The sequence below is a fragment of the Barbus barbus genome, assembly GCF_936440315.1.
Source record: "Barbus barbus genome assembly, chromosome: 6".
NCBI lineage: Eukaryota > Metazoa > Chordata > Actinopteri > Cypriniformes > Cyprinidae > Barbus > Barbus barbus.
In genome coordinates this window covers 19,950,399-20,094,577 of record NC_136734.1, presented here as the reverse complement: position 1 = coordinate 20,094,577, position 144,179 = coordinate 19,950,399, and the positions used below count along the sequence as shown (strand labels likewise).

The window sequence follows — 144,179 nt, the reverse complement described above, 5'->3', positions numbered from 1 at the left end:
GTCATTATTCACTGAAAATGCTGCCTTGAAAATCTTGTTTATAGTCACTATTAGCTTTCACTATTTAAAGGAGCAGCTTGGACATTCTTTTAAATAACTCCTTTCAAAACAAAAGAAAGTCATACAGATTTCAAAAGACATGGGTAACTGCTGACCGTTTTTATTTAAACTGCTATTTATAAAAACAAGGCAGATAAACTGAAGTTTTTCCACTTCTGTTTATTTAATGCATAAGTTAAAGTAGCATGAACAATATGATGAGAAATTCTTCGGCTGAGGAACTCTTGAGGTTTAATTTCATGCTCTGCTACATTCCTCTCGTTCTGACTTGAAAGATGTGGAAACACTGTTATCCTTTTTTAAGTAAGTCGGGGGAAATGTACAAGAGAAGAATAAGGGAAAGAAGAACAAGACAGATGGCAGTGGTGTGCTGAGTCAGGAAATGAGTGTGCAGACCTGATTTCTTCACTCATGCTTTACAAGAACACACACACACAAATGAAGATGTGTTGGCAATCAAAGACAGCAGTGACAGACACTGGAAATGTAGGGTGGATGACAGGTGTCTGTTAAAATGGCGCCCCTCATTCTTATTCAAAGCTGTCATTTAGAGGTCATCCGGTATGTGTTTTTCAGGGCCGATACCAAAACAGATTATTACAGATCAAGTTGACCGATAACCAATATTCTGAACCGATATCTCTGGTGTAAAAATGAAAATTAATGTCAAAATTAAGAATAACAAGGGTCCGGTAATTTTTTAATGCTTTTATATTATTTTATCTTCAAAGCAGTTTTGAAAATGACCGATAGCTATAACCATAAATTATCGGCACCGATAATCATTCAGATAATTGGTCAACCCCTACTGTCATTTTTTCAGTTTGTATTTGAGGTATAGTTTTGACCTTTTCGACATTTTAATGGACAGTGATATTACAGAAAAGAAAGGAAAATTATGGAGGAAAGGTTCCAGAAAATGACACAAGCGGGACTTGAACCCATATGAGCAGCCTGGCCTAATGTGATTCCTCAAATTTGCAGTGTTTTAATGTCTGACATTTCCTTCTGACTCATGCATACATTTAGGCCTATGTCAGAGCCTGAAGAGAGTCATCAGTGGTGAATAAAACCAACACCTCTCACCTGTCCAGTTTCTAGAAAACACACCCTCACACTCACACGTAATGATTTAATGACGTGAAAACAGGTTTTTCTACTAATGTAAGTGACAATCTGCATATCTGACCACTGAGTATACATTTTGAGGATGTGCAAGCTAAATTACCATGCTGATGCAAAATGAGAATAGATAATATTTTAAGCCTGCTAGAATCTAAAGACTAGAGTCATTGTTTGACATTAAATCACTAGAGCAACCCATCCCTTGATTACTCCCAATGTTGAAAGTACATTACTGTACTCTTACAGTAGTATATTCTCCGAAGCAGAATCACTCTTATCTTGTTTATGCACTGATGTCACTTGAAACCTAAAATGTTTCAAAAATGACATCTTTAGTAGTAGCGGTAGTATAAAAATAGTTATATTAACAAGAAAAAAAACAAAGTCCAAACATAAAGTTAAAGTCCAAGTAAAAAGTCATCATTCCTAATATTACTATCTGTTGTTAATAATAATAGTAGTAGTAATAATAAAATAATAATAATGTTAATAATAATGCATAACTACAAACTAACAACATATTTGAAGATTTACAAATGATGTTTAAGAGCAAGGATGAAAATTCAAAGTTCAAAGTTATTGTATGGCTTTATACTTATTGAAATAGATCACACAAACCTTATGTCATACTTAGACATACCTTCTTTTTTTGAGCTTGACAGTTAGCCTCTACTTTTTTGTCTCAAATTTTTGAGTGCCCTATTCCTAAAGTAGATACAAATAAATACTTCTATTATCCTTAAGCAGATGGAGATGCTTCATAAATACCGACAGCTGCTCTTAATAGGGCATAATTTCGAACATAACTACCAAACTCTTATTTTCTTCTGTTTTAATGGCATTCCAAGCAATTAGAATGAGATTAAACTTTAGTAATTAGTTGCTATTAATAAACAGCTGTAAGGTGTGGCTAAAGCTCTTAAGAAGCTGTTCCTTGTCGCATCCAATACGAACGATCAGAATGACTGGCATGCTGTTTTCAATTTTCACGTTCAGCATGACAGCGCAACAACCAGAGCATGTGTCTGAGATGATAAGATACTACGTACTAAAAGGAAGGACAGATGATATCGCTATTCCCTAACTGAATTCTGTGGGCAAAAGATAATTAACACCATTGTGCCACTTGCTGTATTGTTGAATACATTGTTCAATACTGCTGACAAAGATCGTACAAGAGCACTTTACCTTGCAATGCTGCTCTCTCTTGCATGTATCACACAGAACATGAATGTGATAAACAATAGTTCATTAGTTTTTCACATAATCCCTGATTAAAATAAACAGCATGTCCAAAATTATGGTTTGGTATTTCAGAAAGACACAATGTCAGTCATCATGGAAACAACTTCCACTCACACTTTTAAACGGCAGAAATATTTAAACTTTTGTATTACTGTGCGTTCAATCAATGTGAATGTGTTCATGCACAGCTATTCAAAAGTTTGGGGTCGGTAAGATATTTTTAAGAAAAATTTAATCTATTGAGCAAGGATGCATTACACTGATGAAAAGAGACAATAAAGACATTTATAATGTTACAGAAGAGTTCTATTCCAAAAAAACTTTTCTTTTGAATTTTCTATTTATCAACGAACCTCACCAAATTAATCCCACCAAGAATTCCACCAAAATTTTAAGCAGCACAATGTATTTTCCACATTAATAATAATAAGAAATGTTACTTGAACAGCAAATCAGCATATCAGAATGATTTCTGAAGGGTCATGTGACAGAAGACTGGAGTAATGACTGCTGGAAATTCACATTTGTTATCACAGAAATAAAATTACATATTAATTGCATAAAATACATATTATAAAAAGATTGTGTATTAAAATTACATAATAAAATATATTAAAATAGGAAACTTAATTTAAGTGGTAATAAAAGAGACATCTTTCAAAAAAATGAGACCACAAACTTTTGAGCAATAGTGTATGTTTCGAAAAGAGAAAAAGAGAGAGCCAAAACAGGAAGAAAATGCTTTTCTCAGGTGCTCAAGAAAGTAATGGATCTGTCAGTCAACAGTGAACAGCCTGCGTGATTTATAACTCACAAACACACACACACACACACTATTGCAATAAAGCATAATCTCTGCTCAGAGACATTTCAAATTATAGGTTAATCTCTTGGTCTGTCCTCTTTTAAAGCCAAGGCCAGTGTCCAGCACATAGTCAGAATTGTTCAAAAACAATAAAAAGCTCAGTTCAGGGACAAGTGAACTTAAATGTTTGTGACAAGTTATAGGGATGGAATTAAAATGTTTTTATATTTTTCTTTTATAGAATACATCATTTTTCCTGCTTTCAAACCTCAGAACTAGCTTCATGGGCAGTGATCTGACACACAGAGGGGTTATACTAAAGTTTGAATCCTGGCTTTTTGGTTTATCTGAGTCTTCAGTGGAAAATAAAAATTGTTTCTGCTTATAAATCACAGCTCTCTCTGCTCAAAATAAGAGATAAGGCAATTAATTTGTCTTTTTTGAGAACACAGAAACCACAAGCTCATTAAAGTCCCCCTATCATGGGTTATGAAAGGTTAAAGGTGCCATAGAATGCATTGATACAGTATTTTAAATTGTTCTCTGATATCTACACAGAAGGTATGTGGCTTAGGTAAGGGCAAAAAATCTCCAGAAACGATTTTACATGTCCATTTACAACCCTAGGATTTCTCCCTAGAATGAAATGGTCTGTTATTGGCTTATTTGGCAGGGTCATGAATAATAATGAGCTCTGCTCTGATTGGCTGTTTCACAGTACGGCTCATCAGCAAGAAGGAAGCACAGGGAGGAAAATATATATTTAAATACTTTCTCTCGCAGTTATATCGTCGGGTAATTATACTGTATATAAAACGCGGGCATCAGGGAGCCGTTATTAATATGCGAGGCATTGAAACTGCTTTTGAACGATCCATCGATCGCGTTATAGTTTCTCTTTCAAGAGACGTGATCACACAAACTATGTTTACATTATGGAGCAACAGTACTTACCACACATTTCACAAGATCAGATGCTTGTCAGTGGTGCTCAGGATCTGTAAGTCATTCGCCATCATCCTCATCTCTCCTTACTGAGAGTGAAATCGTATGTACTGTAACAGGCTACCGCTAGCAAGGAGCTAACCATGTCCCTTTAGTGGCTCGCGTTATTTGCTTTCTGTGCCTTCTGAATACAGACACCAACCCATCCCTGCACTTCACACCCCCTGCACGGCCTGGAACATAAAATTTATTTTGTTATTTTCGCTGTTGTCCGCGCTTGTTTATGTACAATACCTGCAGAGCTTCTGATGGTTCGGCCGGCTTAGAACAAGGGCGGGTTTATGCAAATGTTGGGGGCGTAGTGATCCCGACTGTTGCGTCACAGTCGGTGTTATGTTCTGACTCGCCTGTTTTTCAGTGGTCTTTTTTAATCACGAGATTTACATATGAAGGAGGAAACTATGGTGTTTGAGGCTCACTGTATGTCATTTCCATGTACAGAACTGTTATTATTTAAATATGCCAGGGTAAAGACAGTTTTTCATTCTATGGCACCTTTAATATTTTGGTTTTGGGAGTCCCCAACAACAGGTTGACATGCATGCAAGGTCAAAAAACACTTACATTGTCTTATAATATGCATTATAATTATAATTATTTTTATATTATTTATTTTGCTCAACGATTCCCAAGCCATTCGTTCAATGATTAATTTTTCCAAATCCTTCCTTTGCGTGACGCTAATCTGTGGTGATTGGTCCGATTTGGTCTCATTTTCATTTCATCAGGCCTGTAATGCCTGATAAAGCAGCGTTACCTTGGAAACCGCTATTTTAACGCTCCAAAAGCGGCATCTGGAACTGCAAGGCAAAATTATTTCTCGAAGGCCATTGCACAGAATTATTCCAACAGGCCTTAAACAGGCGGTTATTCAGCCACTTCTTAAAAAGCCTCATTTAGACCCTCTAGAACTGAAGAATTATCGGCTTGGTATGCATATATGGTATGCTTTTGATGCATACCATATCCAGCTTTTATTTATTTTTATTTTTTTGTCATTTGCCCATTCATTTTGATTATATGGAAACAAAATCTATTGTTTTCCACAGAAGAAGGAATTTCAAATAGGTTTGGAAAGACAAAATGTTATTAACATAGATGTACTATCTCTTTAAATTTTATTAAAAGCCCTGGCTCATATCTTGTGTCATGTTTAATCAATAAGCCCACAAATACATTGTTTAGACATCCAATCAATCATTTAAATGCAAACACTCACAAGGTATAGACAGCATCATGCAAGACATTATGGGTGGGATTTATTCTGATGTTACTGTGACAGTTGTGTGAAAGGCTCTGAAATAACAGTGAAGTCACTCCAAAAGCAAAAAATAACCCAAAAAGACTGCCTATCTCCTGAGAAAGATAAGCTGCAGTTCAATGTGTGTGCCAGAAGGTGGAGCCAAATCTATTCACACGGAGCATCCTTTCTGCTGTATTCCTGAAATTCCCCATGATGAAACTAGAACTGCTAGAACAAAGTAAAGTTACACATGCTCCCAGGATGTGACACAGCATCATGAATATTTAACAGCTGAGTGAATGATCCTACTTAACTCTCCTATTCTGACAGACTTGAATTGTGCATGACAGAGAGATCTGGATTTTGAAGACTTTCTAAGCAAGTTTCCTGAGGAGGTGCTAAAGCAACATTATATAACTTATACAACATTTATACTGCTCAGCTCAAAACCTTAAACCTGGTCATATTAAAATATAAGAAATATTTACTTGATATTTTTAATTTGAGGCACTACATCTAAGCAAATGACAAATACAGCCCTGTAAAGACCATGTAAAAAAGTTTTTCTTGTAATTGTGATATATATTACATTATTTAAACCTTTAAATTGTTTTTAACTTGTGATAAATCACCACATTGTGAAATCACATAATATGACTCAAAATTACCAATACCAATATTTATCCTGAAACAGATAGAAGCTGTCGTGGGAGTTGGTATTGGAGGGACGGTCATTTTAGAAAGTATTTTATTAGACAAAAATAAATAAATTCTGCAGTGCTGAATGAATTATCAATATTTTTGGCTCATTTTCCCAGAAAAGAAAGAGTGAAGTCGTTGTGTGTATTATCTGTTAAAAGTGATTTTTATACAACAGCAAAAGGATTCACAGACTTTTTTGTAAAATATTTACCTGTACTACCCCCTGATATTTCAAAATAACATTTCTAATATCTCTAATACAAATCATTTTCATATTTATGGTTCTTTGATATCAGTTCACAGGACTCAGTTTGGGACATCCTGCATTAGCATACAGATGACGTGCACTAAAACCTATAAAACTTTCATATATGAATTTCATGGGGCCTTGAACTAAGAGGGATTAAAACACTATTTAATTAAATAACGTGTACAGTCTAACACTCCTTACAGCAGCAGTTGAACATTTATAACAATCCAGCTTCACCTCTAATTACAGGTTATCAGAGTAAAGCAGACTCTTAGTATAATCTGAGACCAGTGTGTGGAATGTTACTTCAGCGGTTTGTTAGACTACAGTCTGAAAGCAGGTATTACGGAGGAAACGATGAGCACCAAATGAGACTTAGACTGTGCGGTGTAGTAGAGTCTTGTTTGTCAATGCTGTATTTTATGTTTTGTCTTCACAAACATGCTAGAGGTGCAGTGAGTGTCTTTAAATCTGTAGCGTGTAATATAGTGGGTGAAATCTGGGGCACGTTCAGGCCCAACGTTTTGCTCCGGTTTCCGGGTTGTACGACATGTTTCCTGGAAACGGTGTGCAATGGGGTTTGAGATACGTTTTCTCTTGTTTGGACGGTGTGTCAAAAATGTCAGCCCAATCAGCAGCAACGTGTTTATAAACCATGCGGTATTAAAGAGACAGATCGCACTATAGGTCCAAGTGAAGTCGTTTAAGGTCCAAGTGTCCGCTGCAGCTCAGTATGCGCAACAATTGAAGATATTAGAAGACAAGTTTGTCGTAAGAGTTTTACAGTAACATAGCATATCAACATGACGATGATGAATTTGTAAGTAAATGTAATTAACATCTAAATAAATTCACAAGAGCAAGTATATTGTTTGCACATGTTTATTTACATTAAAGGCAAAATAACTGAAATAATAAGAGCACAAGTATAAATCTGGAACTTCTTTAAGTCTGTCTAAATATCATGTAGTAATTGCAATGCCTTCTGGTCCATATCTTTTCCTTAGGAAGGTGTGCTAGACACTGATTAATGTAACATGAAAATACTATACATATTTATATATTTTGCTATTGTATTGTGGAGTGACACTTTCATAAACTTTTCTATCCTCCTCTGATTATATAATGGTAAATATTACAATATCATAGCACAACAACAGTGATCAGCAATAATGATAAGCCTAATACTCACAATAAAAATAATAAGGTCATATAGATCATAGCACAGTCTCGGAGGTAAGAAGTGGATTATCCTTCACCTGAAATTTCTTTTCATCCTGAAATGCGAGGCAAATGTTGGATCACAATAATTAGGAACCACAGTTTCCACAAATCCCTTCCCTCGATTGGGACGTTCTCTTTTATTCTGGACGGCAAGGGCAGTGCCTGTAACATCCAGCGTATTTTGCAGTATTAAAAATGTATTTTATCAGGCTCTGAAAATTCTTCAAAAAGAATACAAAGAATGGCCTTCTCAGCTGCCATAATTGTAACACTTACGTCATCAGAACAGGGTGATCAACGCATCACCGTTTCCGTTTAATAAACGTTTTGCACCGTTTTTTCGGGGCTGAACGCAGCCCTGGTCTGGTAACCACAAGACTGCAGGGTTAAACCTGCATGGGACAATCATTTATCTATGTCCACCAGTATGTCCTCGAGCACTTCATCCCAAAGCAGGACTGTCCCTGTGGTTTAACATGGTGCTGTTTGGTGACAAGGTTATGGAAATAAATTCCACTGACCCACTCATGGAGCAATAAAAATGACTGCCTAGGATGCTTTTATGACACACAAGGAAATCTAATATTGAGAAACTCTGAATGCAACATTTGGAAATCTAACCTTTAAATCATGATTAGGCCTTAAAGGCATGCATTTAGCTGTATCTTATTTGTCCTATCAGCTTCAATAGTCTTGGACTTTATACTGACATCTATTGGTGTGGATGCATGCAAAACTTCTGATGTTTGATTGCAAAGCTGTTGGGTTATGTTGGGTTAAATGTTTGACAGCTGGGTGAAAGCAATATGTTTGTTTCATATAGTGCTATTCTATATTCTGATATAGTGTCAATTATATGACATAGCTGGTCATGTGATCTGAACATGGTGGCATCCATGGGGGAAATAAAACAAAATAAAAAGGGCTTTTTCTAGAAAGTTACGAGTCCTTATCTAATGTGAATGAACGTCAAATTTATATTATATTATTATATTTAAAGTGAAAGTTCAGTCCAAAATGAAAATTCTGTCATCAGTTTCTTACCCATAAGACTCATTTATCTTCAAACACAAATAAAGAGATTTCAATGCAGCCTGAGAGGTTTCTGTCCCTCCATTGAAAGTCCACGCAACCAAAATTTTTCTTTTTTTTAGATTAGATTAGATTCAACTTTATTGTCATTTATGCAGAGTACAAGTACAGAGCTAATGAAATGCAGTCAGCATCTAACCAGAAGTGCAAGAATATAGTGTTTTATATACATATAAGTGCAGAGTAAATGAAGATAAGATTTACAGAATGTACAGTGGAATTGCTATATACAGTATTGAGCAGAGTATATACAGAATATAAATAGGAATGCAATGTAGGGATTGTATGTACATTATGAACAGAGCAATGTAGGATTATATACATTATGAACAGCAGAAACGTGAGAACAGTGGTAATAAATAAATACAGCTGGATGAGTGTGCAAAATATTGATAGAACAATGTATTCTATGCAAAATAGCAGTAGTGCAATATTTTATAGAAATAGTTTACTGTGCTTTGTATAGTAACAACTTTATACAGTTTATAGTGTAATAACTTGTGCAGTCTGTGCAAAAATATGAGTAGTGCAAATGCATGTGTGTAAAGTACTGTGACCAGTGCAGTAATAAGCAGGTGCAGGTTAGATTAGTGGTGTGGCGTTCAGAAGTGTCACAGCCTCGGGGAAGAAGCTCTTCCTGAGCCTACTAGTGCGAGAGCGTAGGCACCTGTAACGCCTGCCGGATGGAAGGAGGGTGAAAAGTCCATGGTTAGGGTGAGAGGCATCCTTGATGATGTTTCTTGCCCTGCCCAGACAGCGCTTATGATAAATGTTCTCAATGGAAGTTAACTGGGTGCCGGTGATCCGTTGAGCAGTTTTCACCACCCGCTGGAGTGCTTTGCGGTCAGATGCGGAGCAATTGCTGTACCATACTGAGATGCAGTTCGTGAGTATGCTTTCAATGGTACAGCGGTAGAATTCCACAAGGATCCTGGGATTCAGGTGAACTTTCTTAAGGCTCCTTAAGAAGTAAAGGCGCTGCTGTGCCTTTTTGACCAGAGTGGAGGTGTTATGGGACCAGGTGAGGTCATCAGAGATGTGGATGCCAAGGAACTTGAAACTCGACACACGCTCCACTTCAGCTCCGTTGATGTAGATGGGTGTGTGTGCATGACTCCTAGTCCGCCTGAAGTCCACAATGATCTCCTTTGTCTTCTGGGTGTTTAGCTGTAGATTGTTGGTGGCACACCACACAGCCAGGTGCTGTACCTCATCCCTGTAGGCTGATTCATCGTCATCCTTGATCAGACCTACCACCGTGGTGTCATCTGCAAATTTAATTATGGTGTTGGAGCCATAAACAGGAACACAGTCATGGGTGAAGAGGGAGTACAGGAGAGGGCTCAGTATGCAGCCCTGTGGCACGCCGGTGTTCAGGGTGATGATGGAGGAGGAGAGGTTATCTAACTTAACGGACTGAGGTCTGTTAGTCAGAAAATCTAGAATCCAATTGCAGATGGGTGTGCTGATTCCAAGCTGGCTGAGCTTGGAGATCAGCTTGGAGGGGATTACTGTATTAAATGCAGAACTGAAGTCTATGAACAGCATTCTCACATGTGTGTTTTGACTGTCCAGGTGGGTGAGGGCAGAGTGAAGTGCTGTTGAGATGGCGTCCTCTGTTGACCTATTGTGGCGATAGGCAAATTGGAATGGGTCTAGTGTAGCAGGGAGACAGGATTTTAAGTGGGATGCAACCAGTTTCTCAAAACACTTGGCAATGATGGGGGTGAGTGCAACAGGACGGAAGTCGTTAGGGACCGAGGCAGTGGAATGTTTCGGTACTGGTACGATGGTTCGGTAAAGAAGATGGTTTTCTTCTTTCTTCTGACTTTGGAGGCTTTCACACTAGCACTTTTGGTATGCACCTGGGTTCATTTGACATCAGAGTTTGGTTTGTTTGGAAAATGTAAACACTGTTTTCTGAACTCAGATGTGCACCTGCAAACCATACAGTACCTGAGTCCACCTAAAAAGGGTGGTATGGTTTGCTTCTGATGTAAAAGCAATCATACTGAATCACAGAAGTGAACCACTAAAATGTCATATGAATTGGTCAAACTGTGTATTTATGTGTTTACTTACTTTCCTGAAAAGTGTGACTGCCACACTGCAAGCAGAGAAAATTTATATCTCATTTCTGCTCACAGAAATCGACTCCTGCACTCCTTCATTTGTACCTTCGCGTTATAGTCGTGACAAATAGATGCATGTGTCATTCTGTGTTGGTGCTTTGGAAATGAATCAATTTTAAAAATCAGAGGTACGAAAATGAAGCAAGCAAGCAAGGGAGGGGGAGCATTAAAACTTGGGTTCAGACCTCTTGTCATGTGACTGATGTTAGATTCCTTGGATTTTGCCGAGAACATGAATACCAATTTGACCCTTTGCAAAAACCCACCTTCCTTAGTTACTGTTGCTATGTCTGACAAGCCATGCCGCTTTCACACTACACATCATGTTCTCACGCAGTAAAAAATACACCACAGAGCAAAAGGAAACTGACAACATGCCGACAGACAAAACAGAGCAGGTTACTCCTAGTAAGAAACAAGGTTTCAGTTTTTGAATGTTTAATTTTTTTAAGAAATTCAAACAATAAATACCGTTTTGTGGCTCTTGTGGCTCTTTGTGGCTAATGTGTCGTGACAGATCAATGTATTGCCTCAGTTCAAGTGGCACGTGAACCAATCGTCTTTTCATATTTAAAGCATGAAATAAACATAAATGAACATCAGAACATATCAGAACAAAGACGACAACACACACAATTTTTCAAGTTTAAGTCCACTGAAGTTAATCTACTCTCCTGTCTGATTTGTTTGTCGGGCAGGATGGCGCATTCAGTGTTATGATTGGTCAGATCGTCTGTCAATCAAGCTGCGTGTGAACGGTCAGTTATGCCATAATCAGCTGAACTTCCGCCATTTTGATTTATGTTTAAATCCTATTCTTCCTAGACCTTTGGTCCAGTTTTTACCAAATTTGACCCAAATCATCTTCAGACCATGCTGGTAAAAAGTTATGGATTTTGTGTCAATAGGCAAAATGGTTTTCATTTACCCCATTAACAAATTTGATAGCATCATGCCAAAATGCATCTGAGGCTGTATCTCTGCAAAGCTTTGACATGCTGACCAAGCTTTATGTGTGCCATTGTCACCGCACACTGACCACACACCACATCAGTTTGATACCAGTGTCACCTATTGGTCAAAATATAAAAACCATTAAATCATATTACTAATGATTGAATTTATGAGTTTTCAGACAGTTTCAGTTAAATCACCTTAAAATATATTTTCTTCATTGTTGTGTTTGGTCTTATCCTGCGTGCCATGCTTGCTCCTCATTCTGCCTCTGTTGTGCTTGGCCCCATAATTGCTGCTTGCAGCAGGATTTGTTTGTTATTGTACATTTTTGATTTGAGCTAAAACATGCAAATACTTAACTACTGACACAGTATTTGAGAAATACTCTCTGTGACAGAACTCGAAATTCAGTTTCATGCACATCAGCAGTAATGTGACGTGCCAGCTAATATGGCTGGAAACAGAGGTCAAGTAAGAGTAGTCAGCCTAATGGTACACAGCTTCTAAGGATCACGCTTTTTGTATTATTATTTTATTTTATTCTATTATTAATTAATTTTTTAATATATATGTGTGTATTAAAAATACCATCCCCGCAATAAGAATGACGCCGAGTCAAATTAAGATAAAGATGTGTTCTCACGTCTGGAGTGTTTATTGAACCAATCAGATAAGAGTAAATTGAGAGTCAAGGAGAGCCTCATTTGATTGGCTGCGAGAAGAAGGTCCCGCCTTCCACTCACGCTTGCGAATCTGAAATCAGTGAGAGAATCGTGGCAAAACTGCAAGTGCAAAGACGCAGACGTAAATAGCGGGTTATTTGGGGAACATTTTGCCCTACGCACACAAGACAGTTGCAACGATTTTTTTTCTCCACACACATATTGGTTTTACGCGGTCAATCCGTATTACAGCTCTTGATGCGGTTGTTTTCGCTTGCAAAACGCTGTGCACAGGCTTGCAATACTTTTGGCTGTATTTGGGCGAAACAACAGTGCCAAAAGTGTAAGCGCGGAAAAATGGAAGTCAGAAGAATACAGATGATTATTTATTTTGCCTTAGCATGAAGTTGCAGTTTCACAATACATGAATTACACTTACAAAAATCAGTAAAAGGCTGCAAATCTTTTTTTCTTACACTTGAAACGCGATTTACACTTTTAAAAAAAAAAATCTTGAGCGTGCAAAATTCATTTACACTTGCTATCTTATGTACACTTTCACAAATTTTACCCTGCGCATGCGAATTTTTTTGACGTTTATTCAATAATTTCTTCTCTTCCGTGTCAGTCTTTGATGCACATTCAGGAGATCTTGACATATGCGTATGGCGCTGCTAACGCAGGAGCTGGCATTCTGAGGTAGTTAAAGCCGATAAAGTTGTTATTTTTGTTTTCATTGCACAAAAAGTACAATACAAAAAGTATTCTCGTAGCTTCATAAAATTAAGGTCGAACCACTGACTATTTTAACAATGTCCTAACTACCTTTCTGTCCCTTGAACATACAGCTGCATTGATGTCTATGCAGGGTCAGAAAGCTCTCGGATTTCATCAAAAATATCTTAATTTATGTTGAAGATGAATGAAGGTCCCACAGATTTGGAACGACATGAGTGTAAGTAATTAAAGGTGGGGTATGTAATTTTTCAAAAACACTTTAGAAAACTGAGTCGGGGCCAAGAAACAAAGTTGAAGCCAAAACAAACTTGTAGCCAATCAGCAGTAAGGGGCGTGTTTATTCATGATATGGAGGAGAGAGCGTTCAGTGAACAGCCGAGCCGAGTGACAGAAAGATAGAGATGGCGAATAAAAAACAAAAGAGGAAAAAGTCTGCGGAGCGAAAGGCAAGAAGTAGGACCCGTGTAAATATCGGATCAGCTTTCCAGCGCAAGAGAGAACTCAAGGAGCGGAAGGCCTGCGATCGGATGCAGAGGTTGCTTAGTTTCTTCCCAATAGGTGAGTAACACCGTGTCTTCACCGGACGTGCCGTGACGCAACAGTAAAGTCTGCCTACACTGGTCACATGTATTTAAGACAGGAATGTAGTTGTTTAAAACTCAAATCTGCGGTTTATTTATAAAAACAGTGCCTATTTGAAAATGTGCTTTGCCGATTTCGGAGACGTGAGCTCCACGTGATCACTGGGCGCTCAGTGCTCATGTATCCCGAAGAGAAGAGCATAACCTCGGCTAGTCCTTCTGACATTTGCCGCTGGCTCTGATGTCTCTGTAGTGGTTAAAGTAGTGGTTAAACATAAGATATTATTCGTTTTGGGTAAATCTAACAGGTAATCTTTGGTCTTTATTCTATTGTTCTATTACTATGTTAAAATGAAAATGAAAACATGCAAAGTGTGATATAATATTTTTGGGGTATAGGGGCGTGTTTGTTTTGGTGATTTCAAAAATCAACATTGGCTTCCAGAAATCACTTACCTTGCCTTTAATAATACAATTTTCATTTTTGGGTGAACTATCTCTTTAAATAACTGAGACATATCCCCTAAACCTAAACTAAAATTGAGCAGTTGTGCCATTCGTTTTTAAGGTTACGCAAACAAATAGCATGTGCCTGAACATCATCACCTAACAAAGCCTGGATGTGCTCTAGCTTGTGCTACACAAACAAACAGTGCAATATGGGCAGTCATGGAGCCCAGTGGAGCGGCACATCCATCCACACAACTGCTAATTGATGTCCAGTGTGCCTGAGAGGTAATGCGAATCACATTTGCCTCTATGCAAACAGCTCTGTGCTAGACTCAGCCCTGTGCAAATGCGATTTCACACAGCGGCGAACAGGCCAGCATTTAATTATACAGTTTATACACTATAGTTTATATACGATTTATTTAGCTTCAAGAAGACTATGCGTCTCTCATTGGTCATTATTTTTTAATCTTTATATTTTTAATTGACGTAAATCCATGGTGTGTGAGGCAATCTTTAAATCATGTGATAAAATTCAGTTTTAAGAGAGTTCAAGGAGGAGGACTGTTTTTTATAGGGAGGTGTGAAAGTGCAGCTAAACACCCCTACGATACAATTTATCTTAATAATACTACATCACTGCAACACTATTACTACCACTATCAGCCATTACCAAGAAATTTACAGATTAAGATTATGTTGCCACAGCTGCTATTTCCTCAGAGACCAGCCCACAAGTGACCATATTCAATTTGACGAAACAAGGCTGTGACCATATTCAAGAATGAAACAAGGCTGTAAGGGTTATAGGTTAAAACCTTGCCTGGAAAGCATCTTGTCATTGCAACCACAAGAAACCCACATTTGAGATAACAGTCCTTTTAAATGCTACAAATAGGTATCACAATATTATAAAGTACAACATGAAAAATGAACATTCATTTTGAGATTTGCTATAGATTATATTTAAAAGTGTTATTAAATTGTTTTTTAAAGTATTTGTATTTATTAAAATATTTTTAAAGATAAATTAGATGACGCCAATATTAATCTAAATATAAAATATGGGAAATGGGCATGAACATTTAAATGAATAAATATGAAATAATTTTTTTATACCACTATAAAGAACGTTTTGTGCAACTGGAAGTTTCAATTAATGTTTAAGATTATGATAGAACCATTATTTTTAAAAGTGAATAACAGTATATTTTTCATATTTCTATTTGCTACAGCTGCCTCATTAAAAAATAAAACACACACATAAACAATAATAGGACTGCAAGTAAAACAATATTTCCAAAGGCTTCCTTCACTGCAACATTTCCTATGATTTCTTCTACTCATATAAACAAGTTATCGCAGGTTATCACAAGAGTGAGTTCAAATTGCATCTGTGGTAATAAATTGCCCTGTTTCACAAGCATCTATTTTGAAATTAGAATCAGAATGTCCTTATTTTCTGCAGAAAACCCCACCATTAATTACTGATGTTCACAACTTCTACAAAACAAGAAGTAGATCCTGAGCATCACTACAGCAGACAAACACACAATGGCCTGGAGTAGGAACTTACACACTCCATTCTGGATCAACACGACCTGCAACAGCACATACACACCACAGTTGTTCTGATGACAATGGTAGAAATCCAAAACACATTTTATCCAGTGGGTCTACATAATGCTCACTGAACCCAACAGCAGACACTGCTGCCCTTTATAGCACACGGCTCATGCACATTCATTAGCCCTTTTAAGAGACATACAAACATATTCACATGAGAAGCAGAGGTGTGTTTCATAGGCTTCATTTGCAAGTGCATTTAGACCATCTCTTCTTGATAACTTCCATTGAACTGCAAATTATTTGCTGAATTACCATGTTAAAACATTTAATAAAGAGACGCCTTTATCTTGTAAATATTCACCTGTTCCTTTCTAAACATGTTGTCATACCACATACACTAAACAACAGACTAGTGATGTGTAGGGTTACATTGCAATTATTGTAAAATAACGCCATGAAGGCCTTTCATGCTGTAATTTGTTAGCCACTGTTTGATAAAAATAAAAGCAAAGGACAAAAAATTGTTTTATAGTGGATGCACTTCATGTGCTTTCAACAGACCGACAGAAGAGCCTAGCGCAGTCTAATAAATATATAAATTACCCAGAGAACAGACTGCACATAGTGCCGCTGTTTCAACCATACAGCAGATTTACCTTGTAATTTCTAATTAAATAATTATATAATTAGTTGACAATTAAGTATTAAACCAATTACGTCAAAAGAAAAAAAATAATTAAATCCTTTCATATTTATTAATTGTCTGCCATAATTAAATAAATAAATAATGAATTTAAAAAAGAGAAGATGAACAACCATTGTTTTGTTTTTTTCTTTATTGACTTGATTAATGAGTTCAAGAAAGTTTCATTGATAGGACAATTAAAATGCACGCTCTTTTTTTAATTATTTAAATATATATATAATATTATATTAAACATCTCAGAGCTGATTAAATGAATAAAAATGAATTGTACTGAGGAAACAACAAATGTTTAATGTTCAAGAAAGTCTATTCCCTTTCATCTCAGTGGCAGTTGCTTGGCTGACACAGGACCACCTGGAGGCACACAAAGGGACATTTGCCATTTTTGCTCATGAAGCCAGAGTAAATCACCTGAGCTTTAAATGCCATGTGACTAACAAACCACAGAAAAATTACGTCATTGCAATGCTGATTGGCTGATGGCACCACAAGAATGTGCAAAATACCAAACATTTGCGTAATTCAAAATATGTGTAAAACAATCTGTAAACTCATAAACAATCTGAGTGAAAAATCTATATGGAAAATTCCCTTATATTCATTGGGCCGTATTTTTACAGACCTTTCTTGAAGTGTATCCTGACTTGTGACCAAAGCTGGATTGGTAATCTGACATACCGTTTCCCAGTGGGCTGGCGCACTTTGGGGCAGATACAGGTTTGTTTGTTTTTTTGGCCAAGAACTGGCCCATCATGCAGAGAAAGCAGCCCATTGTTTTGTGTTGTATTACTTCAGACCTGTAAATATTTTGAAATATTACAAGTCTATAACCAGGAAATTAACAGAGGCCAGAGACGGGACACAAGAATAAACACGTAATTAGAACTATTTGAATAAAATCTTAAATATTGAATTTGGGGAGGAGGTTTATATGAATGTTTCTCAGACTTCTTCAGAAAAGTTTCAATAGCATTTTCTTTTCATATATGGGTGGTGGCATGGGTTTGGCTGCTTAGACCAAAAATGCCAAGGCTGATTGTGACATCAGGTCTATTTCACTCTTTTAAGAGCATCCACTAACAGAACTTCTATAAATATACTACCATACACATACTGCAACTGCATATTACTATATATTATAAAATAACTGCAATTGATAAGTAAATTGACAAAATACACATCTTTTGAATCCCTGCAAATAGAGAAAGATGCCTGCCAAATAATGTAGCAAAGGCATCTAACAGCAGTGGCTATTTAGATCATGTTAACACTTGACTCCTTGGTTGAAATAAGCAAAAAACAAACAATATTTGGTTCATTTCCACTTTTTTTATATTAATATCCAAGCCTGCAAAACACAACACCACAAAAACAAAGGACTCAACTTGAAGAATTGCTCATGAAGAAAAACCTTGGTTTACTGCCAGCGTCTTGTTAGTCTTATCTATTACCCAAATCTCAACACAAAGATATGAGATAACAACCCTACACAGTCAATAGATCTAGAAAAACCCCTGAGTCATCCTGGCATGTGTGTCCATCTCATTTGTGCAGGGCATGACGATATTAGACCAGCATTTCTGCTCCAGGCAGAGAAACACTACAACATTAAGCCAAGCAGCCTGTGAGAAAACATTTTCTGATGTTATGTGGTTTACACATTTCAGATCATTTCCTATGTGCCCCTGGGGGGAGGATGTTGATGAAATCTTTGATGGTATGGAGTATTCATATTAGTGATCAAAGGCCTCCAGTCACAGAAAAGCACAACCTATTCTGTGTGTCAGGAAATATGACTCAAACATCTCGCTACACATAATCTGACTAAGAAGTGTTAATCGCAGTGCTTTGAAACTCAGTTAAACAGGACTAATAAAGCTACCTCAAATTACATACACTACTCATTATATATAGTAAGGTCCAGAAAGTGGAAAAGTGCAGTTTACCTTGACGTAGACATTAGACTAATGAAAAGACACAAAAGACTCATGAGGGAACATGGAGTAGTGAAGATTCATTAGCTTTTAAGTGACCAGCTATGGCCATTAATAAAGCAGCACGTGTGTCAAAACTAAGATGATGAAAAATTCAAAAGAACCAAATTAAGCCAACCAATAAAGATTGTGAAGCCTACAAGACTGAACTGAGAAAACATTTTCACCGTACTATTGTTTGCAAAACTAAGGTGGAAAATGTCAATTTAAGTGGCTTTAGAAGAGTTAAGATAATTCCACATGTCACAGCCGAGCAAGATTGTTATTGATAGGCATGGCATGAATCACAATTATGCAAGATACATGTGAAATTTTATTTTATATACAACAAGAATAAATAACTTACATTTTAGACACAATAATGTCCCAGTTAGTTTGTATAATTTCGCTCAGCCAACAAAAATAGTTCCACACAAAGTTGTGTCCAAGCAGCACACAACAGTATTTGTTTCCAGAATGATTCAGTGTTTGAATCGGTTGAGTGAATGATTCAATGACTCATTTATTTAAAGGTCACCTGATCGTCCTGAAAGGGTTAGTTAACACAAAAATGATTACCCCATGATTTATTCATCCTCAAGGCATCCTAGGTGTATATGACTTTCTTCTTTCAGAAAAATCCAATTGGAGTTATATTATAGCATGTGCATATGTCCTGCATCATCCGCCCGGAACGGCTTCTGTGTACGACAGATAGTGCAAGAGTAGAAAAAACTGTTTATAAGGTTTTAAATATGAATATTTTTCTTACAAAAACGCATTGATTCACTACAGGAGGCCTTTATTTACCCCATGGATTTATTGGACTTCTTTTGGACTGTTGAACAAAAACACCCACCCACTGCCATTATAAAGCTTGGAAGAGCCAGGACATTTTTTTTAATATAACTTCAATTGGAAGAAGAAAGAAAGTCATATACACCTATAGGATGCCTTGAGGGTGAGTAAATCATGGGGTAATTTTCATCTTTCGGTGAACTAACCCTTTAATCTGTATTTGAACAAATCGTTTGAATGAATGAATCAATGAATCACATCTAAAGACATTTGCTTGTCGCCACCTACTGGCTGTAACAAAATTCTGTAAGCATGCAGAAAGAGTCACTGAAAATCCCTACCAAACTGACTTGCTGTCTTAAAGGGGACATCAGACGCAAAATTCACTTTTACATGGTGTTTCAACATAAATGTGTGTTAGCATACACAACCACCCTATAATGATAAAAATCCACCCAGTACTTTTTTTTAAATCCCCAAAAATCATGTGCACTGTCTCAGATCAAGCTCTTCTCAGAATCTGGCAGAGTGACGTCACACAGGCACAGGCCCCTCCCACAACTATTGATGAACACTGCCGTTTTAGCATAGACCCGCCCTGAGTGATCTATCAACAGTCCACAATTGTTTCGACGCTGGAGCAGGTGTAAACAACAATGTCTCCTAAGCGATTGTGGTGTTTTGTTGTTGGATGTTAGAATGAACATAGCGGTCATCATTTACTCCCAACATCTAAGCCACTGAAGACGCAGTGGATTATATTTCTTTTTTAAGGGAATGTGTGTGTGTGTGTGTGTGTGTGTGTGTGTGTGTGTGTCCCCCCCGTCTAAATACGTCTGTGTTTGCACCAATCATTCGTGGTCCAGCTTCACCTACAGAAGAAGTATAAGTTTTTTTTTTTTATGAATCTTTGCAAATAGCCTTTCCTAATAATGTGCTAGTTAGTAAGTTCCAGAATGAATGTGGCTAAAGTTTACAGTCTCAGAGAACTGCTTGTCACCCCATGGAAGAGAGGGGCGGGGTGAGCAGAGCTCATTAGCATTTAAAGGAGCATGCACCGAAATGGGTCGCTGTGAACAGAGCTGTTTTTGACGAGGTAAAAAAGGGTCTTGTTTTACACTACCATTGAGAAATTTTAACCAAAGTATGTCATAGACTTTTCATGAAGACCCTAAAGAATCATACCAACTTGTGTGAAATGACCCACTTACATAAAGTAAAGTATAATGACTAATTATTTAATTTATTTTTAATTTTTTTTATATATACAGTAACTACGTATACTAAACCAAGTGGACAGTCTAAATAATTAAAGATTATGCAGCCCTGACACTTCAATAAGACAAGTCAGCATATTGGCACAAATTATTGTCTCAGAGCCAGAAAGTACACCGACTGCCAGAAGCTTCTTCCACTCTCAGCTGGTGACAGAAACTTCCATGGTGAGGTAATAAAAACGTGATGACGTGGCACAAGAGGACTGCCATGAGCAGTAGTGGTTGTACGCACTCTTCACTTATGACCTTACCTAATCTGCTCTACAGTGACATTGCATTGATCTATATCTAACAGTCGCTCTATGAGAAATAAGCCCTATTTGTTACATTTTCAAACAGAATAAACAGAAGAACAGAACCTCAGTATGGCAGCAAGGTATTATATAATTGCTATGGAGGAAAGATATGGTAGAGGGTGTAATTATGGATCAGGCTAAATGGGTCACTGATTCTTTCATTGCCTTTTCTGCATACAATGTCACTGAACTTCTCAAACCCACATATTGTATCATATTACGTGCAGAGATTTTGATCTTTCCATGAATATCTGAGACTTCGTATAAGTAGCCTAATGTAAATTGCCTACATTGAAAACATGACTATTTTTTATTTGTTTTGTTTTGATTTTTTGTTTTTTAAAGATGACTTATACAAATGGTAATATATATATCCCTCTGAGTTTGAAGAAGGTAGTTATTCTGCAGTGTTGCTGACCAGACCATGTAGATAAGTTTGTTTCTTCATTGCAAAAAAAAAGCCTCTATCCATAATAGTGCTTTCTTCAGGGAAAAGGTCCTTTGAATTAGGAGAGAAATATGCACAGATCAAGTTTCAAATATAGTTCACAGTTGTAAACAAATGCCAGAAGAGGCTATTTAAAATTAAAACGCCTTAATGACAGATTTGTTTATTACAAACATGTAGATTTTCACTTCATAAGAGATTAACAGACTGATAGACTGGAGTCGTGTGGATTATTGTGATGTTTTTATTATCTGTTTGTACTCTCATTTTGACAGCACCCATTCACTGCTATTGGTAAGTAATGTAATAATAAATTTCTCCAATTTCTGTTCTGATGAAGAATCAAACTCATCTACATCTCGGATGGCCTGAGGGTGAGTACATTTTCAGCACTTTTTTTGTGAACTATCACTTAAATAAATATAAGCCCCTCAAATAATTAAGCATAAGTATTTATTCTCTTTCTGCAGCATTACATCAAAAAATCTCAACAAACTTTTAAACTCCGACATTCTAAATTATTCAACCACCGATCTTGCTGTCTATTCATTTTTAACATGACCAATTGGGATTCACAAAATAATGAAATGAAGGGCCAATTAATAAACTGATAGCCTAAAAAACAGGTTCTCTTTCGCAACAAGGTCAATGCTTAAAACTTAAAATAGTACTGTTGATAAGAGAATTGCTGTGAAATTAAGTATTGCTTTCTCTTGCATTTCCATTGTTTGAAAAAATAGATCAAATAAAAAAAAACTAATTGACATTCTTATACCTGAAAAAACTTTATAATGTCCTGTTTATGCCATTGATTACATTCAACAGCTGATTTCATTTATTTACTGTTAATTAATATTTGCACAAAGTGAATAATGCCTCCAATGTGAAACAGCCGACAACCTGCAGCAGTTTTCAGCCAAGACTTTAAAGCTTCAACTCTTTGCACTAGTTGCACCTAAGATTGCAGATAAGAAGTATTCAGAAGTTTGCTTTGTTGCACATAACAGCCTCATTAAGGCAGATATGTCATTTCAAACGGCTGGGATATTTGTATATCAGGTGTGACAACCACAAAAGCTGCTACATGTTAACAACATCACTATTTAAAGGCTTTTAAGGCAATGACTATCATTCTCATGACACAGATCCAGGGGTGCAGTGGCAGGAGTGCAATCTCTGTAAAACTTTTATCCAGTATTTAGAAACAATTGGGAAAATCATGGGGAATGTATTATGGGAATCCTTATGTGATGAACTTCACTTGTGGTCACTCTGCTAGGATACTTGTGTAAACTTGAGGAAAAAATGACTACATACATTCATCACAAGTGACACTGACACTAGTTAGTTAAAAGTATTTGCAAAAATGGCTGTGAAAAGTAAAGTTAGTAAAGGTCTGTAATAGATGCCATAGCAGATGGCATTGGTTTGATATGCTGTTATCTAATGCAGTGACATTGAAGTGTGGCTTAAGTGGCTAAATACAAGGGGCCACTGAATGTGACAATTGTGAGATCTTGTTAATTAAGTTACTTCTTAGTCTCTCTAAAGCACAAATCAGTACGCTACACAAGAAGGGAATCGGCAGCACCACACATTGACAGATCAGTCAACAATGTTAACTGCTGTCTAAATACCCCACATGGGAGATGACCAGACGATATTCAATTTGCAGGTCAGTTAATGAGAAGACAGTGAAGCGTGAAGAAAAAAAAATTTCTCAGGATGCAAAAAGCTCACTCATGTCACTTTCCTGTTTATCTTGTGTTTTAAAAGCACACTTACCAGGTCACTAGCGTTTTTAGCCAGCTCATCCTCACTGGATGCTGCCGAATCCACCACCAGCTTCTGGAAGCAAGTCGAGCCCAAGGACGAGCTCTTCTGCTGGGACATCACCAGATGAGACACCAGCAGCTTCGGGCTTCCGTGCGCAGAGACGGAAATCTCCGGTTTACTGGCTGAAGTTCCATCAGCAGCGGCCAGCGGTGAGATCCCGAGCCCTTTACCAGCGCTGGAGTCCGGCTGCTCGCACAGGGTCCTGTCGCCTACGAAAGACGGCGGAGTTGAGCAGCACAGATTGGGCTGCGAGGACGAGAAGACCCGGTCCAGGACCTGTTTCTTCTTTCTTTTAAACATACACAACCCGCTTTCTTTTTTATCATCCCCGCTGCGTCGTTCGGACCCCAGTTTGGGGCTCAAAAACGGTTTGGTCTTCTCTTGGAAATTCCTCCACATCCTTCTCTGGTAGGACGTTGATTGCGGGTCTTTGGCGCTGCCATCCTTGTGTTTCTCCTCCATGGTTCCTGTCCAGCAGCAGCAGCGGCGGCAGCAGGCTGTTAGCGCGCGGAGCACCAGTGACACTGAAGCGCGCGGGCGAGCGCACAGGAGCGCGTGCTCTCGATCGCAAATGACACATGGGCACTTACAACACATTCACTTTAGCCTATCTGGTGATGCTGCTACTAGTGACATTATTCAGAGGGTCTTCCACGGCACCTTAACCTTAAAGTCTAAACTAAAACCTATTACCGGACCATTTGTTCTCATTTAATAAAATAGACCTAGCTTATAGAAGAAAACATGAGGTAAAAATCAGAAGAATAGCTAACAAACAACAAGGGTTACATGTGAAATAAACGTGACTGTGCATCTGATTCACTCTTTAATGACTTAATGACCTGACAGTAACCTAAGAAACAGCCAGAACACGAATACATAATTGCAGAATACGCCTCCCTCTGGTGAAAGTCCGTAATTATAAGGAATTTGGTGAATGTATTTACAGTATAGGCTAGGTCGTTTGTCATTACATTACATAATGTTAATACAAGCCATTTGAGCTATTAAATGTTGTTTGTTACTTTAAAAAGCGCTGATAATACAGATTGCATTCCGGAAAGACGCATGACTGCCTCAACAGAAGTATATCAATAATAGCATAAAGACAAATTTTATATATTAATTTGATAAAACTTCAAAGAATAACTTTAAAAAAGCATTTGCAGCTGTGTACTTTGATATATGAGCTGAGGTGGGTCTGAGCAGGCATAATTTAGTTTGGCTTTTATGCACCATTGCAAATTTACACTGAATTTTAATCAGGCACAGATTAGCCTTATACCTGGACTGTGTAAAGGCAACTTTAGAGTTTATCATTTGACAGGTTTTAACTGTATATCATTTTTGTATTCTTTTTCCATTACAAATACTAGCATTTACAGTGTAAATAGCCCAGCTATCGGTTTAAAAGTGAATGCAAATCCAAGAGAATACCACCCACAATAAAACCCACTCAAATTTCCTTTTAAAGAATTAGAATTTGAATTATTTAATTTTATGAAGGCTGTAACAGCTGCTATAAAGGCCTGACTGTTTGACGAAGAGCTGTAAAGTTTAAAATGTTTATGTGTATCAAATTGATTTTACACACAGCAAATAACAGCACACATTAGGACATTAATAATTCCCCTGAAGAGACCATCATTACTTAGCTCTGAAGCGTGGGAATACCGAGTACATTTGCTATTGCATAATAGATGTGTTACAAATCACAAAAGGGAAATCATTTCTGGTATTCTGGTCAGAGAAGCCCATGAGAATTAATGAGGAGTCTGAGATGTCTGGCTTCTATCTTAATACTTTATTATGCTTTTTTTCAAATTATAGCATGATGAACTGTTTTTAGTCCATCATCCTAAAGCTGTCACAGAAGGTTAATTAGTAGTAATTACATTACATTTAGACAAGCTGATGTACATTTTTTAAATACCGTATTTGCAAATTGTCTGCATTATCTAGTTGTCAAGTAATGACACTCCTATCAGCACATGCCATGCAATAGCTAAGAGATCTGACTAAACAAACATAGACTACAGGGAAACAGTTCACAAGTAAGTAAAGATTTCAGCTTTACTTTGCATTATATATATATATATATATATATATATATATATATATATATATATATATATAGCCAACATGCATTCACATTTTAACTCTTTCTTTTGTCATTGCTGCTGTTATGATGGATGGCTATATTAAAACTGTAAATGCTCAATCAAAAGGATTCACCTCTGCTAAATGAATACTTCATTCATGAGTTCATCAGGGTGAAACGGTACTCAGCGGCAGATAATCGATACTTGATGTAGTTTACTGGAGCCCTTGAGTTATGCTCACTACATTTAATGCAATGTAAGAGAAAGCAGGGTTGCATTCTTGCAGCTTTAAAAGGTATTTGATTAAGCTTCATTTCGACAGTATGGCTGTGTACTGTATTTCTTTTATAAAGTAAAGCATTCCCAGACTCTGTTTACTAATTATACTATACATTTTACAATATTAAATTACATCAAATAAGTACACTGTAATGAGATGTAACAGGCCTTGCAGTTTGCCTTTGATGAAGAGATTTTAAAATTAAGTTTCAGATGACCAGCTTCTGAAAATAAAGATTTTTACTGCCGGACTTTACTTTAACACTCTGTGGGCTTGACTGTTAATGTTTAAAAGCCTAAAATATGGGGCTCTAGCAAATGAGTTCTAGTTGTGTAATTAGGTTTTGAATTAAATGCTTATAGGACATATGGAGAGCCGCATGACCAATCAGGAACGCACTCTGAGCATTCTACTGGAACAAGCCACGAAGATCAGGGACAATGTGGTGACTGGTCTACGTCAGGGTTCAGTCCTGATGGAGTCGTCTGCTAGAAAACTACTGGAGAGCCACATTCAGATCATAACTCACATTGTCAAACAGCTCAGCAGAGACATCCAGGTGCAAAATTAACAATTATAATTACATATTATTATATTATATTATAAGTTTTTGTTTGTTTGTTTGTTTGTTGTTGTTGTTTGTTGCTGGGGCAAATTAGATTGCAAACAAATATTTGTTGTATTTTCCATTTACCACTATAAAAGTTTACCCAACTATGATGACTTCTGCTTCTGAGAACCCTGGAAATGTGAAAGGGGTTTGTTATGCTTACTTCTATGTTTCTCAGAAAGGTCTGAACTAATTACATTGATCAATAACACCCATGATCAAAGCATCTCAAAGTTTTCCATTTACTGTTAATGTGAAAGCTAAAAATGTAACAATGTTTGATGAGTGAGGTACAATTTGAGGGAACATGCCAGCCAGCAGCGCCATTTACCTGATGGGATACATTATGCAGAACATGTGCATAAAAAATGAATGAATCAAATAAATCTAAACTCAGCAGTCACCACAGCCAGAATGAGGCTTTTTTTTTTTGTCCCTGAAAAGTAATGACGTAACCAGAAAACACTTGATGTGCAAACGGAAAAAATAGGAATATGCTAGGCCTAATTGCTTGTGCTAAACCACTTTTGTCTTTCCCTCTAAAATTACAAAATATGTACTCTAGGTACATTATCCAATTTAGGAGCTATTTAAAAAATAAAAAATAAAAAAACAAGATCCTTCTAATAATTATGGAAATATTCTGAAGTCTGTCAAACTGTGATTGCAGTAAGTGACTGCTGATATGAGCAATCACACTGTTATATGACCGTGAGGACAGAGCAATCTTCTATCTCCCCAGGTGCTGGAAGCCCAGATTATTGAGAGAGACGACCTTGCTGCAGGGACGACTTTTGCAGTCAAGAGCTTGGATCACAAGAACATGACGGGTATTGGGGATTGGAGTGGCAAGGTCACAATTTACACCAAGATTTTATTTAGAGGTCCAAATATCTTAATTTTTAATTAAATTTAATTTTAATCAAATTTTTCATTTAATTTAATTATTTAATTTCTCATTTTGCTTACATATTTTTCCATTTTATTTTGCCTGAGGTCCTTCAGTCATAATTTCTAAATACATGACCATGAACTCAGAGACTAGGCTGTTATTTCACAATACTATGAAGTGATTCATAAATGATTATGATTGTGTTGTTAATGATGTTTTATAACAATGAGGCTGAAAATAAAATGATTACTCATGTGTAAGTGTTACAAGTGTGTGCACGTACAGAAGAAGTTCCAAAACAAATCTTTAATAATAATAGTACACAAAGGCAGCAGTAAACACTCCAAAACACAAATGTAACAAGACACTGAACTGAGGAAATGCAGGAACTTAGGAGCACAACGAATTTGGTAAATAATAGAAACAGCTCAACAGAACAAGTAGTCACAGTAACCAAGACAAGAAAGGAAGAGCGGGGGGAAAACACGGGAACTAATAAATACAAACTAAAAGTTCATGAAACTGAAACTAACTGAAAATAAATGTGACATTAAGAATGTATATTTCCAAACAACTAGCTTAGTTGTTAACTTGTTAACTTATTAGAGATATGTCTTCTTGGCTTTTGTTTATTCAAAAAAGCCTAATATTTATATAGAAATGAATGTGGAAATAGATAGAGGGCAGAGGGTTAGCAATGTCTTTTCAGGCATAGACACAGCAGGCTGGGAATGGTGAGATGAACTGAGATGTTGGAGATGTTGGCTGGCTGCATGACTTTTGACTCCTCTCTTATCAAGTCCTCTCCATCTTGCCATATCCACCCCTTCACACATTAATAGTAAATATATTCATTAGCTCATATTTGTGAAATGAAAAACATCTAAACTAGTCTTGCCTGTTGTGCTCAAACAAGATGTGTGACCAATCAAAAGTTCTCTGCCATCTTCTACAGTTGCAGTGGCAGATGAGGTCACTCACTTTTAGATGACAAAATGTCAAATTGCAATATACACAATTATTTTATTTTATTTATTTTATTTGTGACCCTGGACCACAAAACCAGTCTTAAGTCACTGGGGTATATTTGTAGCAATAGCCAAAAATACATTGTATGGGTCAAAATGATCCATTTTTCTTTTATACCAAAAATCATTAGGATATTAAGTAGAGATCATGTTCCATGAAGATATTTTGCAAATTTCCTACCATAAATATATTAAAACATATTTTTTGATTAGTAGTATGCATTGCTAAGAACTTCATTTGGATAACTTTAAAGGCGATTTTCGCAATATTTAGATTTTTTTGCACCCTCAGATTCCAGATATTCAAAAATTAGGCCAAATATTGTCCTATCCTAACAAACAATACATCAACGGAAAGCTTATTTATTCAGCTTACAGATGATTTATAAATCTCAATTTCGAAAAATTGACACTTATGACTGGTTTTGTGGTCCAGGGTCACATTTATTTCAAAAGGACAAACTGCAATCTTTACAGTTCCATAAATGCTCCAAAAAAATGTTTATTTTATTTGTATGGAAAATTTAGGAAAAATGTCTTTGTATCTTGTATGAAAAAAACCTACTTTATGTTTTTACTTGAATTAACTGATACTAACTGTTACTTTAAATAGTTTCTATGACCTTATAATTATAATGTATAAATATTTTATTTCTTATAATTAACTTTTAAAAATAAAAAATGTTGATGTTTTTGCTGCACAACGCAACTAAAAAGAGTTTTCCAGTTGAAAAGCAAAAATGTAGCAAAAAGTGTTTTAATGGCAGTTGTATGACTGCAATACAAAAACACGAAAAGGTTTTTTTTTTTTTTTTACTATTTTTGTTTTCAAAATAAAGATCAAATAAAGAGTAGACAGACAGACTAAACCGACTGTTTATTGAAAATCAATTAAATATATCCAAAGGGTTACTTTGAAAGGTCAGTGGCCAGTGGTTAAGCAATTTATGATATACATTTGTAAAATATGTTCAAAAGAGTTTACATTTTTAAGAAGATTTAGATGAAAATGTTGCCAAAATTATGGAATATTTTGCTATGTCATTAAAACCCAAACTGGAACAGATGAAATACTTAAAGTTGTTTAAATTTCTTTTTAGTGAAGTGAAGTGACATACTGCCAAGTTTGGTGACTCGTACTCGGAATTCGTGCTCTGCATTTAACCCATCCAACGTGCACACACTGTCACGGTTCATGAATTCACTGGGTGCTTCATGTCTCATGTAATTGTTGTTCTCTGTGTGTGTGTGTATGTGTGAGTGGGCGTGTCCGCTCAGTGCTCATCAGCGCGCCAGCTGATCTCATTCCCCGCACCAGCTGCTGCCAATCCACTCACCTATAAAACCTCACCGCACTCTCCTCTCATTGTCAGATCGTTGGTTGATGTCCTCAGTGTGTCTTCTGCTTCCTGGTTCCTGGTCTTTGTTCCGTCTTCGTGGTTCGTCTCACCTGGATGTACACCTCTTCTGGATTCACCAACACCACTCACCACCTGCACGCTGTCTGTCGAGTCCCTGCGCCACCTGCCCACCCGAGAGACTTTGATTCAGTGTGTTTGTCATCTGACCCAATAAATCCGTGTTTGCTTGCATCCTTGCTTCCTCCTGATTACTCCGTGACACACACACACAGCATTGAACACACACACACATCGTGAACACACACCCGGAGCAGTGGGCAGCCATTTATGCTGCAGCGCCCGGGGAGCAGTTGGGGGTTCGGTGCCTTGCTCAAGGGCACCTCAGTCGTGGTATTGAGGCTGGAGAGAGCGCTGGACATTCACTCCCCCCACCTACAATTCCTGCCGGCCCGAGACTCGAACCCACAACCTTTGGATTACGAGTCCGACTCTCTAACCATTAGGCCACGACTTCCTTTTGCCTTAGATGTGATGCTAGCATTGCTCAACTTTCATCAGACGTTAGTTCTGGATGGCAGGAAATCCTGAAACTCCAGCAGGAAGTGAGCAAGTTACTCTCTGGGCTGGAGCAATGTAAAAATATATCCATGCAAAGGAAATTAATTTAACATCAACACTTTGCAAAAACAAGGTGCATGTCAAAGAACGTCTCAGGTTACAATGTAACCATGTTTCCCTGAGTAGGGAACGAGACACTGCATCCTCTAGGGGTCGCTATGGGGAATGGCGTCAGCGTGACCCGTGTCTGAAGCATACATACAAAAACACCATATGTTGGCCAGCGACAGCCTATGACGTCACTACCTACCGCCGCGACCACTTCGGACTGCGTCCTCTAGGGGTCGCTATGGGGAACGGAATACCCACGCCACCATGCTGAGGGGAGTGCAAGCCAAGCACAAAAGGCGAGCACTAAGTACCAACTCTACCGGGCTAAGGGAGTTGCCCCTGGGACGGTTAGACAGCTGTCAGTGACATTATCCCCTACGGCCATAGACCCGAGCTGCATGCCCTAAAAAACGTACCTGTTAAGGGACGGGACTCCCGGACCCAGGGTAGAGCTCGAAGGCTTAGAATCATAAGAAAAGATTCCTTTAAGGGGATACAGCCAAGTGCCTAGGATAGTAGCTAGGTCCTGGCCTGTCACCCAGGGGCTACCGCTTGCACTGCACGAGCTCGCTGAGGGAACTGTCTCAACAGACTCTCAGTAACACCCCACTGTTCAAGCCCAGAAACATTGGGAGAAATAGGTAGAGTGGGGCCCAAGGCGAAACCGGGGCCTGACCAACTCAAAGAAAGGGAACGAAGCCGCAGCGTGTAACCCCTACCATACAGGTTTTTAGAAAGAATGCAAAACACTTGATGTGCGATCTTACCACAACATGGATTTCAGAAAGTGCACAGAGACTAGTGTGCGCACTTACCATAACATGGATTTGTAAACACCGTTCTAGGGAGTCACAGAGGCTGTTACTAGACAAGCCCAGAGACCCTAAGTGACCGTTTTTTTGGCACTCGAAAGAGCAGTGCTCTTTTCATTTTATAATAGAGCACACATAGATGGGTTAGCTGCTTCTCATAAAACAACTGTCATATGAGGGGTCCGTAACTACCATCACAGTCACAGCCAGGTTGCTAGAAGTAGCTAGCATAGCTGAAGGTGACATAGTACCCCGCTCTCAGCTGAGAGGGGACTAATATTCTTGATCTCTTGGTGCTACAGTCATCCCGCAAAGCGAGCAACTTAACAGGGAGGCTATTTAGCCTAAAAACCTGAAGTTGCTGACTCAGAGCTCTGGGGAGCGGAGAACTCAACTCTTAGGATGAGAGGGAAACTCCAACGCTCAGGGAGGGGCAGCGTACTCGAAAGAGACACTCGGAGTGAGGGGAGCACTGCCGAACTCACCATGAGATCAGCCTAAGGGGGAGGGCGGAGAAAGGGCCTGACCCCTTTGGAATGGCTACACGGTGGATCCCACAGAGCAGAGAATCCAACTTTCAGGATCAGACAGAAACTCAGATGCTCGGAAGGGAGCAGCATGCTCATAGGTGACCCTCTATGGTGAGGGGAGCAATGCTAGCTCGACCAACAAGGAGATGAACCTAACAGGGAGGCAGAGAGAGGCCTAACCACCTGAGGCCGCTGTGAATGACAGAGCTCTGGAGAGCGGAGAACTTAACTCTCAGCATGAGAGGGAACTCAGACTCTCAGAAGGGAGCGGCATGCTCATAGGTGACCCTCTATGGTGAGGGGAGCAATGCTAGCTCAACCAACAAGGAGAGCAACCAAACAGGGAGGCATAGAGAGGTCTAACAACTTGAGGCTGCTTAATGACAGAGCTCTGGGGAGCGGAGAACTCAACTCTCAGAATGAGAGGGAACTCAGACGCTCAGAAGGGAGCGGCATGCTCATAGGTGACCCTCTATGGTGAGGGGAGCAATGCTAACTCGACCAACAAGGAAAGCAACCTAACAGGGAGGCATAGAGAGGCCTAACAACCTGAGGTTGCTTAATGACAGAGCTCTGGGGAGCGGAGAACTCAACTCTCAGAATGAGAGGGAACTCAGACGCTCCGGCACCTGGTCTGAAGGCAATGCTCAAGCCATCCCACACGGTGCTGCTTACACCCTCTATCAGCAGGTGGTCCCACACTAGCTAACCTGAAAAACCCCGGTAAGCCCTCCAAAGAAGCTGCCACAAGAGTGGGCTATTTACTTACACCCTAGCAGGGGAGAAGCATACTCTAGGCAAGGCCTCAGGGAGATTGTTACTTATAAACCCCAGGGGGGGGGAGCAGTCCCTGAGCTAGCACATAGATATCCTCAGATAGCCATGCACCTAGGAAGGCTACCAGAGAGGGACCAACTGAGACTATCCAGACCACATAGAGTGGGCTGTTTGCGTTAAAAGAGTAAAGCCGCTCAGTACCTCAATAAGAGGAGCTTCACTCAAAGAATGCGTGATGATAGAGTGGGTAATCTAACAACAGTAACAGGCGTCCCAGCCATAGAAACTGATAGTAAAAAGACCCGCAGGTCTTGGAGTTGCAGTGCTGGAGACCTGATGACCAAGGAGGCTCCCACAGAAACCTACGACTGGGTCACACGATCCAGGGGTATGAGGCTGGGAACAGGGTTCTCATCCTAGCCTGGATCTAATATCGACGAGTGAGGTCATCATTGCACAGAGTCGAAGACAAGAGGTTAGAAAAAACACAAAACGACAGGTCCCAGAGATACTGCAATGAATGGCTACACAATACCAGTGAACCGTTAGAACTGGATCATACTCACCCATCCATGGTTCCTGCACATGAGATCAGTCCCGGAGGCGAAGTCCGAAGAGTCGGGTCCGGACCATCAGTAAGGTAGTTTCCATGAAACATAGAACCTAACCAAAACATCATAAGTCCAGCATAGAGACTGCAATGTCAAGCGCAGGTTTCTAGGTTCACACCTAACCTCGGTCAGGTGGAGTTAACAGTGGTTGCAGGGGAATTAGAGAGGGGAAGATAAGGGCAGATGACAGGCCCCGAGAGAAGGGAGTAGATGTTCAAGTCTTACTCTGGTCCGGACGAGAGCATTGAGAACGCCTCGTCTGGATCACCTCCCTCAGGGCTTGCCTACCTCTCTTTGACCCGCCCCTCCCTCTAGCCTTACCCGCAGGCGGTGGAGGGGCATGAGTCACGACACCAGCCTTCTGTGCCCATCTCTGATCCCCCCACGGAGATGGGGCAGGACCCCTGCGTTGTTCGGGTTCAGACCTGAACCTTCTTGGAATGAAGGTTTTGAAGGCCAAATCAGTGGTACGGCGTAGCTCAGCTACTTCATCAGGTGACAAGCCCTGACCCTTATCCAGGTCTTTCAGCAGATCAGCCTGGTATGCCTGAAGCACCGCCATCGTGTGCAACGAAGCTACAGCCTGACCTGCTGCTGCGTATGCCCTGCCATTTAAGCGAGATGTTTCCTGAAGGGACTTAGATGGCAAGGAGGGAGCCTTGAGTGAAGATGTCTTGCCCATAGAGAGATAGCTAGCTAGTGCCTCTTCTACAGGGGGCATCTGCTCATAACTGATTTCACACATCCCCTCAATGTTAGCATAACTAGTATGCTGGAACCTATGAATGCGAGAGGAAAATGGCTTTTTCCATTCCCTCTCAACCTCCGCATGGAGATCAGGAAGAAATGGAAGGCTCACTCCAGCTGGGGGGCTATGGCCAGAAAGATAACGCTCATCGAGACGACCCCGCAGGGCCACCATCTTGGCCCGCTTCCACGGCAAGTCAAGCCTCGCCATGGCGCGTTCCATAACCTCCAACAACTCGTCATACGCAGGGCAGGAGGATTGAGAGGGCTCAGTCTCAACTTCTTCGCCCTCAGACATCTCCTGCTCTTCCTGGGCATAACCCAACAGAGCACTAGCCACTGGATCAGATGATGTCAGAGGAGATCGCATCATCATCATCCAGCAACTCACTCTCGTTCGCGGCCGATGAGCGCAAGAAAGAAAGCCCCCTCTCTAACTCATCAGCCAGATCCACCTGCGAGCCCCACGAGCTCATTCTCCCCCGTGCCTTGGCAACAGTGGGTCTTGAACCGCGGGAAGCAGACAGCTGGCCCTCCTTCCTCGAAAAGAGAGACAGACGAGAGCGAAGCTTTCTCATAGAAAAAAAGCTCACAGTGCTCGCAGATTGCCCTCTCGAGGACATCGCGTGCGTGCTCCTCGCCCAAGCAAAATATCGTGTGTGTCATCATGTGTCAAATAACGAGGACACGGATGCACACATCTCTTAAACGCCTTGCTAGTGCTCGCCATGGTAACAGTGGAAAATCATTCTTACCAGTAGAATGCATGCTTCAAACAAAACAGTCACTGAAGACGAAGAAGAGGATGACGCATTTTCCCTGCGCCCCTTTATACTGTGGCCGCGCCGGTAGTGACGTCATAGGCTGTTGCCAGCCAACATGTGGGCTGTATCCGAAATCGCCCCCTATACCCTCATTCACTATTCCCTACATTAGTCCACTCATATAGTTCACTTGAAGGAGTGAATGAAAACGAGTGAGTGAATTCGGACACTAAGTGCATTAGTGTCTGACTGTGACTGCCGCTTTTGCATTGTTTGCTTCCTGTTAAATAATCATTTGATACGCAGCTCCAATAGTAAGATTGAAGGATTTATCTAGAACTCAGTCACGGAAATTATGTATAAGCCCTAATAGTCAATTTACAATTAATTTGTACCTGTGTTGTATTACGCCGTGGACGAGCGCTTCTAAAATGAATGGATGGATGAGTCAGCTGCGGGCGCCATCTTCTGGTGAGATGTGGGAATTCATTCGGCGCGCGACTCTCACAGTGCATTCTGGGGATTCTCTAGCCGTTGAGTGTACATCGCTTGTACACTCGTTTTTGCGGTGCATTGTGGGATTGAATGAGTGCACTCGAGAACATCCACTATGGTTTCGAACACCACTTAAAATGGCTGTCCCCTCAAATAGTGCACTATTTGAGGGTATAGGGGGCGATTTCGGATACAGCCGCGGTGTTTTTGTATGTATGCTTCAGACACGGGTCACGCTGACGGCATTCCCCATAGCGACCCCTAGAGGACACAGTCCGAAGTTCCCTAGAAAGGGAACACAGTATCACCATATTAAAAAAAATAAAAATAATAATATATATTTATATATATATATATAGTAAGACTATGGTTCTTTGTGGCATTGACGTATTGACATGCCTGCACTGGTTTTCCTTTACTTGTGACCAAGCCAGCATGTGCAGTATGAAATTGCAGGAGTTTTTTTCCACTGGCAAAACTGCAGCATTGTCATCCAAATACTGAAGTCTGAGCATGGTGACAGTGTGGGGAGTAATAGTAAATCACAGTGATTGCAGTGCATTAGCTCTGGGGAGTGGGCACCACACAACAGTAATTGAAAATGAAAGGGTGAGGACAGCCGGAGCTTGTGTGTGTGTGTGTCAAATGCACATGGGAACACCGGTTTTCCATGAACGCTGATGTCAAAACATGCCAATACACATTCTTTGTTAAATTTATATTTGTAGGAAAAATTTATTTGTTTCTTTTATGTAATAGCTGGTTTAGGAATTTTCGGGATAATCTTTTAACCAGCTCAGTTTAATACAGTTTGGAGCTCGAAGGACATAGAAATCTATGTGAAGTGAGTGTGATGACAGCTGTATTTTATATTGTCTTGTCATCAGCCAGCTGTCTCAGGATGTAGGAAAACTAGAGGTGTCACTGTCAGAGAAGTTCATTTCTCAGAGGAACGCCACTGGAGATTTACAGAAGGAGATACAACGACTGTGAAAGTGAATCTAAAGTGAGAGCAATTAAAGCCACTTCTCAGTAGTCACTGATATGATTGGTTTACATGTACACTCTCAGAAAAAAAGTGGGGCAGTGCCATTTCAAAAGGTACATGTTTGTACCATAATTACCCTTAAACATGGCCTATTAGTATCTTAAAGTATCTTACATATTAATACCTAAAGTGTGTATATTAGTACCATTTGAAAGGGTCCACCTTAGTGACAGCTTTTATATTTTAATTTTTAGAGAGTATAATATTCATTCAAGAGTGAAACTAGAGGACTATCTTTATGGCTCATTGAATGATTCACTTAACCAATGTCAGTAATGGCAATAAACAATGTCCATTAACAACGTAATACAAAAATTGATTCTAATTTATTGACATTAAAAACACAACATTTTTGGTATTACAAATATTCTTATTTTTTGGAAATTTGAACTGAACAGCAGATAAATTATGCATATTAGATTTCACAAAACATTTTTCTTAAAATATATACTGACTATAAAACATCTGCTGGAGCATTTTGAAATAAATACTGATTACTTTTGTGACTTGTAAATTGACAAGGAAACCATTTGTAATGTTTTTGTATTATTGTATTCATACCGCACAAAAATGTTTTTAATATGGAAAGTTTCATTAAGAAGCAATTAATTATTGTATTGCATACTGTAAAAAATTCCTTCTAATGTAATGTTATTAGGTTTTTTATACTCTGGCAGTTGCTCTTGTACATTTTTTAAATGTTATTGTATTTAGCAATAAAAGAAAAACATTGACATGCTCAAAACAAAAGCGAAATCTTGCGGAGGAATCTTGCATGTCTCATATAACCAAATTGGAATATACTAAAGCGTGAGTTTAATTTTTCACTTATTTTTTTTTACTTGGCAGACATGTTTTCAAGTGATTTGGGCTTTGGAACTGCTAATATTTAATTGTTAAAAGAAACAATAATCGGACCTGTTGCAGACATCTTTTAGGCCCCTAGTTTCTTCTAATAAAATTTCTATGTGAAGGGCACTAGTGAAGGGACTTGACAGCCCTGACATCACTTATTGCGATACTTTCCCACCGGCCAACTCTACCGAATCTGCTGTCAAGAGGATTAGTTCTGTTGAGACTGATGTAAATAGGAAACTTGAGAAGCGCCCGGTGTTTGGGCACCAAATGGTTCCCAGGGGAACCAATCACTCACCAGATATGCCTCCAAATAGTGAAAATGCCATGTGGTCTATGTGGTACCACATGGGCTTCATGGCATGTGCAAGGTGATGCTCTCCATCTCGGTGACAATATTAGCTCTTGACTGCACTGTGGAGCACAGATGGCAGCTTCAGCACGCTGAAATGGAGCCTTGCCCGTGATCCCAGTGGAAAACGTATTTTCATGGTGTGACAGAATCAAAGCAATTGGCTGGCTATGCTTGGCCTGTTATGTAATAGTGGTGAGTCAAGATAGCTTACAGTGACTCAGGAAGAGAAGCATATGGGCCAAAAAAAATTAACACATTGAGAAAGAAGCCAGGAACTATAGCATGAGCCCAAATATGAGAGTGATGTCTATTAGACACAATTTAACCTTTATTAAAGGAGGTCAGGGCTAGTTCACACACTTCTTACTTCAATGAATATTCGTCAGTGTAGTTATTTTTGAAAGTCAGTTTGTGTAAAGTTTTGGCTACAATAAAAAAGCCATTGAACATTTATGCCAAACACTAAAATAGTTATGAAATAGCAAATACTGAAGATGTAACATAAAAATATCATACTATTGATTGGTATTGTTTTGTAAAATTGAAATGACAAAAAGACACCTTGACCTGATCTGGCATTTCCATAAAAGTAAACATAAGATGCTGGAAATTATTTATATCATAGATTTGCCTTAATCACAATATCTTAATGGCATTAGTTAATACAATAGAAGATTAATGCAATTGCAGTATGTAATGTGGCATGTATGTATGTATATTTATGCAGGATCTCTAGTGGTCTGAGGGAGGTGGAGGAGCAGACGACGAGACTGAGGAAGTGGGCAGAGAAGCAGATAAAAACCACAGTTCAATCACACACAGAGAGCAGCCAGCAGCTGCACACATTGCTGCAGGACAAAGTGGTAAATGTGTGAATGTGTCTTTCTGAGTAAATATAACAAGTGAGCAATGTCACCGTGGTATAACGTTTGTGGTCTCAAAGTCAAACTACAAATGAAAGGTCTTTGTAGAGAGCACACCTACTAGTAAATTATGTATATACTTATATAAATTAATAATATAATTTATATATACAGTATATAGTTCAGTCATTAAACACTAGATGGGACCGACTGATATGTCTTTGCATCAAATCATTTACATGACAAGCTAATTGGCCTCAACATTTAAATAGTCTGGTTCAGTGGACTTCAGAAACCCTCCACCTCCCCCAGCTCCACCTGTCTGCTATGGTATTTATGTATACCTATTCATGCGGCAGCATATCTTACATGCTCATAGCAGCATATTTTTGCATCTATTGGCAGTAGAAATTACTCTGCATCAGCAGTGTGTAGCAGATCTAGTCTGGCAATACCACATGAATTTACATTGTCATATCCATTAACATGTTAAACTATATGTACATATTCTGTGCAAAACATGTACTTAGGTTGAAGTGGAAAGCGAGCTAAAGGAGAACATCGTTGTTCTCTCTAGTCATCTGGAGAGGTTGGAGGCACAGTTGGAGAAGGTGCGATCTTCTGACAGGACCAAGCACTCAGAGAGCAAATTCAACAGCAAGATAAACACTTTGGAGCAGTGCTTCAGAGAAGAACTAGAACAGATGAAGAGGGAGTACCAGTAAGGCAAGTCTTAAATTAGGATGACATAACCATACATGTACAATAAACCCTTTAGAACATTGGTCTCAAACTCAATTCCTGGAGGAATGTACATGGCCCTTCAGGAATTTAGTTTGAGACCACTGCTTTAGAACATCTCAACTTGTTAACTACCATTCAAAAGTTTGGACTCCAAACTGTATATGAAAAGCTGAAGTATAATGTAGACCTTTTTACTCCATCTGCCCATACCTCTGAATGACAAATCATTGCAAGCCAAAATCTGAACAGTAAACTAGCACACCTTACATGTTATGTCATTTCTTACAAACAGATTGGAAAGATTGTGTTCTAGCTGCCTGACATGCAATACCAACCAAAATGAGTGGCCTAATGTATCTGGCTGTTTTCCCAGGCTGTTTGCTTGTAAAATTAAAGTGCTAATTGAAAGCATGGCACAAACTGGGACTGAATCAGTCTTTTGGTGTCATTTGAAGACATTTATTAGTTTATCTTCCAACTGCTCAATTTCCAAAGGTTATGGATTGACAGACTACGCCGTTTTCCAGACATTCAGTAAGACCAAATCAACCTCAATAAACAAACAGAACAAAGAATTCACATTCATTGTAACCTCCTGCCTTGAACTGTTCTGTATAGTAGTACATGACTTTTGCTCTCAAATTCTTTTTGAGACTCCTGTGACGAACTGAAGGCAGGTGTTGCATTATAGATGAGACATCTAACACACTTCTGCCACAGAGTCAATACTCCCACAGCTTTCTGAAGGTGATCTCCTCCATTATATGTGCCAGGGTTCCATGCGGTTCATGATGCCATTGCATCTCTGAGACACACTGGCAACACCAAAGCCAAGCTGGATAAAGGAGAGCTGCAACGACACATCAGACAGATCCAGAGAAACATGGTAGGACTGAAGGAGCCCTGACTTGATCATTCTTTTAGAAGACAAATATACTGGAATATACAACCTGTGTGAGAACACCAAGTATGATTCAGCAGAATGTGGGCAGATGGACAATACAATCAAATAAGCTCTACATTTGTTTTCTAGATTGAAAAAAAAGGATTTAGCCAGTTTGCATGAGGACATTTCCTTTAAATCTCTTTTTGCTGGACTAGACTTTAAAATCAGATCCTGAGTGAACAATCATAGTTGATGAAATTCAATCAAGGTACAATTACGACAAATCCTAGATTAGAAGCACAATACTCATGCGGACTCAATACTGAAAGATTAGGAAGATGAATTGTTCTGTGTTTGTCCGCATGTCCCCAGGCCAGTATTGATTGTAATAAATGCTAGAATAAACCAACAAGATTTTTTCTGTTTTTGATATGTGCTTTAATATTTCAGGGACTCAATAGCTTTCTGCAGTCGACCGTAGGTCAGTTCTGCAGAGATGAGTAAAGTCAGTTATTTGGAAATGACAGTGAGGAAAAACAGAGGTTAATTAGTTCTGCCAGTGCTTTTGTAGGGCAAAGATAATGATGCGTCGGATAAAAGGCAATTCATTTGAATTCTTGGTTTCTCTGACCATAAACAGACAATCTGAAGAGCAGATATCCCACTGCTGCAATTTCAAATGTGCCCAATAGTGATTTTGGATCCGAAGCAATGACTCTTTTGAGTTGCATAATTGCAAAAGCAGTAGATTTAGTTTATTATAGTCAGCTGAGCCTTGTGGCGATACTAATTATGGCGAAAAACAGTCGCTTTGGGGAAGGCACATAAAAAAAATCATGAATCATTAATGTAATTTCTCATGTCAATGCTTGTGTGACTGCAATACAGTGAGCATAGGCTAATTCAGTTATACCATAAACTGCTATTAAAAGAGCCATTCATATAGATCAAGTGTCTTTTTAAATTAGCTTAGCAGATATATCCATACATAATGAAATGTACTTGGTCATGTAAAGACTTTCAGATTTGTAAACGGATTGATCGGTGAGTAAACTGCTCAGTGTGCAAGAGATGAAGCAGAACAACTGGAGCTGCTCGATGGTAAGGTGAAATGCAGGTCTCCTGAGGGATGTGAGGATGGTGGATGGTCTCAGCTGGATGGGTAAAGGTGTCTGTGGAAATCCACCAGTCTGCTGTCTCCTTCTGCTGTAGCCTTCACCAACAGAGTCTACAAGCCCAAAACACAATGCCATTTCTTAAAGGGGTCATGACATGGATTTTTAACATTATTTTAAAGGTGCCATAGAATGGAAAACTGAATTTACCTTGGCATGGTTGAATAATAACAGTTCAGTACATGGACATAACATACTGTGAGTCTTAAACACCATCGTTTACTACTTCTTATATAAATCAAGTGTTTGCAAAAGACGACTGAAAAAAGGGCAAATTCCAACACCACACCGACTGTTACGTAACAGTCCAGAGGCGTAATAGTTACGCCCACCACATTTGCATATACCCGCCCATGCTCTAGGCCAGCCGGACCTGCGCAGACGAGACGAGTCATCCGAAGTCCGAAGACAGTGCCGACAATGACGGATCATGGCTATAAATGTTACGTTCCAGGCTGTGCAGGGGATGTGAGCACTTTTCATTCCCTTCCCACAGAAAAGGACTGTCAACAGGCATGGTTGATGTTTATCTACAACCGGATACCGCAACAATTCAATTCGAAGTTGTTAGTTTGCTCTGCCCATTTTACCACGGACAGTTTTTCGAACCTGGGACAATATCAAGCAGGCTTTGCTCAGCGTTTGACACTGAAGAAGGGGGCAATTCCAACTATATTGCCATTACAACCCCTACTGCAAGCAGTAAGTAGTGTTTTTTTCCACTTATTGACTGTTATAGCGATTTATATTTATAACGAATGTTTCTTAGTGAGCTAACAACGTTAGCAATAATTTACCCTGTGTTGTCGAGATCAAACGTGAAATGCTAGTACAGTAACCTTAACCTAAGATAACTAGCAAACCAAGTAACTAGCATAAATAACGAAATAATCTGAAGACCTTACGTTATTTACGCAGAGGTTAATATTATTTCCTGCATGTATTGCCATATAAATCTACAAAATACAACCGTAACGTTAGATGCATCTATATAAATTCCGGGTAGATTTATAATGTAGCCTATATTTCATCAACACATTATTTTTCATAAAGGTCAGGAGCTAACTAGGTTAGTTTGGTTGCTTACAGATATCTCACTCGCTCCTTTTAGGTAACATCACCTTCTCCACCACTTAAGTTGAAAGTATTGTCATTTGACAAGTATTCTAGTCATTTTGTTCAAATATTTTTGGTTTGACAGTTGAAGTATGATTTTTTGGCACTCTTGTGTTTCAGAGTACATCACAGACCTCGTGTACAAATGATGTAGGCTGCCAAACTGATGGCCCTATTGTGTTATCCAGGGGAACACAACTATCTTCGAAAACAGCCAAAAGGCGCCGTGTTGAATTGGAGGAGGATATGGAAATGGGGGATGTTTCCTCTGTATGCCCTGATCCACAAGATTCTACATATGATCCTGCACGGTCTGTTACAACTGAGACAGAATCGTCACAGGTTTTGTAAGTACATTTATATTTCTCTAACAATTCAGCAATGTTTTCACACAAACTGACTTTATTTTTTGTTTTTTACTAACAGGCACAATGTTATTTCTTTTTTTTTCTTTCAGTGCCACATCATTGCCATCCCATAAGGATGCAAAGTTCATAGTATTTGAAAAATGTCTTCTTAGCCTGTTTGAGAGTTGTCCTGTTTGCACCAGAGCTTGTAATGTCCGTCCACGCAGAAGAGGGACCTTCATAGCCATTGACCAACTGTGCCCTCACTGTAACTTCTTTAGACAGTGGAGGAGTCAGCCTGTCATTGGCAGCACCCCTGTGGGCAACCTTCAGTTGTCTGCTGCCATCTATTTCAGTGGAGCTTCCTTTCTGAAGATGCAAAAGGTATTGTCTACTTTGTACACACCAAATGGGTCCAAGTTGGACAGGCCAACTAATTTTTTTTTTAAATGTTTTAAAAGGTGTTTAGGGCGATGTACCTGAAAACGCATACATACGATGCTTATAGAAGGCATGCCAGGACATACCTTGAACCTGCTGTCATCCACAAGTGGAATGAGGAACAAAATTTGCAACTGCACTACTTGAGCCAGAACAAGAATGTCATTCTTGGTGGTGACATGCGAGCAGACTCGCCAGGTGGACATTTTTATGTCTATTTGTTCTGTTGATATTAAAACATTACATTGCACAAGCCCATGTAAATATGCAGATGATGATGTGATCCTGTCATATAACTAATTCTGCTGTATTTTAAAATGATTAGAAACACTGTCTTTTTGTAATTGCAGGACATTCTGCCAAGTATGGGAGCTACACCATGATGGACTTGGAGACAAATAACATTATAGACATACAGCTGGTGCAGGTATTTGAACACTCTTATGTACAACTACTTAAAAATTGCAAGTATACAACCTTAATCATCAATTTTTACAAAGAGATCAAGAGATTGCTACTTCTCAAACACACTTCATAATATATATGTAATTTATTGAGATATTAAAATACATTTTATCTTTGTTTTTCTGCACAGAGCAACGAGGTAGGGGGAAGTTATCACATGGAGAAGGAGGGCCTTAGAAGAAGCTTGGATCTCCTGGAGAAAAGCGGTGTAAAGTTGGACTGCATTGTCACTGACCGTCACCCCCAGATACAAAAGTTCCTAAAGGATCGTAAAATTAACCACTATTATGACGTCTGGCACATGGCGAAAGGTAATGCTTGCATCTTGGTTTACAGAAAATACATTTCAAATATTCATGGTTGAAGTACCCACTACCTGAAGAAGCTTACTGCATCAACCTTTAATTTTTACTTCATTAGGATTGTCAAAGAAGGTGGAGAAAATTTCCAGAGAGAAGGACTGCAGTTTGGTGAAGAAGTGGCATAAGAGCATCATCAACCACCTGTACTGGTCTGCCACTAGCTCTGATTCAGGACCAGAGAAGTTAGCCAAATGGACCTCTATCATCAACCACATTCAAGACATTCACACACATTCTGAGCCAGCATTCCCTAAGTGTCAGCATGAACAAAGGGTGTCTAAGGAACGTAGCAAGTGGTTTCAACCAGGTGTGTAACCTCAGTGTGTTAATTGCCTAAAACACTCATAAGCATGTTATGGGGCATGTTGCGTAAATACTCCAGTATTTATGTGTTGTATCAATAACATTAGACTGATTTTCCCCAAGGTTCGACAGCACTGAATAGGCTACATAAGGTCCTGATAAACAAGAGAGTCCTTTCAGATGTGGAGAAGCTGAGCCCACATTACCAAACATCAACTGTGGAGTCATTTCACAAAGTCATCTTGGACTTTGCACCCAAAAATGTTGTCTTCCCCTTCATCGGAATGCTATGCAGGTACGTCGTCTCTCTCACAACTTGAACATAGGTCACAAGACTATGCAATAACAAGTATGTGTGAAAGGGGGCCCAATATGAACTATTTGTTTGTTTTATTGTCTTGTGCTTTAGATTGTACCTTTCTGCAGTGCACTTCAATGAGAATTGTGTCCGGCCACAAACGACAACATCTAAAGGGAAACTTGTGTACAAGCTTCACTTTCCAAAAGCCAAAAAGGGAGGATATACCGTCAAACCAGTAAAGACAGAGCAAACATTTTGTAAGCTTTTCCAAAAAGTATTTATTTTAAACATACTAACAAATGTGCAAAGACACAAAGTCACTGTGCAAATAAATGAATTGAACTTTACTCATAATTCACAGGCTATGTCATCAACTTGATGGACAGTGTTTTTGAAGAGGTTGTCCATGATCCCTTTCCATATCTGGATGCCATAGAGCGGATTCCTGTGCCTCCGTACCTGTCTGCTCAGTATGAAAGACCTTCCATGGAGAAAGCCATTGCTGAGCATGTGTCACGTTTCAGTCGAGGGGGGGTCTAAAGCCGACATATTGCCCTGCAGCATCAGGAAACTCCCTTCGTATGCGCAGCTCCACACATGAAGGGATGACAACACGTACACTTCTTCCAAGGAAACCCCAGCACCAGCTGACAAACCATCTATAGGCCAAATGTCTGCACCGCCTGCATTGAGAGAGGGAGAGGAAAGCACATATTGTTCATTTTAGTATTTATTTTGTTAACAGGTTATTCTTGTTTTATGTTTGTATGATGCGGAGGAACAATAAAAATGTCACATCAATAAGTATCTGTCATTATTGCATGTTTTGTCATTTCTAACATAGATCAGACAGTATGGCTGTGCAATGCACTGAACTCATAAAGTAATATGGATGTAACAGCACAATTCTATTTAGACAACATGTAACAACTGTGTAAGATTGGCCTTACCTTTCCATCCCTCTGACGCTCACACGCCCATAGTCAGCTCTATAAACATTCGTTGCATTTTGCAAAGAATATATATTTAAACACACAGGTTCAAGGCCGGGATGGTCTGTCATGCATGATATGTCGTGGGGAACTTGGCTCATTCTTCTTGTGACCTGTAAAAGAAAAAATCATAATGGCACTGTTATTTACAGTAATCTTTCATATTTTTGAAGCAGGAAAAAGCACATGGGTTGCAAAAAATATATCAAGTGTAGTTGTGGAGTACCTGTGGTATTTCCCTGCAACATATATTTTCTCTCTCGAGGGCCATGCGTGCACAATTTCCTCAAGTACACCTGTAAAACATATATTTATAGACATTGATGTAAATTTGTGTTATTAATACGTTAAGAAGGTAAGTCCTAATCACACTACAGCAACAGAGTAGTAAACCTGACACTGACTACACTGACATCGAAAAACGTACTCTAAACCTTACTTTGGTTGGCTACATAAATCTACCTGACAGTAGGCTACTCAGTTATTTACAAACAACACATTTATGGGGTGCTCAGTTCGCAGGTTACAGTTATTGACACAAAGTGAAAAAGCTATCATTGTAAAATCGTATGGTTACACATTAAAATAATTCCAATGTTGTGAAAGTGCTAAAAATAAAGTCGTGACTGCTGACGTTATGAGTTACCGTGCAAAGTTAATGCTATATGCTATATAACCTTGACGTTACAGTTACCTTTTGCAGGTCCTTACTAAAAAACTAAATAATAAACTTACCATTCAGAAGGGTCGATGTGCAATCTCAGAAAAACGGGTTGTTCTTCAAAATCGGTATCTTCGTCTGATACAGGCTCAAACATATAAGGTTGAATGCCTAGTCCCTCCATCATTCACGCCAGACAGTAAAAATCTGTTTGTGCTACTGAAAAAATCCGCGCTGAGAAACAGCCAATCAGAGCAGACCTCCTCATTACTATTCATGAACCTTCCAAATAAGGCAAAAACAGACTGTGTCATTCTAGGGACAAATTCTAGGGTTGTAAATGGACATGTAAAACCGTTTCTGGGCATTTTTTCCCCTTACCTAAGTTACATACCTTCTATGTAGATATCAGAGAACAATTTAAAAGATTGTTTCAATACATTCTATGGCACCTTTAATGTTTAACTGGAGGTTCACTTCATATACACTTCAACAGTCATAATTTTGAAAAATGGTTATTTTGAACCCTCACTCTGACCCTCTGTATAAAATGATGCTGGGGACCTTCTGAATTTGTCCTGTTGTCTGGAGTAGCTCAAGTGCATGGCATACATTACAAAGTGAACAAGCATATGTAGACTGCATCCAGTGTATACAGCGTCAGTGATTATAATGGGTTATATTTGCTTTTAATGCAATGCTTGCAGTTCAACCAGGCATCAGACTGAATGCCAGTGGGCGGGGCGTACAGTGCGATGCTGTAAATGCTCTAGAGGTAGTTATATGAAAATGTATTTGCCAGCGTGAAGTCACAAATCCCAGAATATCCAAACGAGATGATTTTTGAACTTGGTTAGATCCTTTTTATATACTGGTGAATATGTTGTAAGCTATGACATTTGCAGGATGTTTTAATGGTACAAATACTTATATATAAAAAAAAACTCTGGAAAAATTGATTTATCATGTCATGACCCTTTTAAATACAAAGCTTGAGCTTGTGAATGTAGTTCATTCATCTCATTAATTGTATTAGATGGCCAATAGGTACCATTCAGACAATTATAATGACATCTGAAGCAAGAAAAGAACATTTATAAAATAATTAGTGCTGTCAATCACGTTTAATGCATCCAAAATAATATTTTTTAATTACATAATACATGTGTGTACGATGTATATTTATATCATGTATATACAAATACACACATGCATGTATACACAGTATTTAACAAAAATATGTCATGTTTATATATTAAATATATTTATATATAATATAAATTATTTGAATATAAATATACATGTAAATATTTTCAGAATATATACTTTTACATAAAAATATACACAGTAAACACACATATATTATGTAAACAAAAACTTATTTTGGATGCAATTAATTGCGATGAATCATTTGACAGCACTAAAAATAATAAACGGATAATGAAACACTGTATTATTATAGGTATTAATACCTATATGCATATGTATTAATCTTAAAATAGTAGGTAGTTGAAGCTGAACTTTCATTACGTTTTATTACATTGGAATCAAATCTGATAAGGGCAACACAAGCCTGAGTTACTCATTTGTTTTCAAGTAGAGAGAGTGAATGCAATTGCTCACATCTATCAGCTCCAGGTCATCTTTGGCATGCAGGTGGCGCAGGAGGTACCAGCGTGCCACTGACGCTATTGTTTCAGAGCCACCTGAGGCTGAAGCATAAACAATATTCTCCTACAGGTGACGGGTTTCCCTGTGGAAGAACAAACCATTATCAATCTGATCCTGATCCAGTTTACCCTCTGATATCATGAATAAAGGTGATATATTTCATATTTAAATAGACTAAATATGAATGCAATGCCAAGAAGAGGCAAACAATGAAATACAAACATGTGGCATAGAACAGGTCGGACTGATCTGATATGTTGACTGAATATCAAGGTGACAATAATTACGAACACAAAACCATACTAAAGCTATATGCAAAAATCCTCTCATATGCAGCAAGAGAATGGCACAAAAGTATCTTGTGCTTTGTGAAATGGCCTTACCTGGCACTCATCTTTATAGAGAACTGCAGTAAGGCTTGAAAGAGCAGAGCTACTGGTGAGCTACCCATCTTTAAGACTTCAGTGCTGGCCTCCAACACCAGATCCTTCCACTCAGAGACACAGACACCAGCCTGTTGTCAGAAGTACAATTAGCCATCTTTACACAGTGTTTACTTGCATTGTAGAATGGTCTGTAAACTTTGTGCAATGGAATGAGTAATTAAAAAACCTTCTAAAACAAGGATTTTAAATGCATTTTAGCTGGCAAAGTTCAGACTAATATATGACCGGAGTCTGGATATGCTGAAGGCTGACACACTTTAATTAAAAGTAATGAAAGTCCAGCCACAAAGTGTCTAATTCAATTTAGCAGGCAATGCTGCAGTCAGTGGATGGGGTTAGACAAAAAGAAAAGGGAGGGAGGACGAGAAAGCAGAGAAAAAGGAGCAAATGTGCATGAAAGATGCCTGAAGGTGCTGTAAGAGGCTTAGCCCAAAATAATAATGTTCATTTTTATTAGCAGTCACACAGACACTAACAGACAAACTACTTTAAAATGTGACAAGGAAAACATGTATCCAAATGTATTAAAATGTAGTAGAAATGATTAAGAAATTGTACACAATAAATATATAAAATAGTGCTGTCAAATGATTAAATCGCATCCAAAATAAAAGTTGTTTACTGTGTGTTTACTATTTCTTATGTTTGTTTACTGTGTATATTTATGTATATATAAATACACACTCATGCAGTATATATTTTGAAAACATTTACATGTATATATTAATATTTATATAATTTATATTATATATAAATAGATTTAGTATACAAATATAAAAATTTTCTTAAATATATACATGCAAGTGTGTATTTATATACACATAATAAATATACACAGTACACAAACATATATTATGTGAACAAAAACTTTTATTTGGATGCGATTAATTGTTTAACAGCACTAAAATAAATAAATAAATTCTGTGATGGTCTTTTCAGCAGCCATTACTCCAATTTCTTTTTTACTATTCAAGTTGAAAACTGTTGTGCTGCCATATATTTTTGTGGAAAATTGTGATTATTTTTTTTTTTTTCAGAGTTCTTTGATGAATAGAAAGTTCAAAATAGCAGCATTTATTTGAAATAGAAATCTTTTATGACATGCCTATAAAATGTCTTTACTGTCACTTTTGATCAATTTAATGCACCCTTGCTAAATAAAACTATTAATTTCTTTCAAAACATCATCTTACTGTCCCCAATCTTTTAAATGGTATTTTATGGAAATTAACCAAACATTGGTATGCCATATATTTGTGTTTGAAATCCACAATGCACATCCTCTGAGCTAATGTAAAGACTTGGGATTTGCTAGGTTTTACAGCTGTCTAGAGGTACTCCATCTACAAGAAGAACTGTTAGAAGAAAGCACAGCAAACAAAGAAATCTATTTTCACAAAGAAAGTAGTGTTACTTTAACTATTCTGCATTATTCTTCAATCATTAATATTCAGGTAAATTAGTCACTGCTTGAAGGTGACAAAATCGAACCAGCTGAATCTGAGACTAATTTGTAGACTTTGTATTTGACATTTAAACTTAATATATACATATACACACACCGACATATCGACAATTTATATTCGATTTTTTAATATTACTATATTTTTCAAATTCTGTCTGTTTACTTGTGTGTTAAATACAAAAAACGGATTTAGTCATTCAGGTACATAAAAAAGTGTCTGAGAAAACTGTGCCAATTTCTCCCAACTTCCCTGTACAAGATTAATCTGGTACTCACCAAACACGGCATGAGCGACAACAGGGCTAGTCGGAGCAGGCTGCTCATCTTTCCAATCTGGTCACCGAGCTGAGAAGCCAGCTGAAGACTCTGTCTATATGCCACAGAGGCCTGAGCCAGCAGACCCTGAGAACGGTACACTTCTGCCAACCACTGAGAAACAGCAAGATCAAATTAACAATGAGTAAACCTTGTTAAACCTCCTTCCTATATAGAGTATAAAAACATTTGTTGGTTTCATTGAAAATCTCCTGTGTGATTTAATAAAGTGTGAGAAACACATTCAGACCAGGGGAAACCAAAAAGGCAATATTTCAAATTAAATACATATAACACATTTACATTGACTTTTACTATGAAATTAATCTGACACCAAGCTCTCCTCAGTGAGATGCTGAATGTACGTACATGCCAGGCAGACACAGATGTGTGGTTGGCCATGACAGCAGTGCTGAGCTGATCCAGCACCGCAGGAGGAACATAGTTACCGGCACCAGACAACAGGAGTCGCTCACACTGAACCTGCCTTAACATCAGGAACACCACAGGATGCTCTGGAGATACACTCAAAACCTCAGAGAGGAAGAGGAAATTATACAAACAGTTAAATGGGCATAATGTAATTACATGTTTAAGTTTTACTTCCTAGCCAGTATGACAACATTAGCTTCTCTGCTTCTAACCAGCTTTAATGACTTATTACCGCAGGTTGAGTGGTGTGTAACATATGTTGATGTTCCAAGGAAAATATCAGATTTCGAGGTAAGCTTGTCTGATATTTGTGTTATTAAACTGGCAAAACACAAATTTCATGATCTCAACATGGTGGCCACCAGGAGTGGGGGAAGGGGAGTGAATAAAAGAGCTTTTTCAAAGCCACTGATATGACTAGACTCATGTGAGTATACATCATTTAAACATATTTTCTATACCTTTAAAAGACTTGTGACTTAGTGTATTTTTTTTTTTTTGCATTGCTCAGGAGACTTTCTAGAATTGCAACACTGAAAACCAGTGATAAAATTATAATTGTTACCTTAAAGGTATCATGAACTTGGCGACCAAAAATCCCTTGATCTTTTGACATATAAGAGGTCACTGTACTATAAAAACATCCGGTAAGTTTCAGAACTCAAAACTTTCTCATTAGACTAAAAACAGCTTATATTGTAGCCAGTCTGCCTAAACGATATCTTAAGGAATGTACGACTCTATAATGTAATAATGTGGATAAACACAAGCCTCCTTAGAAGAAGATCAACGCCTGCTTGTACATCGCTGCCAGTTTAGCACTGCCCACCGATTTGCACATGTAGTGTTTATGAGAGAGGCGAATGCGCAGGTCTATGCAGAAACCAAATGATAAAGATGGCTCTGAAGACAAGACGCTATGCAGTGTCAAGTTGTGGGAAAAAGTGCCTTTCTTCTGATCACAACGTTAGGAAAGAGTGGATGAACTTTATTTTTAATTAAGTTCCAAACTGCATCAGTAAGAACTCCGTCCTTTGTTCACTTAATTTTACCACAGATTCGTTTACAAACAAGGCGCAATTCGACGCAGGATTTTCTGAAAGACTGAAACTAAAAGACGATGCTGCGCTGACTATATTCAATCCAACAGTAATACTGAAACACAAGTGTGAGTAACTGTTTTTATTACGTGATCACTATTGGTTTGTCTGTTAAACAGATCGATTGATATGAGTATTTATGTGTTTTAACCAAAATCAGAGCAGTGTCCATCTGTGAAGGGTGTAGTCAAACAAACACAACTGTTAGCCAATCACAGCAGTGGACGTTTACTTTGAGTCTAAGAAATAATAGTGTGGTTAATGTTGTTAGAATGACGCGTGTTTTGTTTTACAACTTTCCTTGCTTTATCTTTTTACAATACTAGTAATCTATATTGTGATACACTTTGGTTTACTTAGCTTCATTTATATAGCACATTTTCAACTGACTTAGGAGACTTGAGTTCAGCTTCAACCCCAACTAAACACACCTTAACCAGCTAATTAACGTCTTCAGTATCACTAGAAAAGGCAGCTGTTCTGGGGCAAGTTGGAGCTGAACTATCCAGGACATTAGCCCTTCAGGAGCAAGTCTGGACACTCCTGTTCTACAAATACACCTCAAAGGGGAACAGCTCAAGCATTATGAGCAGATAGAAAGCCACAATATATGGATATTAGACAGATGGTGCCATGTCAGCGCATGAAACAGGCACACAGTTCTGCTTTGAAACCCAAGAACAGGTCAGCCTGTCTGTGTCTGCACCTGTGCCCGATTCACACAAGAGAGATGCATCAGTAGGGGACAGCATGACATAGAAAGAGAAAGCATGCGTGTGTGTGTGTGTGTGTGTACCTGGGAGCAGAGAGTCTCTGCCTGGTCATATTGGGCACTCTGTTTGAGTCCAGTCACAGCCTGCTGCAGCACCCATCCCTCCAGAGCCTGAGCCAAGAGCCCGTCCTCTGCCTGCAGGCCCTTCACTGAGAACAGGCCGTACACACAGCTTTAGAGTCATGCTCCCATCAGCATATATACAAATACACTGACAATACACTCTCAAGTCTCGCTGACCTTTTTCAGACACCAGAGTCATATGAGCCCTCTCCAAATCTTCCCTGCGAGGGGCGGAGCCTTGGAGTAAGCATGCAGTGTTCTCTGTGTGACAGGCAGCCATTAGCCCCGCCCACCCAGCAGGATCGTCTGCATTTGCCATACAGCGAGAAAGACAGAGGACACATCAATCAATCAATGAATCACTGCCATCCGACCTAGGCTGCAGACAAATCTTTCATCTGGCTGATATATCGATGTCTCAGCATCTCTTCTCTCCGCTCAATCTTTTCACATAGGCCTCTCTGCATTATACTTGGCACATACTCCTGCTGATACATTTAACTGCTGATACATTTAATGCAAGGTTCTTACTATCCAAATTGAATATTTTCATCGTTTTAGGGTTATAGAAGAGTGTATTCAGTCCAAAACTGCATTAATAACGTTCCTGAACAAGAAGCCAAAGCTCAATACAACTTTGGCATAAATTCTGCATTGTATATTTCAAGGTTCCCACACTTTAAAGTAACCATTATGTCATTATACTAAGAGAACTGACTTCCTGGAAAGAGATTTTGGTCAGTGTCCTGGGCCTCAAAGGGTCTAGTCTGGGTTTGGTAGTCTGGTATTAGTCTATGTTAGGGAATTATGAGATAGGGGTCTTGGAAAGTCTGTTTTTGAATCTTTCAAATCTTAGTTAGTAACTTGTTTAGCAGCTAACTTCAGAACTGATCCGGAGTGTCTGATTGTAACTCAGTTTACCTGGGCACAGCAGCACAGCTCTCTGGATTGTTTTCAAAGCGTTGCATCTTCTGTCTTCACCAGAGTGCCGGCCTGAGGCCAATTGATTTACTCCACTGTACAGCAACGCCCTCTACAGATAAAAAGAGTTGAACTTTAATTTAATGGACACAGATCTTGACAAAAGAGTTCATCCACAAATGTTAAATTACCTTTCCAAGCGTCAAGCTGGCATGACACGCCACACTGCCGGCCACAGCACCTCCCTGATGAAAATAAGAACACTTACGGTCAATACTTTCATAAGGTGAACTATTTCCTTTCTCCTAAAATATGTGTGAAAGTGATGTGAGAATACTTACATCGGCTTTGTTGGGGCAGTACTGTGGGACCAGTCTGGATAGAAGTGCCCAGAGAGAAGGATTTCCAGGGTTCCTACAACATAACAGATGTCAAACACATATTTTTTTATATAAAAAAAAGGCTCACAGAAGAAAAATAATTATTGTAATTCTGGGGTGTTCGGGTACCTAATTTGACATTTGGGTTAATTAACCAAATGCAATGATTCATACGTGAGGTTAATTAGATTAAAGCATCTTCCCTTTAATAGCATTTGAGTGTTTTCAAACCTTTATACGATGTAGTTTAAAGGAGGACATTGAAAAGTCACTTGCTATTGGACAAATAAAGAGGAGCATTTAATTTAATCAAAGTCCTCCATTCCCTACTCAACAAGACATAATGGGGCTGGACAAATATTCAATAAGTGAAGTGTCCGGTCTTCAACTGATCAGCAACAACTGAAAGTCTATTTTGATCTCAGTCTGGCTCGAAGCAGACTTTACTGCAACAACTAGCCATTTTATAGTAATATAATATAATATAATAACAATAAATGTTCGTGTCAGTAAGATTTTTTATGTTTTTGAAATAAGTCTCTTATGCTCACTAGGGCTGCATTTAATTGGTCAAGAATAACAAACAGTAGTATTGTGAAATATTACAAATTAAAATAACTGTTTTCAAAGCTCAATATTCAGCAGTCTTTACTCCAGTCTTCAGTGTCACATGATCCGTCAGAAATCATTTTAATATGGCTGATTAGCTACTCAAGAAACATTTATTATTATTGACAATATTGAAAACAGTTTTGCTGCTTCATTTTTTTTTTTTTTTTTTATAAACCGTGCTACATTTTTCAGAATTCTTTCATGAACAGGAAGTTCACTTTTAATAAATTTCATCATCAATCATGATCAAAGATGCAATGCAACAAAATTACAGGTATTCAGAACATATCTGACATCTTAATATGAATCATGCTTAATATAATATGTAATTTTATATGTCTTATACTAATATACTATATAATAGATATGTGAAGAAAGATTTTTTTGGACAAGTATTGTTTGTTGCATTTTGTTAAAACAGAATCTAATTTTCTTCTTTCTTAATCTATCACATTTTAAGGATACAATTAGGAGACACTATCTCTAAATATTACAAAGTACCTGTGTATAGCCCTAGCAGCCTCCCTGTGTACGCCGCTATAGTTGCCCTGCAGGGCCAGCAGGGTGCAAGTGAGCAGACAGTGCTCCTCCACAGCGCCTCCCAAAGGTTCCCCCAGTTTTAGCAGCTCAGTAAGCGTAGCACTTGCCAGCATCACGTCCCCATGAACCAAACCCAGAGAACACAGACACTGCAGACTCTCTGAGACGGGCTCTTTCAGCATGGAGCTACACACACACAAACATAAACAAGAGGAGAAAGGCTTTGCTTTTGATGGCTAAAGCAGAAAATGTGTTGCTCTGAGACAGTTGAGTCATTATGTTACCACTTGAAGAGAAGAGTTTTGGCATGATCGATGTTGCCCAGCCTGTGCTGTATCAGGGCAAGTGCAGTGAGTATACAGGCCTTTTCCTTCTCGCTAGAGGCAACTGCAAGGGCTTTCTCATAGGCTGGAAATAGGCACACAGATACCCTCAGAACCATACAAAATGACAAGCTTGAGTACTTGCAGAATATATTGTGGTCAACAATCGCGAAATGGCAATGACTGCTCACCCTGAAGACTTTCTGGCAAGCGACCACTTCTGAAACATGCGAGTGCCAGCCCGATGAGATCATGCAACTCCTCTAGTGGTGTGGAGGAATAAATGTGCACTGCTTCTTCCCACTGTCCATCATCACTGACACTGATAAATCTAATAGCATTGCTATAGATGAAATGACTGACAGCATAGTTGTGCAAAGTGAGGATTACCTGAGGGCACGTCCGTAACCCCTTAGAGCAAAGCTGAGCTTATCTGTGTGAGGAGACGCCTGAAGCAACTTGACAGCTCTTTGGAGAACAGAATATATCAAAGAATGATTTAATACCAGTGTGGTCCAGATCAGTGACAGAAACTTTCCGCAGCAAATTTTAGGCATTCATTCTGTAATAAATTAAAACAATTTTAATAAATTATATATATATATATATAAAATTTATAAAAATAAACATATTAATAATTAAAAAAAATTAACATAAAATGAATGAAAATCAATTAATGCTGAATGTGATAATACAATTGAGCCTGGAACATAACATAAAAATATGATAATAAAAAACAAAAATCAATAATTTTATATTTAATTAATTCCAGTTTCCGGTTTAAAATCCGGTTTAGACTTGCTGTCCATCTGGCAGGGCAGGATTTCCAAATGTATAAATAGCTAGAGGTGGCAAACCTGCGATATGCCTCAGTGGCCTGCTTCCTCAGCTGCAGGTGTGTGTTCAGGTATCCGAGCATGATGAAGGCATCTGGGTCTGTCTGAATCCTCTCTGGTGTAAAACAAAGAGAGAACACTGAGCTTCATTACCTCATTTCATCTTTAAATAATTTATCGTTGTCACATGGATCATTTCCTTAATAGTTAGGGAGAAACACATTTTTAATTTTATCTAGCCATTCCACCTGCATTCCTGGTGAAATCTTTCAATATATCAGGGGTCTTTAACTGCTTTCAGGCTAAAGATCCTTTTAGCCTGGCCTATAAAGCATGCATATAATTCCATATTAATGTATTTACATACTTCATAATAGTTACAAATATAGATTGTGTATTATTATTATTATTTTTTTAAATATGGGTGAGACAAAGAAACTTATTTTTAACTTTGGTTAAAGACAATATTGTGTTATTTATATATTTATTTATTTTTAACAAAATTGGTTTGAGATCAGACAATAAATGACAGACACATAAATGCCCTTGCAATATCTTAATACAGTATGCTATGTTTGTGTTCTCATACCAGTGTACTTGCTCAGAGCCACCTGGGCAGCAGAGACGGCGTTCATCTGGACTATGTTGTAGAGGTAGATCTCTGTGTCTCTGTTGCTCCTGTCCAGCAGTGTGGAGCAAACCCAAAATGCATAACCCTTCACTCCTTCAGTCTAACATCAAATAAACATGTTACTGCAAACAGAATATTGATCAATAGTCTAAACCTAAAAAAGAAACTACACAACTGTTCAAAGGTTTGGGTCAGTACATGCTGCTGATAATTCAGCTTTGCCATCACAGGAATAAATTCAATTTTAAAATATATGCAAATAGAAAACAGCTCTTTTAAACTGAATTAATATTACAGTAACATTGTAATTACTGTAATATTACTGTTTTTTAAACAAATAAATGCAGCCTTTGTGCGCATAAGAAAATTATTTAAAATAAAACGTACAGACTCCAAACTTTTGAGCAACTGTGTATATTTCAGAAATTATTAGACATACATGAGTACTCAGTTCTGTGGTGTGTCTGAAAAGATCCATGGTGTCATAACTGCCCGCTGACTCAGCAATCAGGGCCTGTACAATGAGAAAGAAGTTCTGTGTGTCATACTGGAATAAAGAAGGGCACTGGATGTTATTTGAACTATTGGTCTGAACTAAAGTCTACCTGTCCGATCCAGCAGTTCACATAGAGGGGTTCTAGAGACTGAGCAATCTTGAAAGCTTCATGCGAGAGCTAAAAAAAAAAGAAATAATGTAGAAAAAGGACTATCAGCATGGTTCTCTAAAACATGTGAAGTCAAGCTAATAACTTGACAAAAATCATATTACCTCTATATTTCCCTTCTTCAGATACAAAGCACCAAGGTTGGTCCATGCAACCACATTCTGAAAAATAACCAGGAGATACATTAGTTGTATCAAAACAAATGTTTAAAAAGTGAAGAAAGAGTTTATTTTTCTTGCATTACTTACATTTGACTCTGCTTTTACCGATTTGATAAAGCAGTGTTGTGCAAGTTCAAAGTTTTCTATTCCTAAAATATAAAAGCAGAATATACAATTGACACAAGAATAGTCCATCACAACACCGTTATATAATCCAGACTAATGCGATTATGCACATCATATGTATATTTTTATCTACCCTTTGCCATGGAGACCACCCCGAGGGCATTCCAGTATGTGTGATTCGCACTGTCGAGCATGATTGCCTTCTTCACACACTGTTAGAACAGAGCCAAACCAAAACAGCCTGTTAAAACACATCTTCATGAAAGCATTACGAAACACTGATTCCAGGTCAGGTCATGTACCTGTACGGCTTTCTCCAGCAGAGGCTGCTGATCCTCTTCAGGATAAAATCAGCTGAGCAGTCTGGATTGGTTGCAGTAGTTCAAGCCAAGGTCACACCACAGACTAGGGGCCTCAGGCATGAGTTTCAAAGCGCGACCAAAGCACCTGGTAAAATATAGCTTCATTACTGAATATTACTTTATTTTTATTTCACCATTTAGTTTAATATGGTTCTACTCTTGTACCTTTCTCCTAGAGTGAGGAGCTGTCTCTGGTCCAGTGTATGGCCCTGATCAGGTGGATCCATTCCACATAGAGCTCCAGGTACCAGCACTTTGGCTCGGTTTGGGGAAACAGTCCTGAAGGTGGTGCAGACATCACCTAGTAACTTCCACAGACACGACAGATTTGGCCTTTGCTTTAAAGCTCTGGAATGTTGAAACAAATATTGAGATTTGATCAGTACCTGCTGGATGACATCCATCCAACTAACCTCACATGGTCAGACGCCACTTCACTAAATAAAACACAAATATTCCCTTTACCCAGTGCACCTTCATGTTTACCTGAAAAGGTAATGGATGGCATTCTGTATCAAATCTACAGCTCTTCCATCAAGATAGTCATCAAGTGCACTTCTAGCCAAGGCTAGCAAGCATTCACCCAGACCTGACAATATAATAAAGATGCTTTATGAAACACTATAAACTTGAATACTGGATGAAATGGTCATTAATCTGAGAGATTCAAGTATTACTGCAGAAACCACACAAACCTTTCAATGCTGGCACGTAGTCCTCCTGCTCTAAGATCTGCCTGTACTCTGCAGCAGCCTCTTTAAACCGGCCGAGGATCTGTTTGATGGCAGCGGTCTGATAGAGGCTGTAGATAGAGGTGGGCTGCAGAGTATGTGCTTTATCAAATGCTTTCAGGGCTGCTGTGAAACTCCTGCGGTTAAGGTAAGCCTCACCTAAACATTCCCAGCACACCCAATCCTGGGGGTCTGCCCTCAACACCGCCTGCAGACTAAAACCAAAGCAGAATCATGGCTAACTTTCAGAATTTTGGTGTACAAAGTCCTTAAGATATGAAAATAAGATAAAATAAACATCTCAACATTTTAATATCTTAACATTTTTAATCCCCACATTTAACTTTTGGTGAAGGCTTCTCCGGAGACAGCAAAGTGGGACTTAAAGGCTAAATTAATTGTGGGATTCTCGGAAATGAACTCTTCTTCCACTCTGGTCTATGAAATGAAGGCTAATTTATGAATAATTAAATAAAAAAAATAAAATAAAAAAAATTCAATCATTCCGTCGGCATCCTTCCGTCTCCAGGAGACGTTGGTGTGGCTTCCAGTTTGATGAAATTTCATCTATCTGCACCTTCGCGAGTGGCTATAAAGCCCAATTCTGGAATGGCAATCTCTGCTGCATTTGCTGCAGATGAACGATGATGATGCCAGCTGAGGCTGCAGTTGCTTTTTCTCAAATTTACTCATCATTTACTTGCATCGTTCCAAACCTGTATGAGTTTCTTTCATATGTTGAACACAAAAGAAGATATTTTGAAGAAATTTGAAGAACCAAGCAGTTGTTGGTCCCCATTGTCTTGCATAGTAGGAAAAGAAATAAATCAACGGGGTCAATCAATTGTTTGATTGCCAACATTCTTCAAAATATCTTCTTTTATGTTGAACTTAAGAAAGAAACTCATACAGGTTTGTAACGACATGAGGGTGAGTAAATGATGACAACATTTTTTGGGGTGAAATATCCCTTTAATTTATTTCCAAATGGCACAAAATACTGAGAATTAATGCTATAGGCCTACTATTAATAACATTTTAGAAAATCATATTAACGTCTTGCATCGTTATAACTGCCAATTTTAATGTAGCTGCATTAAATAAGATCTTTAAATATCTGCTGAGCTCACCATCCAGGCCCATTTAAACAAATCATATTACCACTTATGCTTTATAGCTGAAATCAGTTCACTTACTCTGCAATGGCCTGTTGATGCTGGCCAATCTTGAGGTGGTAGAGCCCTCTCCTCATCCAGGCCCATTTAGCAGAGCCAGTAGTGGCTCTCTCGGTTACAGACTGCAGAACAGTCAGAGCTGAGTCCTAAGAGCAGAGAACACATCACACAGTCAATAAACCCCATTAACAGGAACTCTGTGTCTTCTACAGCATCTACAACAAGTTCTTGTTGCAACTTTGAAGATGGATTTTAATGGAAAAAAAACTAAGCAAAGGATACCCTCAATGGGACCATCTTGGATTACAAGACTTTTTAAAACTCACCATGTCCCCCTGCTCCATGCTGAGGTCTACAGTAGCCGCTCCAGCCTCCGCATCAGAGGAATCCAGCTCAAACGCTCTCTTATAGCAGCCTCTGGCTCTGCCCTGATCTTTTACCACCTCTCTATAGTAATGACCCAGAAAACGAAACACTGAACCGAGATACGGGTCCAGTTTAGCAGCCTTAAAATAACAGAAAACAAGTCATTACTTATTTATATTCCAAGAGAAAAGACTCTGGAGTCTATATGCAAGCATAAAGAGCATAAGGTCTGATATTGCTGGCTTTACCTTGAGTAAATGTGTATGGGCTTTGCTGCGGTCCCTTCTTATTTCCTCTCCCATGATCCAGAACAGGCGCCCCGGCAGGAAGAACAACTCCCCATTATCTGGGCTCTCGAATAAAGCCTCTAGAAAGCTGTGAGACAGAGAGAAGACAAGAGGATCAGTGTTTAGCGTTTAAACCTATGCTGGATATGATGCTGTATGTGAGTGTGTGTGTGTGTTTAGAAGGGGTTTCACACCTTTCTTCAGCTTGTTTGTGCTGTTCTTTCGCAACATGCACCAGCCCCTTCAGAGTGAGACCCACCACAGATCCTGGGGGAGAGCTCAGCAGCTCAGCTGAAACCTGTAAGAATGATTTCATTTAAACAAGATCTGGTGTACTTAGCTTTTTTTAAACATCTAATATCCTAAAATCTATCATGCTATTTGAAGATTACATTTCAGTAATTCTGTTCCTGTTTAAAGAAAATGTTTCACCTGAAATGCTTCCTCAGTTTGGCCTTTTTGCAAGTGAGCTCTTCCTTTCAAAGCTAAAAGCACTGGGTCATTTTTGGCATCTGAAATCTAAAAGGAGTCATTATGAACGTTATGTAAATCAAATAGATTATCAAACAATTATTAATATTCATTTCTCTTTTTTAAGAAATGAAACCTTTTATTCAGTAAGGATGTATTAAATTGATCAGAGTGAAAGTAAAGACAATTTTGCAAAAGATTTCTATTTCAAGTATACGCTGCTCGTGAACTTTCTGTTCATCAAAGAATCATTAAAAAATATAGTTTTGTGTTTCCACAAAAATATTAAGCAGCACAACTGATTTCAACATGTTTTCAACAATCATAATGTTTATTTAGTTCCAAATCAGCATATTAAACTGATTTATCATTTAGAAAGATTAATGTCTGATGAAAGTTCAGCTTTACCATCACAGGAATAAATTAAAATATTAAAATAGAAAAGAGCTATTTTGCATTGTAACAATATTTCACAATAATACCGTTTCATTGTATTTTTTATCAAAAGCAACCTTGCTGAGCATATAAGACTTCTTTCAAGAAAATCTGTTGTTAGACTGTAGATCTGTGTCAGTCTTTAAAATGATACATGTGTAAGGATCTGCAGAGCTTCATCAGCATCCTGGTCTCTTCCTGTCCTCACCAGAGCCTCTATAGTTTCAACCTCTGCAGCTTATGAGTCCAATCATCAGAGTTCCCCACACTCGACTTCAGCCCTGAAGACACAAAACAGAATATTTCTGAGAACAGCCCTTTTCCACCCTGTTAGTGCAGCTGATTGAGTAGATGTCATGTTAGCTGTGTTTTAAATGTTATTTTTATCATGCAGTACCTTGGCTGGAAGCTGTAGCACTGTCAGAGTATTTATGCATTTTCAGTTGAGCCAGAGCAAGATTATACCAGCCAACGATAGAGGAGCGCATACGCTTCAATCCTGCAGGAAAAACACAACAAAAGAGTTAAACATATTATTTTGTCATTTACATTGTACAGTATGGTTTAGGAACTGCTAGGAGTTTAATTAATGTTGTATAGCTGAACATGAACATAAAGAGTTATTAAAACACATTTTTAGTTATCAAAATGAACCAAGAAATGCATTATATTAATTTGATACACTGCATTTCTTGCATTATACACTTGAAATCTGGTCTGAAACATACTTATTAAGAAGCTTGAAAAACTTTGATAACCTCCATCCATACTGGAGCAAGTCACTAAACATCTGCAAATTCTCTATGGTATTTATAAACTCACCTAGACTAATCATTTTGATGGCATCCTCATATTTTTTATACTGACAAGCTTTAATACCAAGACCAAAGTGAGCGTGTGAGTTGTTTGGATCCAGTTCTGAGAGACGGCTGAAACAGCGGACAGCTTCCTCACTAGTCACCTACCAGGATCATCAGAGACAAGATCAATTATCTGAGAGCTGTGTTTATTTAGAAATACTCAAAATGAGTTTTGTTTTCAGAAACAGGATTATTTTTCCACTTACATTATTGTTCAAAAGGTTGGAGTATGATGTTTCTGATATGTCTCATCAGAAAATGACAATTTATTTGATTAAATATTATTACAAATAAAAACAACTTTTTTCTATTTCAATAAATTTAAAATGCATGTATTTTAACAAATCATTCCTGATCATAATCCAATCATTCTGATATGCAGATTTGGTGCTTTAAAAAAATCTTACTGACCCCAAACTTTTGAACAGTAATGTAGATTTAAAAATAAAATAAAATAGGAGTATATAAAAAACTACGGGTCATCCAGCATTTGACAGTTTTGTGTGTGTGGCTGTATCCGAAATCGCCCCCTATACCCTCAAATAGTGCACTATTTGAGGGGACGGCCATTTTAAGTGGTGTTCGAAACCTTAGTGGATGTTCTCGAGTGCACTCATTCAATCCCACAATGCACCGCAAAAACGAGTGTACAAGGGATGTACACTCAACTGCTAGAGAATCCCCAGAATGCACTGCGAGAGTCGCGCGCCGAGTGAATTCCCGCGTCTCACCAGAAGATGGCGCCCGCAGCTGAATCATCCATTCATTGATTTTAGAAGCGCTCGTCCACGGCGTAATACAGTGGAATACAACAAAGGTACAAAATTAATTGTAAATTGACTATTAGGGTTTATAAATAATTTCCGTGACAGAGTTCAAGATAAATCCTTCAATCTTACTATTGGAGCTGCCCGTATCAAATGATTATTTAACAGGAAGCAAACTATGCAAAAGCGGCAGTCCTTCCGGTGCACTTAGTGTCCGAATTCACTCACTCCTTCAAGTGAACTGTATGAGTGGACTAATGTAGGGAATAGTGAATGAGGGTATAGGGGGCGATTTCGGATACAGCCTGTGTGTGTGTGTTTTATTCCATTGACTTCATTTGACCTTAATAAACTGACCTGTTCTGATGTCGTGCTCACTGAGGGCCTCTAGAGGGTAGGAGTGTGACGAATAGCGTGACAGCATTGCATTACAAACTTCCTTTAGCTTGGCCACCTCATGAGGAAGCTGCAGAATATATAAATTAAACATTTTCTTTGGTCTTGTCATTATTATTTTGAATATTACAATAACTGTGGCATATACAGCTTGCCAACCTCGGAAAGACATTTAATGTAGTCCTGTGAAAGGTTCCTGTGGGCTTCACTGGGCACATCTATCGCCAATTGCAAAGCTCTTTCAAATGCTGATATCAGCTGTTGAGCAAAGAGATACACACTGTAAGCTGTGTACAAATGTGTGTGACATTAAATTGTGGCTATGTACAAAAAAGCACTTGGAAATTCTCAAAAAGTAGTATTTGAGACAGGTGAAATTGACTGACGTGTTGTTGAGTCTCATTATCCTGATCATCAACAGTGTCCTGCAAGAGTCTGGTCATCTCCTTCCACAGCTCCAGCAGCTCTAAATCCTCCACCCCTTCCTCTGCCTCCCTCACCTGGATTAACCTCCTCCACACTCTGGCCACCTATGTGTGGAGCAGCAAATATTTCACACATATGCAGATATAAAGTCTGGTTATGACTTTAGAAATAATGTGTAGATTATTTTGTGTGGGTAACAGACAGTGAAGTTATATTCACTTAAATCTTAAATCTAGTTGTAACATCAAGTCCTTCCTTATCATATTTAAAGATCACACCTGTAAATAGTTCTCCGACTGATAGACTTCCACCAACTTCTTGCTCACTTCAAAACATTTAGCTTTGTCTGAGCTGCAAGCGCACAAAAGAAATCAAGCAATAGTATTCTATTAATTTTTAAAAAACAATATATTTGAACTCATATTAACACATTTATCACAGGTTCTGAAACAAGAATCTGATCATTGCCTTAAAGTGTATTTTTGAATGTGATAATGATAATGGTGTATAATACAATGATATTTTTTCACTTTTTTGAGAACGTTTGAGAGTAAGAAACATGCTTTGAATATATATATATATATATATATATATATATATATATACATACATACATACATATACATATACATATATACACACACACACACACACACACGTATAAATATATAAATATAAGAAACTAAATATGGCAGTGACATACTCAGATTACGATGACAAATCTTAAAATTATTGACATTTCTGAGCTTAGAATTTTTATTCTGTTGCCAAGAAAAGTATGTGCTCCTCTCTCACAACCAAATATAAATGTTTTGGAGACATAAACAACTCATACAAAAATTACTGTCATGATTATAATAATGAAAGAGTCCCTGATTTTAATACTTTATTCATTTATTGTGAAGTGAAATTTAAAAAGTCTGGGTAGGGGAAAATTCCAAAATGTAAGAAATTCTGGTAAATTAAACATGAACACTTTTAAAAATGTAAAAAGGTGAATAAAGCGGCAAAAGATTATAACTGATTAATTACTTTACAATTAGATTTTTTTCCCCCTTTAAAATTATGCTAACAGGAAAGAAGACCACTTTACTTACGTTTCATACAGTGTAATAAGATTCTGGTAAACCTTTGGCAGCTCAGCTTTGAAATCTTCACTTTTTTCGTATAGATTTGCCAAACCCTGTAAAAGAAATCCACATCTAGTAAATAATTACTGCTGAGTCCAGCAGTGCTCAATGTCATCAAGACAAATTTAACAAACAGCTAACAAACTGTGTCCCTAGATAAACACTACATTTGGACTATTCATATAGTTTATAAACTATGACTGACCTGCCATGAAAGCAGTTGCTCTGGCTCCAGTTCAGTGGCCTTTCTGTAGGCGGTCTGCGCCTGATCCGGCTGCTGCAGCTCTGTAGCTGCCACTCCAATAAACACCCAGGCATTATAGTTATTCTTCTCATGTTTGAGAACAGCCTGGGGTGCACAAATATAGTTTAACTTGAGAGTTTAACTTACCTACCCATGCAAATACAGTCAATCAGGAGAAAAGATGAGATGGAAGCTATCTATATACACTATAAGCTATCTATATACACCAAAACCAGACAGGGAGTTTTGAAATGAACATCTCATATACACTATATTGCCAAAAGTATTGGGTCACCCCCTTCTAATGAACATGTTTGACTACTTTAGTAATTTCTATGAGTACAAATCTTAATGTTAAAGCATGTAATGATATTCTAGGTGCTTCTAATTTTATAGCAACAGTTTGGACAGGACCCTTTTCTATTCTAACATGACAGTGCCTCTGTGTATAAGGCACGGTTCAAAAAGACATGATTGATTGAGTCAGTGTGGAAGAACTTGACTGGTCTGCAGAAACCAAGTCCTGATCCCAGCTGAACACCTCTGATGTGACTTTAAATGCAGACCTTGAGCCAAAAACTCATCACCAAACACCAATGACAGCTGACAGCTGGAAGTAAATACTTACCTTACAAACAATGTTTCAAAGCTACTTTAAACTCTTTATTTTTGATCGCTTCTCTGGCACTTTTTAGTTCAGCGTTTACTTCTTTGCTGGACATTTTCTTAATCAAATAATTTGACAAAGATAGATGTTAACGAAGCAGCAGCAGTAAAGGATATTTACATTAGGTAAGTTATATTATGTTGCTTGATAACTTTCTGTCATTAGACATAGAGATTTATTCTTTAAAGCGTGCAAAAATAACAAAACAGTCATACAAACACTTATTTTAAGCGCAGATTTTGTATTTGTATAATGTGAATATAAGAAATGCACATACGGCCAAACTTGACAAGTTTCCATTCAGCAGGAGCGATAATAAAAGCGCATGCGTGTAACTTAGTGATACTTACGGTGACGTCATTATACTGCGACAAGCAGTGTTTTATGTTCTCTTACAATAAAAAAATATATATATTCATGTCCGTGCCTTATAGTCATTTTATATTTATAATATTAAATATTTGGAGAAAAAAAAATATATTTAATATTCCCAGGGAGGCGTCTAATGTAATCTCTACTAAACATGATTATGTTTGGAGGCGGAACCAAAGATAAATAGCCAATCACTGAAGGTTTCCCGCACACGGACCAATCGGTGAACTCACCAATGCAGCCCCTTGTTAGTGTGTCCCATGTGTTCCCCATGTGAGAGACGCGTTGAAAACTGTAAATTGGAAGAAACTGTAAATTAATTAATTTTTTGAATTTACCCTTCTAAGAGCTCACTGTATTTTCTGTCAAAATGAAGAAGAGAAAGGAATCGGCTGAAACGGAAGAACAGGTTCGTGCTGTTTCACGCAGTTTTCTTATCACATTACTTAGCAAAGTATTATTTCCAAAATACACAATTTTTGTAAATTAATTTAAAATATATAAAATATATTCAAAGATTTGCTTTTGTCGAGATATATATATATATATAATGTATGTATGTATGTATGTATATACACATAGATGGAGGTAATAGATAACTCTCAGAATGAAGAAGAAAATGAGAAAAAGAGTGCAAAACAGTCTAAGGACTCCAAACGAAAAGCAAAGGAGACCGTGTCAGATGATGGGGTCTTACGGCCAGTCAAGCTGTCCAAAAAAGAGCTGTACAAAGCCCCAACAGTAGAAGAGCTCAACCAGCTGAAAGAAGCAGAGAATCTCTTTCACTGCAGCATATTGAAAATGCAGGTTAGAAATGATTTACACTTTACTGTTTTTTTATATGTTATCTTAACATGTTTAAACGTGTCATATCAACACTGAGCTGCTCCCTGCATGATATACCTGTGAACTGTATATTGAGCTTTTCTTATCACTGATTCATATGGATGATGTTCAGATGGAGGAACTGCTGAAAGAAGTGGCCCTTAGTGAGCACAGGAAGAAGCTGGTGGACTCCTTTGTGCAGCAGGTCACAGATTTCTTGCAGTGTGTGCCCGAATCTGAAGTTGTGGAGGTCAGAAATCTGTGTGGCATTTCCATCAGCAGCAGCAAAAGTGCTGATTTGTACTGATACTCTATGGGAGCTGGCAATATCATTTTTCTTAATAGTTTTCTCTTTCTCTCTAGTTGGATGACATTTCATGGTTGTCAGGTGTTGAAGTCCCATTCCTCCTCGTCCCATCGACAACAAAAGGCAAATTTCACATGGAGCCTCCTGCATCAATCAGCCTGGTGGGCGGTTATCCATTGGGTACATGCATCAAACCCAAACTCTCTGTGGACTTGGCTGTTACCATTCCAGCTGTAAGTTGTACCTCAAAAACAACTTTTCTGCCTGTCTGTACACGTGTGTGTCTGTCTATAAATCTGTCTATCTATATATCCATACATCTGTCTGTCTCTCTGTCCTTATAACTGTTCGTCAAACTGTCTGTGTGTAGCCACACTCTAATCAGCTAATTAACTCAAAACACCTGCAAAAGCCTTTAAATGGTCTCTCAGTCTAGTTCTGTAGGCTACACAATCATGGGGAAGACTGCTGACTTGACAGTTGTCCAAAAGACGACCATTGACACCTTACACAAGGAGGGCAAGACACAAAAGGTCATTGCTAAAGAGGCCGGCTGTTCACAGAGCTCTGTGTCCAAGCACATTAATAGAGAGGCGAAGAGAAGGACAAGATGTGGTAGAAAAAAGTGTACAAGCAATAGGGATAACCGCACCCTGGAGAGGATTGTGAAACAAAACCCATTCAAAAATGTGGGGGAGATTCACAAAGAGTGGACTGCAGCTGGAGTCAGTGCTTCAAGAACCACCACGCACAGACGTATGCAAGACATGGGTTTCAGCTGTCGCATTCCTTGTGTCAAGCCACTCTTGAACAAGAGACCGCGTCAGAAGCGTCTTGCCTGGGCTAAAGACAAAAGGGACTGGACTGCTGCTGAGTGGTCCAAAGTTATGTTCTCTGATGAAAGTACATTTTGCATTTCCTTTGGAAATCAAGGTCCCAGAGTCTGGAGGAAGAGAGGAGAGGCACATATTCCACGTTGCTTGAGGTCCAGTGTAAAGTTTCCACAGTCGTTGATGGTTTGGGGTGCCATGTCATCTGCTGGTGTTGGTCCATTGTGTTTTCTGAGGTCCAAGGTCAACGCAGCCGTCTACCAGGAAGTTTTAGAGCACTTCATGCTTCCTGCTGCTGACCAACTTTATGGAGATGCAGATTTCATTTTCCAACAGGACTTGGCACCTGCACACACTGCCAAAGCTACCAGTACCTGGTTTAAGGACCATGGTATCCCTGTTCTTGATTGGCCAGCAAACTCGCCTGACCTTAACCCCATAGAAAACCTATGGGGTATTGTGAAGAGGAAGATGCAATACAACAGACCCAACAATTCAGAAGAGCTGAAGGCCACTATCAGAGCAACATGGGCTCTCATAACACCTGAGCAGTGCCACAGACTGATCGACTCCATGCCACGTCGCATTGCTGCAGTAATCCAGGCCAAAGGAGCCCCAACTAAATATTGAGTGCTGTACATGCTCATACTTTTCATGTTCATACTTTTCAGTTGGCCAACATTTCTAAAAATCATTTTTTTTGCATTGGTCTTAATTGATATTCTAATTTTCTGAGATACTGAATTTGGGACTTTCATTTGTTGTCAGTTTTAATCATCAAAATTAAAGGAAATAAACATTTGAAATATATCAGTCTGTGTAATGAATGAATCTAATATACAAGTTTCACTTTTTGAATGGTATTACTGAAATCAACTTTTTCATGATATTCTAATTTTATGACCAGCACCTGTATCTATCTGATTATATATCAACTGTACGTCTGCCTGTGTATGTATCTTGTCTGTCTGACTGGTACTTACTGTCTATCTCTCAGTCTTTCTGTCTAAAATATAGTGCATTAGTTCATTCTGTTACAATATGGTGTATTTTCTCTTTGAAGTCTATTTTGCACCCAATGGATGCCATTAACCAGCGGTATTCTCGAAAGCGAGCGCTGTATCTGGCTGGCCTGGCGCGGCATCTCTCCTTCACAAATTGTGTGGGTTCACTGCACTACTCATGTCTACATGGCGACCGACTTCGTCCAATCTTACTACTCAAACCCCCAGGTACAATTGTTGTAACAGTAGTTTGTGGTACTCATTAGCTCCTTCGAATTTTGCATCACATTTGCTTGTAAGTGCTTTCATGCCAAAGTGTGTATGCTGTTATTATCTGCTCAAATCGTTTTAGCTCCAAAGTTAATTGCTTTTAGCACATCCATTATTTTCCTGCTTGGAGTACACTAATAGAAGCAACCCTGTGGAAAAAAAACTGAGATTGATGGTCTTACTCGGGAGCATGATTATATTCCTCTTTGTTTTAAATTGAAGTGATCAAGTAACCTTTGTGTGTGGCCTTTAGGTAATGACAGCAGTAAGGTCACGTTAAGGATTCATGCCATTCCACCACCGGACTTCCTCAAACCTAGCCGCTTCCATCCTCAGAAGAACAACATCAGGACTAAGTGGTTTACCGGTGTTGCCAATATGCAGCAAGGTAATGAGGAATTTTCTGAGATCAATCTCAGTTTCATGACCGAGGTAGCAAACAATACTGATAATATTCTTTTCATTTTTATGATGCAGAGAGCAGTGAGCCCCCAACTCCTCATTATAACAGCACAGTTCTTGGAGATCATCTCCCACTGTCACATCTTCTGTTCCTGTCGGCTATCGGTGCCCAGTGTCCTGCTTTTGGAGAGGGTGTGGCTCTCCTCAAAGTGTGGCTAAGACAGCGAGAACTGGACCAGGTAAAACCACATAATTTCTGTTTGTTTGTTCATATGTTCATTTAATCAGTTTTACTTCATTATCTGTCTTTTTCAAATTTTTTGTAAGCACTTGGCATTAGATGTTATTCTTAATCTAAAGCTTCTTATTCTGATATTGTAGTTTTAGTAGATAGATTGTATTTAGCTGAAGGGATAGTTCACCCAAAAATGAAAATTCTGTCATTAATTACTCACCCTTATGTCGTTCCAAACCCATAAGACATTCGTTCATCATCTTAACAAAAATTTAAGATATTTTTGATGAAAACCTAGGTCTTTCTGACCCTCCATAGACTGCAACGGAGCCATCACAGTCCAGGTCCAGAAAGGTAGTAAGGACATTGATAAAATAGGCCGTGTGACATCAGTGGTTCAACCCTAATTTATTAAGCTAAGAGAATTATTTTTGTGTGCAAAGAAAACAAAAATAATGACTTTATTCAGCAATTTCTTCTCTTCTGGTCTGTCTCTGCCACCATTCAAGAGAGTACCAAGACACGCGTGTGTGTGTGTGTGCATTCCTCTGCTTGTAAACAAGGCGCAGTGCATCCAGGTTCTATGTCAGAACACTGGCTCCTGCGTCAGCAGCAACAGGTTTGAAATGACATGAGGGCGAGTAGTTAATGACAGAATTTTCATTTTTTGGTGAACTATCCCTTAAGGGACAATGAAACATTTAGCTGAACTTTATCCTCTTAACTTTAGATTAGTTTGAGAGTTAATTAATATTGTATATTTGTTTAATGCAGTTTTCCACAAAAATATTAAACCACTGCCAGACTGCTTGTTCTTGCAAACTCTTTTATTTATTTAAAAAACAAATTCTGCAGTCAGACAAAAAGAGCAAACAACAATTTTTTTTTTTATTTTTTTATATATATATATATATATATATATATATATATATATATATATATATATATATATATATATATATATATATATAAATTCTGTTTCTGTTGCTTCTTTAGGGTGCAGGTTGTTTCTGCGGCTTCCATGCATCAATGTTAATGGCTTATCTTCTGTCCACGCACAAAGTGGGCAAAACCATGAGTCCCTACCAGCTGTTGAGGAATGCACTGCACTTCTTGGGTAAGAGAGGTCAAAATGATTTTCAAAACACATTTTGGTGGTTATAAATGTGTATTAATCAGTTATCTGCTTTTTGCTTTCACATTTTCAGCTTCCACAGATCTGACAGAGAACGGCATCACCTTGGCTAAAAACCCAGACTCAAAAGCGGTGAGCAGAAGTGACTCAAGCAGTTACTTGCTCTTTTAGCCAGTTTTGTCTTGGTTGCATCATCATGCCTTTCTTTTTCTTTTCTCCTGCTTCAGCCTTCACTGCCTGAGTTTCACGCAGCATTCTCTGTGGTATTTGTGGACCCCTCTGGGCATCTCAATCTGCTTGCAGACATGACAGCTTTTACCTACAAACGGGTGAGCACCGCTGTATTATCACTGCAGCTCTGTGATAATGTGATATTCACTTACTTATAGTAATGTAAATTTAACACATTATTTTAGTAGAATTAAAATAAAAACAGTCCAAAATACAAACACAGTGAGCCCACCTGACCTGTATATAAGAGATTCTTATTTAAAAATATATAATATGTATGTAAGAGAACTGTATATAAGATTTATTTATTTTTTGCCAGTGGAGCAGTATTGTAGTCCAAGATTTACTTGTAATAAAATATTACAGGAAAAACTTTGTTTCCTTGGCAATTACCAGCAAATAAGTTTAAGTACTAAAATTGCTAATACTGAAATAAAAATTAAAAGCTAAATAGCCTATTAGATTAGAATATTAAAAGAGCTCATATAAATGACAAAAATGAAACCATTACTAATATGAAAATGATTCACTAAAGCAAAAATTGAAATTCACTAATTAAAATGCTAGTAAATACTGTAATAGTGTATTAATAATACTAAGGGCTTTTGTCATATATTTAATTAATTTATTGGCATGGAAATTTGAATGGGTTGGCAGCCATAATCTAAATGTTTCTGATTTGTCTGTCAGATCCAGCATGAGGCATCACTCTCTCTGACGTTCTGGGATGATCCAACAGTAGATGGCTTCCAGGCTCTGCTCATGACACCCAAATCCATGCTCAGAACATATGATAATGTCTTTAAGTAAGTTTCTGTCAACAGAGAAAACTGCTCTTTTGTTTTTGTATTCATGTATTCTCAAACTCTTTTTCTCACTCCCTTTCGCAGACTGGTTAACCTGGTGAAATTGCAGACCTCCTGTAAAAAGCTTTTACTCCTCAATGAGCTTATGGACCACAGTGGGAACTATGTCCTCACTGCATTGCCTATTGTTTTGTCCCTCTTGCAGCGAGGGCTTGGAGAAAGGATCCACCTTCTGGTACACTCACTCCCTCAAGACCCTGAGGTAGATTCACTACCAATAACATTTCCTTTGGTTGGACTGGGTGGTTCACCTATCAGAGCATTCCTAAACAGTCTGTATATGTTATTATAATCAGTGTAAATGGTTTTGCAGTGGACAGTGGACAGTACACCTCCTAAGCACAAGGACATGCCGCCTCTGAGCATTGGTTTGCTGCTGAACCCTGAACGTGCTCTCTCTGTCCTCGAGAGAGGACCGCCTGCAGATAACCCTAAGGTAAACTAGCCCACATATGCACAGATGTCTTATATGTATGTGTCTTACAGTTCTGTAGCGGTGTCTGAAAACCCTCTCTGTTGTTGGTGTTTGAAGGCAGCTGAGTTCCGGCAGCTGTGGGGCTTTCGCTCACAGTTGCGACGCTTCCAGGATGGAGCCATCACTGAGGCAGTGCTGTGGTCAAGGAACTCCATGTCTGAGAAGAGATTCATTGTACAGAAGATCATTACTCACCTGCTAGAGCTGTACGTCTCTATTCTGGCTGTTGCTTTACTTGAATACACTATCTAAAGGTGTATTAGATGTTTTAGCCAATTCACAAGTTTACTTAAAATTTTATTTCAGTTAGTGTCTGCAGTGTCAGTTAGTTTTTTTGGGGTGTTTTGATTATTCGATTTATTAAGTAGCAATTGAATTATATACCTTGTGCCCTGTTTTTAATGTTTAGAAATTATATTTTTTGAAATTTAAATTACACATTTTAGGTGGAAAAAAAGCACATAACAGAATTTGCTAAAACAAAAAATACTTAAAATTCAAATAAAAAAATAAAAAAAGCTCAATTCAAAACATTAATAAAAGGGTGGGTGCCTGTATGTCTTAAAAAGGTCTTCAAAAGTCTTAATTTGCCCTTGCATAATTTTATGCAGTTACTTAAGAAGCAAATGGAGGAAAAAATCGAAGCAAAATGAGTTTATGCTTAAAATGGATATTAATACTGAAGGTACACAAATGAGTCAGAATCTAATTAAATTGGAATCAACTCAAAATTAAAGCTTGTAAATCACAATCAAACTGAATATTAATTTCAAGGTAGTACTCTGGAACATTGTTACCGTTTTGTTTTCCAAGCTTTTCCTTGACACATTTTTCCATTAACTACATTATCATAGAAATAAAAAACAGTTATTTGTTGTTTTCTTTCATTCTAGGCATGCCGATATCCCCAGATCATGCATCACATTTGTTGGTGGACATCTGGATATTGTCATTAGATGTAGCATAGAGGTACTTCATAGAAGTGAATGTGGTACTCATTAAATGATAAAGGTTTGATTCGTCTACAAAAGTTCATGGTGTCTCTTTGTCCCCCAGAACCATACTACAGGAGAGGAGGAGAGTCTGGAGGTGGTTCAGTCTTACGATGATCTGAGCAAGAAGCTTTGGCAGTTGAAGGATCTGCCACTGTCTATCACGTCAGTGCAGGGTGCCCACCAGGCCTTAAGATACACACAGGTCAGTCACCTCCTTTGCTATATTCAGTTGTGTGATACATTCATGTATATGTCTTCATTTTCCTCATTTGTCCTCCGCAGGTTTTCCCACCAGTTCCTGTGAGGCTGGACTATTCATTTTTTGAGAAAACGAAGAACCATCTTGGATTAGTGCCAAAGGTGGGCAAACCTTGCCCTTGCTACATAACACCTATTAAAGGTAATGACTTTTTTTTATGTATCAACACATCAATTCTATGATATAGAATAGATAGATATACTTTAAAAGTTCTCCTTATGCGTTCCACAGAAGAAAATCATACAGGTTTAGAACAACATGAGTTAGCAGAAGTTAGCATCACCCTGATTCCCTCAACAACAACAAAAAACTATTTGCTTTTTTTCTTCCTGGGTTTTGTGACGTCACTAACCCCTATGTTTACATAAACCCTCCTCCTGGGAACATGCAACTGTCTGTAATGGTAAGAGGGCGTAACGTTTCCAGACAACGTGAACTAGACGGTTGGCGAATCACAACACACTGGGCCAGCTAACCATAGGGATGGGCTTCATTGAACCAAGAACTCAACTGACCGTTTTGATGAGAACGGGAACAACGGTGTTACCTGTGTATAATAAAGTTAAAATATGTGGAAATAAAATGTTTTTTAAACAAAGCATGGATACATGTTCCACTATACCCCATAAACACAATTGGAAAAAGAAAATCCAAACCCCTTTCCTGTAGCACTCTATTTTGGGTTGATGTTTATTATGTTTTGAGCACAGCTCCACAGATATGACTTATTTGAATATGCTGTTATCTTTCATCCCCATTTGCCTTTTGTTTTCCTAGTCATTGTTCATATGGAGGGAAGTGGAAAATGGCCCAGTGAGCCCATGGCAATACGCCATGTTAAAGCAGCCTTTCACATCTGCTTGAGAGAACTGTTGTGCAAACAACACAATTACAGATGCCATGCCACACCTGACTACCTGGATGTGTGGAAGGTAACATTCATATTCGTATTTCTGCTGTTTTTCACATTTACTGTATTAGTAATATGCTGTCCAAATGAAGTTACAAGCACAATCAACATAATTTCACCTTCATCCATTCAGGATGGGCTAGTCTTCCGAATCCAGGTGGCGTATCACAGAGAACCGCAGATCCTGAGGGAAAGCCTGACCCCTGAGGGAATGCTGATCTACAGGGACAACGCTGAGGCCCAGGCACTGGAGCTGGAGACCCTGCACAAACCTTTTCTAACCAGCACCTTGCATGGGTACAAGATACATGTTATATATATATATATATATATTAGGGATGCCACAATTCTCAATATAATATTGAACCGTTCGGTACGACATCCACGGTTCAATACGCGCTTGTGAATTGCGGTTTTTTCGGTTTTACGTTTAAATAATTTATGTGCGTTTTATTTCTCTCCGAATTGACTGTTTGTGTGTGCCTGTAAGTCTACGAGCTGAGATGAGGAAACTCCTCCCCGCGAGTAAATATTCAATCACTATTCTCTAAAGTTAGGGGGCGCTTAACCATCATTCCACACTTTAACATGGCGAGCGGCGGTGAAGTGAGGCAACAGTATGAGGAAGCGCCGGCGTCTTTCAAATCTGCGGTGTGGGGACATTTCGGTTTTGCCGTTGAGTATAATGCCGAGGAAGAAAAAACGGTGAACAAAAAAATGACTGTGTGCAAGCATTGTTTTACACGTATAGCCTACTCAAACGGAAATACTTCCAACATGACTGCACATCTGCGGCGCCATCACCCAGCAATATCACTGTCTGAAGGCAGGATAGCAGAGAAGGTAATAAAGTCCTCCAAAAAACAACAATCCCTCGCTGAATCCTTCCAGCAAACATAAGTTACCCAACTGGTTCCGAGAGACACATAAAAATAACAAAGGCAGTGGGGGTGTTCATTGCTAAAGATTTGCTTTGAAGGATACTGTACTGGAGTACTGTTAAGTTTAATTAAGATGGTTTATTTATGTTTACTGAAGTACAAATATGTTTATTTGAAATGGTCAATTTATGTTTATTAACTTCACATGTGTTTATTTTCAAAATGTAGGAATTTATGTGTTCCCCAGTTTGTACATGGGCTACCAGCAGCTCTAAGATTTCAGTGTTAATTTTTTTTTATTTAATACACTAGGAACTAGTGTACTTTTCTTGGCTTTTAAGTAAAATAAAGGAGTATTGCAATAAATCGTTTTTATTTTTTTTTCTCCTTAACCTCCTACTGTTCCTATTGCCTAAGCATAGAATAACAAACAAAAAAAAAAAAAAAACTTGTGTCAAGCCATCAGAACCGAACCGAACCGAAAACCGTGTTAAAAAACCGAGGTATGTATTGAACCGTAGGCTAACTGTATTGTTGCATCCCTAATATATATATATATATATATATATATATATATATATATATATATATATAACATGCAGAACACATTCATCCTTGTCTTGGCGAAGAGCTTGTTTAGATAAATGTATGACGTGTTGTGTAACATGTTAGGCTCCAGCAGCAGTATGGGTGTTTTGGTGTCGTGTGCCGCCTGGCTAAACGCTGGTTGGCATCTCAATTCCTGTTGGAAGATATCCGAGAGGACGCAGCTGATCTGCTGGTAGCTTCACTTTTCCTACATCCTGCTCCCTTCACTTCACCAAGGTAATTTGGCCCTCTGATTCATGTAATCATCATTATATGGTGTATATATACATACAGTGACACCACACCTTTTCACAGCTCTCCTCAGGTGGGGTTCCTTCGCTTCCTTCATTTGGTTTCCACTTTTGACTGGAAAAACAATCCCCTGATAGTCAACCTCAATGGGAAACTCACAGGTAAGCTTCACCTTGGATATTTCATGTTGCTTTTTAGGGCTTGCACGACTAACCTTTTTTACTACTTTAAGAAAAGTTGTCGACTAGTCAGCAGGTCAGTGTTTACTTTATATAAATGCAGTTTTTGCTGCATGGAAAGTCTACTGACAGGTTCATGTCTTGAATGGTGCAAAAAACAGTCATGTCCCAGTCACTTATAGTTTTGATGAGTCTGGTGTGGTTTGCTTATGACATGTTTTTATAATATACATTCAATATACACTCGTTCAAAAGACTTTAAAAGAAGTCTTCTATGCTCACCAAGGCTGTATTTATTTTATTTAAAATGCAGTAAAAACTGTAATGTGAAATATTGTTACAAATTAAAATTGTAACACTATTAAAAACTGTTATATTAAAATGTAATTTATTATTGTGATGGCAAAGCTGAATTTTCAGCACCCATTACTCCACTCTTCAGTGTCACATGATCCTTCAGAAATCATTCTAATATGCTAATTTGCTGCTCAAGAAACATTTCTTTAGCCATGCTGATTAAAAGTATTAATTTCTTAAAAAAAAAAAAAAAAAACACTGACCCCCAAAAAACAGTGTGAAAAAACTGTCAAGTACTGACAAAATAAATTTCTCAGAGCTTTATTAGGAACCAGGAAGTGTCCTCCTTTAATCATGTAAAATGTGTAGAACAAACACAACGGAAGTCATCTGATCCATAGCTAGTTGACTCAGATCTAACACACTGACAATTAGCAGAACAAATGATCTGTGCACTCCTTGAAACATGTGGATATTGAAATGATTCAATGATTCATATTGTTTTTGTTTCAGCTGCTGAACAAACAGATATAAAGAATTACTTTGTGGCCTCTCGAGAATCTCTTCCCACCATGTTCATAGTCACTCCCAATGACAAGAAAGTCTCTGTTTGGACTAAAGGGGCTCCTTCTGTGCAGGTTTGTAGATCCAGTATTCTCAAATTCTAACAGATTTGCTGTATTGTACAGTGTGTATAAACATAAGTGATGTTGTGTCCTCCGTATAGATGCTCCAGCGTGCCATCATGTTGGCAGCAGAGTCTCTACGTCTTTTAGAGACTCAGCTTGACTCTGGTGAAAAGCAGGACATGCAGGTCAGTTCCTCTGTTCCGCCTGTATTATGCAAATTTATGAAACTCATCTTTTTGTCTTTAACCTCACTGTTTCCTCTGTTTCTAGGTGGTATTTCGACCCCCTCTGGAGGCGTATGATGTTCTAATCCACCTCGATTCAAAGCAGGTTCCTCTGTTAGCCAAAGCTGTGGATCCTCCTGCCAATACCTTCCTGCGAGGCACCCATAGTGGACAACCGTTCGCTTCGGGAGGAGCTCTGCCAGTCATAGACTATGATCCGGTCCGACTGTATCTGTCTGAACTCAGGGTTTGTGTAGTTTTTAATTAACTTTTACTGAATCTTTTACTGCATTATGCCATGTTATACTTAAAATACCATGTAAATTAGATCAGATCTATTTTATACCAGTTCTCTTGTGATTTTTAGGAAGCATTTGGAGATCTGGCTCTATTTTTCTACGACCCGTATGGCGGAACTGTGATCGCAGTGCTGTGGAAGCCAGCTGCCTTTGAGCCGAAACCCTTTAAGGTTTCTCATTTTTATTTTGAGCTTTTATTTACTATGACCCTGAGTATGGCAGAATTTAAGTGAACTGGGTTACAGTTAAGATTTATGGCACGTTCTTACTTCTGATTTTCTGTGTTCTCAGGCATCTTTAATGAACGCCCACCGGGTGGAGGTGAATGACAATGTGGCAACCACCGTGCCAAATGTAGATGCCATCGTGCAGGATTTCCGCATCATCGGGGAGGGTCTCGTCAAAAGATTGGAACTGAGAACAGAAAAATGGGTTGTCTAGGATCCGGCAGTAGTTTCTGTAGGAATAACTGTTGATCTGGATGTTGCAGTGTGTTTACTTGTATATTTTATGTACTCGAATTGCTTCAATTAAATTCTCTGCATCTGCTTTTTAAAAATATTGTTATACTGTAATATTTTAATCAAGTAATAACAAAATTATGTGTTTTCTCTTTATACAATGAGTTGTGACCATAAAGGCAAAATTACTGCATTGTGGAAAATTGCAGAACATGTAGTTGTTGTCCTTTTTGCTGTATTTTTTTTTTCTTGAAATAATTCTCTGCTCATCAATGTTCACCAAACAAAAATACAGTACAAACAGTAATATTGTAAAATATTAAAATTTAAAAAAAAAAGTATTTTAATGTGTTCTTTTATAGAATATAGTATATAATATTATTTTATGTTTTAAAATGTAACTTATTCCCGTGATGGCAAAGCTGAATTTTCAGACTGATTATATATTTACATTTAGTCATTTAGCAGACGCTTTTATCCAAAGCAACTTACAAACGAGTATGTATGTAAAATACAGGGCTTATTATATGTTGTCCAATAGGTGGCGGTGTGTGCCTGATTGTTTACGGAAAAGGAAAAGACGAAACTATTTTGTTAGACAATCTAGTTACTAACATAAACCGACATAGTACGGCTTTCTAATGTTATGTGTAAAATGTACATGTTGTTGATAGTGCGAGTTCATTGCATGCAGCCCGGACATCTCGCTGTTTAAGGAGAGGCTAAGTTTTCACGACTTATTGACAAAGCTTCATCTTCATCGTTATTAGAAGTGTTTTTAACGCTCTGCGGGCTTCTGGATGCACAATGCTCATGTTCCGTGTGTTAATGGTGTTGATTCTTCATGTGAACGCGCACTGCATGCATCTGAACTGGACATCACATGACAGACCAAACATAGTCATGCTAATGTCTGATGCCTTCGTAAGTCACCTATTTTACATGATAAAAAACTAAACGTCGTAAAAGTGGCTGTTTACTCATTTTTCAGTCACTCTGCAGAACTAATGCTGTGTTTCAAAACCTAGAAAGCTGCCTAACTATAAGCAAAAGCTTAAGTAGGCAGCTCACAAGGTTTTATGAAATAAAATGTGTTGTCTGACTTCTGTTTTCTTAATACTGAAGGATGGCAGGTTAACTTTTTCTCCAAGCAGTAAAGTTGTACAGCTGCCTTACATCAACTATATGAGGGAAATGGGTGCAGTTTTTCTCAACTCGTACACTAATTCACCAATCTGCTGTCCTTCTAGGGCAGGTAGAGTATTAGTCTGCGTATTTTTACCTAATGTGTACCATTTTTTTTGTATACATGCAATATAGAAATGAGATGAAAATCTTGATGTATCTAAATGCGTTTTGCCAGCTATGTGGAGTGGGCAGTTTGTGCATTTGACCCAGGCCTGGAACAATTATAAATGTCTTGATCCCAATGCCACCACGTGGATGGACCATTTAGGAAAGAGTGGGTACCACACTCATAGCATGGGGAAACTAGACTACACATCAGGACATCACTCTGTCAGGTGACTTTTTTATAACCCCGAAAATGTATTGAATTAAAAATATACATTTTTAATTCAAAAGTGGGTCTGGCAGATTTTTTAACGTCTTCGATAGAAGACTCATCAAGGCTGCAGTTATTTGAAAAGACAGTAAAATGGTAATATTGTGAAATATTACCATTTAAATGAACTGATTTCTATTTTAAAATGTAATTTATTTCTGTGATATAAAAACTGAATTTGTAGCAGCCTTTAATCCAGTCTTCAGTGTTATATGATTTCAGAAATCATTCTAATATACTGATTTAGCATGTTTTAAAAATTATAAAACAATTAATATACTGTTTTAAATATAGGCAAAAAAACTGTTCTGACATCTGGAACTTCTCTGTTGTTCAGTAATCGTGTGGAGGCGTGGACCAGAGATGTTCCATTCCTGCTGAGACAAGAGGGCCGTCCGATCACTGATCTGGTGGGTGATACATCCACAAAGAGGGTGATGACTAAAGACTGGAACATCACTGATGCTGCAGTCCAGTGGATCCGACACACTGCTGTGTCCCTTGCCCAGCCATTTGCACTATACGTGGGGCTCAATCTCCCCCACCCGTACCGCACAGACTCCCTGGGACCCACAGCCGGGGGTTCCACCTTCCGCACCTCCCCGTATTGGCTAAACAAGGCAGGTTGCTTTACCTGATCTAATGGAGACATAAATAACCAGTAAATTTCAAAATCTCAATTGAATTGGAGTGTTAAAACATTTAAGATTTTTTCACTGCACTCAATTTGAGATTTGAATCCGAGAATCAGAAACTGATTTGGCTTGGAATCTTAAAGCAGTGTGTTTCAAAGGGAAATAGTAAAATGAAAGTAAACTAGGAAGATCAACACACTGTTGAACTATTCCCTTTATTTTCAAAATAGAACAGCAGAATTTGATCACAGATCTTCACCCATTAAATTAAATTAAAAATAGTGACAGACATAATTAACTTGAAGAAGTTTGTCCATTTTGTAGTTACAACAGTTCCAAACAAATACCGTCAAATATAATATTCAAAAAATATAATTTGCTCATTTATGTGTTTTTGCTGTTTCATGTCTTCTTCTTTTTAGATTTATGATTCTGAAGACTTGAGACAACCATAGTTAATTTATGTAGCAGAGACATGGCTACATAAAAATTACAGCAGAAAATTACATGGCAAAATGAGTAACATTTAAACTAAAATTAAAATGTAAAAATTAAGGTTAATTCAAACATAATTAAATTTTATAATAGCATATAAATAATATAAAAATAGCACTGCTGTTATTATGATTGCATATTTTGGTTCATTACAATTATTACTGATTTTATTCACAGCATGTACACTAATAACAGTCAGTCCGCAGTGGCAAAGGTACTTTGACAATGATTGTGTTTTCTCTCAAAGGTTTCTTACGATCAAGTGTCTGTTCCGAAGTGGTTACGGGTTGAAGACATGCACCCTGTGGATTACTACTCCACCTTCAGCAAAAATTGCAGTGGCCACTTCACAGAAAAAGAGATCAGAAACATTAGAGCCTATTACTATGCCATGTGTGCTGAAACAGACAGCATGTTGGGTGAGCAGCCACTTGTGTGTTTAAGTGTTGTTTTGTCACTGGGTTTAATGTAATGATATACTGTCATTATGTGTCTGCAGGTGAGGTGATAGCTGCTCTTAGAGACTCTGGCTTACTGAACAGGACAGTTGTACTGTTCACCTCGGATCATGGGGATCTAGCCATGGAACACAGGCAGTTCTATAAGATGTCCATGTTTGAGGGCAGCTCTCATGTCCCCCTGCTTATAATGGGCCCAGGAGTGAAGACTGGCTTTGAAATCAGTCTACCTGTGTCTCTAGTGGACATTTATCCCACCGTGCTTGGTAAGGGTGGGAACTGGTTGCTCCACTTGAATTAGTATAATATGTTGTTATAGGCAGAGGTTCAGTTATTCAAAATAAAGCTTGGCTTGATATGTAGGTGAATCTTAGCAAAAAGAGTTCATACAGTCCATAAACCTCACCCTGTTTGGCCTATACACTACCAGTCAAGCGTTTTTGAACAGTAAGATTTTTACTGTTTTTTAAAGAAGTCTCTTCTGCTCACCAAGCCTGCATTTATTTGATCCAAACAGCAAATTTTTGAAATATTTTTACTATTTAAAATAACGGGTTTCTATTTGAATATATTTTTAAAATGTAATTTATTCCAGTGATTTCAAAGCAGAATTTTCAGCATCATTACTCCAGTCACATGATCCTTCAGAAATCATTCTGATATTCTAATTTGCTGCTCAAAAAACATTTATTATTATTATTTTGATAACAACTGAGTAGAATCTTTTCAGGTTTAACAGCATTTATCTGAAATAGAAATCTTTTGTAACATTATACATGTCTCTATCATCACTTTTGATCAATTTAAAGCATCCTTGCTGAATAAAAATATGAATTTCTATAATTTCTTTCCCCCAAAAAAATTATACTGACTCCAAGCTTTTGAATGATATAGTGTGTAATGTTACAAAAGCTTTTTATTTGAAATAAATGCTGATCTTTGGATCTTTCTATTCATCAAAGAACCCGGAATATATATATATATATATATATATATATATATATATATTATTATTTTATTTTTATTTATTTGGGGGGGGGGGGGGGGGGGATATGACCTGGAAATGATTTTATTTGTTTCCATCTGTGCTATATGTTTTGGTTAGATCTTGCTGGTGTTCCACAGCCAGGGGGTCTCAGTGGTCACTCGCTGATCCCTCTGGTTTCTGGGGTCAGCGCTCAGTCAGCGGAGCCTCATCCCGGCTGGGTGCTCAGTGAATATCATGGTTGCAATGCAAACGCTTCCACGTATATGCTGAGGATCGGCGAGTGGAAGTACATCACATATGCAGATGGATTGACCGTTCCCACACAACTCTTTAGTGAGTTTCTTTTCATGATAGCACTGCTGATTATGTGTAATGATATATCTTCTTTTGCCAGAGTATTTTGCACAACAGGGATGTGATGTCCCTGCTATATATAACTGCCTTAAGTAACTGGTTTCAATGTTCTCTCCACATAGACTTGTCCAAAGATGAATCAGAATTGAGAAATGTTGCATCACATTTCCCTGATGTATGTCAGGACTTGGACAAACTGTTACGCACCGTTGTGGACTATCCCAGTGTCTCCCAAGCTGTTCACCGCTACAATAAAAAACAGTTTCTGGAATGGAAGCAAAACCTAGGAGACAGTTACTCCCAGATCATAGCCAACCTGCGATGGCACATTGACTGGCAAAAGGATGCCATGTCCTATGAGAGAGTTATTGAAGAGTGGCTGTTCGGGCTGGATTGATCATCCGTTATATAACTGTCAGTGATCAGCACAAACAAGAGACTATTCATGTTCCTAGTTGGAACAAAAAAACAATGTGATCTCCAAAAGTCAAGGCATAGTTTAATGGCAAAAGTAAACATAGTTTAATGGCACTATACTTGTGAAATAACCTAAAACATATGATTTTATTATTTTTATTTGGATTTAATCTTTTAAATAAAAGCAATTATTTATTTATCTATCTATCTATCTAGTTTTAGGAGCTAATTTTTAGTCAATCCTGCAAGACAGACTTTTCAAGATAGGAGATGGAATAAAAATGACCTCCTAAAACTTACTGCCAGATTCTGGAAGATAAATTCTTCAAACAGTGGTACAAGAGGATGTGGTGCTGGTCCTTCAAGAATCACTCACAACTTATCTGTCCATAAAGCCTATTAAAAAAATCGGTCTATCTGTATTTCACAATACTTAAGCATGTCATTCTTATTAAGTGAGGATAATTTTTTAGGATTGTTTGGTTGATTGGACATACTGACCAGCCTTCAGTGGGCCTGACAGATAGCATTAGATTATATAATATAGCTTATATAAAGCGCTAATATAATGAATTATGCATTTATATAGCGCTTTATTGTGTATTGCTGTACACCCAAAGCACTTTACAATCATGTGGGGGGGTCTCTCCTCAACCACCACCAGTGTGCAGCATTGATAATATAAGTAATAAATAAGGTAATATATTATTCTAATATGGTTATTTTATTTATTTTATTGGCATATATAACAGTTATTTGTATAAATTATAAAACACTATGACAAGGCAATGTTTAATTTATTATATTATATATATACTTGTTACATTTTATATTTACGCTTTTTCTTAGCGTCTGTTTCCATAGTGACTCGTCGATTCGTCTCTCTGTTGAGAATGTCTTGAGTCTTAACCAGGAACATACTCTGAGTTGAATTAATTTACTCCCGGACGCGTTTTTGGAACCACATACCTCGAGTAAGCAAGGTTTGGGCTTAATCATTATCAAACCAAAGTTCAGGGTTTAGCTGAAGGTAAGTTAACTGTGCTTTCTGGAATACACCCCTGAATATAAGGAGTTCTTCACTTCCAGCCTTCATGGACAATGATATCACTTATAAATGATTACATACGAAATCAATAGTAGTTATTAAGATTGATGTGGTTTGGAATCGGTCAAATGTGCTTGAAAAAAAAAATATCAACGTGCCTAATATGCACGCGATGTTGCTGGTGTTGCACCGCTAGTAGATAATACTATGATGGATGTAAATAATAATATTCATATACCGTGGTATTTAAGTTATATGACACTCTAAGTTCTCTCCAATAGAATTAACATGGTTGTTTTTTTAACAGATTCTCAAAGGTAATCAACAAGTGGAGGTGATGGAACATAGTTCATGTAATACTTCATACTGCCGAAAGGGGGTGGTATAAAAACCCAAAACTTTAAAACCCAGAAAATAATCGTGAAGCGTGTGTGTGCGAACGACAGCAGACACACAGCAGTGTATTGTAGCTGTAGACTCGCAGTATTGATTTCACTTCTAGTGCAGCTCTGGTCACGTGAATCGCTTGGAGCGAGGATCAAAGACAAACGCGCTCGACTCGTCGCTGCGTGTAAGTTACTCAGAAGTAGGATGGGCTTTCACACCTGGCACTGTTTACACCAGAGCTTAAGCGACTTCGGAGCTAGTGTTTGTGTTTTGTCTGTTTAAATTATAACGCGATCAAGTCAAATTAAAAACAGGACGACTGCGGACTTGTTTGGTATTTTACCCGATGTTGGACTGCAGCTCGTCGGGTTCAGATGAGGATTTGGACCCGGAGTTAGAGCTGCTGGACGAGCTCGGCGGGACGCTCAGTAAGGTAAACACAAGAGTAACGTTACTGTTACACCGTTTTTTCGTGTGGAACAGTATTTTGGGCTTGGTTTTGTGGAAATTAATGTTAGTGAGCTACTTTCGTTTGCTTATATTTATCTGAAACGTCACAACTTGTTGGAGGTTTTGTAACTGCGCATGTTTACCATAACAATCAGTAAAATACGAGCAATGAGACGACACGGTGCACCTTTCAGTGAATCAGGTGAACTGGTTTTGTGACTACCGCTCTGAAAGTTTCGTTTGCGAATCTGATTCGGTCCGAGCGTTTTTCGAGTTATAAATCCTAAAATCATCGCATTCAGACAAACTGGTAAAGTTACTGATTGCAACGTTTTATGAAAACGTTTAAGCTAACAGATGTGAATAAATATTTAGGCTCTAAATGACTTGTAATGAGTATTTTAAAGTGATTTCACATAAATTAAATTCCTGTAAACACCCTCATATTTGTGGTAAGTTTATATATATATATATATATATATATATTATAATAATAATAATAATATAAACAAGCTGTCATTGGCTATAAGATTTGACATTTTAGGAAAAGCTGTACATTTTTAATGTCTAATATTTTCTTGTCTTCTGGGTTTTTATGACACTTATAAGTTATGAAATTTATACTGAATAAACTCATTAAATGATTGTAGTTTGGGTAATGTTCAGTTAAAATCACCTGCTGAACTTTGAATCCTTGAATCTTAACCTGAGGTTTAATCTTTATGTTGCAAGTACTTGAAGTGATAACTGTAAAACACATGATATGAAGCATGATTCGAAGAACTGACTCTGTTTGTCTTCAGTGGACAAACTACATTCATGGATGGCAGGACCGCTGGATTGTGCTGAAGGGCAATATTCTGAGCTACTACAGGTCAGCAGATGAGAAGGAGTACGGCTGCAGAGGGTCCATCTGTCTCAGCAAGGCTGTCATCACGGTAAGGCTGATAGGATCTGTAGAGCGTCCTGTCATGTTTATCTGTATGATTATCACAGGCTTATCTTGACTGCGATACCTTGACTTCAAAGTGATGTGAAGAGCTGATATGTACCACAGTGTGAAAATATTTTAGCAGTAATGCTTCCTGCTCATCATGCAGTGTTTATCCGTCTGCTACTGTCAGCGGGAAGCTGTCGTGCTTGTTTTGGGGGTTTCTCTTGAACAGCATGATTGTTTCAAGATGGACAAAGCAGAAGATGTGGTTGAGTAGTACAAGGGTACTCCATTACTTACTTTGAACAGACATATCCTAATGTCATCCATACTAAACATCCTGCCAAACCTGAATAGCCTACTTTATGGAATTTTCATTATAATGGGGCTTAAAATACGATTGTTCAGAAAAATTCAGGAAATGTTTTCAATCTGAAAACCATATCAGATGACAACACAACAACTTGAGTAATGAGCTGCATTTGAAGATGTTTAATAATTGATGAGCTTTGCAACATTGACACTGTTAGAGTGAATTAACATTTTACTGATTTAAAGGGATAGTTCACCCAAAAATTAAAACTGTGTCATTAATTACTCACCCTCATATTGTTCCAAACCCGTAAGACCTTTGTTCATTTTTGGAACGCAAATTAAGATATTTTTGATGAAATCCATGAGCTTTCTGATCCTCTATAGACAGCAACACAACTGAAATGTTCCCAGACCCAGAAAGGTTGTAAGAACATCGATAAAACAGTCCATGTGGCATGACATCAGTGGTTCAACTGTAATTTTACGAAGCTGCAAAAATACTTTGTGCGCAAAGAAAAAAATAATTTATTCAACTTTCTTCTCGTCCAAATCACATCTTCTGCCATTATCAAGAATACTTCTGCATGTAAACAACATATGCGCGTGATGCTGCTGACGTAAAACATGAATACTGAGCTTCTGTACAGTGGCTGAGAGAGCTCAACGTGCTGCAAATAGAAAAACATCTGCAAATTAAGAAAACAACTTCGTCAATTTTACAACACACGCGCTGCAAATGCTCGCAACGCAGACAAATAAAGGAACACACAGTAAATACTCCCAACACAACCAAACAAAGAAACGTGCTGCAAATAAAATTCTTTATTTGGTTGTGTTGTGAGCATTTGCTGCACCTGCTGTCAAATTGATGATGTTTTCTTGACTTGCTGGTGCTTTTTTTATATTTGCATGTGTTTTCTGAAGTTGCAGCACGTTGAGCTCTCTCGGCCACCGTATTTCTATATTGTGTGAGTCGCTTTGGAATATAAATCGCAGCACGTTTCAGATGAAAAACGCTACTTATATTTCTGAAAGATTTATGAGTGGTTCCCTGCACTGTTACAGCTAAACGTGTGATTACAGTACTGAGCCACTGCAATGGAGCAGCTCTAATGCTATTAAATTAAAGATGATGTACCACAGAGCAAAAAATTAACAGTGAAAGTAAAACTTGTAAAATACATTTTAATGGGCATAATTATGTGTGAAAATAACTGAAGGATATACCTATTTGATAAATGAAGTTAACCAACTAACATTATACATATTCTTTTGGTTTCTGTACCCAATACTTAAAAAATTTATAAATGCAGTGAAAATACCGGTATCGGTACTCTGTATCGGCAAGTGCCAAAAAAAAAAAAATATTGGTATCGGCCGAGTACTGGAAAAAGTGGTATCGGAGCATCCCTAGTTTAAAACAATCTGCACTGTATAAAGTGGTATAGAAATGCGTGTGACAAGTCAGAGGTTATTTTTGCCTTGAACCTGGTAGTTTGTAACAGTACAAAGAGATACATTTCCACTTTTCTTTGTTACTGGGCCAGTTGATACTTTAATGTCAATTGTTTTTTTTGTTTTTGTTTTTTTTTCAGAAAAATTATATTTTCTACACAAACCAAGTTATTGTGTGTATTCCCTGTCTTGTGTAAATTATAAAAACAAAAAGAATATAGTATTTAATATTTATAATTTATGTATATTGGTGTATGTCTGTGAGCTGGAGTTCTGCATGTAGTACAGGTTGTTTAAAGTTTTGGCTGCAAGGAAATGTCCAACAAAGCTGCATTGTAGCACTTTTTTCTTTAGGTCTGATACTGAGTAATTTGAAGTAGTCTTGAGAATTAGAACAGGGAGAGTAGAACTGCAGGAACGTCCTGTGATGGTGCATATTAAATATCTCATTGTGAAAAAAGGGATTTGGGAGCAGTTTTTTCTTTGCCTGTTCCAATAAAAATGGGCATGTGTGAAGACAGAAAACCAGTTAGTAAAGTATTGCTCCTAGCTTCATAATGAATGGGGAGGTTTGTAATGTTTTCAAGCGGGTGTTCTTTGCTCTAAAAAAGGGCTGCTGTTAAACATAACAGACAGTTTATATCTAGATTAAGATCTCCAAAAGATTGTTTTAGAAATCTGTTTTGATTGCAGGAATTCATTTGTCCAAAATCAAACACTGATTGCACGTCTGCTCATATGAGTGGAACAATAATCCCTGTGAAACATGACTTAGAAATGCTGGAAGTCTTTGAATATGGTCTGATCCTAGAGTCAAACCTGGAATGTGTTCATTTCAGTGTTTAGAGAAGGGGAAAACAAAGATGCTCTGATAATGGAACAGATGTTCCTCAAACGCTGATTGAATTCAGCAGCCCAGTTCTGGCCTGGGTCAGTGCTCAGCACTAATAACTCATCAAAGACTAAATTCACGGTAACATACTGTATGCAAATTGTACAGTAGGGAACTGTAGAGAATACAGTAACATACTGTGAAAACAACAAATAATTTGCAGTGTTGCAGAAAACACTTACTACAAAGTATGTCCACAGTCTGTTATGCAATGCAGGAAAAATTACCATACCAGATATTGTGAGCACAACGCAACACTTTCTAATCTTTCCAGCTTGATGTAACTATTTTTTTCATACCTGTTCCTTTTTATTAGCGTTAAAGATTTTAATAAATGCACTGCTTTAAGTAAAATTTTCAGTATACCCTTCAAGTTTTAAAGTATAAAAAGTATTAAAAATTACTTATACAATGGTTTTTCAACCATTTTCCCACATTCTTTTATATAAAATTGTACATTTCCTAAATTATTTGTGGTAGGTTTAAAGATAGCATTTATAATAATATACTATAATTGATTATTTGCTTCATTTATTTTAGATGTTATAACCTAATCCTAAATTAGAATAATACACATTTAAATTGGCTTGAGAGCCAATTTACTGAAATCCAACTTAAACTTATTATTAGTGGTGCTTGCCAAAGGTAAGGCATCACTATTGTTATCTTGCATACTTATTATTATTATTATTATTATTATTATTATTATTCTGCTTCTTCTTCTGGACAAAACTTCGGTTCGCTACTCCTCCTGCACCGTTCAAGCTTTCCTTCTATTTACTATTTCTAACCCATTGAAACTTATCTATCTATCTATCTATAATCTAATTAACCGTCCGTCCGTGCAGCCCTACTACCAATGGTGATTAAATCAAACAATCGGTTAGCTCATATCACATCAAACTGTGCAAATTATTATTATTGTTATACTTTATTCTCAAATTTTAAATGTTAACAACATCAGCATTGCGTAAATTGAGTATAGTGTGTATTAAGCCCTGTTCACACCAAGCACAATAACGATAACTATATTAGCGTCCACACCAGCGAACGATATCGTCTGTTTATTCTAAGCGCACGCACGTCTGCCGCTTTAAATTCTCGAGCACATAACAGCAGGATGGATTCTGATTGGCTGTCAGTGTTTTTATCGTTCATCAGCTGGAAAAAAAACGATCCAATCACGCCCCCTGGATCTTGTGTTCTGCAGTGAGGATGGGTTTTTAGATACTAAATGTTTGTGATATTCAGTGACCTATTCTGTGATGCAAATCTATGTTGTGGTGGCGAGGAGTTGTTTATCAGGAACAGCAGGAAAAGGCTCCAAAAACATCATGCCAGACAAATTTGAATAAACATGGCCCATAAACTTTTTCCATTTTCCAGCATGTTCATTGTTATGATCTGTTCTTGTTTTTGATGTTCTCTTTCTTTTAGCCTCATGAGTTTGATGAATGCCGTTTTGACATCAGTGTGAACGACAGCATCTGGTACCTGAGGGCTGAAAATCCTTTGCTCCGGCAGCAGTGGATCGATACCATTGAACTTCACAAGGTGAGTCCGCCAGAAGCAGCAAAGCCTCTAGATAAGCAGCCGCTCAGCTCCAATGTTTTTCTGATAGTGAGTTATCAAGTTTGGGTGGCAGAACCTGATTGGGTGTTTTATTGCTTTTGTTGAGTCAAGGAAGGCGTTGAAGGCACAGTTCAGTGGAATGTGTCCCACATGCTTTTTTCTTGCTGTCATTTCCTTGTGCTGTCATTTGATAGTACAGTGAGCCACTGTGGAATTAGTGGAGAATGCGTGAATTTGTGTACTTTTCATAGTGTAATTTGATGAAGGGCTTATGTCTCAGTTGTTGATGAAGGATGTTCTTTAGGTATCCAGGTGTCTAAGGTTTTTTTTTTTTTTTTTTTTTCATAAAGATTGTATTTTCTACACAAATCAAGCTATTTTATATATTCCCAAGAAACTCAACTCAGGAAAAACTTTATCCCAGTCTTGTGTAAATTTAAAAAAAGTTATCAAATTATAATATAAATTACAATATGACATGATGCTCATATGTTGGCCTATCTATTAATTTATTAATAAAAAAAAATATTTTAAAATGCAATTCACACACAGTGACTTGGATGCACCTTGACTTGGCATGCTTTTACTTCTGAATTATAATTCATTTTGGTAATTATTTGGTCATATAACAAAAAATGTCAAGGTGATATAACAGTTCTGCTATCGTAATGAAGAAAAAAAGCCTCATTAAAAGAATGATATTCTTGAAAAGCTCGACTTGAAACTCACCAATAATGTAATATTTATAAATGAATAATCAGTGATAGACATTTTATTAAAATACTATTTCCTTTAAAAACACTTTAAAATATTTTTTGAAAATTATGGTCAAAATGTGAACACCCACTGGTATTCAAGATAAAAAGTAAACAATTTATGGCATTCTACTTGATATTTACACCATGTGAAAATTAAGTCATTTACTTATTTAAATCAAAAACCATCAAGAATAAACTTCCAAGAATTAGTTTAAAACATATTTTCTCTTCTTTGTCATTGACCCTAGTATAATTTATTCCTGTATACTGTATACTGCACCTGCCGCATTGGCATTGTCCTTTGATCAGTGACATACTAACAGAAACTGCAAAAATAATTTACTTGTTACCATTTCTTAATACCTGTTCATACTGTTTTTTTTTTTGTTTTTTTTTATCTCCTGTGTAGCAGGGAAGTATGTCCTAAAAACTTTGTCCTACAAACTCTGAGTGACATGTTGGCTAAGATTATTTAGCATGAGGAGAAACGAGAGATTTATTGTGCAAGTGAAGTCTGGCAGTGGTTTGCAGTGACGTATCATGTCTTGAGAGAGATTTACAAAGGGAGGGTCCAGAGGAATGTGCTGATCTGAATGCCTCTCACATGTGCGAGTACAGCTGAGCTCAATAAAAGGAGTGGAGCTGTTTCTACACAGCTGGTTTGTGGATCCAGGAAAGGGTGTTTGTGTGTGTAGTTGTGTTTTTCTAACAGTGAGTGGGAGAGTTTGGCTGTTTAAGCAGCTATTTCACATTCATTTCTTATGAAAGGTATCAGTGTTTTGTGCGTGTGTGTGTGTTTTTATCTGTTGTCCTTCATTGGACTGAGAGAGACATAAGCTCTTTGATTCTTTTGAAGGTCATAAAGGCATAAACTGAAGCTCTGTGGAATTATGAGAATTCACCATTGAGTTTGGTTGCTAAATTGCCAAGTCCTTCAGTGGGTTCATTAAAGTGAATTAATGCATTTGTGTCGTTTTGGGAACATTGTAATCTAAGAAGACCAATACAGGAGAAATACTTATTCCGTGGTAGTTTTACACTCATGGCCACTTCTACCATCTGCTGGTGAAGAGTGCTATTGCAGTTTTATCATGTGACTTAAAAAGCTGTTTTAGACTTCTGAGGGGAGCCTTTCTGGTATTTGTAAATGATAGAATCGTTCACCCGAAAATGAAAGGAGACATAATTTTCTCAAACTCTTGTTCCAAACATATGTTTTTCTTTCTTTGGTTACACGGCAGATGTATGTTTTGCATTTTTCCATAGAATAAAAAAGGGTTTAGAGACTGTGGCTGCCAAGCTCTTAAAAACGACAGAAAAACACTGAAACTATCAAAAAGTGGTCCATATGAATGGTGTACTATATTCAAAAAATTCTTTTGAAGGACCAAACCGAAATGTTGTTATTTGCTTGAATATCTCCCGCTCAGTCATTCACATTTTCAGACTTGGACACATTGTGCTGGGAAACATTTTTAGTTATTAGCAGTTTGAATTTTATTGTAGTCTATCCATATAGCTTTATACGACATGTAATGGATAACTTGTATGGGCCACTTTTATGGTGCATTCATTTACTTTATTTTTGGAGTTTAACTGTCCCTGTTCTCTTTTATTGTATGGAAATTATTTCTGGTGTTCTGGTTCACACTTCTTCCTGCAACAGTAATGATAATAAAAAAAAAATTTGTTTTTTTTATTCATTATGAAATATAATTGTACAATTACTAAAAAACCTCATGTTACTAAGAGTTCAACAGAATTAGTGTCAAGGATTTGAATTTCTGCATGACTGTTATGCAGTTGCATAATTATATGTGGAGTATGCCTATACTGTAGCTAGTACCATATACATATGTAACATTGTATTGCAGTATCTATACCCGTCTCTCCACATTCTCTTATACAAACACAAACTGACCTGATGAATCTGTTGTTTCGACCTGCCTCTTGTTTCTGCTGGGTACGGCTTCAAATCTAAAAATGTTATTTGAATCACCAATCCCTCCAACAGAAGAGCGCAGTAGAGAGGCTGCTGGCGCTCAGGTCAGCATTGTTTATCGCGACTCTTCATTTGCTGAGGTGAGCTCTTGTGTGTGGGTGATGCAGGCTGGGGTGGATGGGCATTTTCCACTCACAGTCGTCCAGCTGCATGAATAATGCATGAGTATATTCAGTCATCTGAAGAGGCTGCTTGGAAAGCTCTGCGCTGCAAGAAGACATCTGAACCAAAATAAAGGGCTTGATTGGATCAGGAACTCGATGGTTTTGGGTGTTGGAGTGGTTCAAGAATGCATCGGTCCATTTTAAGACTAGCGCTGAGCTGAGGAGTACGGCACAAGACCGAGACGAGCACACGCCCAGCAGCATCTGATTTAACACTCCTTTAGTCTCCTTAAACGCACACGTTCTCACATTCACTTGCACACTGCTGGATTAGATGCGGCAGAGGTTCTGGATGATTTATGTTGATCTTATTGCAGTTAGGTGAGTGTAGCGTGTGCAGCAGCTCTGGGAGTTTCAGTGTCTGTATGGTTTTCTCTCTCTCTCCTCCACATGCTTTGCAGACCCACCCACAATCTTTCTTGCTTTATACTGCCTCAGAAACCCACCTCACATCATTTCTTCAAAACATTTCCAATGCTAATAGCTTTACTGCTGCTTTATATCTGAGAATGGAAAGAAACTTGTCTCCTTATTTGTTCCCGCTCGACCATGTGCTTGTGAAATAGAGTTTCCGGCAAGAGAACTGGGAATTATTGGAGTATCCAGAGAGAGAACTGGGAATTCTGGGAGTGTCCGGAGAAAGCACTGGGTATTCTTGCGGTGTTTGGAGAAAGTACTGGGGATTCGAGGACGGTCCGGAGGGTGAGCACTTTTGGGAGTGTCTGGAAAGAGCGGTGGTCATGCTGGGGCCGAGCACTCAGGACTGCAGCAGTGCATTGTCCTGCTTTGGCTGCTGGAATGGGCGAATGGTGGGCTTCTGCACATTAGCATTTTAACTCGCGTCATTGACTTGTTCACCATCCAGCACTCTTACTCAATCATTCATGATTTCATCACCACTGACATCTTTGCTGGCGGTTTCAATTACAGTAGTTGTTTCCATCATTCACTGATTGGGATAAAGCAGGACTGAAGCAGGTTATTCAAGTTTTTTAAAAATCTGTTTTGTTGCAGTTTTTTTATGGATGCTCCGTTGGAGTTGCATTTAACAACCTGCCCAATCTGTCACTGGTTATTAATTAAAGCACTTTATCAAATTAAATCTTCCATGAGCTAAGTGTCACCAGTTTTACAGTGTACCCGTGGAAGGACTCAAACGAAGTGCATGTTCAGTCAGGTACAGTGTCTTCTGACCAAATAAAAGAGTTGCATGTGAGTACTGAATGCACTAAACGTGACCTTTTATACTAATGTTCAAAGGTTTGGGATCAGATTTATTAATGTTTTTAAGAAGTCGGTTATGCTCTTCAAGGCTACTTTTTTTTTTTAATAAAACATCAAGTAAAACGGTATTATTGTGAAATATTATTAGAGTTTACAATAACCGTTTTCTGTTTTAATATATTTTCAAAAGTAATTTATTCCTGTGGTGGAAAAGTTAAATTTTCAGCAGCTATTAGTTCAGTCTTTAGTTTCACATGATATTTCAGAAATCGTTGTTATATGCATGTTCTAGTGCAGCATCTGAATAACATTTCAGTTTTGCTGCTTAATATTTTTGTGGAAACAGTGTTGCTTTTTTTTCAGGATTTTTTGATGAATAGAAAGTTCAAAAGAAAGCATTGAACGTAATATTCAACATTTATTTTCTGAGAATGATGCACAACTACATGTCGCACACACTTTCAGTCTATATCTAGATTCTTTAATGTTTATTCCTGGTTATCCACCCCTGACAACACCCTGCCAGGAAATGCACTTACAGTATCATCATGATGATGATGATGAGAGCTTGAGATGGAAGAGAGGGAATCTGGGATGTGTTTTGTGTGTTGTATAATAATTTGCAGTTGTCCCTCTCCTTAAGAAACAGCCTACTTCCTGATTTATGTAGTTTCGTTGCTTTGTCAGGTGGTGCGACCGGCCAGAGTAGAAGTACTGTTAAAAACCTTGCAACAGCAGTTATGTTCCCTTGTGTTGATGCCATGTGTCTTATGTCATTCAAAGAGGCAGGTGTATTTGTGTGGATCATAGCTCTAGTAATAACTGTGAAGATCAAAAATTGTTAAATGCATGTCAGTAAAGCCTTTTTAATGTTACCAAAGATTCCTGTTATAAATAAATGCTGTTATTTTGAACGTTCTATTCATCAATGAATCCTGAAAAAGTGTAACGTTTTTGACAAATATATTAAGAAGCACAACTGTTTTCAACATTGATAATAGTAAGAAATCTATCTTAAGCACCAAAAATATTAAAATGATTTCTGAAGGATCATGTGACACTGAAGACTGGAGTAATGATGCTGAAAATTCAGCTTTGCCACCACAGGAATAAATGACATATTAAAATATATTACAATAGAAAAAAAATATTTTCAATTGTAATAATATTTACTCTTAATTAGGGGTGGGAGAAAAAAATCGATCCATCAATGCATCGCGATTCTTTCTCCAACGATTCTGAGAATTTCAGAATCGATTCTGAGCTTAGTTTTTAACCAGATGTGCGATGACGCGGAGCTTGCTTTAGAAACACCCGTAACGTTATTCTGCTTGCTTCCAGTTCCTCACACATACACCACTCGAACCTAACGTAAAATAATCTTTCATAAAGTTCGGAAAGGTTGAAGCCAATTACAGCGTCATTCACGGACTTCATTGCACAGGATGCGCTGTGAGAAACGCGCGCTTTGTTTGATGTTACACTTGAAGTGTGCGGTCTCGCCCGTCGGTATTTTCCCTACAAATGCTCTACGAAGTCATCATGTATGTGGTTTGGAATGCAGTGGACTTACATATTTAAAATATGAACCTCACTAACAGAAGGCTGCTTTCAATTTCAAATGCTGACGCGCGCTTTGTTTGTGTAGACTGCTCGCGCATGCGGCTGTGCGCGACTCCGTGGTTTAATGTATTTGCGTCTCAAAATGGTTTTATGTAAACACATCCAGTTATGTCTTAAGCGATTAAACGGACAGGACAAACCACATTACTTCTTATGTTTCAAAAGAAATCCGTGCGTGAATGCAGCTTAATAGATCTCCCGCTGTCTATGATGTCATAGTAAAAAAAAAGCCCTGCTGAAAAAAAACAATAGAGCCCTGCCCAAAACACAATAGAAAATGTAATGGATTTAATGGTTATGATGGGAATTGTATTGGTTTTAATGGAAAACTATAATGGTGTCTACTGGTATGTGATGGATTGTATTGGTGGGATGTTAAATCCTCTTGGAAAAATGCTACAAAACACTACAAAAAGGAATTTTGTAATGGTATTACTGGAAAAAGCTAATGGTTTATAATGGTATTTTAATGGAAACCAGGTTTCTATAGGGCTTCTATTGTTTGTTTGTTTTTAGCAGGGAAAGATGAAGAAAAATCACTCACAGTTCTTGAATGGAAAACGTTCAGATAATCTTAAACACTGAAAGCACTCTTTGTTTGTTTTTTTGTTTTATGTTTCTATGCTCCTCTTTATTATTTGCTACTTGCTAGTATGTTTTGAAGTTATAGGCTATTCGTTTTAAAATTCTTAACATACAACCAAGATAAAGAATCGTTCTGGAATCGGATCGTGACTCCCAGAATCGGATCGAATCGTGAGGTGACCTAAAGATTCCCACCCCTACTCTTAATGTCCCTAAACCTTTGATTGGTAGAGTATATTGTTCCCAATATACGCTACTGGGTAATTAATTAATTCATATTTAATGAAGCTTGTAATTCAGTATTAATTGAAATAGTAGATGTGACTTTGATCTAGCTTTTTGTAAAAAAACAACAATGTTTCTCATTTCTATAACCAACAGTCTTGTTATCCATTTCACCTACCAGCTGCTTTATTTCTTTGCAAGATTCAGAAATGCTCAGTTCTGACAGTTTTCTCTGTGCAGCTTTAACCATGACACCTCACTGCCCAATGGTTCAATTGAATTAAATTTTTTGTACAGGTGTGAAGTTACCTAACCGGATCTTTTTCTTTGTGCTGTATTTTGAGTGCAGGCTGAGTCAGGCTATGGGTCTGAGAGCAGTTTACGCCGCCATGGCTCCCTGCTGTCCCTCACCTCTGCTGCCAGCGGCCTCTCCACCACCTCTGCATCCTCCTTCAAGGTGATTCTCCGCCTCTGCCTTCAGATCCTGATCTCAAACATGGCCAACTTTTATGTAGCCAAATGTCTTGTCATGGGAGATGTCATTTCTATTTTCATAACTGAATGTTCGTTTACAAACTGTTGAACAGAAGGGTTACAGCCTGCGGGAAAAGCTAGCGGAGATGGAGACCTTCCGGGACATTCTTTGCAGACAGGTGGACACACTACAGAAGTATTTTGACAACTGTGCCGATATTGAGAGTAAAGATGAGCTCCACAGGGACAAAGGTGAGGAAATAGAATTTTCTTACATTAGTTTTATCTGACTGTGGGAGCAATTTGCAATTTGAGAAAACTTACCATTCAGAGTCCTTTTTTAGTGCCATTTTATATTGTGAAAAGTGAAAATTGTTCCACAGCCTTAGACTTTCTTTCATCTTTGAAACCCACGTAAAGATATTTTTAAAGAAACTTAAGAGATTTCTGTCCCACCACTGAAAGACTGTGCAACAAAACTTTGACACTTTTTCAAATATGGTAAATGGAAGCTCAGTAGTGCTTGCTTGATTCACAAGTATCAATGAGGTTTATTCTTGTTTGCACGATTGAGCTCCTGTTAAAGGTCCACTGAAGTGCCTTGCAAAGTGCAGCTTTATTCAATGTGTTAACGTAATTTCAGCTGAAACAGGAAGACAGCGTGGGACAACTTTGAGCTATTGAGCAACCCCACCCCCTTTTTAAATGGTCAATAACGTTTTATTTATACTATATCTTGGGCCAGAGCCCTTGAGCTCAGTAAAGCTGCATTTGTCAGCTTTATGACAGCCACGGTCTAATAGATTACCCCTTTAGATTCAATATTGATTAGGGGTGGAGCTAAACCCTGCAGGAAAGTGGACCTCCAGGGTTTAGAACCCCTGCCTTAAGGCTAAGATATTCTTACTAAAAGCCGAAAAACCTGAACCATATTTGCAGGGCTCGACAGTGCGAGCATTTCACTCGCATTTGCGACTAAAAATAGATGTGTGCGAACTGGAAAATGTATTTAGGAGCACAAGTGCGAATACAAAACAAAATACAAAACAGCCTAACTTATACAGTAGCCTATAACAAACGTATTAATTTATTCTGTTTATTTATGGAAAAATTGCGATGCAGCCTCATATGATTACTTTAGTACTTTAAAAAGGCAACGCTTTAATTTAAATGAGCACAGATGAGAAGAAAAGCAGAGCGAGTTAAAGTGAAGACGCGCTGAATGACGCACATTCGCCACTAGAGGGCGCTGCCGCTGCCGTTACCCCGGTAACCCAGTAAACAAATCAGCTGCGCTACTTTCCTAAAACTGTGTAAATAATGTTTCACACTCACAGTCATTTAGATATTTATATTCGCTTTAGTCTTCACAATAGCATCAAATAATTCTTACTTAAAGACTTAATGAGCTATTTATTTTCAAACATTTATTCTAAGCTAAAACATGGCCCATCCACTGATCTATAATAGAGAGCAGTGGGCCTATCTATATATCAACGACTGATTCGTTATTATTGTTCAGAAACACAAGTTCCATTAGTTAACATGAAAAAACAATGACTGCATTTATTAATAATGCTATCTTAATTTCAACTTTTAATAATACATTATAAAATCAAAAGTTGTCTTAATATAATTCAATGGAGCTAACATTAACAAACACAGTTGTATTTTTTATTAAATCAACATTAACAAAGAATATTAACTACTGCAACAATTAGCTATTGCACATTTTTAGTTAATGTTAACCTGCTTTAACTAATGTTAACAAATGGGACCTTACTTATATTGTTCTTTCGTTCATTTGAACAATCTTTTGCACTCTAATCTTGAAACACTTGTTTACTTTATATTTTTATGTATTTTTTATAAAAGTCTTTTAGTAAATTATCTTTAATAAAGTTATTTAACCTGTTAGGAGGACAACACTTTTTTTCACTTAGAAATTATATATTGTGATTTAAGAACAAAAACATATGACAAAAGCTTCAATGATTATTGTGAAAATGTTATACCGACACAGTTTAATAGGATTATAACTAATTACATAATTAGCCTATTAAATAGTGTCTGAAGTAAAATTATTTAAAAACCTTGTGTACTTTCTGTATTCTGATAAATTAAATAATGGTGCTTGTAAATGTCTCTTTGTATCCCCTTATTAAGCTAAAACACCTAATTTGAAAAATTTGTATTGCGCCCCTAAATGTTTTTAATGCGCTCCTAAATTTTTTGACTTAGGAGCACATGTGCTCCTTGGGGAAAAGGTAAGCTTCAAGCCCTGATTTGATGTTCTTTATGTTGTGTGTTGAACTCTGTTTGTATGTGAATAAAAGCAGGGATGCATGATGTTAGATTTTTTTGTCCGATATGCCGATATTTTCCAAATAATTATTGCTGATAACAATATATGTTTCCCTTTTTTTTCGAAACAACACCAAGTCTCTCCTGTGCATAAATTATAAACAATTTGGTTAGTTTTGAGCAAAACCGTATTTGTAATAACTCATCAAAAAATAACTTTTAATCTTATTTATTAAAGTTAATTGAACACTTTGAAAATAACTATAATAAAATCAATCTGTGTTGCTATCTTTTTTACTTTTCAATGCATGAAAGTTGTCCCTTTTTTTTTTTTTTTTTTTGTAGTATCTGATGAGGAAGATTTTCCAACCTCACGGCCAGATGGAGATTATCTGCTTAACAACAGCAGCAAAGAGAAATGTGAGATTTTTTTGAGATGTGTACATCTTTGTTATAAGCACATCCTCTTTGTGCCTAATACAGCAATTGTTGAAACTGATCAAATACTTGTGATCCTTTCTGAATGCAGTTTTATTCTCAAGCAAAGTGTTTTTTTAATATCTTGTATACATAGTAATACATAGTAATTGATCATCATACATTTTATTAGCAATAACATAAAAACATACACCGTATATACCAGGCAATGAGCTGCAAAATACACATGCAGTTAGTGGTAGCATCAATTTGGTGTGTGAAAGACTAAGTGCTTTTTACTCAAATAATGGTGGAAATATTCCATAATGTCTGTGATGATTGTAAGTAAATGGCTTACTTTATCCTTTGATAATTGATAAGACACTAATACAGATTTAATTAAGCAACTGAAGTTCCTTCAGAAGTTTAAATACTTCTGCTATTTGATACTCATTTTACTTGATTTCCCTCAGTATTCTCTGTGGACAGCCTCAAAGGTTCCTTAGGCATCGATTTCAAAGGTGAAGCCATCACGTTTAAAGCTACTACAGCAGGAATCCTGTCCACACTGTCCCACTGCATTGACATTTTGGTCAAAAGAGAAGAGAACTGGCAAAGACGACTTGATAAGGTAGTGTGCAGCTGTAATTATATTTTATAAAAAAAAAAACACCGTTATCACAAAAAGAGATATTTTGAAGATGGTAAGATTTGTTTTTTGAAAGAAATTGATATGTTAGATCAAATTCATGCGTTCTTATTTCAAATAAATACTGTTGTTAAAAATTATGGTTTCAACAAAAATATTAGGCAGCATTTATATTCATATAAATATTTATTGAGCATCAAATCAGTGTATTGGAATGATTTCTAAAGGATCATGTGGAGTAATGACTAATTGTTTCTTTTAAAATACATTGGTCTTGCCATGAAAATAGCCATAGACGCTGGTATGCAAATAAATAAACCACAGATGGTCAAGTTCCACAAAGTAAAAAGAAGTCCATACTACTCCTGTGTTATATTTCAAGTCCTCTGAATCCTTACCATAGCTTTGTGTAAGTTACAGACCTTGGTTTAGTCTATTATAGAAAACAACAGCATAAACAATCTTCAGAGTATCTCCTTTAAAAAAAGGAAGAAAAAAAGTCATATGGGTTGAGAACAAAATGAGTGAGTAAATTATGATAGAATTTACTATCCCTAATCATTCTGGTTTTACAGGAAATATTGATAGTTTGGGGACTGTCAAACACTTTTGTCATATTGAAACTAAAGCATTCAGCATCACAAGCTTTATCTGGGCACTATTTACATACCCATACACTTCCCACATAACACCTTAATTACTGGATGAGTCACAAAGACACATCCATTAAAACAAAAGTGCATCTACTGTAGTTCCCGAAAGCCTTGCATTCCTCCCATTCAGCGCCACTTTATGTGGGAGCACATCTCCAAAGCCACACGTCATTAGCATCTTAGTGCAAAGCTTCTGCTTGCACTTGCTTGACCAGTTTTTCCATCTACAGTCCAGCCCCCAGTATATCATGAGCCAGGAAGCAGCTTCTTGAATTCCAGCCGCCACAGAGAACGGGTGTGATTTTACAGTCATTCAGCAGAACTTGATGGACCTTTGAGCAGAATAAAGCTTTTTGCAAAGTAACCAGAGTTCCACATTTCTGAGGATTGTATGTTGTTGTGATGTTAGCAACTGGATTGTAGAGGATGACTACAGTGTACAGTGCTTCAGCGTTGAAGCCGTGGCAAATCTGGGTGGCCAGGTCTCTTCAGAGTGCTAAAGAAAACTGGATTCCTCTGTGTACGCACAGCAGCTTCTACTCTGTAGGTTTGACATGCTTTTGTTCAGCTCACTGGTTATTTGCTGCTACTTTCTGTTTTAAATCTCAAATTGAGTCACTTGAAAATGTTTAGTCTTGAAATGTTTTAGTCATCCATATGTACCTTGTAAGTGTATGCGTTTACATTTTCACCGAAACTCAGTGTTTAGAAGAGTCACGTTACCACCTTTTGACAGTTATCACCTGTCATGTAAGCCGGGTGTTGTCAGTAATTGACTCTCGTGACATCTTGCAGAGAGAGAGGTGTTTCAGTGCTTAAAGCTAAACCACACCTGTCCATTTCAGAACAGATCTGATTTATAATGCAAGAACATTAGGAACCAATTAGGAACACCTAAAGCTGCTCAATTAGCCAACTGAACAACCACTTTTTGGTGAAGGTTTAATGTTGTAGCTGAAGGTTCTGCTTCAGTTATTTAAAGAATGTTTGAGTGATTTAGTGGTTTGCTTTCTGCAAGCTATTCAAGCTAGTTTTCTCTTCAAGCAATCTAGGGAGTAGGTGATATGGGCTCCACCCTTTGTTAGATGAATGACCTTGCAAAGAGGCAAGGCACAATGGTATCTTCAATGGCATCTGTAGTGGAATTGACCATTGAAATGGGTGTGTTTGCTTAAGCTTAAGCGTGAAAAGAAAGTGGAGCTGTCAGAGATCCTGTGTCATGACACTGGATTCTTTACTTGGATCCTAAACAGGTGTTTCTTGGATTAGTTTGTAAGCAAGTTTGTTTAGCAACAAGCAAGAAACTAGGAAGCAAAATGGTTTGTTAAAAATATTAAACAGCACAACCGTTTTCAATAAAAAAAAAAATGAAATAATAATAAATGTTTCTTTGCGCATTACATCAGCATATTAAAATGATTTCTGAAGGATCATGTGACAGTGAAGACTGGAGTAATGGCTGCTGAAAGTTCAGCTTTTAAAAATATATTGAAATGGTTATACATAAAAACAGTTATTATTTATTACCTAACTGTATTAGTGTTTTTAATATTTAGTTTTATTAATCATCAAAATGCAGCCTCGGTGAGTATAAAAGAGTTCTTTCAGAAACATTAAAGAAAGTATTACCAACCTCAAAATTTTTAACTCTAGTGTGTGTATATATATGTATATACATACACCCACACTAGTCTGTTGGGTGATGAGAAACTTGGTCCACTCAGAAGAGAAGGCAGAATAGATGTTATTATTCCATTCCAAATACCAGAAAACGTTATCAGTTAATAAAAAAAGAAATAAAATGAAGAGTGTGTGTGTGTGTGTGTGGGGGGGGGGGGGGGGGGTATTATTTATTATAAAAGTTATTTATTATATATTATTATGAGCCATTTAAGATCATCTTGAGTGCATTGTGATGTATATTGGCTATAGTAAAACTATGAGTAACATTCTTCTATCATTCATAAGGAAATTGAAAAGAGAAGACGTGCTGAGGATGCCTATAAAGCTGCACTGACAGAGCTGAAGAAGCCTCATTATGGAGGACCAGACTATGAAGTGTGTCCACAGCCTTTCCATGTTTGGTTCAACACACACCCTCCATTCCAGACTGAGATTTTATTTCTCTGCAGGAAGGACCAAACAGTTTGATCAATGAAGAGGAGTTCTTCGATGCTGTGGAAGCTGCATTGGATAAGCATGACCAGATCGAAGAGCAAGTAATGATCCAGCCATTATTATTTCAAATTAATTATCATTTTTGCAAAGCTTTGTATTTGTAAAATACATCTTGACATGTGATATGGATTTGTTATACATTTGTATAGCCATTCCATTAGTAACGATGTCTCCATTTCCATGAAATTAACTGTTTGATTATATCATCATGACTTTTGAGGTGTAAATCTATACAAAAGGATTGTTTGTGCTTGCATTTATGAAGATACATTTTTACATTAAAACAGCACATTAAAACTGAGCTGTAGTCATTTTAAAAATGTAAGTCACTTAGTTTACACCAAGATAAAAGTCCTAGTCATCACCAGTTCACACCGATAACTGTAACTATATTGTTTTGTTAATCTGTCTAATTCTATGAGAATAGCGAGGTTCACACCACAGCTATAACAATAACAATCCAGAGGAGCTGCATACTTTAAAATTACATTAAGAACACTTTTTTTTTTTTTTTTTTTCCAGTTAAATGATGATAAAAACATTGACAGTCAATCAGAATCCACTTTAAAGAGCTTGAGCATTTAAAGTGGCAGTAGACATAACTAAACAGAGCATTTAACATCCGTTGGTTTACTTCTACTTTAGCTATCATTTAGTTATAGATATGGTTGTAAATGTGCTTAAGAACACTCTGTACTGTTTAAAGTCTGGTTTGATGTTAAAATCAATGTTTCATACCAATGTGATGACTGATTAAAAAATGTCAATATAAGCTGACCACTAGTTGGAACCAGAGCTGATAATGAATGTAGACCCCATTGACTTTGAGGAGAAACAGATGGACCACTGTCCACAAATGACTGAAATATAATGCATGACCCAGAGTTCATTGTTCACTGGGATCCAACAGTCAAGAACTACGTACAAAGCATATTTACAGCTAATTCAATTCCATTTTATGCCTATGTCCATATATAAAAGTTGCTGTTATGTTTTGCAGTCCCAGGCAGAAAGGAGCAGGGTATCTCGACAGATCTCCCTCACTCCAGACACCTATTCCTCCATCGGCACTCAGAAATACTCGACTAAGGTAAGTCAGACCACTCTGGCTCACCCACACAAGCGCACACTCCTACACACTCACTTTATCAAAGCACATTTGCTTCTTCGTGACTGATTATGCAATTCTGTCATTGCTGATGGTGGATCTGCTTGGTGAAATCTTTGGGGCTTTTACATTTGCGAAGCTGCCTTTGTTCCTCCAGTCCTTCCTGCTGAAGTGTGATTTGCAGTGGCGGTCTGTTCTGTATTCTCTGGGTGATGTTGAGATTTTTTTTTTTTTTTTTTTTCTTTTTCCCTTGACCTGTTTCTCTCTGGCTCTCTGTTTCTTGGGTTCAGCCTCACAGTCATACTTCCTCCTTGTCCTCCATTGACCTCATAAGTGCCTCTGATGACGTGCACAGGTTCAGTGCTCAGGTAGAGATATGACACTACATGAACTGCAGGCGTAAGATTGTTCTGAACTTTAAATGTAACCAATACATTTTTTTGCTTGTTTACTTTAGTATATAACACTTTATACCTCTTGTTTTGTTCACAGGTTGAGGAGATGGTGCAGAGCCACATGACTTATTCTTTACAGGATGTGGGTGGAGATGCTAACTGGCAGCTGGTTGTTGAAGAAGGGGATATGAAGGTGAGATGTAGATAAAGGCAGTAGATTTGTATTATTATTTTTTTGGACACTTTGAGCTGTTTCTATGGAAGCTGGTTTCCATATCAGAGTAAAAAAATGTAAAAAGGTAAATGAGGCTTTATATCTTATAATTTTTATTTTTTCCCTGCAAGTATATATCTTTATCTATGCAATTTATGTGTTGAAAAATACTGTAAAAACAGTAATATGAAATTGTTGTAATAAATATTATTTATAACTGATGGCAAAGCTCAATTTTCAGCAGCCATTAATCCAGTTTTCAGTATCACATGAGCCTTCAGAAATATTTTGTTACATTATGAATATCTTTACTGTCACTTTTTAAACAATTTAATGAATCCTTGCTTAATAAAAATATTTTATTATTTATTTATTGTATCTTTATTGTAAAAATAACTGAACAGTAGTGTGTGGGGGTGGGTAGTCTCTGGTTCAGTCACAAAACAGAAGAATATGCAAAACATCCTTGACACCAGTCTAAATCTTCCTCAAGTTGGAGTTTGGGATATTTTCATTTTTCAGTAAACTATCCCTTTTAACCCTTTATTGTTCTCTTTTCCACTAGAGGTTGCTGTCATTCAGGCCATCGTTTGGTCTATTTGCAGTTCTGACATTATTAATGCTCAGAAAAAATGAATATGTTAGAACAATTGTTTTTGCAGGTGTACAGGAGAGAGGTGGAGGAGAGCGGCATTGTTCTGGATCCTCTCAAAGCTACTCATGCTGTCAGAGGGGTCACAGGTCATGAGGTCTGCCACTACTTTTGGGACACAGCTTTTCGGAACGACTGGGAGAGTATGTTCACTTCAGTGCATCTTTTTATGTTCTAATCTTATATTGTGAGAAAGATCATGCAGAAATAGACATCTTAATAAAATGCTGTTTCTTAATTTCATTTCAGAATATGCAAAAATGCTCGCCTTTATTTTATTTTTTTTTTCATTTTTTACAGCAACTGTTGAAAGCTTTCAAGTGGTTGAGACACTCTCAGATAAAGCGGTCATTATTCATCAGACACTTAAGGTAGAACACTTCCACTATAACACATTCACTATTGGATCATGGGTGATCATTAGATTTCAGTTTTTTTTTTCTCACTACTCTGTTGCAGAGGGTATGGCCTGCTTCCCAGAGAGATGTGCTTTATTTATCGGTTATCCATAAAATTCTCTCCACCAATGAGAATGATCCAGATACCTGGCTGGTGTGCAACTTCTCAGTGGATCATGACGGCTATCCAGTAAGTAACTGGACTGCAGAATTATCTTTTGAAAGGTTTCTTCATGCAATTTGATATCGCTGACACACATTATTCAATATTAGCAGTATACAGTGAGCTGTACATCTTTTTTCCAAAACCATGTTTTCTCTAGCCCTCTACTAGATGCATTCGTGCCAAAATCAATGTAGCCATGATCTGTCAAACCCTAATCAGTCCACCAGAGGGAGACAAAGAGATCACCAGAGACAACATCCTCTGTAAAATCACATATGTAGCCAATGGTAAGTCTTGGGGGTGTTTGGTCCTCCTAATTAAGGTTTGAAATCGTCAAAAGAATTAAAACTAAAGGTCAGGTTGGGATTTAAAAGTACATGCAAAGTTTGGGTTCAGTAAGATTAGTTTTTCTGAAAGCAATTAATTCTTTTATTCAGCAAGGAGGAATTTAATTGATCAAAAGTGATGGTAAAGATTTAAAAAAATTTAATCGTACAAAATATTTATTTTTTAAATAAATGCTGTTTCTTTGGGCTTAATATTTATCAATGAATCCTGAAAAAAAAAAAAAAAACGTTTCAGGGTTTCCACAAAATGTTTTCAACACCTGAAAATAAATGTTTCTCGAGCACTAAATCAGACACTAAAAGACCGGAGTAATGGCTGCTGAAAATTCAGCTGTCATCACAGGAACAGATTACATTTTAAAATCTATTAAAATAGAAAACAGTTCATTTAAATTGTAGTAATATTTCAAAATGTAACATTTTGTAACAGTAATATTACTGTTCAAAAGCACTACAACATTTTGCCAATCACAAACTTTAGTAGTATGCTTTTTTTTTTAAATATGTTATAGCGATGTATTTTTATATATTTTAAACATTTCAAATTTTTCAGTGTCCACAAAAGTTAGATTAGTTAGTACTTGACCTTTAAAAAGGCCCCCATGTATTTCTCATGTTGTCCTGAAGAGGTCCTGATCACTGGAGCATTTTTTGTTAGCATCAGTCAGTAGGTAGACTGACAAAGCATGACTCTCATTATTTTATTATAAAATGTTATATTTTCAGTTTCCTGATATATATATATATATTTATTTTGGGGTCAACTGTGAAAATCATGTATCATTTGCACACTGAGTACATTACCATTTGGATTGCAATCTTTATTTATTATATACATGATATAAAATATATCTCATTAATGCTGTGTTCATGTAATCCTAAAGTAAATCCTGGTGGTTGGGCTCCTGCATCAGTCTTACGTGCCGTAGCCAAAAGAGAATACCCCAAATTCCTCAAACGCTTCACCTCGTATGTTCAAGAGAAGACCAGCGGTGAGGCTATTCTCTTTTGAGCAACACCAGGTAAGTCACTCCTTAAAGAAAAGCGACCATTTCTGCCTATAAATTAAATCACATTGCACGTGTATTCAATCTGGTTTTCTCTTCTTCCAGGTTGTTCAATCTACATTTCCACTTTGCTTTCTGACTCTAATGAAGAAACGCTTTAGTTCTACCATCACTCACAACAAAGAGCTGCTCTGCCCAAGTGCTCTTGACGCTCTTTAGAAACCTTACCAAACCGTATCCATACAGACTGAACAACAGCGGTACACCAATACCAAAAATGGTACAAAAGTCTGTAAAAGCACCTTTGAAAAGTACAAACACTAGAAAAACCAACACAGCCTGTTCATCTTTAAAAGGCCTTGCTTGTTTTTCCCTAAATGAGCTGCGGCTCTGGATTTGTTAAAGTGTTTTACATTTTTGTAAATATTTGATCATAGTTTGAGGTCTGACTATGGTCTTGCTGAGAAATATACTGTAAACTTGATGCCTTGATCTAATCCCAGCATTATCTCAGCTGTACGTGAGCTTTTTTTCACTGGGCTTGTCCAATAGCCATTTCTCTTTAGAAGACCCTTTCTAGCCCCGATGATCAAGACGACATCAAACTTCAGTCTTAAGATCTTTTGTATAGTTAGTTAATCTAAATGTTTAAGATTATTTACATGTGAAGGCATTACACTTCTTGATTCTTGTAATTCACAAATGTGGCTTTAGGCTAAGTGTACATTTATTGGGAACTGCTTGTATAAGACAATAATCAAAGTATAGGGTATTTTGGTAGGCCTGTCAAAAGTTGGTAGTGACTTAATAGACCCTAATTGCCTTCCTTTTCTCTCTTGTTTAATTTTTCTTGTTTTTAAGTTTGTCTGTTTTGAATTTCCAGAAGTTTCAAAAATAATAATTTCTGCAGATAGGTGGCACTTTATTGCACACATGCCTTTTTGGGCCCTATAACAGCAGTTTAAACAACTCATTCCACTTCTGGTTCATCAATACCTTTTGCGCTTCCATCTACAAAATCTGTGTAGAATTACTGCAGTTATGCCATCTGTGCTTAAGAAAGAGAGGGAATTGTAATGGCATTTCACTGTTTGATGTCACTTTTGTGGTCTAATTCACTATATGGAGGAGTTAATGAATCGAGGACATTTTTAACTATCACTAGTCTTAAAGAGAGCGTTCATCCAAAAACTACAATTTGTTCATGTAAAATTGTTTTCTCACCCTCACGTTGTTCCAAAACTGAATGACTGGCTTTCATCGGTGGAACAAAAATAAAATATTTTGATGTTTTTCTCCACACAGTGGCCATCAATGGTAACCAAATTCTGCTCGGTTTCCAACATTCTTCAAAATGTTTTTGTTCTTTTGAAAGTCATTCAGGTTTGGAGTAACGTCAGTAAATGATTTTGTAATTTTGAGAGAACGATCCCTTTAAAAAGGCTTTGATGTCATGATTTCTTAGATGATCCATCATCATCATCGTTTGCACTAAACAATCTGATTTTTTTTTTTAATCCCACCATAGTCTTTCCATACTAATACTTGAGTTCAGAATGCCTGATTTGAAGCAAGGTTCAAGTTATACATTTATTGCATCACTTGCCTGCCACTAACAAATTTGCTGCTGCAGTTCTGCTTCAAGCACTTTTAATAGTGTGAAATGACAGCAAGAACAAGAAACTTTATGAACTTTGATTTTATTTTGAGATTGATCTACAAATGTTGAATGCTTTTTGGAAAAATTTTTGTAAATGACTTCTTTCTACATGTATCACCAACTTATTAATGAAACCAAATTTTATGAAACAAAAGCAAAACTGTCACGTTTTCTTTTTATGTTCTTACCTGTAGTTTGTTAATCTCACATTTTCTGTGTTGTTGGTTCATACAAGAAGAATATCTCACTGTACAGTGCAATAAATTTTTCAATATCCTATGAACTCACTGTACTGTGTACAACAGTGTGGGAACATTTCCAATCACACTGAGCACGGGTGACTGACAAACCCATGGGCCGATATGGCATCATGTGCATAAGATAGGGTTACTATTCAAGATAAGCATGAGGGGAGGAGTAACACGGTTAGCGCTCTGAGATTAACGTGTGTGTGTAAAGCCTGGTTCATCCCTGCAGGTATGTCTGTGCCCTCGCTGAGGTTAAGCCAATCAGCAGTCAGTGTCCTGGTGAGATGTGATGCAGGACGAGCTGATTGGCCGGCTCGCACTCTGGTGAGGCAAGAGCCTATAATGACGTTGCCTCAGGAGAACTCGAACATCTCACCACCCTCAGGTCTCAAGCTCACAAATAACCTCAAAATCTAACAGCTGTGCTTTTTTTAGTACTGAACTATTTTTTTAGCTTGTGCTAGAGGAAGGAGAACTGAAATTTTGAATTATTTAATTCCTTGATAGATATAGTTAATCTTCACGTTTCTTTTAATTCTATGATTCATTTGGTGCCTTTTTTGTTTTTTAGATCACTTTGTAATCTTTTAGAGTTAAGCTCAATTTTTAGCAACACAAGAAAAAAGTTTATTTATTTTATAAAAACATTTTTTATTGGTTAACCAGTGAATTGAAAAGAAGCTAATCTAAATTCAAAAAGTTTGGTATGGTATTTATAATATTATCTCAACCCTTTCCTTAAACAATGGTTTAAAAGGCTGTAATCTTTATCATTTTATATTAACCTTCTCTTTTGTTCAAAACCTATATTTGAACGATTTGAAAGTTGATTAAATAATTTTGTCATTGGTTGAGGATATTCTATATCGGGGCTGATCTTTAGTAAAGAAGGAATGTGTATATATATATATATAGGCAGAACTTTATAGTTTTATGTTCTTAGTGTTTGTATTTTCATTTTAATTGAAGTTGCCCAAAGTGAGACAGAGAATATGATCAAGCAGAAGTCAATGAATTCTATATTTTCTTTTTATTATAAAAAAATATACAAAACTTTTGCAGTTTATTATTTATTGAATTATTTGAATTGTTGTTTTGGGGCGGGGGAAATAGCAAGCTTCCTTTCAACGTCTTCAGCATGAAACGTACGTGTTGAAACAGCCACTCTTTTCCATGACACAAAAACCAGCACCATCTGAATAAAAGCCATTTCAAGCCTTCGGAAACATGCAAGGCGTTAGGTTGCGTATTGTTACATAAACCTATTATTAGAGGCGTTCAAACACAAATAACTAAATGAACAAAGAACTGAAACATCATGTGGACTGTAGCACCTTTTGAAATATTTGTTCTGTCATGCTGTAGCACAACCCTTTTCAATTACAAAAGTCATTCAATTCCGGTGTCATAGCCAAAAAAAAGAGTAATTTACATTCTGACACGGAAAACATCACAAGCACTGCTGATGGCTGCATTTGGCAATTTCATAGTCATTCTGTAATATTCTGCATGTGTACCAACTAGAGAATCATAATGCTTTAAACTCCTCTCTGTATCGGTACTGTCCTATGCCATTTCCCTTTATAAGTGCAATGAAGGGAAAACTTTATCCTTCCCTTTCTGTCTAATGTTGCTCTTTCCAGTTGGCAAAAAGTTAGCAAAGATATGATCCCTGTTGCTATCCCCAACAAATAATGAAGTAAAGCATGTACTCCGCTTTAACCCATCTAGTCAGTCATATATGTGACCTGAACTATATTGATTTTAGGAAATAAGTTAAATTATGTGCCCTTCTGTATCTCTATGCAGATTTGCTCTCCATAGCAAGTCGAGCTTAACAATCAGGTACGGAAATAGCAATTTCTGTTCGGATGTGATTTAGAAATACTGGCTCTAGGCTTGTGAACACAGCTGGACTTGATTCCAGTCTTTAATTTCAACCAGTTTACTTTGAAAGATTGTAGTTATGAGACAATTGTGTTTAACAGATCAGGGGAAACATGAACAGTCATATGTCTGTATTCCTTTTGCTGGTCTTTAAAATAATCTAAATCACGTGTTCCTGAAACTTGAGATCCTCTTTCTTTATAGGCCTTTTGCATCTTCAACAGTGGCCGTCTCAAGATGCCTGCTTAGTACATGTTCCTGGAGCTTCTTGCAAATTCACTTTTGATCTATAGCCGAAATAAAAGCAATTATAAAGAGCAGATGATAGTGTCTTACAAAACATTGTCAGAATATCATTTTATACTTTAATTTGTAAGATTTTCTTAGATAATGATTATCTATACATGATATAACTATACATGATTAAAAAATTAATATTTTATATTTTCATTTATGTAATTATTTTTAAAGATTTTATTTTTTATGTAATTTTTGATTACATTTGAAGTCTTTTATTAAAATTATTAGGATTACATGAAACTGATTAAAAGATACAATATAGTACAATTTATGACTGAGTTTTTTTAGATAAAGAGCTTAATATATGAATTAATGACATTAAATCTTTTACATTATATACTATATTACATATAGAATTATATTGTTAATTATAATAAATTTGAATGTTGTATTCATATATAATAAACAGCTCTTACCTGTTGTGAGTCATGTGACTTTTGACGAGGTGTCCAGCAGCGAGTGCAGACATGAGTGACAGCTCTCCAGCAAGCACGGTAGCACACACCACCTGGGCAAGCTGTCGGGCATTTTCACCCGGGCACTCCTGACTGGCACCCAGCACACCCAACATCTGGCAGGAAGACAGAGAGAGAATAAAACTGCATGAGACCGAAACTAAAAAATACTTCTGTTTTTCATATGTGTAAAATATTGATCTTATATCAAGTACCTGTAAACAAGCCTGCTGGGGAGGAAGGTTAGTGCCTCCGCCTACAGTGCCCAGCTCAATGGAGGGCATAGTACAGCTGATATAAAGATCCTCCCCGGTGGGGCCTGAGGCTTCCATGAGAGTGATACAATTAGAGCTGCCCACTGTCTGCGCTGGGTCCTGTCAAGGACAAATTCATTTAGATGAATTCACTTCTGTACCTACCATCTGTACAACCACTATATAATCACATCAAAATCCTTATCAACATCATACTGTAAAAAATAACTTTTATTACCTGTCCACAAGCAATATAGATAGCAACTACGATGTTGGCGGCGTGAGCGTTATAACCTCCGATGCTTCCAGCCATAGCAGATCCAATCAAGTTCTTGCTGATGTTGACATCTACCAGAGCCTCAGTCGTCGTCTTTAAAACCTGCACAAAAACACACTTACGTTAGACTTTTAGTCTGGACTATCATTCCAAAAACAAATGCATGTCCTTATTCAGTGTAAACAGGCTGCCAGTATTCAGCTTTTGTAGGGCATTTTGTAGAATATGATGAGGTTTTGTACCTCTTTGACAACTTTGGCTGGGATGGTGGTCTCACACACCACTGACTTCCCTCTGCCTTCAATCCAGTTGATGGCGGCAGGTTTTTTGTCAGTGCAGTAGTTTCCACTAACAGCCATAATTTGAAGCTCTGGAAATTCCTCCTTCAGCCTGGCAAGAGCCTGTTCTGTGCCCTGGTGACCAAAGAGAAAAAAAATAGATAAATACTGCACGAGTATTTCATAATAACCCAGAAATGAGTCATGGTATGACATGGAAATGGTGATCACTTTAATGACCATGTTTCACAACATTTTGTAAAATTCAGTACTTGCGTACCTTTGAGATCATGTTCATCCCCATTGCATCTCCAGTTTTTGACTGAAATCGGATGTATAAATTGCGACTCGCCAGGCCAATCAGAAGCTTCTCCAATCGCGCAAACCTACAAACACAACACAAATATAAGTTACATATTTTTACTTTTAAAAAACTGCACTATCACACTAAACCAGTTCACTGAAATAGTCCTTTACCTGCTGGTCTGGTCAAAGGCCTCCTTGATGCTCTTAAAGCCCTCATCGCTTTCCAGCCAGGCCTTGACTTCAGCCGCCTGACAGGCAGAAGGCAGGCGCACCACCGGCCCCCTGGTCATACCATCTGCAAGAACACGACTACTAGCACCACCTGCCAACTGTGGAGAAGCCATTCATGACAGAGCATTAGATTAATGTGCTTTACACGGGATATTATGCAATATTATATCAGTTCAAATGGCCGTGAAATGAGTTTGCCTTCAGCTACCCTTCAAGAACAAAAAAATCATACTGGGAAAAAAAAACAAAAATTCTTCTTACTGCAATAGCTCTGCAGCCTCTATTTGTGCTGGCAACTAGGCAGCCCTCAGTTGTTGCCATGGGGACCTGAAACTGCTTTCCATCCAATAACAGAGGACCAGCAACCCCCACAGGAATTGGCATGTAACCGATGACGTTCTCACAACATGTTCCCATCACCTGGTGTAAAGAACAGGAAAATGAATGCTTAACTTTGAAGGTTGCTAAGTTTCTGAAATACTACTAAGTTTTTGCTTCCTGGACCAAGTCAAAACTTAATTGGCCACCCCCAAAGTATGGTATAACGTATGGTAACAAATTGGTTCTGAACTATAAGACATTTTTTTATGTATTGCTTATATTGCTGTGTATATAAACATACAGTGCATATATATTTTTATGTATATTTTTGAAAGGAAACATAATAAATAATTTCAGGAAGAACACATTAAATTAATCAAAAGTGACAGTAAAGGTATTTCTAAAGTTACAAAAGATTTCTGTTTTAAATAATTGCTGTTCTTATAAACTTTCTATTCATCAAAAAATCTGAAAAAACATCACAGTTTCTATAAAAAGCCGTTTTAGTGTTTTCAACATTGATGATCATTTTTTGATCAGAAAATCAGCATATTAGAATGATTTCTGAATTTGACACTGAACATTGGAGTAATGACTGCTGAAAATTCAACTTTTCCATTATAGGAACATATTACAATTGTAATTAATAATAATAAATTAGCAATATTACTGTTTTTGGTGTCAAAAACCAAAATCAAATAAATGTAGCCTTGGTGAGTATAAGAGGCTTCTTTCAAAAACAATGGATCTCATCATATTGGACAAAATGTAAGAAATTTTGAATGTGGAAAAGTTTTAATATTAGTGCATCCCTAGTTTGTTCAAATCCATAAATCACCACCAATTAAATTACGCATGATGTAATGACCGGATGTCTTACCTTAGAGTAGTCATAGTCTTTATAAGGCAGGCAGGTGAGAGCTGTGGGCTCTGGAAATTTGGGGCTGAGCATTTTTCTACGGATCATCACCCCTCTCTCAGGGGTTTCCATCATGGCTTCCAATTTGTAAGCTGGGATGTGCTTTGAGTTCACCAACACAATCACCTCTTCATCGCTGAGGTAGCGAGCGCCCATCTGAAGGGTCAGAAGAGGTGACACTTAAATACTCACACACATACACTGATTATACTTGGATTTAGGTAACAGAAGTTTACTCTTGGAGGTAAACGGTTTCACTACATGCTTCTGATCTTGTCTAACGTCATAAACTAATTGGCTAAGAGTAAGAGTGTAAAGAGAAAAGGAAGATCTTATTAGAGACTACATGGGTCAAGTCTGAGGTAAAAAATAACTACAGGTTTCAGTCCCACAGTGAACCCAGAGTTGATCTTTATGAAAGAAAGAGAACAACAGTATTGATGTAGAAAGGGATATTTGACAACGCTCTTACATCTGGGTTTTTCAGAATGGACAGACAGTCTTCCACAGGTCTGGGTTCAGCAGGTACACTGATCACAGTCTCTGACACATCAACAATTTCCTCAGCATCATCCTCTCCCAAAACAAAAGTACTTTTATGCTCAGGCTCTTTTGGGGCAGGCAGGGGCCGAATCACTAAATCTGAAGGAGAGAAACTGCAATTAGATTCCACTGTAGACTGTTGGGTTTGCAGAAAATGAACACAAATGTGTAAAGGTAAGAAGAGAATACCTCTTTCCTCTTTGGTAACAACTGGAGGGCGAGTTGGAGTTTTCTCAGGCTTGCTGGAAACGGGAACCTCTTTCCTACAGCACTGATCAGGAGACCATTTCTGAGAGAGCATGGAGCTTGGAGTGGGAACTTTTAGGGACAGAGTAGACTCCATCTCCACCTGCTCAAAGAAAATGTACTTCACAGCCAGGAACAGAGCAAGACCCAGTGTGATCACTTGCTCAATATCCATGCTGATCATCCTAAATGCACAGAAAAAATAATAGTCACATCATATTCTCGTTATTGTTATCTTTAGCAAATCACAAAATACATTTTTATGTCAAATTGTCATGATGTACATTATACTATGGCATATCTACAGTCAAACTGATACATAGAACTATGTATATTAAACTATTGAACTATACAAAGAATTTCAATAAAACCATCTCCATCATTAATGGCCAAAAAAATTGTATTAACTAAAACGAATAAAATCTCTGAAGTGTGCCTACCTAGACAGATAAAAGTGCCAAAGGTGCATATCTGGCTCAATTCTCTTGGGCATGTTTTCATTCAGGCTCACTCCAACTTGAGGAAGATCAAGAGTTTCATTACTTGATGTGGGATCTGCAATCCACCGGCTATGAGCATGAACCATCACCAGGCCAAGAGACTGCAAATATAAAAGACAAAACCATCAATATAATAAATCCAGGTAATAAAAGACTTTAGTGTTTTTGGTTCAGTGCGTACCATGATCATTTTGACTCTTTGTGTGACAGGGTTAGGCTTGTTGTCCTCCTCCTCCTCCAGAACTCTAGCAAAGTGACTCAGCTGCCAGATAGGTCGTCCCTCCCTGCTCTCTCTAGACAACTATGTGAAATATTTGCACATTTTAGAATATGTTACAGTCTTCTTATGTGTACTGCACTGAAATATGCTTACATACCTCCAGCACAAGAGAGACACAGGCCGGGAAGAAGGTCATGAACACAAAGTAGTTAGCCAGGACAGACATGCAACCGAAGCAGCACATGATCTCAAGCTGTCGCACACCTGCAGCAATAAAAAGGGCAAAATCAAGTTCACTGCTGCTGAGTTGAACAAATCTGTTCAGTGCTGATTTTCTGTCTCATGTGGAAAGGCGAAGTTTACCTGACATTGTCCCCACACCAATCACCAGGCACTCAACAAGGGCATCAAGAGTAAAAGTGGGTCCTAAAACAGCCATTCCTTTGGCAATATTCTCTCTCACCTCATCCTGCGGGACAATCAAAAAAGCCATTTGCAAAAACCAGATACTGATTAATAATGTTTATTTAAACTTCAGTTTAATGTAGATGAACAGGTAAAGTACCTGTGAGTTTGAACTCAAAGCAAACTTAGCCAGAGCGCATGCTTTGGAGAGGTCAATCAACAGCAGAAAGAATGGCAAGGCCTCACTGGGAAAAGTTAAAATAAAAAAAAATTAACTTGATATATACTTACTTACATTACTTTTAGTCATTTAGCAGACGCTTTTATCCAAAGCGACTTACAAATAAGAAAAAGTAACTAAAACTAAAAGTTAACACTCTGTAAATACTCTATACACACCAATTTAAGAAAATACAGAAATTAAATAAAATTGACAAATGCATACAACAACAACAACATTTCAATAGTAAACATATAAAGGAAAAAAAATTAAATAAATAAAAATAAAAAGCGATACTTATATCCTTTGCCGGTGTCCTAGCCCGGTGGAGTCGCACGATAGAATTTATTTACTAATTATTTTCCAAAAAACAAAGCAATACTTCTAAGATTTCTAGCGAGAGTGATATAAGACATACTTGAGGCCTGTAAGCTCCTTGTCCAGGAAGTGAATCACAACTGTGCTAAACACAAAACTGGAGAATATTGTGAAAAGTCCTGCAATGCCTGAAAAAGAAATATTAATATAAACATTAACACTTGTAAGTCATGCTACCTCATGGGTGCTAAACTCATTTTTTTTAAACAGGTTTAAAAATTTAAACTTACCCAATATGTATTTGGAACCTAATTGTCGAAGATTTTGGAATTGAAAGTAAATATAGACAATTGCTATGCATCTTGTGATTGTCAGGATAATGATATCGCTGCTTAAGATTTGCTGGAGACAAGACAGAGGAAAACAATATTAGGAATTAGATTAATTAGAACTATACATTAACTGCCACCGTGGTTTAATTCATTTCCACAGTAACACACCGTACCTCTTCCAATTTGGGGCAATCAAAGTTCCAGCCACAAATTTGGTTATTTCCAGTGAACATATTCATGGACATCATGCAGATGGTGAGAGTCACAGTAGCCACAATGACTTCCCAAGGATGAGAGGCCACAAACAGACCATGGATTCGGAAAAGTCTCGTCAGCATTTTTAAGGTGTGTTACAGTCACTTACTGTAGATGACAGAAAGAGAATGGGAGAAAAGAAACTTGTTGCACTGGATTACAATGACATTATTATGAATTACAAATGTATTCTGACACTTATAACACTGCACAAAAAATATTAACTACATAACAACAACAACAACAACAAAAAACACTTAAAGTGCTCCTAGAGCACAACTTTTATTTTAGTTAAACAAAAGTTATTTTTGAGTTGTTTATAGAAATTATCTTACATTGTACTACAGTAACATCAGATGGCTTGACATAAGTGCAATGCACAAAATACATAGGCAATGTGATAATTATAGACGGCGCCATTTGTTTCTGTATTTACTGATTGTGAAGACCAATGATCAGATTATAAATCACTGATTTAACTTGTCAAAATTATTCATTAGATCTAATATTAAATAGAAAACGTATTTCTTTTTGTATGTGCAAAGGGATGATAGGGTGTTTTCAAAAAATAAAAATAAATAAAATACATTTTAAAAGTACGTTAGCTTACTATAGATAAAAGCTGAGTCACTTCATCATTAGATATTAAAATACACTCTTTTCATTAAAAATTCATTTACATTTCTGTAAAATTATATTAAAATTATATCAATAAAATTGATCCTGACTTAATTTTTTTAGTTTTAGAGCCTAGCTCACCAACAATGATGATAAAACACGAATCACTGACGCAATCATGCCGACATCATGAACGGAAAGAAATCCACATTCGATCATAGACAACACTGAGCAAGCATTTTATGTCTAAAATAAAAGCTATGGCTGGCTGTTGGTCTGAAGCAGGAACTTACCAGTAAGGGTCAATGAGGGTTAAAGAATTAGTAACGTTACACTAAGAGCAAAGCACTGTAAAATCCTCCACATATGCGGCTGATTTAATAAAAGCCTATAGATGTTTTCGCTGTTATAAATTAACATTTAGGTGTGCTTTTTATGATTAGAATTAAAAAAAAATATAGACGACATTAATCCATATCCCGACGTCTGAGGACTCCAGTCGTCAAAACCGGCATCCTCCTCTAGCTTATGAAGCGATGGCATGGCTCTGCGTCAGTCGAACGAAGAGCCAATCAAATCCTCGAACCATACTGATGCACTAGAAAGCCACGCCCACTTTCCTGCGAATGGTGTTGAGGGCGTGTCCCACCGGAGAACGCGTGATCTGGCCATCATTTGAATGTGTGAGCTGTGTGGACCTTGGCCCAGCCTTCACCGCAAAAAATATTCGTCCTTGTAACTGTAATAGACCCACAGCAATAGGAAATAGAATTATATTTTCTTATCATGTTAATTAATCTTGGCTGACCTTTTTTTTTGGTAATCAATAACAATAATCTGATCTAATGTAGGTTTTGTTTCATGAAACATTTAAAATATATTTAAAAAAAAAATACCAGATGTTTGGCCTGCAAATACTTTTGCATATATAACGTGTTCATATATTACAAGCGTTTTCAGCTTCATTTGCGATCTCTGTATTCTATCACTGATGTATTTGATCACTGTGTGTGATCAAAGTCTTTGATGGCGTAGGCTGTTGCACGTGCCACTGATGTGATTCATTCTTCTCAGAACTAAAGAATTTTGACTTAATAAAAAAAAAGCTAAAGTATTTGGTTTCTGGTGGCTATATATAGGCCTATATATTTTTTAATTAATTTTTAAAAATGAAAATAATGAAAAGTGCACATATAAAGTAAAATCAATAATAAGACGATGATTAAAGGAATTGCTGAGTTATGAATGATTTCTAATCTCTTTATAATCAGAAATTATAGGGTTTTAGGTATATAGGATAAAAAAAAAAAAAAAAAAAAACATAAAATATCTCTTTTATCAGATGAGATATTGCTGTGACCAATCAGATTAGAGCTATTATGCCGCCGAGAAAAAAAACGAAAAAACAAACAAAAAACAGAAATAATAACGCACACCTTCATAGCAACTGTTGTTGAATATTACCGATGTAACGAGACATCGCGCTTTTATTAAGTTTTATTAAGTGTGTGTATTGTTTAATGCCAACACATATGGACCTAGAGCAGGAGGAGAGCATCGCGACGGACGACGACAGCAGTGAAGCCGACCACAGCTTTTACCTCAGCAGGTCCACCAATAACGACTAACGTTTCCATTACTATATCCTGTTAAATGTAGCGAAAGTGATAGATTTGCAGTGGTAACGACTGGTTCATGTATTATTGTAGGTTAATGTTGACAGAACATCAGTTCTCAACCCCCACTGTCGTCTCTCGTCGTGTCCTAATTAGTGAAGGTATGATAATGAGCTGCTGTATTCAAACTAAACTCGTTCATTATAGTAACATATTGTATTTCTTGAGTAATGCCTTGTTCACTTTTGGCCCACTTAATTTTTTTTTCTTCTTTTAATCTTTAGGATCGGTTTTAGTGAGCACCACTAATTGTACTACCATTCACTGTACAGTTACAGTAGTATCTTAACTAGTCTTTCTTTGACAGAGATTTCACCTCAGATTGACCTGCAATATCGTACAGGACAGAACAGAAAGACATCCATAACAAAACAGGTAGATTGCATTAGACAGCACATGCTGAGGTCCTAATCAAATCTAAGCTTAAGCATGTCTTGGTGTATTATGTGTTGAATTCTCTTTTATATTATTACAAGGAAACCCATGGCACCGTGGTTCCACCAATAAACCCTGCAAGGTTTGCTCACCTTTTTGGACATGAAACAAATGTGTATTGAAGTGTAAAATAAAGATAATAATAATTTGTTTTGCTCTGTATTTATCAGTGTTCAAGCTCGTATTATTGAGGAAGAAAGTTCATCAGAAAGGGAACACAGTGAAGGTAAACCCCGTTGTACACAGTCTGGAAAATAATCCTTTTAACTTTAATAAACAAGTTCCAAAAGATCCACAAAAGCCTTTAGTGCCTCAACCAGATACATACAGTAGCTCATCATATGCTAACACCACACCTGAGCCACCCTGTTTCATGGTTTTGGAGATTCAATAAGTAATTCAGACTTCTGGTCTTTTGCTTATTCTTATGTAACTTCTGCCCCCTAGTGTTGAGACCCATTCACATACATGGCACCAACTCATTAGATGCTTCTCACCAGCCACCTGGGCCAACTTTGAGACGTTCATTGAGAATAAATGGCAACACTTTGGGGGAAAAAACGGATCCATTGGCCACAATGAAGAACACTCAACTACTGAATACTCAACTCAGGTCAATCAGGATCAGGAATAAATGCAAACCTTAGTATCTTTCAGATTGTCGATTTCTAAAACATACAGTAGGGTCTAAAACCATACTGAATATTTGAGATTCAAAATCTTATTTAAACCTGTACATAAATAAATAAAGCTTCAAAATTGTGAATATTTTAAAACAAAGGTTTAGGTTTCTAGGTCGAGATGCTCTTTTGAACTTACTTTGTCCTACTAATCCAACTTTTCATTATAACTGTCAAGCAGCTGATATAATTTGTGATTTAAAGTTTTTAATTTGCAGCATTTTCAAAGTAGAAGCATTTTCCAAGCATCATCTCAGATTTTGGACCCCACTGTATGTTACTGATTTAATTCAGATGTTTTATACATTGTAAGTCAGCTCAACATTTGCTGAAAAATGAATGTTATATTTACTTTTCACATTCAGGTCACTGCCTTCTAAAAGGAATGAGAGTCCAGACACCAAAGAGTACAATAAAGCGTTCAAAACACCTTTGCCTACACATGATAAACCAACATTAACCACTAAGCCTTACGTTAGTCCAGGCAAGTGCTCAAACCTGACCACACAAATTAAGATCAGTGCAGTGTAGACAGATAGCATTACAGCATGTGTTCTTATTAATTTTGTACAGAATGATGAATTCATGCTAGAAATTAAACTTTTTCTATAAAAGCATATGTGCACCTTTATGAGGTACACTTAGGTAACTCAAACTCTGTTTGTTAGGGTTCAGTGGCCAAGGCATTACAGAACGAAAATCGGGGAAAGTCCTATCACTCAAGTCCATCCACAGACGGAATCATTTTGGAGAGACAAAGCTGCATTTATCTGTGATGAAAGGAGACATTCAAGACGTCAAAGAGTTGATCACAGTGGGTGCTTCTGTTAATATACCGGATTATGCAGGTATGGCATGTTGGAGGATATCCTAAAACATAAAATTGTTCATTACCACTATTGCATTTTATTAGAAGACACTGCATATTTCACACGTTTATTCAAATCATCCCACAAGCCTCAAATCATCATTTAGGCACCCTAGTTACAGACCAATGGTTGAAGTTAGCACACATGTCCACCTGATGGCATTGTGGATCAACACTTCTGAAATTAAAGGTCTGTTCACTTTCAGGTTGGACTCCACTCCATGAGGCAGTGCAGAGAAACAAGTATGACATGACAGAAAGTTTACTTGAAGCTGGAGCCGAAGTAAACTGCAGCGGAGATAATGGAATTACACCTTTACATGATGCCATTCACTGTCAGTATTACAAGGTGTGTAAATTGCATACAGTGGTACTCAGATGTACCCTCAATGAACATTAGTTATTATTATTAAAAAATGTGCATATAAAATACACAGATTGTTATTATATTGAATACTTATGCTTACAGATTGTAGAGCTACTTCTGAAGTATGGTGCTGATCCATTATCAAAGTGTGAAAGAGGGATGACTCCTATGGACATGACCACAGAGAGATCTATGTTCACACTGGTGGAGAAATATCTGCAAAAGGCTAAAAGTGTTCCAGGTCTAAACCTCTTGACATACACAAAACAAATTAAATATACAGGGGTTTGACAAAATAATGTGAACACCTGGGATAGGCAATATTTCTTAATTAGGTGTTTTACCACTGTTTTCCTTGAATACAGCTTCCAACCTTAGTCTCCAGTTCAATGTTGCCTATCAGAACATCCTGCCAGGTGCTCTTCCAGATAATCTTCTCACCAAAAACATTCGCTAAAAAACTTTTAGTTTTTGGCCGCTAGTCTTCTTCGCTGATGAAGTCTTTCCATGCATTGTGTACAGTCATAATCATAAAGAATTTTGTACTTAAAATAAATTTGGCTGTTAAGGTAACAGATGCTCCTGTTAAATGGGCTCCCATGATTTGTCCTTTTTTGGAAGTCTGACAGCCATTTCCCGTAGCAATTGTACTAACTACTGCTGAACACACCTTATACAACACTGATACGAAAACTAGAGCATATAGACAACGAAAATAACCCTATAAAAATGGGTGTTTATGTTATTTTATCCAACCTGTGTATATTTATATGTGCTCATATATATATACTGTATATCATAACTCCTAGAATACAAAACATTAAATATAAATAGTAAAAATTGTTTGTTTTGTTGTATTTGGAAATAGATAAAAATACACACAGCACCACAGATTCTGCAGTTAATCCAAGTATGAGCCAAAGAAACAGCCAGAACTCCATCAAAGTAAGCCAAAGATATATCATTGGATAAAAGATCTGCTACCACTGACTGTGGCATCATCGCATGATCTGATTACTGATCGGTTACTTTTGTTTCATTTAACTTTGAGGACACAAGAGCTCCTCTTCAGAAATCAACAGGAGCTGCTGATACAAGTGAGCAAGAAAGCAGCCCGCGGTCTGGTGAAGCTGAACCCATTCCTGGTCCAAGCAGTGGACAACCAAGCTGTGATCCTTTCATTCAGGCCTCTCTCCAAGGTTCCCCTCTACATTACTCAAGGGTTGTGGGAACTAGATATGGCTCATGCAATATTTAATAACAGTCTTATCTAGTCACTGTAACGAACACACATTTAGCGAACAGCGAAACACACATTTGTTAAAATTCAATTGATGTTGTATTGATCAAAGATATGGTCAGGTTAAGTTAGCCATCTTAAATTAGAAGAAAAATTGCTTTTAAGATATATAAAATATTAAGTTCTTTAGAGGGTGTTAAGTGTAAAATCCATCCTCATGGATTAAGGCAAATTATTTTGAATGGGAAGGCTAATTAAATTGTTTGGTTGCAATAACATCTCATATAATGTAATCTATCTTATTTTAAAATAAAATCTAAGTTTATTTTGAAATAAATGTTTATGTTAATGTTTATTTTGCTTGGTCGCTAAATCAACAATAATTGCTAACAAAAGGAAAGTAGCTTTTTTGCACCAAGTGACAATATTCACCTCAGCATCGCTTATATTCAGTAGGAAGTGTTAAAATGGCACATTAGCAAGCAATACAGGTATCAAATTGAGTCATGTTTTGCCCACAACTTTATTTGGTAAAACTAGTCCCTTATGTGCTTGGTCCATGTATATGATAAAATAAAATAACACAAATTAATAACAGCATATTCATTTTGAAGTATGCTGCACATGCAGACTATATTATACTGTTTCTTATAGTAATTGCACCATGCCAGATTGTGCAACTTTGTGGAGGCACATCATTAACAGTCTTTATAATTTAAAAGTTAATGATTTTTTTTTAGCATTTTGCCTTTTATTAGATAGCACGTTTAATGTGAGGCTCAGTGTGAATTGGGGTGTTGTGTGTCCTCATTTCCCAGTGGAACCATCACCTCAGACTAGCACCAATGTACTGTGGCCTGTGAGGAACCAAGAGCAGGACTTCTGTAGCCAGGGTCCCTCACTGGTTCAAGATCAGGAGAGCGAGGGATCAGACACCTCAAGCTGCATAGACAGTGATGTTACAGTGGATTATATCGAAGATTATTCATCATCACCAGAACATTGGACTCTATGTGCTACTCAAGATTTCTCTGGTTCCTAGAGCAATAGGGATGTTTCAGCGGATTGTCAAATATCTGATAAGTTCATTCAGTTGAAGTCTGACACTTAAACATTGGGTTATTTTATGTAACTTAGTACTCTTTTTTGTTTTGTTTTTTTTTATATCATTTGAGCTGTATACTATCTGATACAAATACAAAATATACTATAAAATGTTCAAAATATTGGAATTTTGCCACAATTTAAGCTTTAAATTAATTACATTTGTTTGGTTATGTGAAGTAAAAGCAGTGTTATATGTAAATTAAATTTCATAATAGTAAATCTACTAATTTGCCTTTTTAAGATTTTAATGTATGACACAATGTGGTTGTTCCTTTGAGGTTCCAGAATAAAGAAATTAGATTTAAACATTTGTCTCATGAAAATTATTTTCTTTGTTAAAAAAAATACAGACTTGAGGGTGACAAATATTTAGTTTTTAAGGATTTTAACTGAAATCCTTTAGTTTTTATTCTATCTTTATTTGTTTCTATTTATTATTCTTAGGGGAGTCTGGTGAAACTCTGATGAATGATGGCAGTTCAGTAGCTGAGAAGACAAACTCACATTCTTTCCATGACCATAGCTATGCAGTGAGTGGTTTCCTTTACACCAAATAATGTCTGTCATGTGCACTAATCAAAGCCTGCTCAGCATTTTTATTTCACCGATTATTTCAGATTACTGATAAGAGAGAGTCAATTCACAGCACAAGTGAAGATTCATATAAAGTTCCCTCAGCAAGAAAGAGGATATTGGAGGGCTGTCAACACAATTATGGGGCTGATATTAGGGATGATAATGACTCTGCTATGGCTAAGAAAGTGCTCAAAAAAACAAAACATGACATTCAAAATGAAAAAGCTTTTTTGGAATACTTGCTCAACTTTGATACGAACCTCGTCTTTGTTGATTCTGAGAGTAAAAAAGAAGTAGATGGCCCCTCACTTCAACAGAATGAAGATGCAAGAAAAGAACAACTGTCAGCTCTTGATGTTTACCAAAAGGTTCCATCTGAAACTGTGTGCTGTTCTGACACCAACAACAACAGCAGTCAAGAATGCACCAATTCTTCCCTGTCCCCTCGTGTAAATGAACTAATTGACTCATGTTTACAAGGGACATTCAAGGGAGACTTTAATGCACATACATTTGGAGCAATGGCTAAATCACCATTACAGAGGGAGGAACTGTTTGGCTCAGACAGCCCTGGTTCACTGTCTTTGCTTGTGGCCATAATCCATAATCAAGGATTAACCTGCAGTCCAGAGGATTCAGAGAAAGATGAACCATTAGAGGAATTAGACACAGCCAACAAACAACTGCCAGATACTAAAACATCAGAAGACCCACTTATGGCCCAGTCATTGTATTGTGAGCTCCAACAACTGCAGGGAACTTTGCCATCAACCATCCCTGCCACTGAGTCTCTCCATGTGGATAGTATCATTGGCTGTTTAGAAACCTGTTTAGAAACCTTAGAGACCCAAATCAGTTTTCAAGAATTGCAATCTCCTAAAACACTGCCCCTAAAGAAGCCTCTAAATCAGGATGAAGAAACAGACATGATCACCATTCAAAACCAGCAGGAAGTGATAGAGATAATAGAGACAGCACTGAGCACTAATCAGACAAAAATGAGTAAGAGCTACACTGAAGATGATGGCATGGAATGTGAAAAGATGGAATGTGACACATTGATTTTAAATGCGACAGATCTCATTGGAGGACCTGAAGCAGAGCCACATTCTTTTTGCAGGGGGGTAGTTAATGAGCCAGTGAGTGACATTCTCAAAGTCCATGCCAGTACATGTCCTGTTTCACCCACTTTTTTCTGTGCCAGAGTAGATGTTGATCAGCTTGAAAATTCTCAAATGGCTGATTGCATTGTTGTCGAGAATCATATAGTTAAAGATTCAGCAGATTCTGACTGCACTGTTGTGGAATGGTCTAATGCTGCTGACATTCAGGATGTGGCCATCACATCAATTCAGCATGAACGCTTTGGTTCTGAAGAAAGGCATAGTGAAAAGGAAGCAGAGAACACAGAGGGCACACCTGACACAGTGGTTTCAGAGAGTGTTTTGAGGCCGTTTTTACCTGAAAATTTGTGGACACAACCTTCATTGGATAACAATGAAGAAACAGCACATTTAAAACATGGTCCACAAATAGCTCTGGGAACCAAAAGGCTCCTTAACACAGGTGAACTGAAAACTCAGAAAAAGAAATCGAAACGGAAGAAAAGGGGGCTTAGACAAGGACGAAATGTCACAAATGCATTGAATACAGGTGATTCCTTGGGCTCAATCATAAATATTATCATCACTATTTAGAATATATTAATTTATATATTGTCCTTTCTCAACAGGATCAAAAAGTTTTTTGAAAATTACTCAGAAAAGTCTTCACAAGAGAAATAGTGTAGGCGAGACTCAGCTTCACCGGGCGTGCATCAGAGGAGACCCGCAAATGGTCAAAGTATTGATAGAAGCTGGAAGCAATGTTAATGTATCAGATCATGCAGGTGGGAAAATCCTTGCCTTGGTATGTGTACATTATTTCCTTTGATCTATTTAATGTTTTCATGATGCCTTGGGTGGACAGGATGGACCGCCCTTCATGAGGCCTGTTCCAGAGGTTTTGTAGATGTGGCAGAGCAGCTCTTGGAAGCAGGGGCCGATGTCACCAGCAGAGGGCTAAATGGATGTAACCCGCTGCATGACGCTGTTGTATCGGGCTCATATGAGGTTGCTTCTGTACCTCTGATATGATCTGTCCCAATTTTAAATGCCAGATTCCCTCACTTGTTAGTGTACTGGTAAAAGGGTCATTAACCCCCCCCCAAAAAATTATTTCAATAAGTATTTACTCAACTACATCTCACTGCACACATTTCCATACAAAGAAAATATAGTGATCAGAAGCTGTCAAGCTCCAAAAAGGACAAAAAATACCATAAACTTAGCTCAGGCAACTCATGCATTATATTCTTTTGATGCCAGACTACTTGTGTTATAACCAGAATTATGTAATTGCAGCTAATGCTCTATTATTTCAGTTTGAATGGAAAACAAGTGTAAGAGCAGAGTAATATTTCCATAGGTTTCAATCTGATTCCCAGCATTTCACCAGCTCATTCACACTAACACTCTGTACTCAAATGTAAATGCACTTTCAAAAGCAGTTAAAGTTCTGGGCCCGTATTCATAAAGATTCTAAGAATCCTCTCAGAGAGCTCCTATTTTAGCTTAAACATTTCTAACTAGGAGTTTTAGCTTAAGAGTGATTCAGGACCAATCTGAGAGCAACTCTGAGCGAGGAAAAGACAAAAACTTTTTTCTTATTGAGGAGGCGGGTCTGACCCCGTTGCTAGGAATGACACAGTCTTTTGAAGACTGTGATTGGTTGGTTGTCAAGAAGGAAATAAAAGAGCGCTTTTAAGAGTATGGTATATTATAAGCCTTCACTTTGAAATTACAGGCGTAGTTTTTCCTCTCGCTCTTTCTCACACACACACACACACACACACATTATATATATTCTTTATTTTTTATTTACCATGCTCTCATACTTACCATGTTTTATAGGAAATGAACAGAGACATAGCCTAATAAGTGCTGTAACAGACCCAAATCATCACTGCTGCATAGTTGCATTTTTCCAGTTGCCAAATATGTTAATGTAGTGATTACATCCATTTCTGGCGCTATGGTATTTCAGCGTGGTGTCTGAGATGTTAGCGTGTCTTTAATAAGATCGGTCAGAAACATGATCCCTGCACGATCTAATGTGCAGCGTCTTATTAACTCACTGTCATGCATTGTGTGCAACACATTTATTCTCCCTCTTCATGTTTCGTCCATTTTCTCCACTGCTAAAGAAACTCTTAAGCCCCTTAAAAGTCCTCGTCCGTACTCCTAACAATTTTGGACCTTAAGACCTCTTTTAAGGGTTAAGATGCTTTCTGAATTACTTTTTTCTTTAATTTTAAGAGGAAACACTCACATTTCTAAGAATTTTCTTAGAATTTGTTACTAGGAGCAACTCTTAGCTCTAAGATTCTTCATGAATACGGGCCTGATCTTGATGTTTTATGCATAGATTGTGAGGCTTCTCCTTCAGTTTGGCTCCAGCCCTCATGACAAGAATATCCTGGGACGGAGTGCGGTAGACCTCGCAGCACATGAAAGCATCAAAGAGCTGCTTTTGACATTTAAAGGACCTTTTCGTAAACCTGTCCGGGCAACTGACACTTCCAAACAAGGATCTCAGCTTTTGGCTGCAGAGCACATGCAGTCAGGTAAAAATGTCTGCATGGAAGACAGTAAAAAAAATTATCTCATCATTTACCAGGGTTTCCGCGGGGTCTTAAAAAGTCTTAAATTTAGTTGTATCAAATTTAAGGCCTTCAAAAGTCTGAAATTGTACAAGTCTTCATTATGATTTCAAGAGGTCTTAAATTTGGAGACGGAAAGACAAGAATATGGCTGAATGTGACGATTAAATTTCAAAAGGCTATGATTTCATTAAATAAACATGAGCGCTGCAAGTCGAGCGTCTCGCTGCAGCTCACAAGATCCAGGGGGCGTGGTTGGATCCAGATCCAACTCCTCCCACCTTATATATACCTAAACCTACCCATCTCCACCCCCTGATCCCTAAACCTACCCATCTCCACACCCTGATCCCTAAACCCACCCCTAAACCTACCCATCTCCACACCCTGATCCCTAAACCCACCCCTAAACCTACCCATCTCCACACCCTGATCCCTAAACCTACCCATCTCCACACCCTGATCCCTAAACCCACCCCTAAACCTACCCATCTCCACACCCTGATCCCTAAACCTACCCATCTCCACACCCTGATCCCTAAACCCACCCCATCTCCACCCCTAAACCTACCAATCTCCACCCCCTAGATGTGGATCCAACCACGCCCCCTGGATGTTGTGGACTGCAGCGAGCCCTACTTGGGGGAAAACCGGTATATTTCAGCCAAACGCGACACCTGCTGGCAGAGAGTGAATCAGTTAACAGAGGTTAAACTAGAGCGTGTACGAGTTTCACTGCACGATTCAGTCTATTAAAATACATTTAGAATGATCACGTGATTTAAGATACAGGGGCAGAAAATGTATAGCCTATATTTATATCATTTCATATAGTTATTAGCACACGAAGAGTGCCGTTTTTCTCCAAAAATCAGCATGATTACAAATGTGATTTTGATTTTACGCACCAGTTCAATAAACAAGAAGTTAATATTAAGAGACTTACGTTTTAGACACTATATTTCCTGCTTTTTCTCTATTTCTACAACAAAATAATTCCAAACACAGCCACAGCACTGTTTTGCGTCTCTGAGCAACATGACGGTGATTCGTTCCTGAATCAAATGTTTCAACGATTCAGTTCAATCGCAATGACTCCCTTATTAACAGTGACTCGCTGCCACCTGCTGGCGGTTGTTTTATGTGTCAAATATCAAAACATTATTTATGCATTTGTAACTGCAGGTTAGCATTCTATGTCCCTCTGAGCTGATGATTTTTTTTTAAGTAAAAATGCCCATAAAACTGGTTGGAAAAGACTAATTTCTATCGCTGCTGTGAACTGACCACACAGAATATGAAGAATATCAAAAAAATTCAGGAGTCAGCTGTCCGTGGTAATCTTTAAGATACCAGCACAATAACACACTCAGCAAAATATTGTCTAATTATCATTATCGATAAAATCCCAGAAAATATCAAGATAGCATCTTTTGCCAATTTCGCACACCCCTAATTCATGTTATTTAATTGATATAATAAATGATTGTTGAAAATCAATATTATTAATACTTTTGACTTATCCATTTTCTTAAAAATGGTTTAAAGGCTGAAATGTGAAGTTTATTATTTTACCAAACTTTTTGTTTTTGTGAAAACTTGTATCTGAATTGTAAATTATGCTTTTTACAGTGTAATATGGTACTATAGACATTGCCCTACCCCGCTCATATGGTATTCATTTTATTTATGCAGGTCTTAAAAAGTCTTAAATTTGAGCTGAAAAATCCTGCAGAAACGCTGTTTACTCACCCTCATCTTATTCCAAAACTGTATAACTTTCTTTCTTTAGTACAACACAAAAAGTTTGTTTGTGTTCATGGATATGTTTAATGTATGTTTATTAAGTTTATTTATTTATGGATATTCTCAACAGATCAGTGTTTTCAGTCAGCGGGAACAAGGATCGATTTTAGTGGCAATAGCAAATTGAACTGCGGTATTAGAGATGGAATCATTCAACATGGGGATGATAATTTAGAAATGACACTTAAGGTAATTTATAAATAATTTGTCAGATGCTGATCAAGACAAGGCATTTTGCTGTTTTTCATAAGGTTTTTAAAGCTCTGATTATTCAAATTTAGGGTTGTAGCTACGAGGCCTCTCTTTTGGAAAATGGATCTATCAGTGATGCCAGTGGCAGAGTCTTCCTCCTTCCAGAACAATGTTTTGAATCAGTGCTGGAGAGTCAGTCCTCAGGTCCTGTCACCTCTGATTTAGCCTTTAAAAAGGTACAAGACAACTATGTGGAATGTTAAGCTGTTATCTGCTGTTAATTCTGATGCATGGCTAAAATTGTAAAGTAATCATTAGACAAAAATACTGACGTGAGTTCAGTACTTTTATGGGTTTAGTAGTGACCTTGAAACCACTTTTTTCTTATCCTGACAGGTTATGTATCAATCCAAGTCAAGTTGTTTAAATACGGAGAAAACACCTCTGGGATCAGTACATCCCCATTCCAGTACATTCAACAACAATCCATCAAAACCTGTTATAAAAGGTTTGTCAGCTTGATAACTAGATGTAGGACCAACCTTACTATAGTAGACTTAAGATCAGATTTTCAGTTTCATAAATGCCTCATAAATCTCTTGTAAAAGCAGATATGCATGACACTTAAACCGGAATTTAAAGAATGTTACAAAAACCACTATCAGCAGGATCTGTGACATTGTTTATGTTGTGCTTACAATTGAAATTAAATGAAAATGAAAACAAATGAAAGCATGCAAGGTGTCCTTTGTACTGAAAAAAACTAATGGAAGTTATGTTACATGGTTCAAAACTTGAAATAACTGTGTGTCTAGTTAATACTATTTTGTTTAATAATTCATTCATTTATTCATTTTGTTCAATAGAGAAGTCCAAAAGTGACGTTTTCATGAACATCAGATCAATTCGCTTGGTCAGCGATAAGGAGTTTTTTCCAAGCCATGTGATGAACAGATACTGGGATTTCTTCGCCCAGAGTGAGGAGTGGACCTTTGAAACTTAAGAAAATTGCTTGTGAAGCGCAAAAGTGCCTCTTAGAGCATCAATGAAAACCGTTTCAGTGTTAAAACCTTTAATGTTACAACTTTATAAAGTGGAATAGTGTTATATTCTCACTGTTGGTTTGAAAGTACGAATAGCCTATATTTGAAACGTTTTGTACAACTAAGTTTCTGTTGTAAGATGATTGTGTTGATATTAAAGTGTAAGTCAACACATGACCCGTTCCATTGATTTATTTTGCCTAGCCTAAGTCATAGCCGGTATGGATCCCAGCTGTTATCAGCGCGTTTCTACATGAGTTTGTGTGTTTGAACACTCGCTTGTGATGCTATGAAACGATGGAAACGTGAAGATAACGAGGCTTTAATCAAAGCACGGGTACGAGTGGGCGGACAAGACTTTCCTGGCATAAACGCCTCATACGGTGCTCTCGAGTCAGAGTGAAGTCAGCAGTCAGAACTTACTCATCTTGAGACTCCACGCGATCTTAAAAGAAGTAAGTATCTTGAACTCGATAGATTAGTTACAGATTTGCAAGACATTAATTAGTATCTCCATCGCATGTTTGTTAAAGAAAGCGCAAATCAATTGTTCATTTACGCTTTTTTTTAGGCTAATTCTGTACTACGTCGTCCATACATTATTTGAATAGAGTTTTGAACATGTAACTAAACTGTTTTCTTGGGGTTCGGCGAATGATGGAGTTTTTCTAGTACTGTGCGCATGTCTTTGTTTAATCTCTGTGGCTTTCCGGTCTTCAAACCGTGGGACAACTTCAGCAATATTATTAGCTAATCAATTCCTTTCGGAACCGAAGGTTTTACATCTGTTATTCTTCATCTGTCACACAGACATATTGTAATGTTGAGAAACATTTGATGGCAGTGACACAAAACAAAAGACGTGCAGCGTGCAAGGTAGGCAAGTCTGCTTGAGTCATATGATACGATACAACTGAATATGAGATAGTTTCCTGGCTGAATAGTTTTGTCAGAGGATTTGAGTGATTGTCAGCCTTATATATAACACGTTTTACTTTGCCAACAGAATGAAAAGAAGATGTGCTGTCTTACACTGGTTAAGATGCAAGTTCTATGTGTTTGTTGTGTCATTGTTTGTTGTGCTGAAGCTGGTGTACATCAAGATTTCAATGGACAACAGTATTTACATAGAGCCCTATGGAACTACACATAGATCACTCAGAGCTCAGCCTCTGAATGGTATTAACTGCACATCTATTTATGAACAGGACCCAGCGGAAATTGGCAAGTCATTGGAGTTAAGACGCAAAAACATTGTGGAAGTCAATGATGGGAGTATTATTTCTTTCACTGCAGACTGCAAAAACTTCATCGAACAAAGGGGTTATAATGAGGTCATTGTAACAGATGAGGAATGCAGCTTTCCAATTGCATACTCTTTAGTGGTGCACAAGAACAGCGCTATGGTGGAAAGGATTCTTCGAGCCATCTACACACCTCACAATATTTACTGCATTCATTATGACCAAAAGTCCTCAAAAGAATTTATTGCAGCAATGAAGAGCTTGGAAAAATGTTTTCCAAATGTCTTCATAGCCTCTAAAATTGAGTCCGTTCTGTATGCACATATTACCAGACTTAATGCAGATCTCAACTGCCTTTCAGACCTTCTAAGTTCAGAGGTCAAATGGAAGTATGTTATCAACTTGTGTGGCCAAGACTTTCCACTCAAATCCAATTATGAGCTGGTAACTGAACTCAAGAATCTGAATGGTGCAAACATGCTCGAATCAAGCAGGCCCAGCGAAATGAAAAAAAAGCGATTTCAGTTTCGGTATGAACTGAAAGACGTGTCATATGAATATCATAAAATGCCAGTTAAGACAAACATTGCTAAAGACCCACCACCACATCACATTGAGATGTTTGTTGGGAGTGCTTACTTTGTCCTGACACGTGATTTTGTGTCATATATTATGACCAATCAACTGGCAAAGGATTTTCTGCAGTGGACAGCTGACACATATTCTCCGGATGAGCACTTTTGGGCAACGATGGCCAGAGTGCCTGGAGTTCCTGGAGAGATCAGGAGATCTGAGCCTGATGTGACAGACCTGAAGAGTAGGACACGTTTGGTTAAATGGAACTATCTTGAAGGCCGTTTGTATCCACAGTGCACCGGCACACACAGACGCAGTGTCTGCATTTATGGTGCAGCGGAGCTCCGGTGGCTTCTGGAGGACGGCCACTGGTTTGCAAACAAATTTGATCCCAAAGTTGACCCTGTCATTATTAAATGTCTTGAAGAGAAACTTGAGGAGAAGCAGCATCAACAATGCCTGAAAAAAGTGTCTTAAAAAGAAGGCCTTTCTTTTTGGGCCATGTTTTGGTGTAAATATGTACATTTGGTCAAAGCACCAGCTGACAGAAAGTTTAGCTTTCTTAATTTTCTTAAATTTCGATATGTTGCCATCCATTATATGGTAGGTCAGTATGTTAATGAGTTTGACTTTCAGCTTCTGCTTTATAACTTGACCAAAGATGTATTCATAGGTGCTTAAGCTATGAAATATTTATATATATAAATTTATTTAAACCAATCCTGTGAGATGCATGTAGACCATCTTTTTAATTCTATTTTTTACTGAATCAGTCTGTGTGGGAACTTTATTAGGGCTTCAGCTAGGAGGGTGAGCCTGTATCAATGCCAGGGTTATGCTGTGTCATTTTAAAATTATTTATATAATAACCGACAACGTACATTCAATATTGACTTTTTCAAATAAAGCTATTTAGCTGTACTACTTGAGTCTTTTTCCTCTTATTGTAACAGTGAAACAGTCACACCTGTTTACTCAAAAGTCACAGTATATTTGCTGTTTGTCAGTGATATAAATATTAAACAATAGTTTGTTACGGTCTTCAAATTTCAGTGGCTGAGTGGTTTTCCATAGGTGTTGCTAGAAGCTAAAGTATACATAACATAAAATACTACTTATACTGCTGTAGATTTATACAAATTCCAGACAGACTGTCAGCGTTTTTTTTTTTTTTTTTTCACTCTTTCTGCAGGCTTTTCTTAAGCCATTAGGTTAATTCAGGACTGAAGCAAATTGTTGAAACATTCACTCAGAGGATTTGTTCAAAAATGCTGTTTCATTCAGGAATGCCACTATTGCATGCAAAACAGGAGATGAGTAAGAGTTAATTACATTGTGGTTAGTTTTTAACTGGTTTAGTTGGTGGCGTGAAATAGACAAAGTACGTGGCAATATTGTGTTTAAAAATAGTAAGTAGCTTGATATTTACTTCTTTGCTTATTGAACTGTTGAGTGTCACACTTAAATTCATGCTGATGGAGTTTGTATTAAAATATCTTGTTTGTGTGATACAACATAATCTTTAAATATTTATAGTTAAAGAAGGTTTATGAAATTACTTTGCGCTGCTCAAGTCACTAAATTAAACTGGATATCTGCATTACTTTCAAAGCCTTCATTTAACTTTAACCTTAAAGCTATCTTTTTATTAATATTATTTTAATGTTTGCAGTAAGATGGTATTAAAATGTTCACTTTGTTGAGTCCACAGTCTGTCAGCTGAGATAAAGTTGGGCAAACTCATCGCAGTCTTTAAAGTGGAGATGCAAGACCAATAATAAAGCCTTCTTTTCTTGGCTAACAAGTCAATGGCTGAACAAAAGCACCTAAACTTTCACTGCAACAAGACACTCGAGCGTACACACCGACTGAATTCCCAAAAGCCATTTTTTTATAACTGATATGTCCCCCGAGACATTTTAAAAACAGCCATTTTTAAAGTTTGCTTGTGGAAGACAATCATTTCACTATTTTGGAAACTGAATGAAAAAGTTTGATTCTGAATGTTCATTTTTATTTTAAGCTAAGTAGTTAGTGCCAATGTCCTGAGTTTGCCCTGTGCCAGTCTGTCTCTATTCATTACTGTGCTGGAAACAGAGATCTTGAACCTACTTTTCTGAAAGGTTTTTACTCTAAAGACGTAATTGTACAGCATGTTTGACCACTGAGGTAGCCAGCAGGACTCAGTTTTCTTAATCTAAATGCAGTTTGACCAGCACATGCAGCTCTGTCGTAGTGTTGACAGTGTAAGTTAACGCAGCCTGGAATGTAGACGCCTGCCATTAAAACCTCTTTGGCCCTCTCATTGATGCACTTAGTACAGAGAGCCCTCTGTGTAAGTTTCATTTACTTAATATCTATTACTGCTCTACAATCAACAGTTTGAATATGACCAACCAGTTCATGGATCATGTGAGTACAGAAAAATGTACATCTACTTTCCAAAAAGTCTGCCACATCCTCAGTGAGAACAGAAGCAGGGAACAGCTAAAGTCAGAACATGTTTCCTGAAAGGCCGATATGAGGAAGTCTCTTCCAACAGATGATACATTCCTTCATGGTTTGAGAGAGTGGAATGAATAACAGTAAGTGCTAAACTGGTTCAAAACAGGAAACAGACAGCAGTGTCTCAGAATTGGCCTGTTCCCCAGAGATAAAAGTTTTGCACGTTATTATGCTACATCTATAACCTGCTTATTATAACCTCGTCATGGTTTGTAGTTTTAATTCTGCCATGGCATGACTAAAACACATATACACTGAACAAGCATATAATGAACTTTCATATAGGAAAATAATTTATCTGTGTTGTTTTGTGGATTCATTGTGAAAGTAAAACATAATTTGCATGGAAACTATGTATACTGCAACATATAGGGGGAGAGCGGGGCACGTAACACTTTTTGACTTTCTCAAATTGTGTGAATCCACTTCGTGTTCAGAGTATAATTTTGTATCCACAGTAATTTCACACTTGTCTAGTACAAATATGTCGCTTTGTTTCATAAATACAGTGTATACGTTTTTCTTTATTTACCCTCAAAAATTGGAAGTGAAATGTGACAACATGCCCCGTACATTGGGGTGGGGTACATTGTAACAGCTGAGGGGCACGTTGTAACATGACCATTTGACAGCCTAAAATGTGATCTGATCTTGTGAAAAAATATATACAAAACAAACTAAAATATTTTGTCAATAAAATAAAATGATTATTTATTTGAAATAAAATAATGGCGTTTTTTAATAATTAAAAGTCATCTGATTTTTGAGTTTGACAATGAACGTATTGCAACCATGCCTGGGACGGCCCATACAATCAAGCCAAAATGCTTTCCATATTTTGAAATAATAATTTCTGAACAAACAATGATATAGTCTTTATTCACCTGTTTCTCGTCGTTTCTCATTAAAATGTGTTAAAGTTAATAGTGTGAATAACATCGCTAATGTCATAGAATAGCACGGCAGGGCAGATTGTAACGCAGTGTTACAACTTACCCCATCTGAGCAACTTTCATTTAAAACCGGTTAGTGTCTATTGCTAGTTATCGAAGCATTAAAAAACTGATAAATAACAGATTGGAGATTAAAATAATAGCAGATTTGTCATTTTAAATTAGTAATAAGAATTGAGATGAAAAATTTACTTAAGCCAGAAATATAATTTTACTAAGGTAAAATAAATGTTCAGCGATATCTTCAAAAGACTTTTGAATTTTGGCGCACTTTTTTTCTCTATATAATGTTGATATGGTAACTAGTAAATACTGTAAATTTGGTTATGCTATCATGTGTGGAAATATTTAAAAACGTGTGTTACAACTAACCCCGCGTTACTTTGTGCCCCGCGCTCCCCCTACTATTTATAGAAGGGCATTGTAACAGCGGTTTTCATTTATTCTTAAGAAATCAAGATAGTTTGTAAAGCTGAAACATTGCAATAGGTCAGACATCAGACTGCCAGAAGTCAGAAACTGTCCCCCTACTTCCACATTTCTATATATAGAGGGGTGAGAGCCAGAAAGGTGTAAATGACATTTCACCAACTTTACAGGAGAACCAAAACAAAGATTTTACCAATTTTGATCTGACTTTGTGTATTGTTTATAATAAAAATTTGTACACTCATGGATGACAGTACTTTTGCCAATAGAAAGAGCTCTTTAAGAGCTTTCATTTGATATATATATATCTCCATTTCACCAAAACAGTTACTTACGCCCTTCTGGTTCTCACCCCTACGGAACTTGACTATGACTTCAAATCCAGTCAGAGGACATCAGACCTTTTTGATTTTGAGATGATTTTATAACGCATACTATTTTCATTTGTCACATGCTCCCAGCCATTAAATGTCTAATAACCAGTTTTCTCTGTGACTGCTGACAAAGTCAGCAAGTGTATGATGTTCTGTGTTTTACAATGTGTTTAGATTTTAAAGTTGTGTAGTGTATACCAGCCCTAAAGCAGTTTTAGTGTGAATCTCCAAGACTGATTAGGGATGGTTTGTACATCTAAATCTAAATGACCTGCATTTAGATTATGTGTTCAGATGTATTTGAATATATGGCCAGGGTGAACAAAAACTGTGCCTTGAACCATTACCACATCGGCCGAGCAAACCGCACCCATTTCCTCCCCATGACATGGCAGTTCAAGCTGCAACGTTTCCACTTTCAAAGCATTTACATCACCACAGAGTAAATATCATCAGCCTTTGTGGATAATACTGTGGATAAAAAGACAGGCGCTGAAGTGTAGCTTAATTACAGTTTTATTAATAAAGTTGCTCACAGACTTTAGAACCTAAGGTTAGTCCAAAATGAGGGGTCATCTATTGTACTGATGTGCAGGCCACACCTCTGTGTTATTTATGCTAGTGCTATTTAAGGATGTGACATTATTAGCACAACCTTGTGTAGGTGTCTCCTCTGCCAGAAAGAAACTAGTGTGAAATCTCATTTACACTGACTGCTGTATGCTGCCTACAGTAGCCTCCAGAAGTTCCTCAAAACAATCTTTACTTCAATATATAGGAGTTTTTAAACAATTTTTTTAGTTTTTGGCAGCAAAGAGTGGGTTGCTAAATAAAAAAATTCATGCTGGTCAGTTCATTATATTCAGCCTTTTTAATGTGCTTAAATACACTAGGCACTCGTGTTATATTCACTTCAATGTTAATTTTAAGTCAGACTAAAACAATAATTGGTCTTTCTAAAATGTCATGTAAACAGTTTGGTCTCGTACCATACAAGCTTTTGTGAAGTCGAACTCCACAACCCAAACACATTCATTAGACTACAATTGGCCTTGCCCACACTGAAAGAAAAAAGTGATGCACAATGTGCATTGACTATTGTGTGTTTTATCCCAGAGGATTGACAAAATCAATAAACTCGAAAGACCTGTAGATTAGAAACAAACAACTTCCATGAACAAATGTCTGTGCTCTTTGACTGACTCTGAACACTGTTGTCATAACCATAATCACATCTATAATCATGCCCATTGTGGACTTGGTGATGGAGGTCCCGGAGTCCATGACAGATGAGCAGAGCCATGCTGACCGCAAGAGCTAGCAAGACAAGCCCCGTCACTCAGCATCGTGCCTAGAGTCAGCCAGGCGAACCGACCAAACTGCAACAAAGAGCCTTTTCATTCTTCTTTCCTGTTAGCAGCACTCGCCAGCCCTCCAGGCTAAGCTTGTGTGACCCAAGGACATGGCAAAAAAAAGCAGAAATTAGCTCTTCAGAGTCATCAAAATCCAAGTATGCCTCTTCGTAGTCCTCAGTTTTTACCAGTAAATACGCTACCAGACTAGCGTCTAGTTATTGAGCTGGTCCTTGTTGTAATATTTAGCCTGATGTTGTAATATGTTAGACGGAATTAAAATGTCTGAAAGTAAGCTTGAGTGAATATTGATGCATTAGATCAGGGATGGGCAACTTCGGTCCTGGAGGGCCACTGTCCTGCAGAGCTTAGCTCCAACCCTAATCAAACACACCTGAACCAGCTAATCAAGATCTTCAAGATCAGTAGAAAGCTACAGGCAGGTGTGTTTGATTAGGGTTGGAGCTAAACTCTGCAGGATAGTGGCCCTCCAGGACCGAAGTTGCCCATCCCTGCATTAGATAATATTGACCGCTACTGTACATGCATTATGAGTCAATGACGTCTTCATTAGGCCAAAGCTGGGAGTGTATTAACAGTGACTGGAAATTCAAGAGCATTGCTCAAACATTTTATGCAAGACAAAATGTTAAACCCCAGTAACAAATTTACTTAAGGAAGCTTGGGGAAATATTGATGCCTTCGTTTGTATTGACTTAGGCCTATAATGTATATATGCATGTAAGTCAGTAATGATGTCTTTATTTGTCAATCCCTGAGAGTGTTTCATCAGTTCGCCTGCTCGTGAAAAATCCTGTTAAAAAACATCCTGTTAAAAAAACGGCAAAAAGTCTGGTAACAGTTTCCAGATGGATTCCATTAAATTACAGAAAATATACATTTCACAAAAATACAATATTTATGCAAAAACTAAAAATACAGAATATATTTTACAGTGAAAATTAATTAAATTACAGTATATTACTGTTGATAGTTGTTTTTAAACTATGGAAAAACAGGTAATGTATGTCAAATTACATAGAAAAACAACCAACTTTCAGGTTAAATCGCCATAAATTTAAGGTTTTAACAAGTTATTTTATAAAACTGCTCTGTCAATCTACAGGAAATTACTTTTAAAGTACAGTTTTTCCATGTACAATAACTAAGAAATAATTTATAAAAATGCAGACATGCAATGCAAGACATTTTTTTTTTTAAAAAGCTTGTATATTTACAGGATTAATCCTTCTTTTTACAGAAACTATCTCATAACTTCAACCAATCTCTGTAAATTAAAAGGTATTTAGAAGTCATTTTATGTGTACCTAGAATAATTTAGTTAAAATACAGATATTATTAACTACAATAACTACAAGACTGGGGCAGTCGTGGCCTAATGGATAGAGAGTCGGACTTGTAACCCGAAGGTCGTGGGTTTGAGTCTCAGGTCTGGCAGGGATTGTAGGTAGGGGGAGTGAATAACCAAAACTCTCTCCACCCTCAATACCATGAGGTGAGACCCTTGAGCAAGGCACCGAACCCCCAACTGCTCCCTGGGCGCTGCAGCATTGGCTGCCCACTGCTCCAGGTGTATGTTCACTACTGTGTGTACACTTGGATGGGTTAAATGCAGAGCACACATTCCGAGTATGGGTCACCATACTTGGCAATACACCACTTACCTTTCCAATAACCAAGAAATGTTGTATAAAAATGTAGTAAATTCGTAATACAAAGACAGATGTCTGTAGATATACATTTTAATCGTTCATTTTCCAGAAATATTACAGTTTAAAATGTTTGGACAGTAGAGAAGTGAGCATAGTTACCTAGAAATTAAAAAATAGCAACATTGTCAGCCAATTTCTGTAAAATGAATAATGTATTTTGTACCTATTAAAAGGAACCTGCGCATTCACAGTTTTAGTCATTGTACAGAAGCATTGTATGTCAAGTTAAATGAATAAAAAAAATTACAGGAAATACATTTAGTACATAATTTAGAACATACAAAAATACCTACATTAAAAGGCAATTGCTGTATACCTTTATACATTTACAATGATACTTTATCCAAAGCAACATACAAAGTACCAGTTATTCTAACACAGTAGACATAGCAGGATTGTTTTTATTTTTTTATATAAACAGAAAGAGTTAGTATTAAAGGGATAGTTCACCAAAAAAAGAAAATTGCCCTATGATTTACTCACCCTCAAGTCATCCTTGGTGTGCAGTATATGACTTTCTTCTTTCAGATGAACACAATCTGAGTTATATTAATAAACATCCTGGCTCTTCCAGGCTTTGAAATGGCAATGGCTGAGTTTCAAGATCAAAAAAGTGCATCCATCCTTCATAAACATACTCCATATGGCTCCAGGGGTTCATAAAGGCGAACCATATTTTACACTTTATAAAGTAAAAAAAAAAGAAAAAAAAAGCTCCCGGCAAAACACTACGTCATGACATAGAAAGCTACATCGAGCAAGTTATGCTTAAGTCAAATCTGTACGGCTGTTTGACCTGAAAGTTAGTTATTTTACTTTATAAAGTGTAAAATATGCTTTGCTTCAGAAGGCCTTTAAAAAACCCACTGGAGCCATGTTGAGTACGTTTATGATGAATGGATGCACTTTTTTGAGCTTCAAAAACATGGCAGCCATTCACTGCCATTATAAAGCCTGGAAGATCCAGGATGTTTATTGATATAACTCCGATTGTAAATGTCCAGGATAGATGCAATTTTCATAATCAGCGATCCAATATGTCATGACAGTTTACTGACAACCTCAAGCCTCAAGATATATGTTTCACTTTTCATCAGAACACAAAGATGATATCAGTTATTTTTACTTATAAGATTAACATAGGCACTTATACATCCATAATATAAGCATAGGCGAGAATGTGTGCCCAGAATGTGAATGCAACGCTTTTTAATTGCAAATTAAGACCGTGACAATGGTGGACCAATTTCTATACTTCTTAATAAAATATACGTTACTATGTATACATGTAACTTGCAGGGTTTAAGTTTGAAAAACTGACCTGTACTTCCAGATGAGCAAAGACTTTATATACTCTCGAACAGACTTTGATCTGAATAAGTTTACTAAACTTGTTTTGAGTCTTTTGAGGTCAACTGATCTTTCTTAGAAAGTGAAAATTGAAAGATGCTGCTGCAGTTTTCAGTGTTTTGCCCTTTAGCTCTCACACCAATTATGTGACTGAACACCAATTAGAAAAGCTAATTTTAGCTTCGAAACTAAGTTACACTTAACAACACAAATGTGCAGCCACAAAATATGTTGTATGAAAGACTTACCTCAGTCGGTTGGCATGATGTTTGCTGTAGTATAGTCCGAATTTGTTGTAGTTGGCGAAACAGCCTTACACTGAAGAAAGAGCGCGTTATTTTCTCATATTCAAATCTTTCCCTAGCTGTTCAGCTGCCGCGCAGAACAGCCAATCATCGTGGGCGGCGCTAAATTGGCGGCAAATTTGAATTTGCGTTATCTTGCGAGCGAGCGCGCGCTCGCACACACACACACACACACACACATGCTAACTACACTAAACCTACCATCACGGAAAACAATACCAAATAATAATTAAAATTAGCATTTTTTTGCAAGACAAGGTTAAAAGATTAGCCTAATGCATAATTTCCAGTACATGTACTGTATGTACAAACACTATTATTTGACCTTAAAAACCTCACTTTAACCCTTACATGATTAACAATCTTCAATGGCAATAAAAATTATTTGACTGAATGATTTGTGGTTAAAAAAATCCCCTATTTTTGCAGGAATAATCCGTAATGTTAAACAGCATTTTATGTAAAATTACACATTACTCTGTGAAAATACCGAAAATTTCAGTTTTAAAAAATGAAAATTTTATGTAATACCGAAATACAAGCAATTATCTGTAAATTTATTGTTGGAACTTTAAAATACTGAAAATATCTGTAAAACAATGGCATTTCATCGTATAATGAAAAAATAGGAATATTCTGTTAAAAAATACAGACAATTACCTGTAAAATGACATTTATTTTCAACAATGAAGAAGAGGGGAGGCGGAAGAATGCCAGAAGAATTGTCACAGGGATGGGGCAATGACTGCTGCTTTATACACGCTCAGCAATTATTGACAGCACTGAATGATTATAAGCTCCTCCCAAACCTACGTTTGGAACTTCATTTTCATTTGTGACTCTTGAAATTCAAGTGTTGCCAGTATTGTTCAAACATTTTTATGTTAAACATAAATAGAA

The 144,179-nt window shown here is 37.5% G+C and overlaps 9 protein-coding genes and 1 long non-coding RNA gene across 14 annotated transcripts in view; 6 read left to right on the top strand and 4 right to left on the bottom strand.

Annotated features, from left to right (window-relative positions):
• LOC306870799 (multiple C2 and transmembrane domain-containing protein 1-like) overlaps positions 1-23,636 on the bottom strand; it is a gene marked incomplete at both ends in the record, with an annotated part of 154,616 nt that extends 130,980 nt beyond the window's left edge. Inside the window, one exon of the mRNA XM_079418217.1 lies at positions 23,124-23,636. Coding sequence (XP_079274343.1) covers positions 23,124-23,636 — 513 coding nt within the window. The remainder of the gene's footprint in view (positions 1-23,123) is intronic.
• A 17,067-nt stretch (positions 23,637-40,703) lies between these two features.
• On the bottom strand, positions 40,704-65,597 carry LOC306871584 (superkiller complex protein 3-like; the record flags this gene model as incomplete). The annotated part of the gene is given in 44 exon segments (XM_079419645.1): positions 40,704-40,831; positions 47,390-47,500; positions 47,504-47,519; positions 47,821-47,951; positions 49,625-49,777; positions 50,033-50,197; positions 51,992-52,116; positions 52,208-52,336; positions 52,952-53,063; positions 53,143-53,196; positions 53,293-53,365; positions 54,445-54,669; positions 54,768-54,891; positions 54,998-55,122; positions 55,197-55,274; positions 55,664-55,757; positions 56,232-56,373; positions 56,713-56,787; positions 56,879-56,947; positions 57,043-57,099; positions 57,187-57,248; positions 57,359-57,437; positions 57,528-57,575; positions 57,579-57,672; positions 57,753-57,935; positions 58,074-58,176; positions 58,283-58,533; positions 59,515-59,639; positions 59,820-59,999; positions 60,108-60,234; positions 60,341-60,444; positions 60,579-60,665; positions 61,207-61,269; positions 61,272-61,333; positions 61,450-61,551; positions 61,875-62,001; positions 63,023-63,145; positions 63,235-63,333; positions 63,462-63,605; positions 63,780-63,852; positions 64,599-64,684; positions 64,837-64,980; positions 65,509-65,510; positions 65,513-65,597. Coding segments are annotated over 44 exon segments (4,689 nt in total). The 3' UTR covers positions 40,704-40,753.
• LOC306871583 (uncharacterized protein) lies at positions 41,084-44,912 on the top strand. The gene is made up of 10 exons (XM_079419644.1): positions 41,084-41,480; positions 42,015-42,241; positions 42,352-42,625; positions 42,703-42,880; positions 43,033-43,109; positions 43,278-43,458; positions 43,568-43,816; positions 43,936-44,107; positions 44,222-44,370; positions 44,475-44,912. Exons 1-10 carry the CDS (start codon positions 41,199-41,201, stop codon positions 44,651-44,653), a joined length of 1,968 nt encoding a protein of 655 aa, XP_079275770.1. The 5' UTR covers positions 41,084-41,198; the 3' UTR covers positions 44,654-44,912.
• On the bottom strand, positions 44,373-46,921 carry LOC306871585. The gene is made up of 4 exons (XR_013784348.1): positions 45,841-46,921; positions 45,332-45,401; positions 45,064-45,218; positions 44,373-44,796 (listed from the first exon to the last, which is right to left on the bottom strand). It is a non-coding gene; the product is annotated as an uncharacterized lncRNA (long non-coding RNA).
• A 542-nt stretch (positions 65,598-66,139) lies between the features above and the next one.
• Positions 66,140-78,797, top strand: LOC306870988 (nucleolar protein 6-like). The gene is made up of 26 exons (XM_079418623.1): positions 66,140-66,323; positions 66,497-66,721; positions 66,873-66,989; positions 67,103-67,279; positions 68,940-69,108; positions 69,404-69,538; positions 69,628-69,791; positions 70,784-70,904; positions 70,996-71,054; positions 71,150-71,251; positions 71,844-71,959; positions 72,044-72,221; positions 72,333-72,455; positions 72,552-72,700; positions 73,388-73,463; positions 73,551-73,691; positions 73,772-73,889; positions 74,526-74,680; positions 74,792-74,955; positions 76,212-76,364; positions 76,443-76,540; positions 77,369-77,493; positions 77,583-77,669; positions 77,755-77,955; positions 78,076-78,177; positions 78,299-78,797. The coding sequence occupies exons 1-26, from the start codon at positions 66,285-66,287 to the stop codon at positions 78,446-78,448; spliced, it is 3,444 nt and encodes a 1,147-aa protein (XP_079274749.1). The 5' UTR covers positions 66,140-66,284; the 3' UTR covers positions 78,449-78,797.
• Positions 78,798-79,017: 220 nt separating this feature from the next.
• Positions 79,018-84,091, top strand: arsk (arylsulfatase family, member K). The gene is made up of 8 exons (XM_079418229.1): positions 79,018-79,392; positions 79,594-79,723; positions 79,832-79,991; positions 80,370-80,652; positions 81,410-81,581; positions 81,662-81,886; positions 82,726-82,941; positions 83,085-84,091. The coding sequence occupies exons 1-8, from the start codon at positions 79,276-79,278 to the stop codon at positions 83,357-83,359; spliced, it is 1,578 nt and encodes a 525-aa protein (XP_079274355.1). The 5' UTR covers positions 79,018-79,275; the 3' UTR covers positions 83,360-84,091.
• Positions 84,092-84,268: 177 nt separating this feature from the next.
• LOC306871023 (ceramide transfer protein) lies at positions 84,269-109,916 on the top strand. 4 transcript variants are annotated; one of them, XM_079418675.1, is made up of 18 exons: positions 84,269-85,247; positions 86,068-86,202; positions 90,298-90,414; positions 97,363-97,470; positions 97,601-97,739; positions 100,137-100,211; positions 100,682-100,839; positions 103,479-103,568; positions 103,643-103,729; positions 104,689-104,778; positions 105,087-105,164; positions 105,289-105,384; positions 106,068-106,200; positions 106,358-106,428; positions 106,517-106,645; positions 106,779-106,908; positions 107,853-107,990; positions 108,081-109,916. In XM_079418675.1, the coding sequence occupies exons 1-17, from the start codon at positions 85,161-85,163 to the stop codon at positions 107,978-107,980; spliced, it is 1,851 nt and encodes a 616-aa protein (XP_079274801.1). In that variant the 5' UTR covers positions 84,269-85,160; the 3' UTR covers positions 107,981-107,990; positions 108,081-109,916. The 4 variants fall into 4 exon arrangements, with proteins under 4 accessions (XP_079274801.1, XP_079274803.1, XP_079274802.1 ...); XM_079418677.1 differs by lacking the exon at positions 105,087-105,164 and having other exon boundaries at positions 84,837-85,247; XM_079418676.1 differs by lacking the exon at positions 100,137-100,211 and having other exon boundaries at positions 84,855-85,247.
• A 988-nt stretch (positions 109,917-110,904) lies between these two features.
• On the bottom strand, positions 110,905-119,311 carry LOC306871022 (3-hydroxy-3-methylglutaryl-coenzyme A reductase-like). The gene is made up of 20 exons (XM_079418674.1): positions 119,062-119,311; positions 118,069-118,258; positions 117,854-117,965; positions 117,664-117,751; positions 117,186-117,270; positions 116,984-117,089; positions 116,778-116,884; positions 116,582-116,701; positions 116,341-116,501; positions 115,844-116,085; positions 115,584-115,753; positions 115,073-115,267; positions 114,133-114,291; positions 113,812-113,969; positions 113,615-113,720; positions 113,299-113,469; positions 113,018-113,158; positions 112,741-112,899; positions 112,487-112,641; positions 110,905-112,057 (listed from the first exon to the last, which is right to left on the bottom strand). Exons 2-20 carry the CDS (start codon positions 118,231-118,233, stop codon positions 112,003-112,005), a joined length of 2,655 nt encoding a protein of 884 aa, XP_079274800.1. The 5' UTR covers positions 118,234-118,258; positions 119,062-119,311; the 3' UTR covers positions 110,905-112,002.
• Positions 119,312-120,155: 844 nt separating this feature from the next.
• On the top strand, positions 120,156-132,634 carry LOC306871371 (uncharacterized protein). Of its 2 annotated transcripts, XM_079419231.1 has the most exons (21): positions 120,156-120,377; positions 120,478-120,545; positions 120,752-120,819; positions 120,921-120,961; positions 121,050-121,105; positions 121,327-121,492; positions 121,925-122,043; positions 122,228-122,407; positions 122,634-122,776; positions 122,897-123,035; positions 123,663-123,739; positions 123,846-123,993; positions 125,586-125,671; positions 125,759-127,370; positions 127,450-127,605; positions 127,686-127,828; positions 129,183-129,381; positions 131,294-131,412; positions 131,505-131,651; positions 131,812-131,923; positions 132,282-132,634. In XM_079419231.1, the coding sequence occupies exons 1-21, from the start codon at positions 120,289-120,291 to the stop codon at positions 132,416-132,418; spliced, it is 4,005 nt and encodes a 1,334-aa protein (XP_079275357.1). In that variant the 5' UTR covers positions 120,156-120,288; the 3' UTR covers positions 132,419-132,634. The 2 variants fall into 2 exon arrangements, with proteins under 2 accessions (XP_079275357.1, XP_079275358.1); XM_079419232.1 differs by lacking the exons at positions 121,327-121,492; positions 121,925-122,043.
• A 1-nt stretch (position 132,635) lies between these two features.
• Positions 132,636-135,322, top strand: LOC306871370 (beta-1,3-galactosyl-O-glycosyl-glycoprotein beta-1,6-N-acetylglucosaminyltransferase 4). Its single transcript, XM_079419230.1, has 3 exons — positions 132,636-132,913; positions 133,269-133,334; positions 133,465-135,322. Exon 3 carries the CDS (start codon positions 133,466-133,468, stop codon positions 134,753-134,755), a length of 1,290 nt encoding a protein of 429 aa, XP_079275356.1. The 5' UTR covers positions 132,636-132,913; positions 133,269-133,334; position 133,465; the 3' UTR covers positions 134,756-135,322.
• Positions 135,323-144,179: the final 8,857 nt, after the last annotated feature.

Coding starts and splice junctions, on each gene's coding strand:
- LOC306871370 (XM_079419230.1), top strand. CDS start 133,466: ATGAAAAGAAGATGTGCTGTCTTACACTGGTTAAGATGCAAGTTCTAT.
- LOC306871371 (XM_079419231.1), top strand. CDS start 120,289: ATGCCAACACATATGGACCTAGAGCAGGAGGAGAGCATCGCGACGGAC. Junction 120,546..120,751: donor TCGTGTCCTAATTAGTGAAG/GTATGATAATGA, acceptor TTTCTTTGACAG/AGATTTCACCTCAGATTGAC. Junction 127,606..127,685: donor TAATGTATCAGATCATGCAG/GTGGGAAAATCC, acceptor TTGGGTGGACAG/GATGGACCGCCCTTCATGAG.
- LOC306871022 (XM_079418674.1), bottom strand. CDS start 118,233: ATGCTGACGAGACTTTTCCGAATCCATGGTCTGTTTGTGGCCTCTCAT. Junction 113,721..113,811: donor GCCTTTGACCAGACCAGCAG/GTAAAGGACTAT, acceptor TTGTGTTTGTAG/GTTTGCGCGATTGGAGAAGC. Junction 113,470..113,614: donor GGATGAACATGATCTCAAAG/GTACGCAAGTAC, acceptor TTTGGTCACCAG/GGCACAGAACAGGCTCTTGC.
- arsk (XM_079418229.1), top strand. CDS start 79,276: ATGCTCATGTTCCGTGTGTTAATGGTGTTGATTCTTCATGTGAACGCG. Junction 79,992..80,369: donor TCAGGACATCACTCTGTCAG/GTGACTTTTTTA, acceptor TCTGTTGTTCAG/TAATCGTGTGGAGGCGTGGA. Junction 80,653..81,409: donor CCCCGTATTGGCTAAACAAG/GCAGGTTGCTTT, acceptor TTTCTCTCAAAG/GTTTCTTACGATCAAGTGTC.
- LOC306870988 (XM_079418623.1), top strand. CDS start 66,285: ATGAAGAAGAGAAAGGAATCGGCTGAAACGGAAGAACAG. Junction 67,280..68,939: donor TGGCTGTTACCATTCCAGCT/GTAAGTTGTACC, acceptor TTCTCTTTGAAG/TCTATTTTGCACCCAATGGA. Junction 77,670..77,754: donor GTGAAAAGCAGGACATGCAG/GTCAGTTCCTCT, acceptor CTCTGTTTCTAG/GTGGTATTTCGACCCCCTCT.
- LOC306871023 (XM_079418675.1), top strand. CDS start 85,161: ATGTTGGACTGCAGCTCGTCGGGTTCAGATGAGGATTTGGACCCGGAG. Junction 100,212..100,681: donor CAACAGCAGCAAAGAGAAAT/GTGAGATTTTTT, acceptor GATTTCCCTCAG/TATTCTCTGTGGACAGCCTC. Junction 106,201..106,357: donor TTTTCGGAACGACTGGGAGA/GTATGTTCACTT, acceptor CATTTTTTACAG/CAACTGTTGAAAGCTTTCAA.
- LOC306871583 (XM_079419644.1), top strand. CDS start 41,199: ATGACGGATCATGGCTATAAATGTTACGTTCCAGGCTGTGCAGGGGAT. Junction 41,481..42,014: donor TACAACCCCTACTGCAAGCA/GTAAGTAGTGTT, acceptor CTTGTGTTTCAG/AGTACATCACAGACCTCGTG. Junction 44,371..44,474: donor AAAGACAGAGCAAACATTTT/GTAAGCTTTTCC, acceptor CATAATTCACAG/GCTATGTCATCAACTTGATG.